The following is a 134,355-nucleotide window of genomic DNA, read 5'->3' as shown; positions in this document are numbered from 1 at the left end:
AGTACAATTATAATATATATCTATGATATCTGAAAAAAGTAACAATTATTTTGCGTGACAAATTACGTCTGCAGTGATATACAAAAGCTGTTAGGCTTGAAAATATACCTTTGCTGATTTCTCAACCAATATTTTATCAATTTTTGGCATTTTGGTATTATATTATAATTTTATTACAGAAATTCTTTAGCATAGTCGGCGTATAGTTGTAATATTTCACATGGTCATGCAGGATTATAAAAAAGTAAGCAGTCAAACAGAAGGATAATGAAATATAATTGCAAAGACTGTACCTAAATTGTTATAAAACAACAAAGACAACTGGTGAATTTCAATGCATGTTAAACCAGCTAATTAACATAACATAACTTTACTGGCATTAAATGACATAATACCATAATACATTTATAGCCTCATACATTTGTATAATACAATAAACCTACAGTGAAGACATGAATTTGCATAGAAGAACAAAACTTCACATTATAAAGAAACATTGTGAAACGAGATATCTCACTGAAAATTGTAGTTTTGCTTAACAATGCAAACAATACTAATAGACTGTACGGTAAATAATGTTTATGACTGCACTGTAAACGATACTATAAATTGTACGGTACAGTAAACAAAAACGATGCTAGCGATTGTACAGTTAACAATGTTGAACAGTGTACGAGCAAAAGATTGTACGGTAAACAATGCTAGAGATTGTACGGTAACAAAACATTGCTAGCGACTGTACGGTAGGCAATGTTGGACAGTGTACGACGCTAGAGATTGTACGGTAAACAATGCTAGAGATTGCACTGTGAACAATTCTAGAGTTTGTACAGTAAACAGTGTTAGAGATTACATTGTGAACAATTCTAGAGAGTGTACGGGAAACAGTTCTAGAGATTGCACTGTGAACAATTCTAGAGTATGTACAGTAAACAGTGTTAGAGATTACATTGTGAACAATTCTAGAGATTGTACGGGAAACAATGCTAGAGATTGCACTGTGAACAATTCTAGAGTTTGTACAGTAAACAGTGTTAGAGATCACACTGTGAACAATTCTAGAGATTGTACGAGAAACAATTATAGATATTGCACTGTGAACAATTCTAGAGTTTATACAGTAAACAGTGTTAGAGATCACACTGTGAACAATTCTAGAGATTGTACGAGAAACAATTCTAGACATTGCACTGTGAACAATTCTAGAGTTTGTACAGTAAACAGTGTTAGAGATCACACTGTGAACACTTCTAGATATTGTACGAGAAACAATTCTAGAGATTGCACTGTGAACAATTCTGGAGTTTGAACAGTAAACAGTGTTAGAGATCACACCGTGGACAATTCTAGATATTGTACGAGAAACAATTCTAGAGATTGCACTGTGAACAATTCTAGACGTTGTACAGTAAACAGTGTTAGAACATTTAAATTACATTTGTTTCACAGCAAATCTAAAGATTGTTAAAATTGCACATTCATTCTTAGAGCAATTTAATGTATCTTCAAGATGAAAGAGAGTTGTATTTATGATATAAGCAAATTATTTATTGTTATAAATATGTTAATATGCTAATGTTATAGGCCTACCAGTTTAATTGTTCTTGCCTACCTAGCGGGGAAAGTATACATTTATCCGAGCACGCGCAGGGGATAGATATTCCTGTCTTTCCCTAGGGAAAAAAACTTGTCTAAAATAGCGTGCACTAAGGTGACGTCACATAGTACTGGTACCATTGTGACGTCATAAACTTTATAAATAATGTCAGGAAATACCCAAACCTATTTGTCTCCACGATCTATTTTGAAGATGATAGGCAAGAAAAATGATCTAACATGCCTGCCTGTGTAAGACAGCTGTTTTCCCTACCCTCGGGACAGCATGGATAAAAAACCTCGCTAACGCTCGGTTTTCCATTCCACGCTGTCCCTCGGGTAGGGAAAACCCCGTCTTACACAGGCAGGCATGTAAGATCCTTATATTCTTGCCTACCTAGCGGGGAAAGTATATATTTGTCCGAGCACGCGCCGGGGATAGATATTCCTGTCTTTCCCTAGGGAAAAACCTTGTCTAAATTAGCGTGCATAAAGGTGACGTCACATAGTACTGGCACTATTGTGACGTCATAAACTTAGTAAATAATGTCAGGAAATACCTAAATTTATTTGTCTCCGCGATCTATTTTGAGCGTGATAGGCAAGAACAATGATCTAATATGTCTGTCTGTGTAAGACAGCTGTTTTCCCAACCCTCGGGACAGCATGGATAAAAACCTCGCGAACGCTCGGTTTTCCATTCCACAATGTCCCTCGGGTATGGAAAACCCCGTCTTTCACAGGCATGCATGTAAGATCCTTATATTATTGAAAGTATACATGAATACTTAGGAAATGATTGTATCTAGCCTACGTCTAGTACGTTTGTTTGTCCCAAATCCGGGTTTCTGGCAGCCGTTTTCTGTCATACCCCTAGTAGATAATTTAATTTTCTATATTTAAAAGGGTACAATCAGGTACGTTCTGTCATAACCCTAAAATAGGATCTGGTCCAATTTGGGTTACAGACGGCCCTCTTCCGTCACAACCCGCAGGTTCCTTAGCGCATGCCCATCTATATACTATAGTATTCATGGGTTTACTTGTTGTCACATTTTATTTTATGATGATATTCTCGTATTATAACTTGGCTGTTCACTATTGTTAAGGGCTTTGTAAATAAATTTGAAAACCGTTATTCAGCTTGGTTTTTAGTTGATCTATCTTTAGAGTCAACTTGATATACCCAGTATACGAACCTAGGGTAGTAACCGCCCTGTTGCAATATCTGCTCTTTGGAGCTATAGTATGACTGGAAAGGTTCATGCTGTGAACTTTAGGGTTGCTATTTAAGAGCATCGTACAGGATCAGCTTGGGTTGACACTATTTAAAGTCTGAGCAGACAGAACAGTTACACAAAATATAGTACATATACCGGTAAGCTATGTACACCTTCTGTTAAAACGTAAATAACAACAACTTTCATTCAGAAATTAAATTGAGATAGGTTAGCTGGCTTGCGCAAAAAATCTCCATTTTATTTGAAAATTTCGGCGTTTTTCTGTGATTTTCAAACAAAAAAACCTATTGTAATACTGACCCATCTGCACGAGCTGGATTAAAATGTCCGGAAGTTACTTTCGAGGATCACGTGACAAAATGGCGGAAGGTACACACAGTTTGAAATGGTATCGAATATTACTGGATAGATGTCGGGAATATAAACACATAATTTTATTAGTGTTAATAAAAAAGACAACGAAGTGTTAAAGACAAAAATAACACAAAAGGATAATACAAACAGTGAACATTGAGAGTTGATTGATGTCCGCAGGCAACGAGACTTAAAAACTTATAAATTGAAAAGAAATAACAAGGCGGTTAATCGTTTTTTTTCTTTCTTGTTTTATTTTTTGGGTATCTGTAAGAATGTATGGATGAATAGACATACAGATGCAAATGCATGGGGGTGGGGGTGGGGGGAGGGGAACGCCTGAGGTGGATATACACACGTTCATTCCATATAGAGGACGATGCCATGATTATGCCGAGAAATATATTCGCACATAAACAGTATACCATTTAACCCGATGTTGAGCTGAGCGCATATCAGGGATTACACTATGGAATACAACAACAAAATACACAACTGATCGATAACGGTATACCGCCGTTGGCGGCAAGTATGTGCAATATCCGAGGTTTTGTGGAAAATCAAGACAGAAGATGGCAGTCTTTAGAAGCAGAACATCAGAATCGAAAAATTAGAGTCACAATTAGCATATCTGTCAACCATAGATTTATGGATAAATAAAAGAAATAGAGATATTGAACATACACAAAATGAAGTAAAGACAATATAAACGAAAATATGAGAATATGACTGAGGTTCTAGGATGATTATTTTCCATTACTCAGAACAATATATCTTATACCTTGTATATTTCTGCCGTATCACTCGGCCATCATCAGCAAAGAAGTGCCTGGTCAGTGTTGCATAGCGTCACGTGACAATTGGTGATCACGTGATACTAGGAGAGTGTTGTAAACTGGAGGTAACTCCAGCCCCTCGTCCCAGTCAAGCGACGGCCGCCTTTTCTTTAGTCTTTGCAGAACTTGCAAAATAGTATGCCGCAAACAGTGTAGAAAACATGCAATATTCCTATTCAGAACCAGTTTAGTGCATTAAGTCAGGAAACTTTGATTAAGTCAGGAAATTGTAGGCCGCGAGAATGATGCAGGTAAAACCAAAACGAGATCCCCTTTAGATGCAGGCATTATGCTTAAAAGCAAAAGGAAACGTCTTCAAAGTGCAATGATGAAACCGAAAAAAGTGAAATTTTGATTGATCTAGATTTGACACAAATGCCGCAAAATACACAAATTAATTTAAAAGATCAAGCAAAAGGTGACAATAGCGACCAGAAATTAAACGATGCACGGGCAGGGACGGACGAAAATACAATATAGGGATTAGCGGGAAACGGCTATTATTTAGCGAACAATATAGAAACAGTTTTGATAATGACCCTTTAGTATCCGAAGGTGAACTCAATCGTAAATACTTGGATATATTATATCTAAATGTATGTGGACTAGTGTCAAAGCTAAGATGACCTGGATTTATTTCATTTTTGAATAAATATGATATAATAGGATAACAAGAAACAAAAACTGATTTTTCGGATGATATACAAATTCGTGGTTACAAAGTACATGCTTTTTTAATAGAAAAAAAGGCTATTTGTAATCTTGGTATCTGTCAGCTCGTTAAGCACGAATTAAGACTCCATATGTAAAAATGATGTCGATTGTAATTGTAAACTGGTACAGTTTTTAAGCTCACCTGAGCCAATGGCTCGGGGTGAGCTATTGTGGTCACCGTCCGGCGTCCGTCGTCCGTCCACACTTTTCTTTGAACAACATCTCCTAAACCACAAGGCCAATTTTGATGAAATTTCACAGGGATGTTCCTTGGATGGTCTTCTTTAAAACTTTTCAAAAAATTGAGTTCTGTACAGAACTTAGGTTGCCGTGGCAACCGAAAGGAAAAACTTTAAAAAATCTTCTTGTCAAAAACTACAGGTCATAGGGCTTTTATATTTGGTATGTAGCATCATCTAGTAGTACTCTACCAAAATTGTTCAAATTATCCCCCTAGGGTCAAATATGGTCCCGCTCTGGGGGTCACATGGTTCACATAGACTTTTATAGGGAAAAATCTTCTTGTCAAAAACCACAAAACATAGAGCCTCAATATTTGGCATGTGACATCATCTAATAGTCCTCTATAAAGATTGTTCAAATTATGCTTATGTCTCTGGTGTGAAAAGAGGCCTAGGGTCCTAAGTTTTACATAGACTTATAAAAGGGAAAAAAACTTTAAAAAACTTCTTGTCTGAAACCATCAGACATATGCCTTTGATATTTGGTATGTAGCATTGCCTTGTGGTCCTCTACCAGAATTAATTCTTATTATGCCCCTAGGGTGAAAAGAGGCCATGCCCGGGGGTCCCAAGTTTTACATAAACATATATGGAAAAAAACTTTAAAAATCTTCTTGTCTGAAACCACAAGACCTAGGCCTTTGATGTGTGGTTTATTGCTTTGTCTTGTGGTCTTCTACCAAGATTGACCAAATTATGCCCCTTGGGTGAAAGGAGGCCCCGTCCCGGGGTCCCAAGTTTTACATAGACTTATATAGGATTTAAAAAAAATCTTCTTGTCTGAAACTGCATGGCACAGGCTTTTGATATTTGGTATTTTGCCTTGCCTTTTGGTCCTCTACCAAGATTTTTTAAATTATCCCCCGGAGGTAAAAAGAGGCGCTGCCCTGGGGGTCCCAAGTTTTACAAAGACTTACATAGGAAAAAACTTTTAATAATTTTCTTGACTGAAAGGTCAAGGCCTAGGCTTTTGATATTTGATATGTAGCATTTCCTAGTGGCTCTATAACAAAGTTGTTCAAATTATGCCCCTGGGATGACAGTAAAGTTGGTAGGCAGTTGGTAGTTGGACATTCGAATAACCAACTACATACTAGTTGCCAGTTGGTTTTTCAAAATTTATTGGAAACTTCTACTACATTTTAAACTCAAAATAAAACACAGTCTAGCAGAACTTTTCAGTTTGGAGGTGTATGGTTTTCAATTTCGCATGAATATGCAACTTCTTACTGGAATGTAACTAGTTATTCAAATTTTGAAAAGATCCAGACCTATTATGATTAGAAAATATCATACAATTTAAAAAACTCAATTTGCTTCAAGATATTAGTATCGAACACTTAATGTATAGATGAGTCTTGAAAAAACATACAAGAGAGCCAGTTGCCAATTCGTATGTGAATAACCAACTGCTTACTGGTTTGCAGTTGGTTATTCGACATTTTTCAGGAAATCATTTTTTTGTCAAACATGATAAAATCATTCAACCTAACATTTCATTTGCTCTAAACTTTTAATATTCAACACTTTCAATATATTTAGCAGTCTTCATGAACATCAATAGAGCCAGTTGCCAATTCGCGAGCCAGTTGCCAATTCGTAAGCGAATAACCAACTGCCTTCTGGAAGGTAGTTGGTTATTGAACCTTTTTTGAAATTCTGTCTTTCATACTTTTATCATTTTCGACCAAAAATTGACTCTCTGGAAAATGTCGAATAACCAACTGCCTACTGGTATTTAAGAACAAAACAAGAATTAAAATGAATGTTTTTATCATTTTCGACCAAACAATGACTGGAAAATGTCGAATAACAAACTTTGGCAACTGGCAACTTACCCCCTTGGTACTTGCGAAGACTACTGAATGCATTTAAAGGTATAAATATTAATATTTAAGAACAAAACGATGGTTTAAGTAAATGCTTTTATCTTTTTCGGCAAAAAAATGACTTGTAAAATCTCAAATAACCAACTGCCTACCAGTAGGCAGTTGGTTATTTCGCATACGGGTTAGTTACTGGTTTTCCTGAGTGTCCCCAAAACTGATTTATATATTGAAAGTATCAGATATTGATACGAAAGAACAAAATAAATGTTTGATTGAATGATTTTATCCGTTTTTGTCTGAAAAAATGGCTTCTCTGAAACAATTCAAACATATTGCGAATTGGCAACTATCTCTCCTGGTACTTTTGGAGACTGCTGAATGCATTTAAAGGAATAAATATTATTATTAATATTTAAGAACAAAACAAGAATTAAAATGAATGAATTTATCATTTTCAACCAAAAAAAAAAAAAATGACTGTCTTTAAAATGTCGACTTACCAACTGCCTATCAGTAGCCAGTTGGTTATGCGCACACGAATTGGCAACTGGCTCTCTTGGGTGTTTTCAAGACAGATCTATACACAGAAAGTGTCGGATATTGATATGAAAGATCAAAATAAATGTAAACTTGAATGATTTCATCCATTTGTGTCTGGAAAAATGGCTTTTCTGAAACATATTGCGAATTGGCAACTGGCTCTCCTGATACTTTTGGAGACAGCTGAATGCATTTAAAGGAATAAACATTAATATTTAAGGATGTAGGAGCGAATTTTTTCTAACGGTAAGATTTTTTTTCACACTCTGTGAGCTTGAAGAACATTTGTTTCCAAGACAAACAAGAGAAGAAAAACCATAGGTCACCGAACTCGTTTTAATTTTATAGGGCATTTCTTCACCCACTGCTTAAGCATTTCTGAAATTTTGTAAAATTTGAAAAATGGTGGTACTTTATAAAACAATCAATATCCAATTTAATGTTATAGGGATTTCAGGTGTTACAGGTTAATATGAATACAAGGTGATGCCAGTATTATATAAGCATAAATGTCACTAACAATTCTCTTTCATTTTTACATATTGACATAATTACCCCACCCACTTTATTGACAATGGAAAAAACGTATTTCGATCTGCAAAAGAAATTCTGACGTTAAGATTTTCAAAATATTTTGCAGCTTTAATGGCCCTCAAAAATGCTTCAAAATGGAAAGAAAAAAAGTTGGGGTCACCGTGCATCTAAGAGATTTATTAAGAAAAAACAGTTAAAAATTGGTGAATTTTGATATTTTTTGTTCTTTTTGTTTTAACATACATTTTCTAGATAATATAATGTGCTATCTTGAAAACTTTTATTTCAATTATAGCTTATCATTATATGTATCAGTCAGGAAAATTTCAAAACCAAACCTGATTTTAATACCAAAACTTTAATAGATATTTGACATTACCTACCCCTACCCCATTGTAAATCTTACGTCAATTTTAGGCAAATACCAGCCAAAAATAAGGGTGATAATTTTTTTTTCGCAAAAAGTAGAATCTATTTGGTTAAATGGTACACTATTAGCCTTATTTTAATTATCTATCATTAATTTTTGGCAAAACTTTTGTTAGAAAGCAATATTGGGAGAAACTTTTTTCAAAATGGCGGATATCCTGAAAAAAACGCTCGTACATCCTTAAGAACAAAACAATGGTTTAAGTAAATGTTTTTATCATTTTCGACCAAAAATTGACTGTCTAAAAAATCTCGAATAACCAACTGCCAACCAGTAGGCAGTTGGTTATTCACACACGAATGTTTTTATCATTTTCGACCAAAACATTGACTGTCTGGAAAATCTCGAATAACCAACTGCCAACCAGTAGGCAGTTGGTTATTCACACACGAATGTTTTTATCATTTTCGACCAAAACATTGACTGTCTGGAAAATCTCGAATAACCAACTGCCTACCAGTAGGCAGTTGGTTATTCGCACGCAAATTGGCAACTAGCTCTCCTAAGTGTTCCCAAGACTGATCTGTATATTGAAAGTGTTGGATGTTGATATATAAAAACAAATTAAAACATAAATTGAATGCTTCTGTTGTTTTATGTCTGAAAAAAGATTTTCTGAAACATATGTCGAAAATTGGCAACTGACTCCCTTAGTACTTAAGAAGACTACTGAAGGCATCTAAAAGGAAAAAATATTAATATTTCAGAAAAAAAAGAGAATTAGAATGAATGCTTTTATCATTTTCGACCAAAAAATTGACTGGAAAATCTCGAATAACCAACTGCCTACCAGTAGGCAGTTGGTTATTCGCACGCGAATTGGCAACTGGTTCTCCTGAGTGTTCCCAAGACTGATCTATTTATTGAAAGTGTTGGATGTTGATATATAAAAACAAATTAAAACATAGATTAAATGCGTCTGTTGTTTTATGTCTGAAAAAAGATTTTCTGAAACATACGTCACGAATAAGTAATTGTCTCCCTTGCTACTTGCGAAGACTATTAAATGCATTTAAAGATATAAATGTTAATATTTAAGAACAAAACGAGAGTTAAGTAAATGCTTTTGTCTTTTCGACCAAAAACAAATTGACTTTCTGGAAAATCTCGAATAACCAACTGCCTACAAGTAAGCAGTTGGTTATTCGCACGCGAATTGGCAACTGGCTCTCCTGAGTGTCCCCAAGACTGATATATATATTGAAAGGGTCGGATATTGATATATACAAACAAATCAAAAAGTGAATTAAATGCTTCTGTTGTTTAATGGCTAAAACGGTTTTTGGAACATTTCGCGAATGACAATTGGCTCCCTTGGTACTTGCGAAGACTACTGAATGCACTTATAGGAATAAATATTTTAAAATATCTAAGAACAAAACATGCGTTATAAAATGAATGTTTTTATCATATTGACTTTCTGGAAAATATCGAATTACCAACTGCCTACCAGTAGGTAGTTGGTTATTCGCATAATTATGAATTGGCAACTGGCTCACCTGAATGTTTCAAAGACGGATCTATATATTGGAAGTGATTTGTATTGAAATCTAAAAGCAAATTAAGTCTACTTGTATGATTTGATCCTTTTAAAAGAGGTTTTGATTTTTTTCCTCAAAATCTGAATAACTATATTCTTTCCAGTATGCATGCGAAATGAAAAGTGATAAACCAATACCTCAAAATTGATAACCTATGCTATATTGTGTTTTATTCGGAGTTTAAAAAAGTAATCGAACTAATACATTTTGAATAACCAACTGGCAACTAGTAAGTAGTTGGTTATTCGAATGTTCAACTACCAACTACCAACTGCCTACCAGCTTTACTGTCATGCCCCTGGGTTGTAAAGAGGCTCCCGAGGGTCACTTTGTTTTTATATGAGTTATATAGGACAAAAGAACACTTCAAAAATTATCTGATCATATTTCCTAGACTGTTTGATTATAATTACCTGATGACCTCAAGTAATTAGGGGTCACTTGACTGTGACCTTGACCTACTGACCTACTTTCTTGTTTTTTTAAGATACAACATTGAAATTTAAATGACATATACAGTTTTGCACACCGATCTTAAAACTGACTTTCAGTGACCATGACTGCATGTAGCTCATATTACTCAGGTGAGCGATCCAGGGTCATCATGACCCTCTTGTTACAATTTCAAAGTCTATATAAGGTATTCAGGATGAAAAGGCCGACGATCTTAAATGCGGTATAGTTTATATTATACCACCCACTGGGTCAAAGTATGCACATAATGACCCATTCTTGAACTTTAGAACGAAGTTTTTAGATATTGTATAAATAATAAACACATATTGCTTTTAGGACAATACAATGCTGGATGCGGTAATATGTCTATGTTCAAAATAGACGAGTTTATCTTTGGAATTTGTTGAAGATAAGAATGCTGAAATAATACAGAATTTTAACAGATAATATACCATTCTAAAGAAAAAACATTGATTATGACATGAACAATTTTGGTTACCAGTTGATAGATTTTGTAGAAACAATAATTTATTTATCTTGAATGGAAAAGTCGGGTCAGATTTCCATGACACGAAATTAACATGCAGAAATGGAAGTACAAATGTCTACTTTTTAGCTCCACTTTTCGGAGAATAGGGGTGCTATTCTACTCGCCCCGGCGTGGGTGTCGGCGTGAACTTTCTTGGTTAAAGTTTCTAGGCAGAATTTGTTTTTCTTTGTTACTATTGCTTATATGCTACTGTAACTTCATATTAACATTGTTCAGCGTGCAAACAAAGTATGTGCAGGGGCTGGGCCCATTATACCAAATGTCAAGGTTACTAAGGTGTTATACTTAGGTTATATTTAGATTAAAGGTTTTCGGCAACCCTTGCTTTTTTGTCATATTTTTGTTACTATTGCTTATACCTTACTGTTACTTCACATAAACATTGTTCAGCATACAAACAAAGTATGTGCAGGAGCTGGGTCCATTATACCCAAGGTCAAGGTCACCAAGTTGTTATATTTGGAATTATTTTCATATAACTGTCAAATCGCCGAGGAGCGCGCTGCCTTACGGACAGCTCTTATTATCAACTTCTTGTGTAATTAGAAATAGTTCAAACTTTTCTACAGAACATTTTTGTGATCTTTTTTCGGTTGTACAATGTCCTGTAACTCTTACCTTGAAAACAACTTTTTCACCTAGGATGAAAACCCAACTCACTTACTCACTTTTTCAACTGCTTAAACGGCATTCCTGAAAAAAAAATGTTCATTTTTCTGAATGATTTAGAGGATTATTTAATCGATGATAATGTACATGGCATTATTAAAGAATCTGTATCATATTACTCTACTCTACGGTGGTATGTTTAGGACATGCATTTATTTTTTTAACTTAAATTATCTCGTGCACACGACATCTTATCTCGAGCGCTGGACATCTTATCTCGAGAGCTCGACATCTTATCTCGTGCGCACGACATCTTATCTCGAGCGCACGAAATCTAATCTCGATCGCTCGACATCTTATCTCGTGTGCACGACATCTTATCTCGATCGCTCGACATCTTATCTCGATCGCACGACATCGTATCTCGTGCGCACGACATCTTATTTCGAGCACTCGGCATCACAATTAGACTGTTTTGAAATATATTGTGATAAATGGAAACTTTCAACAAATGTCGATAAAACCATTTCTAATCTTTAGCAAAGGAAGATAACCAAGAATTCTACAATTTAAAACTGGAAAAAAATACTGTAGAAATAGTTGATAACTATAAATATATTGGTATATATTTTTCTAGAAACGGAGCTTTTTGCAAGCCAAAAAGCATTATTCTGTCTCCTTAGGAAGCTTAGATCTTTATCATTACCTTTTGGTAATTATGCAGATAGATTTTTTTGAAAAAAAAGAGTAAAACCAATACTTTTATATGGAAGTGAAATCTGGGGTTATGGTATTATTAATGTTGTAGAAAGAGTTCCATTTAAATTCTGTAAGTACGTTTTTAGTTTAAAATTGTCAACACCATCTTATATGATCTATGGTGAATTAGGCATCACTCCAGTTTCTGTAGATATAAAGAATAGAATTGTAGATATTTTGACAAAACTTGTAAAAAACATGGTGCTATAGCCCAATAAAAGGCATTCTCTAAAATTTATCAGTTGATTTATGAATCACATGCGTCTAAAAAACCTAAATTTAAATGAACTGAGAATATCAAAAATATACTTTATACATCAGGATACTCAGGAATATGGTATAATCGAAAGTTTTCAAATTCCAAGTGGTTAATTAAATCATGTTCTCGAAAACTAGGAGATATCGTATGCTGAAATAGAAAGGACATAAAATAGAGATATGTATAAGTTCTATATAAAACTGTATATAAACAAAGCACGTATATCAATAATTAATCTACTTACTTATGTAAAAGAATGTTGTCGTTTTTAAACAGTGATAGAGAGGAATACCTTCAAACGAAAGAAAATGTTTATTCTATAATGATATTGGTGATAAATTCATTCCAATTATTACCAACGACCAAATATCATTAAACTTGGAGCATTACTATCTAATGATAACAATATCATAACAATAAAGTTCTTCGGAAGTTAAAAGAGGATATTACATCAGTGTCTTTTCATATTGAATTTATTTAACGAGTTGAATAAAATAATAAAATGCGAGGTTCTGCCGAGCATTTTATCAATCTTATACAACGAATTTAATAAATTCAATGTGGAAAGTCAAATATGTTATATTCTTTTTATTACATGTTAGTTTTTTCCTGTCGAAACATCAAAAATTCTACTTTCTTTTACTATGTAAACAAGTCAATTTGACCAAAGTCTCCTAACCTATAAATGACTTCGACGTCAAAGCTTTATTTACACTATAGTGTATTATCATTTTTAGCTCATCTGATTTATTGTCATCACTTGATCGGCGTCGGCGTTGCCTGGTTAAGTTTTATGTTTAGGACAGCTTTTCTCCTAAACTATCAAAGTTATTGCTTTGAAACTTGCAACACTTGTTCACCATCATAAGCTGACCCTGTACAGCAAGAAATATAACTCCATCCTGCTTTTTGCAAGAATTATGGCCCCTTTTGGACTTAGAAAATATCAGATTTCTTGGTTAAGTTTTATGTTTAGGTAAACTTTTCTTCTAAACTATCATAGCTATTGCTTTGAAACTTGCAGCACTAATGTTCACCATCATAAGCTGACCCTGTACAGCAAGAAACAAAACTCCATCTTGCTTTTTACAAGAATTATGGCCCCTTTTGTACTTAGAAAATCAGATTTCTTGGTTAAGCTTTGTGTTTAGGTCAGCTTTTCTCCTTAACTATCAAAGCTATTGCTTTTAAACTTGCAACAGTTATTAACCATCATAAGCTGACCATGTAAAGCAAGAAACATAACTCCGTCCTGCTTTTTGCAAGAATTATGGCCCCTTTTGGACTTAGGAAATATCAGATTTCTTGGTTAAGTTTTATGTTTAGGTAAACTTTTCTCCTAAACTATCAAAGCTGTTGCTTTGAAACTTGCAGCACTAATGTTCACCATCATAAGCTGACTCTGTACAGCAAAAAACATAACTCCATCCTGCTTTTTGCAAGAATTTTGGCCCTTTTTGGACTTAGAAAAGGCGGTGCTCTTGTTATATAATGGTTTTATTGCACTCCCGCGACGTCAAACATGTGACAAGTTTAAATATGGATAAGATAATAAAAACTATAAATGTTTAAGGTTTATATATTGCTGAAATAGTACCCTTTTGTTTGATACGTATATCCTGAAATACTTTTTCATTGTCTGATATGTTTATGCTGAAATAAAATTATTTCATTGTTTTGTAAGTACATTGTATGTACAAATACGATGTTAAATTTGTTATATATCGATAACTATTTGTATAGATGTCCCTTTTGAATGAATGTTCTTGGTTACATGAATCATAATCTTAGAAATCAGTTAAACAGAAGATCATACGGTGTTTCCCTAATACTATCTAGTTTTCATTAATAATCAGCTTGAGGGATACCTCTTAAGCTTTTGTAAAGCTGCAATATTAAACAAATAAACTTTAATTTCATATCTCGATGGTGAATAATCTAAATTTTCTTCAGAAACAATACATAAATTTAAGATCCATGCAACAAATAGTTATATAATGTCGCTTCAGTTACCGCTATTGATACTACATTTGTATTTGAAATGTTTTTCTTTACTGTGAGAGTTTGCTGTTCATTATGTATGAAATAAAAGTTGAAAGTTGAAAGGAACTTTATGCACTGTTTGTAGAAGAGATAACGTACTGTTATAGATGCCCTGGTTCCATTTAATGTTCTACTGGCTTTAAGATAAGAAATTACGTACACCTATGATACTACTCCCTTTTCAGTTAAACTTTAAAAAATTTAAGTGCAAGACAATGGTAAGTTTTTTAAGAATTGCGTTATTTAGATTGGTTAATAATCTCTTTGGATTTTATGTCAATATGTTCGTAATGGAAGACTGGATAAAAATCAAAATATTATGGATTATACGTGAATATGATACGTGATTAAGCAGTTGGATGAGAATAATTGTCATCATTAGAGATGGCAGGGTGCAATAATGGAATGTATACTATTTTAAACCTAACACAAAATACTGTCTATACATACAAACCTGTTAATTTGTATGGTATGGTACTTGTACACTTTCTAGCTCCACTATTCGGAGAATAGCGGGGCTATTCTGCTCGCCCTGGCGTCGGCGTCTGCATCGGCGTGAGCTTTCGTGGTTAAAATTTTGTTTTGTTTGTGTACATTTCATCTACATGTGCACATGTCATGGCCTGGACCAGAAATGGACTCGAGCAACAATGTCTCTTCGATTAAAATGATTGAGAAATATGACTAATGTACGACGAAAGATTTTTATCCAATGTTCAATATACTCAAATAGTACCTATTTACCGAACTGTGCGTTTGAAGCGGAAATTGGCTAGTATATTTTCCGTTCGGTCGTTATTAACGATTTATTTCCATAGTTCTTACATTTCAGATAAGGACTTTACTTGTTCTGTCTCTCTTGTATCAAACCAATGCAGCGATAAGAAGTAAGTTTTCTGCATAACCTGTAAGTGAATATTTTTGTACGTTAAAAAAAGTATAAACCACATTGGGACTTCTTGCAAATCCCTGAATTTGCAATACCGCTATTCTTCGATAATTTGTCAGTGGTCCCAATATAGTTTATACCCAAAATAGCTCCCACTTCTTTCACTTCCTTCCAATAATAACTTATTTCCATGTGTATCAGAAAATAGATATAAAGGCATGACTATCGATCTTCCAATAAGGCCCGCACAGGTTAAATTGTAATTCGCCTTTCAATAAATAAATGATACAACTATCCTTCAGTTCTGAGTTTTACCGTCAGAAAATGGGGTTGAACGATGATTTAAGAGTGTTAATGTTTTGATTTAGTTGTCAATTTTGAAAGATTTTATTTAAACTGCACCAGTTTGTTTAAACGAATGGTGTGAGATCACATGTGCAATCTCATGGAAGGGACAGCTCTTTGTGATATTGCGTCAGTGTTGTTTTTCTTTTAATTACGACCTAAAATTGTATCGGTGCGACGTTAAACACCCCCCCCCCAAAAAAAAATAACAAACTTTGCCATCACTTTTTTTTTATCTTACAAGTGAGGTAACTTGAAATTAAAGGATCATATGTTACTCAGTAGACCTTTAAAACTGACTGTTATAGAAATGATAACATAATTTTATTGTAACTTCTCTCATCATGTAGAAATATGTTCCGTTTATTATTTCAGTTTACCTGAGTGGGGGTGCACATTCGTACGAAGGAACGATTCATATAGAACACAGTGGCAGTTATGGTACGATCTGTGATGATAACTTTGATACCGCAGATGCTAAAGTTGTGTGTAGAATGCTTGGCTATCATGGGTAGGTGCATTAACATTTTATTATGTTGATACCGCAGATCTATGCTTAAAGTTGTGTGCAGAAAGCATGGCTATCATGGGTAGGTACATAAACATTTTATTACGTTCATACCGCAGATGCTAAAGTTGTATGCAGAATGCTTGGCTATCATGGGTAGGTAAATAAACATTTTATTACGTTCATACCACAGATGCTAAAGTTGTATGCAGAATGCTTGGCTATCATGGGTAGGTACATAAACATTTTACTACGTTGATTCCGCAGATGCGCACGTTGAAAAGTTTAAGTGTGGTAAGTTTATTTTTCACAAATTCCATCAGACCAAATGGCCTATGAGGACAAACAAAGCATATTCTGTTATTATTTTGTTTCTTTACATTTCAAAATGTCATCGTTCTGCGCGATGCCTATAGCATTCAATATCCTGTATTATTGTTTTGTAATACTAGTAAATGGATGAATGTGATAGTATTCGACTTTTAGATATAATATATGCTATATGTCAATACATACACATATATAATACACCTTCCTATATATTCACACAGTATGTACACAATATATATGTTGAGCTAGTCAAAACGAAACACAAAATCAAAATATCAATTTAACGGTATATTTAGCTGTTCCGTTTAAACAGAATATACTTATAAAATAAGAATTTTAAACTAGGATTTCTATGGCAATTTACACAAAGAAAATACATATTATTGACTATAATACAAACAAGCGGTTGGTATTTTATATATGGTATACCGTGTCCAAACGTTTGTAGTACATTTATCTAGTTAGTTGAATAACTGATTAAGTAATCAATGTATTTATATATAGACTACAGAACGAAATCATCTATAACAAAAGAAAATATCTAATACTGGTTATAATTAACATATTTTTCAGTGACAGGAGCTGCGCATAGCTTCTTAATTCAAAAGCTCTATTCACAAATGTCCCTAACTTACGTGTTGTGCATACATTTTCAGAATTTAACAATTTCGGAATATTTTGTCTTTTCCAGTAATACATAGGAATAAAACATTTCGTCAAAACATTATACACTTTACATTCCAATACAAAATGATGTTCGTCTGCTAAAACATCACTAGAAAAGTATTTCCTTTTATTTAAAAGTATATTGGTTGGCTTAGTCCATGTACCAGTCTCAAAATGCAATCTGTGAGAATATGCTCTTGAATTAGTAAAAAAGGGTGTTAATGCAAAAATACAATTGAGATATGATTAAAACCTAAAAGTAGCACTATGTTTGTAGAATAGAGTCCTTCCCGAACTATCTAACTTACATGACCAATTTTGTACAAATTGATCTTTCAATCTTTGTTTTACATGACGGAGGAATAGGTTAGTGTTACCAATATTTTGCATAAACCATGCATCCTAAAAGTCTAATGTGCATAAAAGATATTTCATCAGTGAATACCAGTTTGTTTGTTTCTTTTATTTGGGTAGTTTCAGAACATTTCTTTTTTTCATTAAAATAAACCTTTTTTTTAATAAATTTGTTCTCATTCGTAAGTAAATATTTTTACCCAGTATTTTATGATGTTATTATAACTCATTGGCTGAAAAGTCACCATGTACAGAATCATTTTTAGTAGTTTTCAACACATGATATGCGTTTGCAAAATTGCATATGAGCTCTTTCAATTGTATAATCATGTATAAAACCCCAAACATCGCTACTACGGTAAAGAATAGGACAAATTAATTTATCAAATAGATCTAATCTATGTAAAGTAGTAATATCTACAAATTCATAAAAATATTTGTTCATTTTAGGTATGGCTTTTGAAATAAAAAACCAATATCCAAATAAATGGTTCTGGGATGATCTGTGTATGAAAAGAATTGGAACCACTGCCTTACCCTTGCATGATCGTAAGAGGCGACTAATAGGGTCTTATATTAACTATTGGTTTTGCTGTAACTCTGTATTTCCAGCAGGTATGCAAATTTTGATTCCATACCTCGTGTTTTTATTTCGATGTAAATGAGATGTGAAACCAAAATTTGTAGTCCTGTTTGGCGCCATATAATCTATACTGTGTTGGTGCGCCGTAAAACCCAAATGAATAAAATAACAATACCCAAATATACACATTTTTGATAATATAAATAAAAAGTTCTTTATAATAAAAATTCATATCCCTGGGTAATTTTCCCCTTTCCTAAATATCATGATTTCTGTCTTATACGTATTCCAGGAAAGTCTCCATCTTTCGCAGTAATCTTAAAGTACATTTAAACCCATTTGCAGTTTAACTCTACTATTATGGGTATTTGGAATGCTTGGCTGTGACGACATAGCACATCTCAGTATTTTGCCATTTTGATTTAATATACATTTTTCTCTGGTTACCTTGCCTAAATGATTCGTGTACCAGTTATTCGTGAATGATCTCAGTTAGGAGCTAAATAGTTTCAGGGATCAGGTAAAACTCACTCAATGTTTCAACTATCAGCCTTCAACTAATGAAATCAGCTCAAACTCTTATAGGCTGGCGATACTATACTTGACTGGTCTTTCTGTCGAAGTTCCCGTTAGACAATGTCTTTGAACAACAACGTACGAGTCCTATCGCATAGTTGCTCAGCCTGTGTCTTTTTAATTGTCTACATCAATCGCTGGATACAGAATGACTTCTCTGTCATTTATCTACCTCATTATACCTGATCAGAAGTGAGCTTTGCTTCGTGCTATTTATAGAACTTATTTCTGATTGTCCAAATTAGCACTTAATATTTTGCAACGGGTAGTTGCTTTAACAAATAGTTGGCTCCCTTTAACTATTGTATATAATATAACGTGTGATGCTGGGATGCAGCTCTCACTGTAATTAACCCAAATCCATAAGTGACCCAAATCCTATTATTGACAACATTTCAACAATAACTATAGCAATGATAGCATGAAAAGGGAGTCAAGCACTATCTGTGCTTATGTGTTACGTTATCAATATATCAAATATACAAACTATCCTGACATATGGGCCGGTGTAATGAAGTATTTCGACCCCCATAGAATAATGACCCCCCGGTCATTATTCTATAGAAAAAGTGACCCCCGGTCATAGTATTATGACCTCCAGATCATAGTACTATGACTCCCCCACGTGAAGTAAACTGAACCTCACGAAGAATATTGACTCCCATAAAAAAACGACCCCTGGTCATTTGGTCAAATTTAGTAATAACTCATGTATCTAAGGCCTAATTGCTGCATTTTATGCCCCCACTCGGGGGAGGGGGGCATACAGATTTGCCCTTGTCCGTCCGTCCTTCAGTCCGTCCTTCCGTTTGACCATTAGCCCAAGATACCATCACCTAACACAGAAATCAGAGCATTCCGCAACGGGAAAAGGGATTCTATTTCTAGACGCTGTATCTTGGTGTATACATTTTTTTTTCAGGAAAATAACAATTCACAATACGTTCACAAAACACACCAGTGTCAATAATCCCTGCAAACTTCGGTATGAAGTAATTCTTCAGAAGAAAACTGCACAAGAAACTGCTAGCATAGAACTTAGTATTAATAGAAGTTGCAATACTTAGCAGTGGCAGTAAAGTACGGTAGCGACAACAATAGAAAGTAGTATTAGTAGTAGTAGCAGTAGTAGTAGTAGTAGTAGTGGCAGTGGTAGTGGCAGTTGCAGTAGCAGCAGCAGCAGCAGCAGCAGCAGAGGAATAAGTGACAGCAACAACAGCAGCAGGAGAAGAAGAGGTAGATGTACAAGACGTATTAGTGGAAGCAGGTATAGTAGTATCAGTAGTAGCAGTTGTAGTAGTAGAAGTAGTAGTAGCAGTAGTAGAAGAAGAAGAAGAAGTACATGTAGTAATAGCAATAGAAGTAGCGACACCAGTAGTAGTAGTACAATCAAAATGTTAACTATTGGCAATGGAGGGTATCAGAGTTGTAGATCTAGTAAAATTGTTCGTTAGGTTTGGTGGGGATCACTTTTTGGATAGATATTATCGTCGAAAATCTTTTTAGGAGCCGGTGTTTTACACGGAAAGAGGAACTTTTTAAATAGAATAATGTCCGGAAATCGATATTGTATGAGAGTTCGAATGTAGTAATTTCGGCAGTGAGTATTTTACATGGAAGGAGTCACTTTTTTCTATAGAATAATAACCGGGGTCGTTATTCTATGAGATTCGAAAGGAGTCATCTTTAGGGAGTCAGTATTTACTTGGAGGGGTCAGTTTTTCTATAGAATATTGACCGGGGGGGGGGGGGGGTCGTTATTCTATAGAGTTTTCAAAGGGAGTCAGGTTTTTATAAGGGGAGTCAATATTTTACAGGAAAGGAGTCACATTTTCTATAGAATAATGACCGGGGGTCGTTATTCTATGGGAGTCGAAATACTTCATTACACCGGCATATTTGGTTTTGTGGGAGTTACTGTCGTACCATTCACCTGTTTGTTTGTTTGTCTTTCAACAAATTTACAGAAACATTGCCAGCAGTTTACGACTGGTCAAAAGTCATTGCTACCTTGGGTTATATGACGGATAACATAACATGTGAATATGTATTTAATAATTACATTGTCCCGATGTTCAGCTGGGTTTTGGGAACGCTAGTCAGTTAGTGTTCAATCGACCGACCTCATTTCTAGCCACGTAACAATCACGAGTTTAGCTGTTGTGAAGCACATATCTGAAAATATTTTTGAACTGATATTTGCTACATTTCCTGTCTAATACAAGGTAGTATTGAGTTCGAGGCATTTCGTCTTTTTATTGCAGACCGTCTAAAGCGTATTCTGGAGCACATTTTGGACAGGGAACAGGACCAACATGGATAGATGAGCTGCAGTGTACAGGATACGAGTCAGATGTCAGTGACTGTCGGAGAAACTCTTGGGGAAATGAAGATTGTGGTCACTCTGAGGACGCCGGTGTGAGATGTTGTAAGATCAGTTTACATGGCAAACGAGGTCCCATTGCAAACTGCTTGTTTACTTAAGAATCTAACTCTAATATCGGCCCTTATCTACATCCAACTAAACGTGAATGTTTGTCTTTGTCAAGTCTAGGCAAAGTTTGAAACTGGCTTACCATATTACCACTCTAGTGGCCACATTTTCTTGTTGCGGATTGTCATATATCTCTGAAAAAAATATTTACCTACATGAAATATAGAAAACAAATGTAATTGGATTAACTGAGGTCAAATCAAAGAAGAACCTTATTAACACTCTAGAGACAACGTTTTTGACTTGATCTTCATAAAACTTTTACAGAATGTTTATGTCTATAAATTCCAGATTAAGTCTAAAACTTGTTTACCTAGGTCAAAAACTAGGTCACTAGGTCAAATCATAGAAAAGCCTTGTTAATACTATAGAGACCACAATTTCCATTTGATCTATATTGAAAATGTCAGAATGTTTATCTCCATAAAATAAAAATCAAATTCGAAACTGGGTTACCTGAGATCTTTAACTAGGTCACTAGGTCAAGTCATAGAAAAGCCTTATTACACTCCAGAAGCAACATTCTTATCTTGATCTTCATGAAATTAAGATTAAATTTAAAATTGGTTATCTGACTTCTTAAACTAAGTCACTAGGTCGAATCATAGAGACAACATTTTTAACTTGATCTTTATAAAACTGCCAGAATCCTGAAGTCAAAAACTAGATCACTAGGTAAAACCATAGATATACCTTGTTAACACTCTTAAGGACCACATATTTCATTTGATCTACATAAACATTGCTTGAATGTTTATCTCCATCAAATATAAGTCAGATTCAAAATTCGATTACCCGAAATCTTAAAGTAGGTCACTACTTTAAATGCACTATTTAAAGGATTTTCACCAAACCTAGTTAGAAGCAAGGCCAAATTGTTATTCTTATTGCTTTGATTTAGTATTTTAATCATTATGTCGATATTACTTTGTATTCAACTGATTCAAATTTCCATGACAGTTCGTTTATAGATCTTATCTATTTGTATACACATGTACATAGAAATGTCGTTAACATAATGATTTAAATGCTAGACCAAAGGAACAGGATGTATTTGTTTTATGCTTGCAAAAGATGAAGTACATACTATTTCTGCTTATAATCTATAAGATTTATATTTGTAGCCTCTCACGACGTACAGACAATCAGACTGATAGGTGGTACAGGCAACTTTGAAGGTAACAGTAGCAGTATAGTAGCATAGGTTCAGTTCATACATAAATATTTAATATAAATTTGTATTGCAATTGCAGGATTTTCACGGACACTTGGGGCCCCCCTCTCCTACATCCCTGCCAACTATTAGCCAGTTGTTTCTTTTAGCATTTTAAAACGAACTGAGCATAGGTGGAGGTCAATGACCACGTTTCAGTACAATTTCAGCATGTTTAGAAAAATGAAATTCTCTCTATATTACAAAGATAGTAAAGTTTGCATTTAACACTGGAACGCGTCTTTGCGCAAGATACCCGCTCTTTTTGATAATTACTGCGCATGCCTCGGGTACTCAGAGTTTCATAGTAAACAGTCCTCGTGTAGTAATTATCTGGGCCGGCCTATGCAGGTATCCATTAAGAAGTGTTCTACCGAAGAAAACAAGATCGATTTATGACAGTATCAAAACCTGTCAATTGGTAGGACGGTTTCCATTTGATTAAATAGGATTGACAGGTAACTGCTAAGTTAAAGCTGAATCTACTATTGATTCGAAGTGTTTATTTCAGACTTTTCTATTCTGTAATATAATGACTTCAGACTTTCCTATTCTGTATTATAATGACTTCAGACTTTCCTATTCTGTAATATAATGATTTCAGACTTTCCTATTCTGTAATATAATGATTTCAGACTTTCCTATTCTGTATTATAATGATTTCAGACTAACCTATTCTGTAATATAATGATTTCAGACTTTCCTATTCTGTATTATCATGATTTCAGACTTTCCTGTTCTGTATCATGATTTCAGACTTTCCTATTCTGTAATATAATGATTTCAGACTTTCCTATTCTGTATTTTAATGATTTCAGACTGACCTATTCTGTAATATAATGATTTCAGACTTTCCTATTCTGTAATTTAATGATTTCAGACTTTCCTGTTCTGTAATATCATGATTTCAGACTTTCCTGTTTTGTATCATGATTTCAGACTTACCTATTTTGCAATATAAAGAGCGCGAGCACAGATGGTAAAAAAATATGTATATTTTTAAAACATGCTAAAATTGTAATAAAATATTTCTATGATCTCAGCTATGCTCAGTTTGTTTTAAAATTCTAACTGATATTGGCTAACAGTCGATTAGGACATAGGACAGGTGGGGAGTCCTGACTCCAAGTGTTTGTAAATAAAACATACAAAGACACATTTACAATGATAACGCATATCAGAAAATGATCCACGAATGAGACTATGGAAGCATGTAGAAGTATTACTCACACTGTAAGTAAAGTATAACTATTTACACTATTATAAGGTAATAAACGCGAAATTTTGTTTTGTAGGAACAGTTGATGTGATGGAGAACGGTCATTGGGGAAGTATTTGTGACAGAAACTTTACAGATCAGGATGCCACTGTCGTCTGCAGAGCTCTAGGCTTCACAGACGGGTAGCCAGCTGTTTTTACATTTATGTTATTTTGCATATTTCTATTTTTTTCATCAAATTGTATCCATGTTCTGTTCTTGGTTAATATTTTAGAAGGTTTCATTGTACAGTATTAGAAAACCTTAAAAAAATGCTAAAGCGCCTATGAGTACATACTAGTACTAACTTTTAGTGATTAAAAATCATGAGAGTCAGTAAAAAATAACAATTCCTGTTTTATTCAACAGGCATGCAGTTAAAGGCGCGTACTTTGGTCAATTAAATCGTGGGCGTATCTGGACAGACAAACTAGGTTGCCGTGGAAACGAAACGGGTATTTGGCAGTGTAAATATTATGCTACTCGTTGGGGCCAATCCAATACCTGCAACGATAGTATGGATGCCGGGGTTGTATGCGGTAAATATGCTTTAAATAAGCAGATGGTGAGATTGTGTGCTTTACATATTTGTTTAACACATATATGGCCGGGTAGTGTGCTGTAAATATGTCTAAATGCATAGATGCCTGGGTTGGGTTATCTTAGATGTTTGAATGCTGTGGTTGAATGACATAAATATGTCTAAAGTGTATGGATTCCTGCGTGGTATGTGGTAAATATGTGTTTAGTGTGTGGATGATTGGGTCGTACGCGGTAAATATGTCTTAAATACATGGATGATTATGTGCGGTAAATATGCATAAAGTAAAGTGCATTACGGCATAATTTTTGACAGAATTGTACCTATTTGGACATGCACTGACATCTATATATATCCAATAATCGTAACAACAATCCTATCATTCAGTTAGGACTTTCGTTAACTATTACATAATTCTTTCTTCTTTTTAGCTCATCTGATTTTTTGAAAAAAAATGATGAGTTATTGTCATCACTTGAGCGGTTGTCGGCGTCGGCGTCGGCGTTGCCTGGTTAAGTTTTATGTTTAGGTCAGCTTTTCTCCTAAACTATCAAAGCTATTGCTTTGAAACTTGGAATACTTGTTCACCATCATAAGCTGACCCTGTATAGCAAGAAACATAACTCCATCTTGCTTTTTGCAAGATTTATGGCCCCTTTTGTACTTAGAAAATATCAGATTTCTTGGTTAAGTTTTATGTTTAGGTCAACTTTTCTCCTAAACTATCAAAGCTTTTGCTTTGAAACTTGGAATACTTGTTCACCATCATAAGCAGACCCTGTACATCAAGAAACATAACTCCATCTTGCTTTTTGCAAGAATTATTGCCCCTTTTGGACTTAGAAAATCAGTTTTCTTGGTTAAGTTTTATGTTTAGGTCAGCTTTTATCCTAAACTATCAAAGCTATTCCTTTAAAACTTGGAATACTTGTTCACCATCATAAGCTGACCCTTCATAGCAAGAAACATAACTCCATCCTGCTTTTTGCAAGATTTATGGCCCCTTTTGTACTTAGAAAATATCAGATTTCTTGGTTAAGTTTTATGTTTAGGTCAATTTTTCTCCTAAACTATCAAAGCTTTTGCTTTGAAACTTGGAATACTTGTTCACCATCATAAGCAGACCCTGTACATCAAGAAACATAACTCCATCCTGCTTTTTGCAAGATTTATGGCCCCTTTTGGACTTAGAAAATATCAGATTTCTTGGTTAAGTTTTATGTTTAGGTCAACTTTTTCTCTTAAACTATCAAAGCTATTGCTTTAAAACTTGCAACTCTTGTTCACCATCATAAGCTGACCCTGTACAGCAAGCAACATAACTCCATCCTGCTTTTTGCAATAATTATTGCCCCTTTTGGACTTAGAAAAATCATTTTCTTGGTTGAATATTATGTTTAAATCAACTTTTCTCATAAACTATCAAAGCTATTGCTTTAAAACTTGCAACAGTTTTTCACCATCATAAGTGGACACTGTACATCAAGAAACATAACTCTATCCTGCTTTTTGCAAGAGTGATGGCCCTTTTTAGACTTAGAAAATCATGGGTAGGACAATATTTCTATTATACAAAAAAAATCAGATGAGCGTCAGCACCCGCAAGGCGGTGCTCTTGTTTTCTCATTGTTACTGTTGAAAAGCTGATCTCTTTTTAGCTCATCTGATTTTTTGAAAAAAAATGATGAGTTATTGTCATCACTTGAGCGGTTGTCGGCGTCGGCGTCGGCGTCGGCGTCGGCGTTGCTTGGTTAAGTTTTATGTTTAGGTCAGCTTTTCTCCTAAACTATCAAAGCTATTGCTTTGAAACTTGGAATACTTGTTCACCATCATAAGCTGACCCTGTATAGCAAGAAACATAACTCCATCTTGCATTTTGCAAGATTTATGGCCCCTTTTGTACTTAGAAAATATCAGATTTCTTGGTTAAGTTTTATGTTTAGGTCAACTTTTCTCCTAAACTATCAAAGCTATTGCTTTGAAACTTGGAATACTTGTTCACCATCATAAGCAGACCCTGTACATCAAGAAACATAACTCCATCTTGCTTTTTGCAAGAATTATTGCCCCTTTTGGACTTAGAAAATCAGTTTTCTTGGTTAAATTTTATGTTTAGGTCAACTTTTATCCTAAACTATCAAAGCTATTGCTTTAAAACTTGCAACAGTTTTTCACCATCATAAGTGGACCCTGTACAGCAAGAAACATAACTCCATCCTGCTTTTTGCAAGAATGATGGCCCCTTTTGGACTTAGAAAATATCAGATTTCTTGGTTAAGTTTTATGTTTAGGTCAACTTTTTCTCTTAAACCATCAAAACTATTGCTTTAAAACTTGCAACTGTTGTTCACCATCATAAGCTGACCCTGTAAAGCAAGCAACATAACTCCATCCTGCTTTTTGCAATAATTATTGCCCCTTTTGGACTTAGAAAAATCATTTTCTTGGTTGAATATTATGTTTAAGTCAACTTTTCTCATAAACTATCAAAGCTATTGCTTTAAAACTTGCAACAGTTTTTCACCATCATAAGTGGACACTGTACATCAAGAAACATAACTCTATCCTGCTTTTTGCAAGAATGATGGCCCTTTTTAGACTTAGAAAATCATGGGTAGGACAATATTTCTATTATACAAAAAAAATCAGATGAGCGTCAGCACCCGCAAGGCGGTGCTCTTGTTTTATGATGTCTTACACATGAATTAAATATCCGTAAATATACTTGAAAAAAAAGGATCAAAGAAAAAAATGATATTTAGTCTCTAGGGACAATATGCTTTTTTAGTCAGCACACATGACACCATCAGTAGAACTACAGCCTTGCAAAGACTCAAATTTATTCTGGCGGGATGGACAAACATGTGTTTTTATCTAAAAGGTTCGAGGAAAGATGACTTGGATTTAATAGGTGGCATTGAGAATGATTAATAAAAAAAAACACAAAAACATAAAGACATATTTCCTTCCTGTAGATCACACTGCAGTCCGACTTGTTGGAGGTAGTTTGCCGTCTGAAGGGCGTGTTGAGGTCCAGCATAATGGTGTTTGGGGAACAGTTTGTGGCAACAGCTTTACGCAACATGATGCTGACGTTGTTTGTAGAATGTTAAGCTTCAATCATAGGTATACATGTATATAGTTCTATTTTTATCATGTATTTGTTTAGAAAAACATGCAAAATAAAACTTAAGTAAAAATATTGACTGAAATAAATAACGGTAAACCTTACGGGAAATTATTAGGTCATGTATAACGAATGTAAGTCAGAAATAATGTTTTTTATTCAAAAGTGCAGTGTCTATACAGTACAATACAACTCGGGGGTCAGGACCGATATGGCTGGGAAATCTTGGTTGCCATGGTGACGAAGTAGATATACAGTTTTGTAACCTTGGTGGCTGGAATAATCATTCATGTAACCATGCCAACGATGTTGGTGTAACATGCAGTAAGTAGAATTTGGTGGTCATGATAAATAATAGATCTACTGCTTCTTTAGATAAATGATTCATTGTGCCGAGAGTACCTTGCTTTTTATATTGTAGGATACATTTTATTTTACAGTGTTAAGGTCATATTTACTCTGATCACGTTTTAATTCAGATATATCTTACAGAGCCAACAGATGTTCGTCTGTCGAGGGGATCCAATCCATCCGAAGGAACAGTTGAAATCAAAATAGACGGTTCTTGGAAGACGATATGTGATCCGGGCTTCGGTGACAATGAGGCTAGTGTTATATGCAGAATGCTGGGATATACTGGGAGGTAAGTAAGTGTAGCCGGAATGTTCCTCGCACCCCTCATAGAATGTGTCAACCCCATTTTATTTGATAATGAATATCCATCTATTCTGTCAAAGGTTAGAAAACAGATAAATAGGGATTATGTTGTTTATAGTTCGAAAGTCTTCTCTTGCTTCTAGTTTTTGACTGATTCCACTATTCTCATCCAATGTTATATTTTGCGTAGAGAAGTGTGATTATGTTTGTTTCAACGACAGACAAAAGACTCTTTGACTGGTTTTCAGTTCAACTCGTCTCTTGAAAGAATTTGCCTTGTAGATATGGTTTACCGCATGATTTGAAACGTTGGCTAATCTGACAGGGTGGGTCAAGTTAGGTCGGAGATGGGGGTAGTGGAGAGTTTCTTGCAATATCCTTTTCACAAGTATTATCCTCTTTCTAACATTCATGCTGGGTCAATCCCACTGCGCAGACAAGCTGAATGGATTCGAATCAGGAATTGATTATTCTGACAATCTATACAGATTTTCTTTCTTCAAGTGTCTTCAAAATGGTGGCAAAACATGAAATAGATCATATCTAATGAGTTTTAGCATTATGTGACGTGCACTATGTAGGTTTATATCGGTATTCATTGCTCGACTTTTCGAAGAAAAAGTAGAGCTATTGGACTCGCCTCAGCGTCGGCGTCGGCGTCGCCGTTGGTTAAAGTTTTTGATAAAGTCGGATATCTCTGTTACTATCAAAACTTAAAATACTTATTTACTATCAAAGTCTACACCAAGAGGAACAACCCCCATAACTCTGATTTGAATTTTGACAGAGTTATGCCCCTTTTTAACTTAGAATGTTTGGGTTAAAGTTTTTGATAAAGTCAAATATCTCTGTTACTTTCAAAGCTTTTGACTTGAAAGTTTAAATAATTATTTACTGTCAAAGTCTACGCCAGGAGAAACAATTACCCATTACTCTGATTTGAATTTTGACAGAGTTTTGTCCCTTTTTTGGTTAAAGTTTTATAAAGTTTTTACTGGCAAAGCTCTAATTCAGAGTCAAGCACTGAGAAAAGTCGAGCGCGCCGTCTTACGGACAGCTCTTGTTGATATTTGAGTCACCGAGAATTAAAACATGATTTATGAAGTAATTTGGGTCCACTGTCTTAATTAAAGATAACTATTACTTTAAACGTTCCGATATACTTTCTTTTAACTTTAAGGCCAATTACATACAATTTCTACATGTAGATCGTTTGGATTAATGTCAGTCATTTACATGAATGTTCAAACACTTAGAGAGTAAATTATTTTACAGTAATTCTCCTCATACAATATATCACTCGGATTACTTCGGTCACAGTTATTCAGTTGGTTTGGATAAAGTCAGTTGCCAAGGCGACGAAAGCGATATTAGCCAGTGTTCTTCTGTTCCCCATACGTCATGTTCAACCTCAAAAAATGTTGGTCTAAGATGCGGTAAAGTCGGATATTTCATTTGTAATAGTTGGTCAGCATATGATTTACAACTTCTGACATAGATAAATATGAATTCACTTTTGTGCAAAAACCATTCATTTTGTTTTATATAAATTCAGATATTTATTATAATTAATTTCGTTCATTTAATATGATATTATTTATATTCCTGCAATAAAAAGTACAGTTGATTCTCACAATATGCTTATAACTGTTCTATTTAATCTAAAGTTATTTGATATATCTTACTGTCATTGATAGTTCATGATTTAATTGATAGAGGGAGTTCAAGTAAGACTTGTTGGCGGGGCACACAGTACGGAGGGACGGGTTGAAGTCTTAAACGGTGGACAGTGGGGGACGGTGTGTGATTCTAGTTGGGACGATGCTGATGCGACAGTAGTATGTAAAATGTTGGCATACTATCCCTACGACGGGTACGTGAAACATCAATGAAGCAACAGTTGTATGTAAATGTTTGGCATACTCACTGCATGATAACTCTGTATATGCATTATATGTGCCAAGTCGACAAAACGGATGCGTATGTTGTAACAAGCCAGCTGTCATAGTAATTTCAATAATGTAAATTAAGACAGATAAGTTAAAAATGAATTAAATATCAAAATATCTCCAACACTTCTATTCATAGAGCACATAAAATTGTGTACATATATTTCATATGGCATGTATTTCTCTCTAACAGAAATTGACAACATATTTTTGTTGAACTGTTCGAAAAATAATGAGAGCTATTCTAATTGCCTGGGCAAAATCAAATCTCAGAAGCCAGTGCATACATTTGATTGAAACATTTACACACTTATAAATTTTGTAACACTCATAAATAACAACATATAATTTGAAAAGAAAATCGAAACATGAAATAACTTAATTCTATTTAATTTAATTATCTAATTATATTTACTTTTTTTCTCAAATTAATTGATATGATAAAAAAATTTAATGACATGGTAATGTAACACATGTTAAGGATGCTACAGTCCAGTTTTAACGTCTATAATGTGTTAATACTACATTTTCAATGAACAACACATACTTGTAACTTTATGCAAGTTTTATTTAAAAAGGTGCAGTATTTTGATGTCTTTTGACAGAAGGTTGGTTTACCCCATCTACTCGACCTAGCAATTCAATAAATCCAATAAAGAATAAAAACTGATTAGGATGTATAGTGGTTAAATCACTGAAACATGTTGTTAAGAGCCCGTTTTACCTTTATAAAGCAACATAATTGGTTAAATGACTGTTTTAGGTATGTAGCGAACATATTAGCAACATTAATAAACTTTAAAACTACAGACAGTCTCAAATTTAATATTCAAGCCCATTATTTTGCAACACGGCTCGAACACACCACCCACAACAGGCAAAGCATATTAAAGTAGATGTTTCCATGTATAAAGTAGCTTATTAAGTCATCTAAAACCTTGAAATATTTTAGAACAACACGTTATGCCTGTTGTTGTTTTCTGGGACCATTTGAAGGGAGTTGTTGTAGGAACGATGTTGCTCAAGGGAGGGGCCGTTGTAGAGAGGCTGCACTGTAGTTATTGTGCCCGTAAAAAGAAATCTCACAGTAACGACATTCAAATATATATAGTAATTTAATTGAGATGCAAGGGAATCTTCTATAAACTATTCTTTCGTTAACTAGTTTGAAATTATGTCGTTCCAATGTGATTTCGCAGAAAATGAAACAATAAGTATATATATAAGACAAAACATTTTCATTTTTGCTTTTAATTAGTAAAGGTTTAGTATTTATTTGGCCATGACTGGAAATAGAATATTTTAATAAGTAAGATATTCCCCGATTACGATAGAAAATCCCAGAATAAATTCTGTAGATGCATGTAAGTATTATGCCATAACTAGAAATAGAATATTAAAGTTTTTAAACAGATTCCCCGGTGATATCCTGTAGTGATGATTGTGTCTTTTTTACAAAGTTTTCTGTATAGTCTCTTGTATCGTATCGTCACTTGCCTCTAGCGAACTTAAGGTATTGGACCCCTAATAGTAATGTTTAAAAAATGTCATTTGCTTGGTATATTTTTAAAGTTGACCATGTTTCCAATCTGACTTAAGTACTTGATCTTCTAAACAAAGATCTGAGAATACGTCTTCTGTATATTTTGGATTTCCAGTATAGCAAGTGGCCTACCGACTGAGCTAACCGGCTATCTGACACATGACGACATAAGAATTGTAAATATCATACATGTAAGTCAAGGCTACAGGTAGATGTGCAAAATGTTGTAAGTTAAGCTCTGATTGGCTAGCGAAAGGGTCGTCAGAACGAGGCTATGAATAGGTCGTTCTCAGATCCTATGCGTAGCGTAATAGGAGATGTACTTTAGTCAGACTGACCATGTTTCGCACTGTGTTGCAAATTTTAAACAACTTTTACCGTGCCTTTTTTTTGTAAATTTTGTATAATTTATGGTATTTCCTCAAGCTGAAGTAGAGACAAATTTCAGTGTGATGGCCACTATCTAAAACGTAGACAGATAATTCATTACAACATTAATTTTGATAAAGGACACATCAAACTATTGTTAAACAATTATAAAACACAAAATAAAACTGTAAATATATTTTTTTTCTACGGTACCTCAAGTGAACAGATTTAATGAGACAGAATTCTAACTCCAACACTGAAAATTTAAGGTCGAATCCTGTGGATCTGTTTTAAGTTTTGCTCACTTCATTCAAAAATAACCTTGGGGCAGAAGTAAAATCTGCCTGCATTTCTTCCACAATATGTAATTTAAAGAATGAAGGCAAAATAAAGAACTTTTACCGCATGTAACTCAGTATTTTTAAAGATGTCTAACTCTACCCCTTCTGATTCAGAGGTAAATTCACTATGAACAGCAAGAAATCGCTTATAAAATTAAAATTTTCCACTTTTGTACAATACATCCATAATAAGTCTTAAAAGAAGTAAAAACTTACTAGAAAAAAGGAAAATACGGAGAAAAAAAAATTTGGTCCCAATGGGGCTGGAACCTACGCCCCCTTGAAAATTGCTGTCAACGTAGGTTATGGTAGGAATTGAATACTCTTCAAAAAGGAGGTACTCTATTACGGGTCCAATACCTTAATATGTTTATTATCTATAACTTGAATGTGCTGTGCGCATGCGTGAATGCAGTCATGACGATATATCGTATTAAGCGACCACCTTTACGTATCAGCCCCATCATGGTTGCCATCGTGTTGTTCCGCTGAAAATAGATAATATAAGCCGAGAAGAAGGGGAAGGGTTTTAAATATGTACATTTTATTTTCTAAATGTATATTTTTTAAAACATTTAACTGTCTACCTCTTTCTTGGAATTTGCAGGGGAAAAGTCCGCTCTTGAAGCGTGGGTTGCTTATATACGGGGTAGTATGTAGTGGGCGGTTCTAAATTTTTAAAACGGATAATTTGATTGGATCTTGGAAATCATGCAATCGTGTGCCAAATAAATGATGTTCACGTTATATGTCGTAAACATTTTATTCTTCATAAAATTGTAAAGTCTGCAAATTTTAGTTACAAGGGGGCGGCCATCTTGAAATTAACTGTAAGGCATCAAACCATCACCAGTATTATCAGTTTGCTCGTAGAAGTATCTCAACGATTCGACCAGTTTGGAGCTCAAAACATTATAACTATTTAGTCATTTGAACTTAATAACCAAGAAAATTATTAATATTTTAAGTAGTACAAATATAAAACGAAATAATAGATTCAGTCTATGATCATACTATGATGCATTCTGCAAAGGAGACACGGCTAGGGGTGTTTTCAAATACAGGAATGCAGTTGGTATAGCAGTGTCTGGATCTTACTTCGGCTTTGGAGACGGACCTGTCTGGCTTGCTGATGTAGGGTGTAACGGAACTGAGAACGATTTAACAGAGTGTTCTATTGGATGGAAGGGAGGAGTTAACTGTGACCACGGTCGGGATGCAGGCGTTGTATGTGAATGTATGTATTTCACATTTACACAATGACATATTTCTCTCTATATCGAAAATCAACATATCCGTGAACACAATAAACGTTACTGCCTAATGGTTGAACAAATTGAAAAATGCAGCAAACACAACTTCAAACTTAGTTATCCCTTCTGAATAATGCACACATTAAATCGAAGAGAAGACAGTCTGTCTTCAAGGCGGACAGACGGACATAAAAGGCACTATAGACTTTAGTTATAGTAGAACTTGGAATGGCTACTTTGATGATGGCTGGACTGATATCAGATGTCGGGAACTTGGTTAATAAATAGAAAAAACGTTGGATTGACTTGAATATGTATTCGGCATGTTTGTTTTCCATTAATAAAAGTAGCATTGGTGTTTTAGTTGCTGAGGAGAAGAGGCTTCAAGGTGGACAGACGGACACAGAAGGCAATATAGAATTTAATTATGGTGGAACTTGGCATTCCTATTGTGATGATGGCTGGAACAAATCAGATGCGATTGTCGTATGTCGGGAACTTGGTTATTGGTAAAAACGTTATACACAATAAAGACGATAAAATGAATAGATTTGAAGAAGACTTTAATAGGTCTACATTTACATTTATGTCAATATTTATGACAGAGCTATGACACAGTGTATGCTATAATAACTGTTTTCGTTTACTGGCATGAACACAACAAGTAATGCAAAAACATGAAAGGATCGCAAAGTCAAAAACGTGAGATCTCTGCCTCCAAAGTCATAAATTATTAACCAATTATTCTTTTGTTTGTGTTTTTTTTTCAGGACAGCAAATCCAATCTTGTACAATTCCTCACATTTTGGCAGATCAAGGACTACAGTTTACAAGGTTGATCCACAGTGTACGGGCAAAGAGGGCAACTTAGAAATGTGTAGAATGGGGGAAAAGCTTGGGCCTGTCACGTGCTCATCGTCAGAAAGCGCTGGCGTTGACTGTAACCCACAAAATTTAGGTAAAAACGGTGCATAATATACGTGTAATTAGTGTTTATTTTGTTTTGGCAGCCGAATCCCAAGACGGTACTTGATTGTTTTTTCTACGTGTGTGGGTGCTTTTGTATGCTTGTGAGTCTATAACGGTGGCCTACTGTTTTCTTATGTGTTGCTTGTTCGTTTTTCTATGTTATTTAGTTGATCGTAGTTGTGTGTTTATCTTTGGTACATGAGTGTCTGCGCTATTATGGTTTACGTTGTAGTGCGACTGTTTTTAAAGAACATGGCATTCCCTTGTATATTTGTCCTTGGTCAACTTTCCCCTTCGGATTCCTCCCCCACCCCGATCCCATTTCGCCCCTTGCCGTTTCCTTCCCCTCCATCAATTTTTAGCATAATTGTACCCCACGACAACAAAGTTGTAAGGGGGGTATACTGGTTTCAGGTTGTCCGTCTGTCTGTCCGTAAACACAATCTTGTGCGCACCGTCTCTCCTCATCCCCTTGACACAATTTAATGAAACTTCACACAAGTGATCAGTAACAACAGTAGTTGTACATGGGGCATATTAGGTTCTTTCAGAAAAAAAAATTGCAGAGTTACGGGACTTTGTTTTTTGTTACTATACTATATACATAGACACAATCTTGTGCGCACCGTCTCTCCTCATCCCCTTGACACAATTTAATGAAACTTCACAAAAGTGATCAGTAACAACAGTAGTTGTGCATGGGGCATGTTAGGTTCTTTCAGAAAAGAAATTGCAGAGTTACGGGACTTTGTTTTTTGTAACTATACTATATACATAGACACAATCTTGTGCGCACCATCTCTCCGCATCCCCTTGACACAATTTAATGAAACTTCACACAAGTGATCAGTAACAACAGTAGTTGTGCATGGGGCATGTTAGGTTCTTTCAGCGACAAAAATTGCAGAGTTATGGGACTTTGTTTCTTGTTAACATACTATGTATATACAGTCTGCATATGCAATCTTGTGCGCGCCTAATCTTCTGAACCCTTGCACACAATTTAATGAAACTTCACACAAGTGATCAGTACCAACCCTAGTTGTGCATGGTGCATGTTACGTTCTTTTAGATAAATATTCTGCATAGTTATGGGACTTTGTTTTTTGTTACTATACTGTATACATACAGTCTATATACATACAGTCCACATAATTATGCCTTCTTGTGTGCGTCAAATTGCAATGTACTGTGTCAGTGCATGCGGTGGGTACATTCATCATAGTGATAGCTCTAGTTTAATATGTACTTGTTGGATGTTTGAAGCAACCCGTCTGAAATATTTTTCCATTACAGCTTCTTTTTGTTGTGGGCCTACTGTTTAAATGCGTTGCTCTGGGGCTGTGTTTTTGGTGCTCTGTGCTTCCGAGAAATCTACTCTTACCTATTATCTTTTATTAAATATGCCTACTGAAACATGTAACAGTCTAGAAACTTTTTTTTCATTTTGCATGTTTTAATCTATTATTTTCGCACGAAGAAATATTTGGCATTCAGTAAAAACAGAAGACCCAAATTTATTACATGAAAGTTTCCTGTTAGCTCTACATGTAATTTATCTATTACACATTAGACTAGCAATTCAATGATACTACGGGTAGACAATTGAATAATGTCATTGTGTTATTGTGATATAGATATGGCAGAAATACGGCTTGTAGACGGTCCAGGTCCGTGGAGAGGAAGACTTGAAATAAATAAAAATGGCGTCTGGGGAAGCGTGTGTTACGATTTCTGGAACGATACATACACAGACTTGGTGTGCCACAATCTTCGTTTTCTGTAAGTTTTTTCTCCATTATACAAATCAGAAAAAAAGCCTGTTTCTCCACAACAATATCTTATTAAATGTCACCAATTATCAGGGGTTTTTTCTGTATGAACAACTTAATCGTATTTTTGTATGAAGGAACACGAATGTAAGCAGTTTCAAGACACCTGTTGGTTTAACGTCTATGCACTACAAACGATTTGACTGTCAGCGAGGTGGAGAGGCTAACCTTGGACAATGCAAAGCTGATTTCAATGTTACAGACTGCAGCCGGAGAAAGTCGCAGGCTGTTGGAATAGACTGCTCAGGTATGATCATTAACCTCAATCAAACGGAGATTGCTTTTATTTTTCTCCGCAGATTATGTGCATATGATCTATTTGTGATGGTTTAATAGTACATTGCTATAGTGTCTTTTTCTGTGAACTAGTTTTTACGAAATTAATTAATCTAATGTTTTAATACATTCTGAAAACAAATTTATAATCTACGATATTGTATTAGATTTACAGTTTGTAACCATTTTTTAATCCAAAACCTAACCGCTCATAAAGCAAATACGACAAGTTTTAGCCTTTCAGTCTTTTTTAACTTAAAACACTAAAGAAATCATAAAACATACACAGGTGGACTCGGTGTTACTTTAAACAGCGGTGGATACCTTCAAGGAAAAGTCGAGCTGCATACATCAAACACAACAAGACCCTGGACTGTGTGTAGATCTGGACTCAATAATGTAGCTGCTCAAGTTATATGTACAATGGCTGGATATAGGTAAAATACATACTATACACCTTAAATATATCTCTCGAAAGCAAAAGTTAAATATATGTATTTATGTATAGATTTCGTATTTGATATGATAAACAGTGTAAAGTTATCGTTAATAATTCTTATATCAAAGCAATAGTTACAGTTTTTTTTCTGTTTAATTTTTTAGAAATCTCCTTAACTAATATACTACTAGTAAGCGACTTCACTACTTGGAGACATTAAAATAGTTTGTATTGTTTTCTTAAGCAATACATCACCAAATGTAACATCTATCGACTCACAAGATCCCATCCTGTATACAAACATTGCATGTGATGGATGGGAAAGTCACGTGTCACAGTGTTCTACAATGAATACAGGACAATCGTGTGATGAAAGAGCCTACATTGACTGTTTCAGTGAGTATCAATTTTAATTCAGTTCGCGTTGCTGCAGTGAGTACCAATCGTACTACCGTTTCGTCTTTCTTCAGTGAGTACAGATCGTAACGTCGTTTCTATAGTCTGTCTCACCTGATTTTGGACCTCCGATAATTTATTTATACTGTATATAAAATTGTCAAAAATGACATCGTTAATACCAGACGGTTAATATCTCTAGGCACCTTTTTCATTTTTTTGAAAAAATGTAAAATGAAGTTAAAAATCAAGATTTTATGTTTTTCCCCATAGACTTGCATTGTAAAATGACGCGACGTCTATTTCAAGATGGCGGCGTCCATACAAACGTGATTTGGGGGTTTGCTCACAGTTAGCGACGTCAAATATTTTTATTGTTGAATAACAGAAATGGAAAATTAAAACAAACTCTGTCCAAAACTTGTAATATTTTCTTGTACGGAAGACCCTGAATTAACATTTTACTTCAAATTAAAGTTATTTCCGTTTCAGGTTTTCAGTTTTTTTTTCTGAAAATGTGTTTGTACTTACTCGTTCGCATTGACGTAAAATAAATACATGTCTCAAGTCATGTGCGTATCATTGTTTCAGCCGTTCTATGTAATAGAGGTGGGGACAGCGGAGATGCGCGCAACCAATTTAACACATTTTCATTATTGGTTACTGTTGTTTATAATCGTACCAAAGGTTCGGATGATAAACGTCTGTTAAAATGTTGTTTTTTAATAGCATGAATACATGTTTGTGTACTGACTCGTGCTTACTATTTTTGTGACCGTTCGATCAAGGTAAAACATTATTCCTCAATGCAATTAATGATTTAAAATATATATATTTCAATTTGAGACAACCGCCTATATAACGGACTACGTTAAACAAATTAATAATTGCCTTTATTTTTTTATAACATAATACCAGTTTTTCAATTCCATCCTCGCGTCTTTATTTCCCATGCTCGACCGTTCGGTGAAATCCAAAGTGGCATGTTAAAACATTTTTGTGCTATTGATAGGCATGGTAGACCTATAGACAAAATAAAAATATGAGTCGCGCCATGAGAAATCCAACATATTGCATTTGCGACCAGCATCCGCGCAATCTGGTCAACTGCCTACTGCGATTAGAGAGACCGTTAGCGAACAGCATGGGTCCTGACTAGATTGCGCGGATGCTGGTCGCAAATGCACCATGTTGGTTTTCTCATGGCGCGGCTCATATGACCTTTTGAAGGGGTATTTTGTTCTTCAGCTAGATAAAAGAAGCATGTTCAAGCGCGTCAGTTACTTCATTTTCGATTATATAAAACACGTGTTTTTGTTTTTTGTTGTTTTTTTTTCACCAAGAAGTACGTATACGAAACATTTACTTCTATTACAAACGGGGCAGTACATAACTATATTGAAAATTCAACCAAAAAACACGTTGAACGCAGAACAACAACAACAACAACAACTAAAAAACACCAAAAAAAAAAAAAAAAAAAAAAAAACAGTTATTCCTTAAAAAATGATTTGTAGCAATTCAAACTTTACGTAGATATTCAGTCGAAAAAATTCGTACTGCATGAACTTTACCTTACTGTGTATAACTAGCTTATCTACGCATCAAGATCATTACAAAAATATACTCTGGCAAAAACGACGGTATCAATTGCCACAACTTGTAACTAATGCAACATAGTATACACGGAATATCACTGCGGTCATGTATAAGCCGTGATATAGTCACATGCCAAATGAATTTTATTTTAGTTAAGTTGTTATCAATATATAATTTTGTGAAGTTGTGTACTATACCATTATTCGACAGTTTACATGCTGATAATTCTCTGTTACAATTACTAAAACGCCTATCCAGTAATTCAATGGCCAGATTCATTTTGTTGACTTTTTCCTAAGAATCTACATTATCTAGGATGGTTTTCTACGGTGTTCCGTTTGGACAATCGTGACTTTTTATTTAATACTAAACCGAAATGCACGATGGTACGATGACGAAAACGCGATGGCGCGATGGCACGACGATGAAACAACGATGGTACGATGGTGAAACAACGATGGTACGATGGTGAAAACGCGATGGTGCGATGGTGAAACGTCGATGTAATATCGCGTTTTCATCATCGTACCATCGCGTTTTCACCATCGTATCATCGTACCATTGCGTTTTCATCAACGTACCATCGCGTTTTCATCATCGTGTCATCGCGTTTTCGTCATCATACCATCGCGTTATCACCATCGTACCATCGCGTTATCACCAGCGTACCATTGCATTTCCACCATCGTGCCATCGCCTTCCGGTGGTCATGCGCAGTGGTACAGTATATGTGTCAGTAAAATACAGGCTTGATACAATCTCATTTTCACATTGCACTATGTACCTTCTACATCCTGACAAGAATAAGCTGAGTTTGAATAATACCATGTGACTATTACACCCAGCTTTTAATTTATTTTCATGCATACATAAAATACAAAGGACGTGGCCTTGAAGAGTTTACAGTTGTAATAAACTGAGCACTGAACATTTTTAAAACATTTTGCAAAACAGCAGAATCTTAATGGTAAATTTCGTCTCACAAAATACATTGAGATGCATTCTATTCTATCTATTTTTGACAAAAATACAAGTGTACGGAACTACGTATTTGAAAACGCGATGGTACGATGGTGAAAACGCGGTGGTACGATGGTGACACCACGAGGGTACGATGATGATAATGCGATGGCACGATGGTGAAAACGCGATGGCACGATGGTACGCTGATGAAAACGCAATGGCACGATGGTGCGATGGTGAAAACGCGATGGTACGATGATGAATACGCGTTATTACATCGACATTTCACCATCGTACCATCGCACCATCGCGATTTCATCATCGTGTCATCGCGTTTTCACCATCGTACCATCGTTGTTTCATCATCGTGCCATCGCGCCATCGCGTTTTCGTCATCATACCATCATGCATCGCGGTTAAGTATTAAAAAAAGAGACACGATTGTCCAAACGGAACACCGTAGTTTTTAATCTGAAAACATGAGCCTGTTGGCACACATACCCTCTTAACATATTTATTTCTGTTTTCTTTGGGGTATGAAATGGTGTCCTCTGGTGCATTTATTAGTGGGTGCACTCCCCTCATTTTAGTGGGGTCAGGGGTCTCTGCCCTGGAAATCTTTGAAATACAGACATAAAATGGTTGCTTCCAGTGCAGTTTTTGGTCAAATATAGATCTAATAATGGAGGGGTTACTCCGTACTCCTCTCCTGATGTTGGGGCGGAGAGGGGGGGGGGGGGAGTCAGGGGGCTCCCCCCCCCCTTGAAAATTTTGAAATACAGGTATGAAATGGTGGCCTCTGGTGCGTGCTGGGTGCGAATTTTGAGAAACAATTATTCCTTTACCAAAATAGTAGGGTGCATCTTTGATGAATAATATGAGTAGGCCTATAGGTCACTTCTCAGCCAACTGGAGGGGGCACGGGCCCCCTCAATCCGGCCCTGGATCCTGGCCTGCGGAATCTCCTGAAACTTCAGAACTTATGTTGACAGCCATCATTAGGTTTTCGTGTTGTTGTTTCTACGCCCGGTTTTACGTCACACTGACACAATTTAGGTCATAATGGGGACTTTCCAACAATCACTTTACAGGTAAGAAGTCAAAATTTCAAATTTATAAATGTAACAAACCAGGGCCGGTTCCAGAATTTTTTGACTGGGGGAGGGGGGGGGGGTAAGTCTAGGGGTATCAGGGGTAATCCCCTGGATTTTTTTAAGTACATGTATAAAATGTTGTCCTTTAGTGTATTTATAGATGAATGTACTTTCCCTCATATAAGTGGGGCGGGGGGGGGACCTATAAAATGGTGGCCTTCGGTGCATTTAAGGTCTTAATTTTGAGGCGACAGAGGGGTTATGAGGACAGGGGGTCAGGGGGCTCTCCCCCGGAAAAGTTTGATAATTATACAGGTATGAAATGGTGACCTCTGATGCGTCTCTGGGTGTAAATTTTGAGAAATAATTATTCCTTTGCCACAATACTAGTAGTAGGGTCACTAGGGTGAATCTTTGATGAGTATGGGTCACTTCTTAGCCAACTGGGGGTTTGGGGGGGGGCATGGGCCCCCTCGGCCCGGCCTTGGATCATGGCCTGCGCACCTTCCATAACCGGTAACATCAAGGTTGTTTGTTTTTGTCGGTGATAGAAAAATCCCTTTTTTTACACGTTTTCTTTTAAAGTAGCTGCAGATCTATCGATATGTTATAAAGGAAATAAATTAGCTAATTTTTTTTTTAAGATTTAGGTCTGGGCTCAAACTTAAAGCAAACTGAATCATTCCCGCCTTTGATTTAAATTTTATCCACGTAGTCAGACTGGCACAGTCGACAGCTAATTTGCTTTATCCTCTTTAAATTCGGGACTCAGTTAGCTTCCATATTTACTTAATTAATTGTCGTTGGGGTAGCTATGCGTAACAGAGCCGACATGTGCCGCCTATGCTCTTGATCGCTCTAGATATTTAGTGACGTCATATCTATATGGTATGACATAATTGGAATTTAGCGTTTGAAAAGTTATTGTGTCATGGCGAGCTTGTTAAATGTGTAGAAGGCTATATTCTAAGGAGGCTGAAGCAGTTGCAGGGATATAAATTAACACTCGCCCAGTCGCCCAGTGCGACCAGATTTAAAGCTGGTCGAGTCAACCTTCCAAGATAGTCGCCCAGCCGGCGAATGGCTAATGTCAACAATATACATGAATTGGGTATTCCGAAACTGTCTTATTAATATGCGCGACGTCACTTAAAGCGACCAATGAGAATAACCGATATATACTACGTCCAATCGGCTTACGCGGTTTATTTACTGCGCGATATGTTTACTGTGTCACCAAAAATGGCTGCGCCCATTGTAGTACAAAAATAGAAATGTGGAGGTTTATACAGGGCGTCAAAGAACCTACAAAAGCCGATCACGGCGATAAAAGGAAGTATTTTGCCGAATACGAAAAGTCTAAAAGGCCGCCAAGGACTTTCAACGAAAAATGGAGTATTAACAGGCCTTGGCTAAAAAACACGGATCGCGGCATGGTGTGTACTTTTTGCACGGACAGCGGTTTCAACAATAATTTTGTTACAGGCTGCGAATCCGGTAAAGTCGACAGTGTCACAAACATGAAAATTCGGATGTACATAAGCGTGCATCTGCTATCCAGAAAGCTCGTCAAAAACCGTTATCGTCCTCAAGTGCCGCTAAAATTATTCAAACTTTGAATGCATCTGTGTTTGAGAAGTTTAGCTATATGTTTCGTACATGTCACGCACTCGTAGTGAATGATCGTCCTCTTTCCAACTTCAACTGGATTTGTGACCTTGATGAGGCAAAAGGGTTAGTTATTGGCCAGACTTACAGGGGTAACAACAACAACATTGCTGTAAATAATTTTGTTTGCTCCATAGCTGAAAATGAATTTCAAAAAGTGTCAGAAAAAATTATGAAAAGTAAATTCGTTTGCTTGATAGGTGATGGGAGCACGGACTCATCTATTCAGGAACAAGAAATGTGGTTTGCAAGAACTTGTAACAGTGGTAACATTAGTATTCATTTTGTAGGTGTTTTTAGCCCTGAAAAGGCAGATGCCAAAGGTATTGTTAATGGATTAACAGATACTGTTTCGAAATATTTGTGCTGTGAGTGGTCTGATTTTCAGTGCAAACTTGTTGCATTAGCCTGCGATGGTGCTAGTGTTATGATAGGTTGTCGGTCTGGTGTAGCAGCTATTTTAAGGTCTAGTCAGCCATCTCTATTAACAGTTCATTGTATGGCCCACAGACTGGAACTGGCATTAAAGGATATGTGCAAACAAATTAAAATGTATGAAAAAACAGTAAATGTATTACTCATGGGATTATACTATTTTTACCACAATAGTAGTCTCAACAGAGCTATGTTGAAGAGAAGTTTCTCTGCTCTGAAACAGGAGTCCGACAGGACTCTGCTTTTGCCAGTTCGTGTCGGTGGGACACGTTGGATTGGACACACTTACCGGGCAATCACCAATGTAACCAGTTCTTACAAATACATTGTTGCACATCTTGAACAGGCAAGTTCATTTTTTGTTAATGAGTAAAGCAAAATTATTCAGATTTCATTTCAGTGTTGCATTACAGATCAGAAAAATGAAAATGGTATTTATAATAATAAAATAACAGCAATCACTGCCTGGAATAAATAATTCTGTAAAAATAATTTTAATGATAATATTAATATGAAAATACTTTTTGTAGTAAGGGTAACTGACACTAGATTTTTTTGTGGTACCCTATATGTCAAAATAACATGAATAACATATATTTTCAAGTAAAAACATTTTTATTGCAGATTTCAGAACCAATGGAACGAGTGTCTAGTGATTCGAAAAGTAAAGCTAAAGCTTTTCTAAAGTTGCTTCGGTCGAAGAGTGTTTTCCTGTTCCTACATTTCCTCTTGGACGTCCTTGAACCACTGAAGAGACTATCAAAATTACTTCAGGACAGACAAGCAGTTATTGGCACGCAACACGCTGAACTAGCATCTTGTATGGAGGTTGTAATGAAATATAAAGAAAGGTAAACCTAAATTTATTATATAAATTTTTAAGTACAGTACTACTATTATAGTTTTATGATTTAATATTGTCATTAAAAGAACAACAACATCTGAATATACGATAAACTTTTTTTCAACAGTGATGGGCCTCATTTACGTCAGGTGACTGATTCTGCATCACAAAATATGACTGGAAATGATGCAGAATTTAAGAGTGCAAGGCAGCACTTGACAGAACAGATAGTTACGGCCATGGATAAGAGATATTCAGAGTTCTCTTCACCAGGTGTTGTGTCAGCCACTAAGATTATTGATCTCACGCAATGGCCAAACTCTTGGAATACTTTAAGAGGTCTTAGCAGAAAAAAGTTTTGTTTAGTTGACATTTATCTTGCTCATCTGGTTTGCTGTTTGTTTTGTTTATACATTATGTATTTCTTGGTTTTTGTTTCAGATTACAGTTCTATTTTGCTGTTACAAGTGCTCATTTAAAAATACTTACGCTAAACTGTGTTAGTTATAATAATTTAGTTATGTTACTAAATTAGTTAAATGTTGCTTAATATCTTCAAGCTTTTTTTTATTATCTGAAGAGCAGGACAAGATTCTCATTTCATGGGTAAATTAAGTTAAAAGACGAAATATAAAGAAAATGTGTTCAATGAATGAAGTATCTAAATCAAAGTGCTAGAATAGTAAATGTAAGGTCATAACATTTTTCACTCATGAACACCATATCTTACATTTTCACTCATGGCTATGCCCACTTCTGAAAATATTGCATCTGGTTTTCACTCCTGAAAGATGTTTCAGTCTTACATTGAAACAAGCAAATATCCTACATGATTTATATTTATGTACTAAATAAGTTCTTGCAAATATTCCAATCTTAACTGAATTTTTAAGGTTTTGGGGATGTGGAGTTACAAACAATACTTGAACATTTCAACACTGTACTTGAGAACGCTGGGGTCAATGTTATTGATGCTGAAATAGAATGGACGATGCTTAAGAAAGAAATCTTCGATGACAAGTAAGTTTTCTTTTTTCAAGTTTGTAAAAAATTGCCATAGCTAAACAAGTCAGTTTCAATATTTTATTTCTTCTTGTCATGTTGGGGTCATTATTACAGTTAAAAATATGTTCTTGTATCTTGTTTGAAAAGTTAAAAAGAATTAATTCATTACTATAATTTAGTCAGTTCAATTTGTAGAAAATATTTACAATAATTACTTCATAAATTTTGTAAGAGAAGTGTACTAAGGTGTTGCTGTAGTAATGCAATTTTTTTTCTTTTTCTAGCGGAAAACGTCAACTGACGGATTGGGTGTCAATCAGTGATGCACTGTCTTCAAGATTCCCTAACATACTCCAAGTGGTTGATCTAATCTTAACTATAAGTCCATCCAGTGCTGAGGCAGAGAGAGGATTCTCACAGCTAAAGCTGATCAAAACAAGACTTAGGACAAAGCTTTCTCAGCATATTTTAAACTATTTATTAGAAATCAAATTTGAAGCCCCTAATATCAAGGATTTTGATCCCACTGACTCCATCCATCACTGGAATAATTCTGGAAATCGCAGCAGACGTCCACTTTTTATGGACAACAGAGCTAAAGAGCCTGTGCATGATTATGTAACTGTTGACACTGAGCCACATGATTCAGTAGGCATTGAAACTGGAGTGCAAACAGAAAATATAAACAATGACTGTCCTAGCCCTATGCCATTTTCAGTTACAGAAAAGGACGATTTCGGTTCTGACTCTGACTGTTACAGTGATGACGAGTTTATGAGTGCTCTGTGTTTAAAAACTTAATGTATTTCAGCAGGAATTAAGTACAATACTTATTAAAAATCATGTACATCTAAACCACTGATAGTTTCTTTTTTCCCGCAGAAAACAGCTGGGCCCCTAACTTTTATGCTGGGCCCCTAGAATTTTGCTGTAAGGAGCCCAGATGGCTAATAGGGTCTGAGTGTTAATTTATATCCCTGAGTTGACGTCTTTGTATCGTACAGGTTCTTCCTGGATTATGCATTTGGAAAATACTGTGATTAAAGATATTGTTTCAAATGCATAGTTCAGTTATTTGCCTGAAATTCTTCGAAAGACTGCCGCAGATTGACTGGATCAATTTTCGGATGATGGATTTTCAATGTATGAAGATAAAACTTTGAAAATTGTGCATTGAACTGGACATCGTTTGGAAGGATTTAAGGATAAATCGAATAATGATTAAAGGAATTTATAACTGAATACATTACTTAACGGCCGGATTCTTTCGTGCAAAGTAAGTTCTTTTTCTATTTTTCATTTTTACATTTTTCAAAATTTTGTTTGTACTGTATACTACGGATCTAAATTGTAAATTCTATTTCAAACCCATTCTGTTTCTCACGGGAGGAAAAATAGCTAAGTGTAAAAAAATAAGTGTGAAACATCCCCACGGAATAACACGTGAAATTTCCCGAAAATCTTCAAAATAGAGAATATTTGGCAATGGCGACCAGAAATAAACAACAGTGAATTCCCATAGAGAAAATGAAATTTAGTCGCACGGGAAAACCAGACGATTGTTTAAAAAATCCTTGAAATTCTCGAGGGTGACTTTTTTATTATTCACAAAAACATGTTTTATGTTCTTTGATCCCGTTTCATTTCTTCATATCAGCCCAAAGTTGAGGTCCAAAATTAGGTGGGACAGACTATAGTTGCTTCACTGAGTACCCATCGTACCGTCGTTACTAGTTGCTTCACTGAGTACCCATCGTACCGTCGTTTCTTCGTTCTTCAGTGAGTAACAATCGTAACCTCGTTGTTGCTTCGCTGAGTACCGAAAGTACCTTCATTTCTTCTTGCTTCAATGAGTTATAATCGTATCGGCGTGTTGTCGTATCTTCTTGCTTCAGTAAATACAAATTGTACCGTCGTTTCTTTTAGGGTCAGTGAGTATAAATCGTAACGTCTTTTCTTACTGCTTCAATAAGTATCAGTCGTACCGTCGTTTCTTGTTGTTTCAGTAAGAACCGATCGTGCCGTCGATTCTTGTTGTTTCAGTGAGAACCGATCGTACCGTCGATTCTTGTTGTTTCAGTGAGAACCAATCGTGCCGTCGATTCTTGTTGTTTCAGTGAGAACCAATCGTGCCGTCGATTCTTGTTGTTTCAGTGAGAACCAGTCGTGCCGTTGTTTCTGGTTGTTTCAGTGAGAACCAATCGTACCGTCGTCTCTTGTTGTTTCAGTGAGAACCAATCGTGCCGTCGATTCTTGTTGTTTCAGTGAGAACCAATCGTGCCGTCGATTCTTGTTGTTTCAGTGAGAACCAGTCTTGCCATCGATTCTTGTTGTTTCAGTGAGAACCAATCGTGCCGTTGTTTCTTGTTGTTTCAGTGAGAACCAATCGTGCCGTCGTTTCTTGTTGTTTCAGTGAGAACCAATCGTGCCGTCGTTTCTTGTTGTTTCAGTGAGAACCAATCGTGCCGTCGATTCTTGTTGTTTCAGTGAGAACCAAACGTGCCGTTGTTTCTAGTTGTTTCAGTGAAAACCAGTCTTGCCGCCGATTCTTGTTGTTTCAGTGAGAACCAATCGTACCGTCGATTCTTGTTGTTTCAGTGAGAACCAATCTTGCCGTCGATTCTTGTTGTTGCAGTGAGAACCAATCGTGCCGTTGATTCTGGTTGTTTCAGTGAGAACCAATCGTACTGTCGTTTCTGGTTGTTTCAGTGAGAACCAATCGTATTGTCATCTCTATCTGTTTTCGTGTGTACCGATCCTACCGTTATTTCTAGCGTACTGTCATTTCTTGTTGTTTCAGCCAGTGCTATTCTTACCGTCGTTTCATGTTGTCTTAGCGACTACTATTCGTTTTGTCGTTTCTTGCTGATTCTTGTTACTTCAGTGAGTACAGTCGTACTGTCGTTTCTTGTTGTTTTAGCGACTACCATTCGTTTTGTCGTTTCTTGTTGTTTCTTGTTACTTCAGTGAGTACAGTCGTACTGTCGTTTCTTGTTGTTTTAGCAACTACCATTCGTTTTGTCGTTTCTTGCTCTTTCTTGTTGTTTCTTGTTACTTCAGTGAGTACAGTCGTACTGTCGTTTCTTGTTGTTTTAGCGAATACCATTCGTTTTGTCGTTTCTTGTTGCTTTTTGTTATTTCAGTGAGTACAGTCGTACTGTCATTTCTTGTTGTTTTAGCGAATACCAGTCGTGCCGTTGTTTGTTATGTCCGTCAGTCAGTTTGTGTATACTTGAAGTCTAATGCACGGAAATGGCTTAATCTCCCAAACTTCTAGATTGGTGTGTCCTATTACGAATATGTTAAAGGGCGTACTCTAAACGTGTTACTAGTTACAGCGATATATCGACAACTATGGCATTAATTATCATATTATCATGATTATTACTTTTTTTCAATTATGAGATTGATAATTGATACATATCAGCAGTTCTGGTTTATTTCCACCACATATGTTCTCGTTCAGTCAAAAGTGGTCTTATCCAGCCGACTAACCAAATAAAAAAGTAATTTAAGTTATTTCCATCAATATTTACGTTTCTCTTCTATATTCATTCAAACAATAAATTCATGTTAATGCATTTTTCAGATGGATGCATCCGAAACCATACCGGTTCTGCAGGGACGATAGTGTCCAGGAACTATCCGGCCTACACAGCGGATATGGACTGTCTAGACATAATCAAGAATCCCGGAAACACCTTGATGAAACTAACTTTCAATGATCTTAACCTATCTGGAGATGGGGATTTTGTAGAGGTTGTTTTAAGGAACAGTTCCCTCTAGAGTAACTAACAGTGTAAAATATTCTTGGTCCACTGAAATCACGGAGATGTTAATTACAAAGACTTTGTTTACGTTTTATCTATTAAAGATATTATAACGCTTTGACCTACCTAAAGCAATATTTCCCTTACACCATCTTCACTACTTATTTACAATTACAAAAATATAACATATACCATCAATAAATGGAAAAGCATTTTGTTTATCAATATTTAAATATATAAGTGTATCAATATCTTTTTTATTTTATTAGATTAGAGACGGTCCACATGGGCGACAACTGGGACTGTATGCATCAAATGCTGCTGTACCAATGTTAGTTACAAACAAAGATTTCTATATACGCTTGAAAACGAACAACATGACAAACGCACGAGGATTCAATGTATCATATAGTCGTATGCACACTTTTCTGTCAGTGATTCAGTGTATCATATAGTCGTATGCACACTTTTCTGTCAGTGATTCAATGTATCATATAGTCGTATGCACACTTTTCTGTCAGTGATTTAATGTATCATGTAGTCGTATGACACTTTTCTGTCAGTGATTCAATGTATCTTGTAGTCGTATACACACTTTTCTGTCAGTGATTCAATGTATCATATAGTCGTATACACACTTTTCTGTCAGTGATTTAATGTAGCATATAGATGTACGCACCTTTTTCTGTCAGTGATTCAATGTATCATATAGTCGTATGCACACTTTTCTGTCAGTGATTCAATGTATCATGTAGTCGTATACACACTTTTCTGTCAGTGATTCAATGTATCATATAGTCGTATACACATTTTTCTGTCAGTGATTTAATGTAGCATATAGTTGTACGCACCCTTTTCTGTCAGTGATTCAATGTATCATATAGTCGTATACACATTTTTCTGTCAGTGATTTAATGTAGCATATAGTCATATGCACACTTTTCTATCAGTCAAACTGTAAACTCATAGCATATGGTATGTTTGTAATTAATGTTACTTTGAACTTGTCAAACAAAATTCATTCTGTCTAACAGTTTACTTATTTACTGAAAATATAACTGTGTATTTAGAAATGTAGACAGTTAAAACACGGCAGCAACACTTAGAAAGATAAATTTTCTTTCCTGTTTTTCAGGTTTGAATGTTGAGGACACTATTTCGATGAATTGTGGGCCCTCAGGTTGGGAGGTGGCAGTAAATGTAACACAGTTACGTCAGCTCTTCCCAGACACTGGAGTCTCACAGATTAAACTTTCTGATCAGAAGTGTACAGGACAAGTGTTGGGAGATTTAGTCGTATTTAAGCAACATTACACTCAATGCTCCACAACACATAAAGTAAGAAAGTACGACGGATTATTTAATGAATTCGACAACATCAACATTGGTTTATCAAGAAAAACATCTTATTGTATAGTAGAAGACAACAAGCTTTTCTGTGAACGTTGAGAGTTAAAACTGAACTAACATTTTATTGAAATCAGCATCATAATGTTTCTTTGTACTTTAAGCAGGATTGACATGATTTTGGATCAAAGATATCCAATGCGCATCTTTCATTAAAATAGTGTAACAAGATTTAGCTTAGCAAAAGGTTCCTTCTGGCGCATATGCAATATTCCGTCTTTTAAGAAATCTGTTTTTAACAATTAAATGTCACTTTTTAAACAAGAGCTATTCCTTCCTACCAGTTTTTAGTGGTAGTGCACATTGATTCTGTGCTTAGCTATACATGTATTATCATGAATATACATATACACATTAATTTTTGTACTATTTTAAGCTATTTTACACCTAACATACAGTGCTGTTTATACACAGAAACATATTAATTTTACATAGCTGCTCTGAAGTAATTTGTTCGTATTTTCGACTATGAATTTGGCTGTAATATATCTTTAACGTTATGACGTCATACTCATTGGGTATTTTTCAAAGTGAATATTCTTTGAATTTACAACATGTAAGTACAGTAAATCTACCACCAAGAATTCTTTGAGAGGCAAAGCGGAAAGCTCGGTTAATAAAAAAAATAAATGGATGTCTTTTGCAAATTTTAAGTGTCTTAAAAATGACAACCCTATGTTATAATGCTATTTTTGAAATATATACAATGTCTTACACGGCTGTTTGATTATGTTACAGATAAATGAAGGTAATATAATATACAATAACCAGTTGGTGTATCCTGAAGCTACAGAACCATTTCCTATCGTTGTACGCGGTTATCGGTGGACGGTAGGTCCTTTGGTATAAAACATAAAAAACATAAAAACAAATCTCTTCACTTTCTTGCAATACAAAATATTTACATTCACTATGTTTATGTACTGAATCGACACGATTATCTTTGACTTTTCACTGGACTAAACAATGCTTTAAATAAAAGCCAGTAACTGTTTGTTATTGGAAGGCAAATTGCAAGTGAACATGGTCGGTTCTTTTGGTTCTTTTGGTGTTTATAAGATCGATATCTTGAATATATTTTGAGTTTCTGGTACTCATGGAAAGCAAACAACTTATTTTTGTAGGAAGCTACTGTAAAAATGTAGATATAAGAACTTAATGCTATTTTTGTGCATTTATACGGGTATAAACCAAATTTGGGACTTGTTGCAAATCCATGAATCGTGCTAACGTTTCTTGGATGATTTGTAAGAAGTCCCACTGTGGCTTATACCCATAAAAACGCACACAAAAACTAATTCTTCATTGAGTACCCCAATATTTGAAATATACTCAACTGGTCAATGAGGCTTGAAGCTGCACCCACATAATTTACGACATTATATGTTCATTTAGAGACTGCGTAAAATAGCCAACATATTTTCAGCTATGTGCAAAAGTTCGTTGTAATTCTTACTTGTCAAAAGCCATGTAAAATATACTCAACAAATTAGCTAACTCGTTATTTGCTGTTTTACTATTTTTTTTTCAACAAAATCATCATATACATCTACTCATTTACCAATTCAACCTTTTTTTTTTGAAAAGTCACAAAAATAAATAAAACATTTAGAATTTATAAACTAGCGAAGACGTTCTGAGGAAATCTAAATCTCCTTATTCTTATAAATGGTGTTTATTTTTGAAAGGTTGACATGTTATTTGTTGATCTAATCGATTGCCTTATTTCAAAACATACATTTAGTAATGTTTAAGATACTGGCAAAATAGCAAAGGGCGGGTTGGCTGTTCATTGATCAGTGCTAAAATAAAAACAAGTTCGCAAATATTTTGTTGAAGTTCCAAGGGCGAGATCGCAAGCAGTCATGTATTCTAAGCATTTGAAATACAGGTGGAGCTTGAGTGTGATGTGGCGCGGACAGATACACTCGCTAACAGCTTCCATCCAAACCGAACAGTTGTCCATCACAACCCACATAAAACCAGCTCTACACATTACAGTTCCGAGGTGAAATTCTTCTCTGATGGAACGTTTTTCAAAGAAATTCATGGAAATCCCCTTTCATTAAAGACAGGTAAGCCAGTCAATTTCAGTTTTAACAAAATAATAAAATAGTATGTCATCTAAACAAGAGACAAGCAGATATTCGTCCACAACCTAACAATAAATCCTTTGGTACAACAGATGACTAACTAGTGGTTAATCAAATGTAACGGAAGTATTGAAACATGCTTATCAAACGTTAGCGGAAACACATGTAAACACTTATAAACACAATTTAATGTCATTGGTGAAACATTTTCTTTGCGTTTACAGCTGTATTCCAGTGAGTGTCAAAGACACATTCTTTTAAGATTATTTTAAAACTGGCTGTTGTATTAATGTTCACTATTGGATCCGATTTTTGGCAATTTATATTTAGCATAAGCTGTTATTGACCAAAATTGTCTGCTTCAGGTGAAGATGTATATGTGATGGTAAAGATGACATCGGACGATGTAAACATCAAGATGAGAGTTGATAGTTGCTACACAAAACCAGATCCAAATGCCGGCCCAGCTTTAACTTTTCCACTTATTCAAAATGGGTAAGTATAGTAAGACAACAAATAGATAGTCGATGCCGTTAGGTATATCATTATAACAATACATTTAGCTTGTACTGTGTTGATTTGTAAACCAGAAAAACCTCTTAAGTTTTAAATTTCACAATGCTGCTTTAAAAGCAAGAGCAAACAGTTAGGATGTCCCAAGCCGGAATGCCACACAGAAGGGTCTGTTACATAACTACTTGAATTGATTTTTTCGAAACATAGGTATGAAGTTACAAAGCTTTGAAATGGAAGCAAATTTCCATATATTTCTCAAAATATGTTAACTTTATAACATTTTAAACTTAAGTGCGTAGATATGAACATTATGGTCATTCTCGGAAATGTAGGACAGAATGAATATTTTCTATCCGGATGTATTTCATTTTACATTCAAGACTAATCCGGTTTGCATAACAAAGGTCTAATATAATGTGAGCTAAAATACAGAACACTGGAACAGCATGATACCCTTCAAATACATGCTGTAACAGACTGCAAAAATAAAAGGGCTGGCCGGGACTTCAACTGAGTTCCTCTCACACGTACGGCGCACACTCTAACACATCTATTTTACATGAACTACAATGACATGTTAAGCCTCAGTACGCCGGATCATTGGTGATTTGACTTTGTCAAATAACAGCAATTTTCATGTTAAGAAAAGTAATCTTATTTTTACAACATTTCTAATCGGTCAAAACAGTCAAAATTTCCTTGATATGATTTTTACAGTATGAACTTACTAACCGGCAGTAACAGAGAATTTTAACTTACGACAAATATTTTATATTTGACCATTTAGCCAAATGCGAACGGCAAAGACAGCAATTTTAACGATGATTTTAAGACTTTAGAAAATATTTCCATTATTAGGAAATTACAGTTACAAACTGAGTACATACCTGCATCAATTACACAAATTCATTAGAATTCATTTGGCTAAGATCGATTGTCATTCATTCATTCCTAGATGTAGTCAATTAGTCTTACTCGTTACCAGTGCACGAGTTGCCAAATTCTAAGTACGCAAAAAACTCTTGAGGTCTTAAAATGATATTGACTTGTTTTATCTTAACTTCTTCTCATTTGTATCCAGAACAGTAATATAAAACAGCTCTTTTTGCACAAATGTCTTTCCACCATTTCACCATCATTTCTAAGGAAGTTTGCACATGTCGTAACAAATAGACCGACGTTCACCAAAGATTCAAGAGGCGCTGCATAAATCTTATGGTACAAAGATTGCTTCAGCTTATTAGATGTAATGGCAGCCACACACACCGTTAAACGTGAAATGTAATAAACCAGTATTGAACTTCTTTTGACTATATGTGTCTTGTTGCGGATCGTTGATTTTGATGCGAGTCAACTATTTTACTCTTTTCATCTAAATTTTCATGCGTATGTGTGCCAAATATTTTGTTTCATAAAGAGATTAGGGGTAAGGTTAGGAATCTAGTTGGAAAAGTCCGCAAATTCTAATATATACGTACAATGTATATTAAAATGCCTCGTTTTATCATATCGATTTAATTTTGTTTTAATCTTTCAGTTTCTGAATTTGATGAACATGTGAGAGGAATTAAAAAAATTGAGAAGCCATATAAGATATAAAAAACCCGTATTTAAGCATATTGCTTACACAAGTCCCTAAAAATATTCGTCGTTAACAGAAACACACTTTTCCATCCGGGCCTGAAAGCCGCAGAGTAGTCTGACCTTGGTATACTATGCAGGAACTGAAGAAGGAGATAAAAATCACAGGGACTTAGGTCGGGCAAATATGGAGGGTGCGCCAATTCCTTATACTGTTGTACAATATTGCTCTTGTATGCAAATTCATTGTCATGAATACGGCAGATACTCCGTCATAATGCAGCAGTTTTGGAAACTGCATATCTCAAGTCTTCTACCACAATTGCTGCTACGGCAGCACTGTTAAGAAGGGATGCTGATGTTTTAGGGAGCCCTGAACGAGATAGATCTTAGACTCTAGATTTTCCCTTGTTAAATACCCTTACCCACTTATAGACAGTGGCTTTTGACGGGAAAGTATTGCCGTAAGCAGTTTTACATTCTTGCAGAATCTGCTTGGCTGGTATATTCAGAGATCAACGAATCTTCATGTACATGAAGGACCTAATTCTTTCCTATATTGGGCCTCCAAGTTTACGATAAATAACAGCACTGTAGACGAGTGTGGCGTGTTAAAACGCTTGCAACTTAGTTATATAACAAAATCATTGAAACACCCCCGGAGGCCATGAAAACAAATCTTGCTTTACCTGTAATGGTTTCTACGGAAGCATATTAGTCTCACAATTTACTGAATTCCCCTGGTACACAACATATAATAAAAGATGTCCTCATTTAAACAAAAATAAAAAATGTACTCAAATTTAATCATACCATATCGTATTTTCAGGTGTGTTGTTGATACATATACGAGACTCTTGTCCCAAGGAAACCACGAGACGAGATTCGTCTTTACAGCGTTCGAGTTTCCGCAAAGTCGAGACGCAGTTTACGTTTATTGTAATGCGACGTATTGTGATGTTACAGACAGCAGTAATAAATGTACCCAAATATGTCATGGTACACCGACGATTGTTGGTCGTGCCATTGGCTCATGGGGATACTAAATACCAAATACCAAATAAAATATCTTCAGTCTTCTGTTTTCTGTACTTTACTTTTGACTGCCGTACTGTCGCAGTTCTTTTCCCCAAACCAGGTCAATGTCTATTGAATAGTACACTTTTAGCTCAGCTTACATTACTATTGATGAAAACTTTGTTAGGTAAAAAGTACGACTTATTTACTGGAGGCATGAATGACAGTACTGGTACCCCCAGTACGAGGCAAGATTCGGAACAATGGCTTCGAGATTGAATTGTCTCTTACAAGGAGATACATATTTACCTCATTTGTATATGTCCTAATGCAAGTCAAAAAATAAGTACTTGAGAAACAGACATTTACCATTTTCAACAGGTTTTATAGGCGTTTATATCTCGAACTATATTCTTTTTGAAAAAAATGTAGTCAAGTTCGTGTAATTTATTTTAGGTTTGTAGCAATGTCTCGAATGGTAGAGTGTTCAGATTGTTACAGACTGGTGTAATTGTTACTGCTAGATACTGACGCGATGTCTCTGCGGGTTCGAATCCTCGCTTAAGTTCGGCTATTTGTCACAGGCGTATCGCGTTAATATCTTTCTCTTCAACACTGTTTTGTGTATTTTAGATTCTGTTGTTAGTGTACGACCTGTTACCCAAGCTGAAGTACAAACGTGATCGTACGAAAACAACAATGTTGGTAGCACAATTTGCTTGCTTATGAATGGGTAGTCAAGGGCTCTCTCTATTGAACTGTCAAGTACAAAGAAGACCCTTTTATGTTTTTGTTTTTCTATTTCACAAAAATATTCACTTCGAAAACAGTTTTTTCATCATGTTCAACATTAAACTTAAGATCTTCTAAAGTTTATTTTCAATGATATTGTTACATGAAATGCAGAAATTAAGGTAGCATAAATCTCTTCTGGCGGTCTGCGTAGCTATCCAGTGTCCAAAGAGAACGGCCGACAAGTGCAGGTGAACCATGACAAACCTGTGTACATCTGTCGCTCGTGTCCGTTGTCTTGCAGAACGTGGAGTTACAGAATATATACACACTGTTATGACTTTGTGGAAACTCAAAGGCGCTGAAAACGAAACGGGTCTCGTGCGTTCCTTGTGACAGAATGTGTGTGTCTGGGTCAACCACGCACCTAAATAAAATATATAAGTTAATTACTTCATGTATTACATAGAATATATACTTTATTTACTTATAAAAGGGATATCACAAAATATGTCATCAAAGATATACTGTCTGTATTATTTGTACAAAATACGTGGAATTAAGGATAAAATAGCTTTTTTACCCATTTTGTATAAGTGGATACGTGAGTCTCGCATCTGCATTAGGATCAGGCTTCGTATAACATGTGTGGAGTCTCATTTTCACTTGAACATCATCAGAATTCATTGTCACAGACACATAAACATTATCGCCTGAAGTGTTGTGAACAAACACATGCATTATATAATGTGTAAAACTGGTATTTATCTAAGGATGACTTTGAGTTCAAAGTCAACATTAAAGCTAACCAATACAACCAACGTTTCCGTTCCAAAAAAACGAAATTCTAATTGACTGAAATAATCAATATATAACTAATTTTAGAGCCACTCGAATACTGGTTCCAGACAAAACTTGCCACTTGTAAGTGACATCGGTTTACCAAACATGAATTGCCAGTTTTCAAATCTATCAGGTTACAAAACAAAACTGACCAGTTTTCTTTAACGATATCGGGCTACAAAACCAAACTCAGACATCTACCAGTTTTCAATGTATTAGGATACCGAACATAATTTACCAGTTTTCAGTGATATCGGGTTGCCGAATATCTGCTTGTAGAATGTACCATCAGAGAAAAACTTCACTTCTGATTTGTAATGTGACGAGGAACTAACATGCTGGTTTTCATTTATAATTGTTCGGTTTGGATGGAAGTTTGTAGATACTTCTTCCACTCTGGATACATCACATTCTACGTCAACCTGATCAAAAGAAGATAAAACCGTATTTTGTCTGTCTTTTAGGAAGGGTGAAAATAAAACGGATATTAGTAGGTAAATGTCAACGCATTTTTGTACATCACGTTATATTCTACTGAACGTTCCTTGATAAAATTAAAACTTTATTAAACTGACCCCTTCTGTAAACAGGGACTGTTCGGTAAACACGTGTCCCTCAATACATTACAGTATCCATTTTTACACCGAAACACTTAAAACTAAAACAAAATTTTATTAACAATTTGTTTTTAGTATCATATTTAAACAAAACTATTTTAGGAAAAATGTATAAATTTGTAAATACCCTCCATCTATATCCGTGAACTATAATTGGGAAAGGTGTCCTGGACTCCGGATACACAAGTTGATTGTCGTATATCAATGTATCTCCGGTTGTCTAAAATAGATAAATATTATGTAGAAAATAGAATAAGTACGAAGTTTGGAAAAAAGTATCTGAAAGCTCAGTTTAAGGACATGCCAAGGTTGAGACTACACCAAATGTATCAAACTCTTACTACCGATATATATGATCATTAGATAATTCCTCAATATCTGTATGAAAACTGGAGATCTGTTTTGTATAACTGTAACGCTGCGAATGGCCCTAATTAGTGCCTGAACAGAAATTCTTGATATTCTTGTCATATCGTAGACCTCAAGAATTAAAAAACAATCAAATGTAAGCTCAATTAACGACTTAAAAATAGATGTTTGGTTTGTTTATATACAACTTGGCGTTCATAACCACTGTCAAGTTCTATAAAAATATTCGGCCTGTTGTTCGCTTAGGATCTTTCTTCGCCAGTGTCGGCATATTCAATCTTATTGACGCAATAAGGGGCGTAAAGTATAAAAACAGTGGTGTATACAATAATGAAATACAGTATAAATTGGCCTATTACCTTTGATGTTGTCGAACATTTTGTGTAGCTCTGTTTGAACACAACCAGATCCCCCATTACCTGACCTGTACAATCTTGTTCCGACAGTTTAATCTGAGATGCGCCAGTGTCCGGATATAGTACACGCAGGATGGTCATATTCACTGCTACATTCCAACCCTTAGAAGCGCATCCCATATGTACAGCATCAATTATACGTAGAGCTTAAATAGGTAAAAAATATCGAACAGTTAAACATACACAAATCTTATTCAGACTCATTTATGTAAATTTGATATTTCTCATTATTATACCAATCAATCATTGCACTCACTCACTCGTCGTCGTCGTCTGTGTCTGCGTGACGTCTTAGTCCGTGTTAGATTTTGTATAGGTATGTAAGCTGGTATTACACCAGCCACATGCTCGAAACTTTACGCACTTGTTCACTGTAATGATGTGACATATAGTACAGAGGTTCCTTTACCCTATTTTGCATGTTATGAAGTTATACCTTTTATTGAAATAACAACTTTTTGTATGCAAGTTGATATCTTAGTAACCACAAGTGGGAATGTATTGACACTTCACGCACTCGTTTGCAACGATAACCTAACATGCAATGTACAGGTTCCATATTTATACCCCCACAAAACGAAGTTTGGGGGTGGTGGTGGGGGGGGGGGGGGGGGGGGAAGCGTATATAGGGGTGAGCTTGGCGGTCGGTCGGTCGGTCTGTTGGTTTTTGTGGTTTCCGGATGATAACTCATTAAAGCCTTGACTGATTTGAATAATTTTTGGTACACAGGTGTAACATCAGAAAATACAGGTCATGTTCGAATTTGGGGTCAATAGATCAAAGGTCAAGGTCACAGTGACCCTGAACAGTAAAACAGTTTCCGGATGATAACTTGAGAACGCTTGTGCCTATGATCATATATTTTGGTACACAGGTGTAACATCATGAAATACAGGTCTAGTTCGACTTTGGGATCTGTAGGTTAAAGGTCAAGGTCACAGTGACTCGGAACAGTTAAATGGTTTCCGGATGATAACTTGAGATTACTTTGGCCTAGGATCATAATTTTTGGTACACAGATGTAACATCATGAAATACAGGCCAAGTTCGACTTTGAGGTCTGTAGGTCAAAGGTCAAGGTCACAGTGACTCGGATCATTTAAACGGTTTCAAGATGATAACTTGAGAACGCTTGGGTCTAGGATCTTTAATATTTGTACACAAATGTAACATCATGAAATACAGGCCAAGTTCGACTTTGAGGTTAGTAGGTCAAAGGTCAAGGTCACAATAACACGGAACAGTTAAACGGTTTCCGGATGATAACTTGAGAATGTTTGGGTCTAGGGTCATGAAAATTGATAGGGAGGTTGGTTATGACCAGCAGATGACCCCTAATGATTTTGAGGTCAGCAGGTTACAGGTCAAGGTCACAGTGACCCGGAATACTTAAACGGTTTCCGGACAACAACTTCACAACGCTTGGGACTAGGATCACGAAATTTAATAGGGAGGTATGACCAGCAGATGACCCATAATTATTTAGGGTTCCAAAGGTCAAAGGTCATTTAAATCTTTTCCGGATAATAACTTGAGAACGCTTGGGCCGAGGATCATGAAACTTTATAGGGAGGTTGATCATGACCAGCAGATGACCTCTATTGATTTTGAGGTCAGTAGGTCAAAGGTCAAGCAAGTTCAGCTTTGACGTTGGCTTAGTTCTGTGACAAGGCCATATTGTGGGGGTATAATTCGTAACTCTTGTGACAACTCTAGTTCTTCTTGCATTTATACAAAGTTATGACTGTATGGCATTTAGTATATTACAGGTAACTTTTTATTTACAAAGTTTTTGAGTATTAGTTTGTTGCTGTTTCCTGGAAGCACTTGTTGATATTTATCACCTTCAATACATTCAATTGCTTCAGATTATCATAATATAGCTTCACGTTAATCTAATGACTAAACACTGTTTAATATACTTATTTTAAGCTGAATTTCAGTGAGATGCAACAAAATCTATTTACGACTCCATGAAGCATTAAAGCCGCTTGTAAAATGACCAATGATAGAGACAACTTACGACTCCAAGAAGCATTAAAACCTCTAGCGTTGTCATTGTCGTTCGATCTGAGACGAATGTAGAATCCTTCTTTTGAAACTAGAAATGGAATATTATCATTTGTTGTAAAATATCCTAACTGTTTACCATTTCCGTCCTTTACCTGCAATAGAGATATTGTTTCTAATATAACCAGCAAGCAATATTAGGTTGTTTTCATCAAGTAGCTTTACATTAATAGATATTTTAATTGCAACATAAGGATCTTCCATGTGTACCTGTGTAAAAAAAGATTACCTAATACCGGTATTCCATCCTTTTCAAATTATCTATTATTAATCTCGCTGTGGTAGACATGTGTGCTGTCTTCATTTCAGATGGATTTTTAGTGTTTTAACACATGTCCTTTAGCTTAAACTTCAACAATAACCAAATTTTTTTCCAGCAAAAATAATAAGCGATATTTTATTTGATATCTACAGCTGATAGAAATATACAAACCTCTACATAATCACCGTCACCGGCTACTTGAAAGTCCGAGAAATCCAGTTTTAATGCCGTATTTCCTTGTTTGTTGATGACAATTAAACAGTCGGTGTTCGACGAGTAGCCTGGATAACCACTAGATAATACCGTTCCAGATTCTGTATTCAATGTTTGTATACAATCTGAAATTTTCAACATGTTCTACTGCATTTTTATATTGTATTCTATTTCCTCACAAAACTCATGTTTACTTGCTCTGATTTCTATTTCCATAGTTACTATGTGGGAGTCTAAATAGTACAATTTGAAAAGTGTATCATACACATGAGAAAGATTCATAATACAGCTTAAATATTTAGATTACATTTCATATATAAGGTAGTCTGAGTATTTCGACTTTATATCAAGCAGTAAAAAAAAGTTATCTTTCCCTCATACGTTTCGGTTCTTTATTTACCGAAACATTTCACTGCTGCTTTCTGACTGCACGAAGGTCCATTTCTCTGTGTTGTACATTGTAATAAGTGTGATTCCCAGCCATTGCAAGATATATTTGTAAACAGGACAGGGTTACTGGATGACACAGCGGATATAACTGGTGCAGTATTGCTGAAAGGTGTGAAGTCGTTTATTTGATCAGGTTGTGAACTGACAACAGTTTTCCCTTGTATATGTAAGTCTTTTTATTGTGTAAATGTTAGGTCAAACTGCATGCAATGCTTATCTTTACACATACTAATTTCTAGATGATAATACGAAATAACTTCATGATGTTATATATAATGAATATATTACTATCTTGAATTTATGAAAATGTAGTCAACAATTAACATTATACCAGTTTTTGTTGAAAATGATATAATTTTCGGGAGTGTTTTGTATGAAGGTTTCTGTGTCATCAAAATTTTTACTTTAAGTTATTTATATGTAGTCTCAAATTCAATATCACAGACAGAAAATTTTTACAACATACTTGTATCCAACCATTGCACATATAGTCTTGGCAACGTTAGTGTCCACAGTATTGTGACAAACTGACCAATTCACGGATGCGTTTGTTGCCTTATGGATGTTTACCTGACCGGAATATGTCTGTGATAGTGTAACTGTTATTCCAGCTAATAAAAGGAAAGTAACAAACGGTTTAAGCTTGAAATCATCAAGACCACCATAATAAACAATTACTTATAATTGAGTAGGAACTCCTTGGCCGAGTGTTTAAGCTCTTTAACCTAGATGTGTTTGCCCATTCTCTCTGTGTGTTCGAACCTTGCTTGGGTCGTTATGTTAGAAACAATCAAGCTGACTTTGAGAAGGGCGCTGGTTTTACCAATTAATTTTGAGACGAGCACCTCTGTTCTTCCTCTATTTGAAGATGGAAATTCACCATATAACCTGAACTGTGTCACACAATCACACTTTTTCATATGACATCAGTATTGGTTTCTCGCTTTCATCACAATCGAGCTAAAGCAAATTAGTATAAACAAAGATTGACGAACATGATATTTTATCACTGTGACTAAGGGCAAATAAATTATGCAAAAAAATGAGAATTTCAATTTAGTTATTTCTATACAACTGGTTATGTACAGCACTTCTAGTACAGTAAAATGCTAGCTAAGTTTAACAAATACTAGATAATAATCAAAGAACATGCATTTCATAGCCAACATCAGTTTGCGGACAACATAGGGATCGTATTTCTTGAGTCCCTGTTAGCTCAGCGTATGTTCTTTGTGATCATTGCAGATTGCATTATGTGTGAAGTAATTCGTCCTCTGCCTCAGATTCATTTGAGGAATTTGACAGTAACATGCAAAGACCAGGTGGTACTTAACCGATGAAATTTATTGAAACTGTTAATTAAAACAAGCAAATAAACTTTTAAAACAGTAGACCAACCTGAGCAATCAACACCTACAGCCTCGGCATGTCTCTGCTCACATTCACTGATGTTGAAGTTGGCCTTGCACAAACCTATGTTTAAGTCAGATGCATCACAGATGATAGATTTAAAATGCATTGGTGTAAGTCCTCTTGAGATTTTAAAACTTGATGCGTCAGAACTCCTAGTAAAGTAATAAGATAATACTGATAATTAAGACATGTTTAAGTAATACTTAGATTATTTTCAGTTTAAACGATTATTCAGCTTCGAAAATTAATAGGTTACTAACTTACTAATAGTAAACACATATGACGATCTCGCATAACGGAAGGAATACCGGTGTTGTCCGTGATTTGGCAGTTAAAATCAAATGGACATATTTAAAAAGTAATTTTGCCTTCAACTAACAGATATTTGAATCCTAAAGTTTCGCAAGCTTTCAGGGCTGTTGATGCATTCCAGAAGTCGTAGCAGACACTACCCCATGTGTTGTTGGTCAAAATTTCGAGTCGTCCACGCCAAGGTCCTTCACCATCCACCACTCGAACGTTATTTTTGTCTAAATAAAAGTAAACAACATCAATAAATTTTCTAAATCATTTTAATATTCTGTAAAAGTAGGATTTTAGTTTCTTGCACACCGGACTAACGTTTCCGGTGATTTTACCCATGCCGGCAAATCCCATCTGGCACCCCCCATGCCAGATGACTCTCGTGCTGTTAATGACAACTAGTGGTTCATGCACTGATGATATATTGTTTATGTAAAATACGAAAAAAGCAGGTACCTTGACAGTTTCTCTCCGTTCCTTATTGTATATTTCTCGATTCAAAATACGTTAGTTTACCGTAAAAACATAAAGTTACGCTACAAACGACAAAACTAAAGTGGAACTTTGTTATTGCGCGTAACGTAAAACATCATGACGTCAGTCACTTCTGCTTACGGACGTTAATTTCCCGCGCTTTGTGTTCATTCTCCACTATAAGAAAGAGTGCTAAAAAGAAACTATGTCTATCTTTTGTAAAATACGGTATGCAACAAAAAGCCTGCCAGAATAAAATGCTAATATGTATACGATATGCAAGAAAAAATATCAGTCATGTGTTTACGAATCGGATGAAAATATCCGTCCCTCGGCCACCTGCGCATAGGCGGTAATTCGGCAAGCCTCTTTACCGCCCAATGCGCATGTGCCCTCGGGACGGATATTTCTATCTGATTCGTAAACACATGACAGATATTATTATTATACGATGAACAATGAAAAAATCGTATAATCTAATGCTAAATCCAAAGTTTCACAACGTTTAAACTGTCGATTTATTTCACAATTTGAATTATAACCATTCCGAATGCGATGCAAAAACTCACTGGCAGGTTGTGGGCGACATTCCACACCAACACTTTCCGCGGATGTGCACGTGGCTGTCGCATACTTTTTATCAAATCGGCACATCTCAAAGCTTCCCTCTTCACCTTCACACTGTGGACGTAGATCATAGTTCGTACTGCCCGGTCCATAAGAGGCATTGTAACGTATAACAGGATCGACATTCCTTTAAGACAATGTGTAAGGAATTGCAATCAGGTTTATTAAACAGTAAGTACGACTAAAGAAAACTCAAATAAATTAATCTAATCTATGTCTTAGATTTATTTACAAAGGTGTCATCTACAATTATAAGCGTATATATCTTGTAAAATATTTTAAGAAGCTGTTGCATCCAACGAAAAATCAAAGTCATTCCACTTACCAATATCCTACCTCACGGCATATAACTTTTCCATCATTCACCTTCCACCCACGTCCACAGTACGCCCTCCAACTAGAATGTAGATATTCTACACGTCCTTGAGACTGGTCTCTCCCATTTGCAAGGCGCTTCTGGTACGGGTCTTTTTGGGCAAAAACACAAACAAACGAATATCTTTAAATATATGGACTTTCATTAATGATGTCTGCTGAATGAATTGCATATCATAGTCATCTGGCACTGTCACATGACACTAACATATACTTCTATATAATGATATATAATAATATATTACTATTTCACGAGTACTACATAAAGAGTCTTTATTATGCCCCCCTTCCAAGAAGGAGGGGTATATTGTTTTGCAGATGTCGGTTGGTCGGTCGGTCGGAATGTAGACCAATCCGTTTCCGGAAGATAACTCAAGAACGCTTGGGCCTTGGATCCTGAAAGTTTACAGGAAGGTTGGTCATTACCAGCAGATGACCCCTATTGATTTTGAGGTCTGTATGTCAAAGGTCAAGGTCACAGTGTCCCTGAACAGTTAAACGGTTTCCAGATGATAACTCAAGAACGCTTGGACCTAGGATCATGAAGGTTAATAGGAAGGTTGGTCATCACCAACAGATGAACTCTATTGATTTTGAGGTCAGTATGTCAAAGATCAAGGTCACAGTTACCCTGAACAGTTAAACGGTTTCCGGAAGATAACTCAAGAACGCTTGGGCCTAGGATCATGAAAGTTGATAGAGAGGTTGGTCATGACCAGCAGATAACCCCTATTGATTTTGAGGTTAGAATGTCAAAGATCAAGGTCACAGTGACATGGAACAGTTAAACGGTTTCCGCATGATACCTCAGCTTGGGCCTAGGATCAGGAAAATTGATAGGGAGATTGATCATGACCAGCAGATGACTCCTATTGATTTTGAGGTCATTAAGTCAAAGTTCAAGGTCACATTGGCCAGGAAGAGTTAAACGGCTTCTGGATGATAACTTGAGAACGCTTAAACTAAGTGTCATGAAAGATGATAGAGGGGTTTATCATGACCAGCAGATGACCCTTATAGATTTTGAGGTCAGTAGGTCAAAGGTCAAGGTTACAGTGACCCGGAACATTTAAACCTTTTCCAGACAATAACTCGAGAACGCTTGGGCACAGGATCATGAAACTTAATAGAGAGGTTGGTCATGACCAGTAGATGACCCTTGTAGATTTTGAGGTCAGTAAGCCAAAGGGGAAGGTCACATTAACCGGAACAGTTGAACCCTTTTCGGACGATAACTTTGAGAACGCCTAGGATCACGAAACTTAATAAGGAGGTTGATCATGACCAGCAGATGACCCCTCTTGATTTTTAGGTCAATAGGTTAAAGGTCAAGGTCAGGTTGAACCAGAACAGTAGAACTTTTGTTTACAGTGAGCGTATAATTTCTGTACCTTGTGCAATTACTGAATGCATCAATGGGGGCATTTCGTGTTCGACGAGCTCTTGTTCAGTTGATGTTTGTCACTATTTCGGGTTTCAATTAAGATTAATTTACTGTGACGTTTGCCGTGCATGTTTGCTCTGTATAAAATTTTAAAATGCTCTTACAACTGCATATGACCCCGGCATCGTTAGTATGGTCGCAGTTCACGCCACCTGCCCAGCTTTTTGTGCAATCTTTAATGTCATGTTCTGTTCCTCTACAGCGTACATCAGCAAGCCAGACAGGACCTTCACCACGTCCAAAATATGATGATTTTACAGCTTTACCAAACACCTCACTGAAATTCGTTGTTACGGTAGTGGAGTAAAAGCCAAAGGAATTATCTCAAGCTATTACAGTTACAACGTTTTGTTTTTAAAAAGATGTAACAATCTAGTTCCGAAAAAGTGTATGCTAACATTTAGTTAATCGTAATATCAAACAAAACTGTTACTTAAACAGATACGTAGCTTTTAGAGCAAAAACGAAAACAAAATGTAACTATCTTTTTGAATTAGACAATGAATATTACATATCTAAACGTTATACGTATTTTTTGAACATGGTTCAAAAGTGAGAAAACCAATATGGCTACCCCTCGTATGGATACGCTGACAACATTTTGCATATAACAGTGGCATCTTCGTCATCCCATTGACTGTCACAGATTGTTCCCCAGTGTCCGTCATGATAGACTTCCACTCTACCTGCACTGCTGTGTGGACCATCCACAAGTCTGACATCTATACTCCCTGGATAAACATGAAGCTTAATATAAAAAAAACGAACTTTCGGCTAATACGATTTTGTAACGAAAACAATAAAGACCAAGTGGGATCTGATTTGAAAAGAAACGAAATCTTTCATTTATGTTAACGAAGAATAAAGTATTCTAGATAATTATAGGCAAGCTATTTTGTTTATGTTGGGGTAGGCGCCGTTTTAAATTAGTATTTTAGTTCTGTTAACCTAACCATTGTTTTTGGATTTTGTACCAATACTAACTTGTTCTCCACAAGAAACCGGCAATTTCTCCAAGTGAATTAGCGGTGGATAACGAATGATTTCAGACACAAAGTCTGCTATCAAATCGTCACGTATAATATACGCCTCGCCTGGGGAGAGAACTTCAGTGTACCCTACTTTATGGAAGTACAGGGTATTTTGAAGGTAATGAAATGATGTATTACAATTTTGCATATGGGTATTTTGTTAAATACAAATAGCTTTTAGAAGTGGACTATCATGATATCATATTCAAACTTGATACATACTACATTTAATACTGGCGGCAGTACTGGCAGTACAAGAAGAGTTGGTACGGAATACAGCCGAACAATGTCTAATATCTGTCTCATTTCCGGTACAGGTCAAATTGCCAATTTTTGGTGAGTAGCTCGATGAGAAATATCCCGCTGCATATTCAACATGATGGGCGTCCCTGAAAGTTTCCGTGTTAAAATCTCATAAAATTCACAATCAAAAGATTAACCTGAATACCAACAGTGCTGTTCTATATTGAAATGTTAACTAAAATAAGATGCTATCAATTTACTATCTTTTCTGGTCTGTACGTTTTAAATAGTGTTGTAAAGATCGATGTTACGAGGTTGTTCTACTCTCAGATTTTACTTAAGATTCAATATACACTTTTGTTTCAAATAACTGAACACATCACTTAATTGTAGAAATTATCATTTATTGTATTAACACACCTGCCATTATATCCAAACATACTACAGACAGCTTCAGCCTCTTTTTCACCAAAGTCAGAATCACATATTGAGGACCAAGTACTTTTTTCATCAAGATATACTTCAACACTACCCTCCCAAGCTCCGGATCCACCCCTCAACTGAATATTGGTATGTCCTGGTGTTACATGTAAGGATAAAATAACAATTTTGACGTTCCTTTTTCTGTATTTTAGACAAGAATTTGACTGTCAACCTGGCAATTTCTGTGAGGAACATTTACCAGGATATCAACATATTTCTATAACTGTTAAAATACATAACAGATGTTGGAATTTATTTCACGTTTTGCAATTAAAATCTTACTACTTACATTTAGCTGTGTTTCCTTTTCTGCAATTGCCAAAAATGAACTTACGGCATCTTAGTGCGACGTCCATATCATGATTGCATGTTGTATTTTCCCAACCGTCATGAGCACAGAATTCAACATCAACTGTGTGTATACTGCAGTCAACATTACTGAGCCAGATAGGTCCCGATCCTCCAGTTACATTGTAAATAGTTGGTGTACTTGAAAAGTAAAATTGCATGTATCAGGATTCAACTGTTTTAATTCAGTGTATGTTTCGCTGAGTCAAGCGGCGGCTGACAGTCATTGCATTAGCTTCTTCTTAGTAACATACAATTAAATTAGTGGGCAAATTCATGGATATTAGAAATAGATAATTTTTCGCCAATTTCATGGAAATCAGAAATAGTCTTTTTCATTTCAGAAAACAAAATCGCCAATCTAACTCTCAAAATGTCCTTAAAATTTATTGTACTTTCACAATTACAATTTGAACAATTGCGTCGATGAAAATAACACTGCTTTGACTACTATAACGATAATATAAGATAAAAGGTAAGTGTAGATTTCCAGGAAGCACTGAGCACTCCAAACACAGCTATAGAGCCACGCATTTGCAAAGCAGGCCTACAACAAAAAGAAGCTGTAATGGAAAAATATTATAGACGGGTTGCTTCGAAAACCCAACAAGTACAGTTTAATGTTATGCAGGTATAAAAAAAAATGGGGGGGGGGGGGGGGGGGGGGGGGGGGGGGTAAGAGTGCTGTAAAACTACTATACAAGAATGTTATGTGTTTTGTTAAATTAAACGCTTTGAATACAGAGTGATTCTCTGTAAATACTGGTTAAAACAGGGCTGTTCTCTTTTCAATCTTTACAGACGGATAAAATTAAAGTAGAAAACTGTTGATGATTGTTATATTTGGCAAATGGTTAAACCCAGCAGAAAAAAGTCAATTATACTGATATTCAAAATGTCGACCATTGTAAGTTTACGTAGAAATGTTGTCTTTAACGTCACGTTAAACAGTTCAAAGGGCCGCCATGACAAAACAAAACCAGTCACGCGCCGGCAAAACAGGTATAATTGCTGGATGTGGCTCGTAATGCCGACAAAACAGCACCATTTTCTTCACTATATGTAGGAACATAGATATGAAAGTCAAATTATTGAGTTTCAACTATACCGATCCATAGGGCGAAGCAATGAAACATCTATGATCCTAACAGAACACATCAATGATAACCATTTGTGACAGGAATGAGTTTGATTTAGATCTTATTCTATTATAAGCGTCTTTCCTGTATTTGATTCCAAAAGCTAGCCTGACCTTAGTTGATATTTGACCTTTAATATTAACATGTAACTGTAACCTTTGTCGGAACACATAGTATAGTACACAATAATACCGCGGCATACCACTAACAGCAAAACCCCTGTCGTAATTACCGGCTTGTCGAGACGGACCTGAATAACTCGAGCTGGAATCTACTAAAAAGTGACTGTGTATTTGCTCGTGAATTTCTATAGAGATGGAATGGGATGGATGAAATGCTTTTAATTGACTAACTTTGTGTAGTTGTATCCAAGCATTTCACAAAACGCAACCCCATCTGTAGAAGCATCAAATCCTGTTTTACAAACTGTTCCCCACGCTCCATTATGGTACACTTCCAGGCGACCTTCAAATGGATATTGGCCTCCAACTAGTCGTACTGGAGTATGGTCTATAAGTGATAGAGAATGAATACCAATTCATGCACTACATGTCATAAAAGCTCATACAGAGCGAGATAATTATAAAAAATGATGCAATAACAAGAAAGAAAATTTTAACAGATTTTTTAGAAGTTAACATTAATTGAAGTAAAAGTTTTCTCAGTTATAATAACTTTAAAGGTTAATAGTTTTACAATTGCATAAAAATTCACTGTTAATTGTTTTTATGTTTATGTAAATAATTGAAACCTGTACACTATCAAAGCTGATAGTTTCTATTTGATATTGCACACATTAGGTTGGCCATTAGTATAACAGTCATATCTGCCTTTTATTAGAAGATCTACCTTTTGTAAAAGAAGATACGCTTGACACAATTTGAAATAAAATACAAGTCGGAAATAAACGAGTCCATATTTTTGTTACCACAGATTACTCCAGCATCCATTGAATGATTACATGTTGTTGATCCAGCAAATACCGAGGAATATCGACTACACTGCTTGATACTTGGTTCTGTTCCCCGACAGCCAAGGTTTTCTGCCCAGATCCTACCGTAGTCGAGTTCTCCAAATTTTGCACCTTTTACAGCTACTCTAAAAACATAAAATATATCATTCCGACTGGGAAATATTTTAATTTATCCTGTGGTAATATTGTAAATAATAGTTGTTTATCTAGTTCAATATCCATTGAACTGATATTTCGTCAAACAGTTTCCATTGTGGCGCTCACTGAAAATTTTCATCTCATATCATATCTGTACAATCAGGTTACGCGTTTGAAGTCAAATAGTTCAATGTGTGTGTGTGTGTGTGTGTGTGTGTGTGTGTGTTTTTGTTTGTTTTTTTGCTGTTCCGGGAAAATGCTCGGACTGAGTTACTCATCCGGGAAATGTAGGTTTGATGATATACGTTAGAATTTAGCACTGTTAGATATCATAATCGGTAGCTGATTATACTAGTATACGAAAACTTTTCATCCTATAGTACAACCTTCACTAAAATACATGCGTTTGTGAAAGAGTTAATATTCCCTCATAAGAGTCACTCTTGAATGCAATTTTTAAACGTTTTCACTTTTTCAACGCTGCAGCTTGATATTCTTTAGGCTCTCCTAGCATACTGAAAAACGGCACCCCGCAAGTTTTTGTTTATTTTTTGAAAGCGAAGAGTTGCAACATGCTAAATTTGGCCGATGTAGTGGATAGGGATTGCTTATAACAACAGGCATTGTCATGCAACCAAACGTAAACAAGCAGATGTTTCAGAAGATTTTGTTTTCAATGTTTGTGAGCACAGTGTATTCGTGCATATCCACCGTTTGAACCGCAATCTTTTAAATTACAGATATTTTTAAAAAGAAGAGAGATACCTGCATGTCTAAGAAATGGTCTTGTTGCCGAGTATCCTTCGACTATGGTAGCTGATTTCCCTTATCTCATTCTGGTGTGTTGGTGCGTTTGAAGGGCACCAACATGCGAGAACAACAAATGAAGCGCGCCAATAAACAACAAAACAAATTAGATATTTATTATTCTGGGGTATTTGTATCCCGTCCACATACCAACACGACAAAGTCATACTTGGTGTTTTGATGTCCAAGCAATATTTGTCGTATCGGAGCGCTTTATTTGCCGTTACTCTCTATCCAAAGGTGAGACGTGCTGTATATACTATAAGGCTGTTATGTGCGATATTGCGATATATTTGGATGAGTATCCATTTTGAAAGCATATCGGACGAATTCAGGAAATGTTATATCATATTTTTATTTTATGTTTATTTCTCTGCAAATAATGGAAGTCAATGTAGACGAACACAATCATGAACATGAACCGTACGTGAAACGTCTATTGACATTTGATTTCGTGCATATACATTTATCGGTCAACAACTTTTACCAAAATTTTGTATGATACAAAATGGAATAGTGTATCAAATTATACGGTCACGTAGTGCTTATGCGAAACTCTGATTTGGGCATTTTTGAGTCCGCGATCTTTAAATATGGTGTTTACACTTAAGCCAAGCGAAAACTGAGCTGGGATATAAGCCTGTATTTGAAAACTGAAATCATTCATTTTCCGTTCATTTTCACTTGCAGTGCCAAGTAACTGGCTCTTTCATAAATAATAACAGATGAAAGAATACGGATTTTTCAAACTGTGATATTGTGGACACATTGTTCCGATATATGCAGGTACGATCCTAAGATATGCCAGCATGGGTAAAATACGAAAAATCATGGATCATAACTCCACTGTAAAACACAGGACCTGAACATCCAATGATCTGAATAACTAGGCTTGGCACTGATCATTCCAGTAAGAGTTGGTGGAAATCCACAAAATAATATAATAGAAGCGGCCAAAACATCATGAAATTTGATAAGCCAAAGCCCAAAACTCCTCTTAAAATCACCGAACCGGCACCGATCACGGTAAAAATCCGCCTTATAATAGAAGTGGCCAAAATATCATCAAGTTTGAAAACATCCAACTGCCGATGACGAATACAAATAGTCTTGGCAATGATCACTCTTGTTAAGTTTTGTGTAAATTCTTCCAGTGGTGTATGAAGAGTTGCATGGACAAACTTTGTGACATAATGATAGTTGGACATACTGACAGACAACCGGACAGCTCTTAATTAATATGTCTCGGCTACTACATGCGAGATATAATGGACAACACACGTAATATACAATAGCACACACGTTTTTAGTTATTCACATTAGTAACTTAAAGAGAAACACATATGAATACCGGAAAATTATCTGGTATTTGTAATATTAATTACTAAAGCGAAGATAAACAATTCTAAACTAAACGGTATACGATCCAAAAATATGTAGTTACCCGCCATTAAATCCTGCCATTTTACAGACAACTTCTGCGTCCTGGTTAGTAAATCCTTTATCACATATTGTACCCCATTGTCTCTGATAATTGATGTCAATTGTCCCTTCAAAATTACCCCTGCCGCCAATAAGTCTTAGTTCCATGTGTAAAGTATCTGTAAAATAAAGTGTTTTCAATAAGCCAGATCCTTATGGACTTCGCTTTTGGCCCATTGGCATCAAAGCAGAAGGGATTATTTACACGTCTGCCGGAGTTTTAGGATCGTATGTCAAGGCGCTCGCAAGATATTTAGAAGAAACGGTTTAGGCACTAACCGTCATTGTGACCCACTATTGGAGTCAATTACTATATATAAATACTGTATCTGACAAATTAAACGATCGTAGATCAAAGGGAGAGCTAGCGATTTTACTTTGACATTGAACTTTGATCTTTAAGCCAATAATGGTCATTTACTGCGCAATAGCAACGGGTCTGCAAAGTTTTAAGATTGTATGTGAAGGCATTTTAAAAAGTAGAAACGGTATTTGTTCTAACAGTGACTCTGAAGTTGACCTTTGATCGACTGACTTTATAATCAATAGAAATCATTTACTACCCATTGTCTGCGGATTGTAGGTCTAATTAAATAGAAAAGAAAAGGTTTTGGCTCTAACAGCCACTCTGACCTTAGTATCTGTTGAGATCATGTACTATCAACATGCAATATGCCTGTTAAGTTTATTGGTCATGGGTTGAATCTCAAACGGAGATTCTCACGGAAACTGTTCCTGCACTAACACTCACTGTGACCTCGACTCTCTGTCCAGGCACTGGAAATTTCTGAGATGCTCTTGAGTGTCTCCCACCCAATGAAGAGACCAGTACTGGTCCTCCCAGAAAAGATTGCTTCGCGTGTATCGGGCATGCTAAAGAACCAGACTGTCAATGCGCAGAGCTAGGCTAAGTTTGCCAGACAGACCTGTATCTAAAGAAGGATTTCTCTCTCTTCTTGGGGCTTTTATCTCACTCTGTCCCTTTGGTCATATCGCTCTGCGTCTGTTCAAGTAGAGGATGAATTTGGTGCCCCGAGTGGTTGCCTTTGTGCTATGTCTAAAAGCACCTTGGAACGTGTTTATCATGAAAAGGGCGCTATATAAGTCTGGTATGATATAATATTGAAAACTCTGGAACGGTTTACCTGTACACAATAGTAAGTCTTGAACCTCGTAAGGCTAGAAATGTTGGATAGCTGTACAGAACCATAATTCTTTGCCTATGTTTCATAACGTATTCAGTATGTGAATGTTATAGCAGTTCCTTTATAAAATAGTAGACCCACTATGGTACGTTAGCATTTATCATAAAAATATACAATTATACTAAACGAAATTTTAATAAAACATGCCTTACCCTACAATCCTAAAAATAAACACATTGTCTTATAATTGTAACTTTTAGCTCTTTCACCTCTCTCAAAGTCCAAACGCAAAGCATAAAAAATTCTGAGCAGACTTCAAACACCATTTTATTTAGGTTTTTTTTGTAGGAACTATAAAACCAACCAATGAAAATTCACGTCCTTGATTTAGTCTTGTTAATTGCTAACATCATTTTGTAGGCCATTGGCTTTTTTCCAACTCACATTCAGGTACTACCTATTCCTTATGCAGGCTGACTGTTTATTTTTGTGGTGATTGTCATTTAGAAAAAAAAGAAAGATATCTCTCCTGCACATTTTGTACTAATTGCGCAGGAGAGTTTTTTTCTGGAGAAATGTCTTTCAGCATTGAGAGTAACAATTCAAAGTTTTGCAACTTTTGATGTATACTAACATGATGCTTAAAGTTACACGAAACGTTGAAATCATATACGAATAACATCAAACTGCATGCAGATTATAATGCGATTTTTCTCACCACATCTAACACCCGCATCTTCGTTATGGTTACAATTGTGCACACCCCACTTGTTGCTGTTTTTGCTACACTGGTCAATATCTACTTCGTTTCCGTTGCACCCTACATCATCCAACCAGATTGGTCCAGAACCTATCCCAAACGTTGCACTAGTAAGAGCCGAACCACTGCAAAGGGAAGATAAGCGAAAACAGACGCCACGTAAAGATATAATTGAAATTGAAAAAGTGGATACTTCGTCGCCCAGTACGACAAAATGAAAATGTTGCACACTATGTTTTAATAAGCCTGTTCATGAAATGAACGGTAGTGAAAATGCATGCTACCGCCCATGCCCTCAAGCTCCTCAACATCTGTGTGTGTGTGTGTTCGGGTTTAACGTCTTTTTCAACAATTTTTCAGTCATATAAACGACATCTGTACATATTCCAAGTACTAAAAAGAATCTAGAGACACCAGCAGATGTGTTCATACGACGTGTACATGGAACTTCCAATGATACATAGAGGGCAATTCCATGAAAAGCAGCGTATGGTCTGGCTTGCTCTAAGCGAAATGATAATGGACTGAACAAAAAGCGGAACCCAGAGAGGGAATCTGCGGTTATGGAGCCTATATATCACAAAAACTACCAAAAGATAAACATAGCATTGGAAACTGAATATGCTGAACAGAACAAAAGGATAATAAAACGATAATTATCTAATATAAATTGTAAAGTTGTGTTATTTAAGAAATAATAAGTTCCCAATCGTGGTTTATCGTAGAACAAGCCGTGTTTTGAGTTCTTTTGCATAAGAATATAGCCTTCGTGATATATTGTTTCGCATTAGAACGAAAAACGGGTTATTATACGATAAAATCACACTTAGGAACTTGTTATTTCGATTCTAACACGACATACTAGTATCATCACTGTTAGAAAAAATAGTAACTACTTTTTACGACCGTGCTACTCACCTGGATCGGATGACGTCACATAGCCAACCTTTCACAAACAACATTTGCTTAAAAATACCTGTACTTCAGCTAAAATATTTGCTAGAATCTGTTTCTAGTAACAATGGCATTGGCCAAAAGCAAAAGAAAACCTTAGGGTAATTCAGTTTCTTTACTGTATTGCGCATAGGAAATTAACAAAACAATTAATTCGGTGACATGCCTATTAGTATGTTCAAAACTGTCATGAGAAAAGCAGGGATACAACACTCAGATACGTTAAGAAAATTATGTTTTATTTTAAACAAATTCAAATTATGCCATGATATAAGTTTATTCATTTTACGACCTCCTCCATTTTTAAATTGTCACACAATACATTTGCATTATTTGCTTTTATTTAACAAGCAAAACATCATTTCAGGATACACAGGTGTAGATAAGGAATTTATATTGATTCATGATCAACTGTCAAACCAAACTTGTTTCTAAAATATGGCAAGAAAAAGACGTTATTTTTGTCATGATTTACCTGAATGTTTGCAAATTCTAAGCTTTTATGTGTATTTTGTGACTTGAAGAATAGGGCTGAGGTCATAAATAGAATGAGAAAGTATGATAGCATTGCTATCAACATTTGAAATGCTATCAATAACATACTTTTTGAATCTCGGAAATATCTTATAAATGTTCTCATCTTAGAGTCTCTTGTATGGCGAATATTGCGAAAATACCAAGTAAACGTTAGCTGTTAACTGTTTAGTTGTATCAGTTATAACTGCAAATGTATACATTCAAGACAGCATAAGGTGTGTCATTATGAATACTCGCTGGGTAGGTATAAAGTACAAAATAATATTCTCGTCGCGCCTTGTGGTTTGGTTTCCAAAAGTTAAGATGTGTATTTTTATATGTATTATTATCTGAAGATACTTACACAAGGCCGTAACCCAACATCCTACAGATTACTCTCGCATCATATGTACTGAAACTGTCATGACACACGGTTCCCCAAACACCATTATGATACAACTGTACTGTCCCTTCCCACGGGAAGTATCCACCAAATAATTTCACTGTCATAACAGGACATACAAAAAACATGTAGTTACAATATTATGCAGCATAGCATATATCGACTTTAATCACAGGTGTTTGAAATTACGCCATTTTACTTGCCAACTTGTACCATTTCATGGTGGATATTACTTACATTTATTGATAGAGCTTCAAGCGCCTGTGCTTTAATGTAACATTTATGTATTATTATCAAGATTTCCATATATTTTAAAGATGCTTCAAGACACTTCTGTGACAAGGTGTATAAAAAGCTGTCTTTAACTGAGATGTTATTTACAAACTTCGTAAGGTACTGAGTCATGACAATATTTCAGTAGTATTCGGTAAAGTTATATCAAAAGAGGTTATGACCGGACAATTTTGAGACATACCTCATGTTTGGTGTTCAGCGCCTTCACAGCCTGGTACTACGCTTTTCTTTTTAATTGTATCTGACGGAATAGGTGGATGAATCCTTGATAGGCAATTCAAATAAAGCCCATAGGGACAAAGGTCTTTTGGCCTGTTTCGCAGGACCTGCTGTTGTTCTATCCTCGTAGTGTTCGTATTTTTTTTTTTTTTGTGTGTGACTACTCACATGAGCTTTTCGTGAGTTACAAATCGTGCCTTTTATTACCACTGTGTATCTGGAATTCACCTAGCTGGGAAAACTTTTATTTACACTGCGTATCTGGGATTCATCTATCTAGGAAAATTTTTATTACCACTTGTATTTGAGATTAAGCTTTAATTACCAATTTGTATTTGGGATTAAGCTTTTATTACCAATTTATATTTGGAATTCACCTTTTTTAACCACTGTCTATCTGGAAATCACCCCACTTGGAAAACTTTTATTACTACTGTGTATGTAGGATTCACCTAGCTGGGAAAACTTTTCTTCGCACTTTCCAGTAACTTAGGAATATGATGGGCGTTAAGAGTGGGGTTCTGATGTGTGCTTATTAACCGGTTAGACTCTACTTTTACTTTGTCTAGGTGTTTTTGTGCAAATGTCAAACATTTTCACATCCATACATACACTAATGTAGGGAATGTGACATTTCCTTATAGTATCTTTCGTCCTTGTTTTACGTGTATATAACTTCTGGAATTATTTTAACACATTCATATGCTGTGTACAGTTGTCATTGGATAATATGAAATTATTACTCGTACCTTTTGTAATATTCTGCTGCTGAGCTTGACTACAAATTGCAAGAAGTACCTGTCAATGAAAGAATTGAATGATTTTTGTGTGGTTTATTTTGCCATTTTCCCATCGCTAGTACTGTAGACTCATGACTGTAGTATGTCTTAAATAGATTTTAACATTCTTAAAATATACCAAAAGCTAACTGATAGTTTGTTTTATAGTAGGCTGAAAAGTTTGTTTTTTATTAAATGCCTTCAAATTAATCCATATGTGCGTTTACTAGAAGTTCGTTTACAATATAAAATGTGGATGTAAAGGGAATATTTCTTTGTTCTGACAAATCTTTTTACATTTGACTACTGACACTTGCAGAATATGCCATTAGTTGTTATGTATTAACTGTAGTCTTTTAATTTAGTGCAAAAATGTTAGCACTTGGACAATCCTCTTAACCCTGGATTTTTTATCTTTGCAAATTTTGACAAATAAAGGTACAAACCTATCATAAACACTCACCTTTTATGGGAAATTAACATATGACTGTGCACTCTGATTTGTAATCTTTGTGTGTCAGCTTTTACGCTAATATCCCGCGTGAATAGATTACATCAGTAGGGAGAGAAAAAGTTCACTATCAAGCTATTATCCCCGCCTTAGTGCTATCTATCTTCGAATGACATGTACTGAATACCGTTTTAGAATGACGATGACTGACTGAGACCACTCGAACATAAACAATAAAGCATTTTTCATGGACACAGTGTAATTCGATCTTGAGAGACAACATATTCCATTTTTTATCAGACAAAGAAGTCCATAGAAGATATAAATTCATTATTAAGTGTTTGCCGTTTAATTGAAATTTTCTGTTAATTAGTTATAAAATTGCAAAATAAGTGTCATATGTCTAACAACAATTATGGCTACCATAGTAGCAATGATTTCTTGAGTGCATCATCTTAATTTTAAATAATTATATACGCAAACTATTTGCAAAAAATATACCTCAATAACTGCCCTGTAAGTCACTAAGCAGAACCCAGGATTTACCTTCAGTAAAACAACGTCACTGTTCCTTCCAAAGTTTGTATCATTATTATATATCTATGCACTACCCCTAGTTTTTCGGATTTGTAACCCAGAAACTAGACAAAAGTCCATCTAGTCCATGATAGTGTGTTCAGTTTTGGAAAATATAAAGTCGACTGTCGTTTTCAGTTATACGAGCTGAGTCAATGTACATTATGGACAACGTGCGCATATGTTTAATACAAATTGACAATAACTGCAAAGAGGAACAAAATTACGCAAATGTTGACATGAGCAAAACATTTTCAGGACACGTTTCTATGACCATTTAAGCTTTTTGAGTGAAGCGGACCCACAATATCTTACTGCAAAACTCTACATGAAGATGAAAAAGCTGTACAAAGGAACTTAAAGGAATTTAAACTCAAAGGATAATAACTTTACATTGCTACATTGTCAACTGAATAAATCATAAAGGTGAACGCAATATTCAAAATGGGTGTCTCAGATAAGAAAATAAGAATGATATGTTTCTTTCCAAATGCTTTGCTTCACTTTAAATCACACGATATTCATTTATTGTGATTCATTTTCATCAGACAACAGTCTGGTCACACTTTTCAAAACCAGATGCGTGCCTATGTTTATCTATAAGATGTGTAGGTATTTTATTATCCATTGACTTACAAGAAATCGCATGGTTTTGACTAAAACCATGTACACTGCCGTCACAACAGAAGACTTGGTTATGCAATCCATTCCATTTACAAAATTACCTGAAATAATGTCATAAATTGTGAATCTGTGACATAGAAAACACTTGATACTGAATAAAATAAATAAATCTGTCAACGTAATATTAAAACAATGTGGCTGCATTAGTAATATTAGTCACAATGTCATTTTCGAATAGATCAAAAAAAATAAAATGAAGTGTAGATGTCGATTTTTTTTTTTTTTTTATTTATTTTTTTTTTTTTGAAAACTTGGACTGATTTTAGATAAGTTCGCTGAATATACAATTAAGTTAGACGAATTCTTCAAATTAAAATGGTCATACTTTTTTTAACGACCACTTGATATAAATCACAAATATATACAAACTATCGCTTTCCAAATAGACACTGCCAAACTTCAAATGATCTTATATTGCTCAAATATAATAAAACATAATAAAACACTTTTTGCCTATATGAAGACCATAACTATACAAGTGTATTTCTAAAACTTTGCTACATTACTACATAGACTTCATATTTAAACAAAGCTTGAAATTATTTCCCAAATATACATACTTTTATAGGACTGTTATACGCTTAAAGTTGTCTGCGTTTTGTACCAACAAGAAACATTTGTTTTGATTAGTAAAACAAGTCACTATAAACTTGCTTGAATTCAAGGAATGCATTCCACCTAACTGGCACCGGGCACATGCCATTATATCTGTGTATAAATGGCTACCATATAAAAGATATACAGTACTCAAATATGCCATTATGTCCTTTAAACATCTTTAACTGGAATGAAAGAGACCTTTAAAAACAGAAAATGCTTGGGAACGAAGTTAATTATTTAGTAAGAAATAAATATCCATGGATCTAGCCGAAACAAGTCCTGATAAAATTCATACCTAAAATACTTTCAAAGAAAACGAGGTTTCAATTACGGTAAGCTGTCTTAAACGAAAGCGAAATGCTGGCAAAAATATGTATCCATATAAGGGTCACAGTCCATCAATGACAGGCATTTTATTAGAAGTTATGTTTCAACACTCAAAATCTACTAAGACATTTTGGTACCACAGTTTAGGTTTCGAGTTGCGGAAATCACTGCCTGCAGGTTGTTACGTAACCGAGTTAATTAATATGATGTGTTTGCGCCCTCATATTCCCATGGTTTCGCCAAGGCAACGCAACAACGCGATAAATCAATAGTTCGACCAATCAACCCATAAAGCATCAAAGTCTCTTCCCAACAAACAAATGAATGAGTGAATGAATAATCATTATCATCGTCATCATTATTATCATGACGATCACCACATAGTTAAAATAGTCATATTGTTTTAACTTTATGCGAAAATCATCTGTTTCTCCTAAACCATTTAATGTAATTTTCAATTAATTAAAACTGATACTGTTCTACAAGGCTGTTATGAAGCAGCATCACGTTCTACCGGTCGCGTTGGGCCGAAATTGTTTACTCTAAAATTAAGTCAGAGACAAAGTTGTATAACGAAGGCCAGTGACTATTTGACAGATGCATTTATCCACCGATATATTTACCTCTTTATCAGAATAAGCACTCAGCAATAAGCACCTGGCATCTATTGTTCCGCATTTCGCATTCATTATTTAGGATATTTACCATTTGACAAGTACCGTTTGGCAGTCAATATTCGACATTCTAAACTATAACCTAATTTCGTATGAAAGCTATAGTCCTAACATTCATAACATTAATTATAGAATTTTTGAAATCGGACTACTAAGAAAATGGTTAACCGTGGAGGCAGCCATTTTAGTGTTTATGACGTCACTTACAAGGCTGAATTATTTATTCATACATATATTAATTTCTATAATCTCTTGAGTTTGAGATGTAAAACATGATACATTTTTTACTACAGTTCAACAAAGTTGAGTGTTATTTTTCGGAATTAAGGAAGTATAGTTCTAAATAGATAACTAAAATACATCTAATCAGTCATTTTTAAGCAACGGTGGACTAGTTGTGAGACGGTTAACTCAGTCCAGAGGTCCGGGGTTCGAATCCCGGTTTAGGCACTGGAAATTTCTGAGATACTCCTATTGTCTCCCACCTACATTATCTCCCACTGGTTCTTCCCAGGAAAGACGGATCCGCGTGTATCAGATCGTTCTTTATCTGTTCTGTTTCTAGCAGTACAGAGGATGAAATTGACGACCTGAGTTTGTAAAGCGCTTTTGAAAAGGCGCTATGTAAATCTTATCACATTTCGATTTGTCGTCCTATCGCGTGCGCCAACGCAACAAAACGAAATTAACATCGTGAAATAACGAAACATAAAACGCAACAGAACGAATCATCTTAGTTTGTGATTATAAAAGGTTTCGTTCTGGCGTGTTGGCGAGTGCTCCAAAACGAAATAAAATGTTTTGCTGTCTCGCAGCAGGACGTCACAACGAAATGCGCGCATGCCAACGCACACTAGTTACAAGCGTCTTTCCAGCATTTTTTACAAATTTAGCTTTGTTTAGATTTAAACCTAACTTTAATGACTTTAACTGTAATATATGTCGAAATATATAATAAAGTACATACCGCGGCATACCATCGACAACAAATAATTTTCATATAATTTAGAAACAGTCTTTTTATGTTAGCTTGTTTTCAGGTGTTAGCTATCGCACATAAAACAAGGTAAAAAAGGTTCCACTGTATTTGAAAGCATCGGTCTATTTTACATATTTTCAAACAACTTCCTAGCGTAATACCGTCCAGTCGAGAAGGAACGGAATAAAAAGAAAAACAAATACTGGTGTAAAAGTCACAGATGACTGCATCAATGTCGCTCTCAAAAATCTTTAAATTGCGCAGTTTTTTTAAAGGCTTACCGCCTCGTTTTCAAGTAATTAGATTTTAAATTGACCATTAAGATATTTTTCAGCCTGGTCTTCATTCAAGATGTACATCTTTCTTTGGTTATAAAGAAAAAATATTTTGATCACTTTATGCGAAAAGCCAACTTAATAAAACGGTAATAATTAAAAGGGGATAAAAAATCAAATAGTAAAAATAGTGTTTTTTTCTTCTTCTTCTTCTTTTCGGTAGTTTGAACCCTAGACAGGAATATCCATATAAAACAATGCCAGCGTCAAATAGTCTTTCGTGATGGATGGTATACCTTAATCTTTGATTCAATACTTTCAATAAATACTTTACAGAACTCAACTTATAGCTTCTTGAACATCAGTTTATAATTGTTTATATGAATAATGACTGAGAGATTCTATAAGAATCTTCTGCTTTTAAACCTAGAACCAGAATTAACAATATTTCATAGATATGATTACAAGGTCACCATTGCCACTTACTCTGTCGAAAGTTTGGCGCTTTGTAGAAAACAGTGGCCATAATCTTAATTTATTGGACTGAAATGCTAAAATTTCCCTTCAGAAAAATATAATAATGCTTTGTCATCAATATACTAGTGTAATCTGTTCTGTCTTTATTGTATACATTTTGTTTGCGAACATTTTTGCATTTCCGCTTTTATTTATTTATAATTATTTTTTGTAAAATATCAATGGATTTTGAATGGCTGCCCAATAGATAACTGCGGTAAGATTTTCTTAAATTCAGTAAAATAAGACATTAGTCCGGTGTTGACAAACGTTAAGAATTAAAAACACTCTTAAGTTTATCAAATAATTTGCTCTTGAAGCAAGCTGTACAAAAATGATCAGTTAATTTATTTTAGATAAACTACTGATTCCTAAATTTTATTTGGAAGCCTTCATGAAACTGCATCAAATCCGGTATAAAGTATTTCTCGGGAAAATTTTATTAAATATTTAGAAAGCAAAACTTACAGTTTCCTGCGCTGAAAACAAATCACCTGTTGAAACGAATGCGTAAAATGAATTATGTCAGATAAAGTTCTTGACCTTGTTGTAAATGATAATGCGTGTCTCTACAGGTGAAAAGCAGTTTGTTGTTTGTCGCAAAATTGAATGCGCAGACTTTATGATTTTGATGATGGGATTTTGGAAAAATATATTTGTAAGTTTTATATTTTTGAAAATACGATAGCCGGCACTTTTATCAAGTTTAACAATACAATACAAATGGAATTTACCAAAGATAGATGAAACATTGAATGTTGCCGCCGTTTCACTTGATGTTCATTTGCCTTTGTTTCTTTTATCAATGTGAAGTATGTGACAATAAGGTTACATGATAATTGATCTGGTCGCTTATTTGTGACCCGCGACCCCGCCCTGTTCAAACTCTAGAACCCGCTAAGCAGCAGGACTGCGGGACGATAAATCCGCTATAAGCGGCGGCGCAAGGCGAAAAATCGAGATGTCGGAACCAAGGAACGAAAATTCGAAAAAATAATTGGTGCTTTTTCAACTCCGCGTCCACTCCTTTATACATTGTATCTCTTAACTCTCGACTTTGCATCCTGGGACCCGGCTTACTGGCATGTTTTCGTCCCGCGACGCCACAAATTAGCTAGTTTTGCCTTGGCGCTCCGGCCATCTGTTATAATCGGGTACAAGCAACTTTACTACAAATAGCGTATAGTAAAATGGTAAAAACACTTTTAAAAAACGAGCAATACGTACTTGGAGGAGAAAAATGATCCTAAGTTATATGTATTATAAACTGTTATTTATTTATTATACCAGATTTATATTATTATTATTATTATACCAGATTTATATAGCACTCTTTTCATGATCAATTTCACGTTCAAAGGCGCTTTACATAGTTCAAATGCAGCCACACAGGGCGCATAATTCATCCTCTACTAGTACAGGCACAGAGCGATCTGACCAGAGGGACAGAGTGAGACAAAGCCCCACGACAGAGAGATCAGAAATCAGATACAGGCTTGTCCGGCTAACTTAGCCTAGCTCGTTGCGAATAGACAGCCTGGTTCTTTAAAGTGCCCAGTGTATGGCACTGATACACGCAAGGATTGCCTGGGTTCCTGACCAGTACACCTCTAGTTGGGTGGGAAACACTGAAAAGCGTTTCTGAAAATTCCCGAGTAGCTGCCGGGGATCGAACCCCCGACCTCAGGATTGGAAGGCCAGTGTGCAAACCACTGACGTATCCGTCCATTAAAATGAAATGCGTGGGAATTTCAGCGTTGTTTTATCACAGTTTATTTAGTACTTGACTGTATTAACGTTAACACTTTGACACGGAACGCGCGTATGTAAAAAGGTGTGTTAACAACATTTTGCATTAAAATGAAATGCGTGGAGCAATTTACCGTATATCTCTGAAAGAGGTAGCTATGTTTTTTTCCAGGCGTGTAAACGCTCTACAAGTGAGGATGCAGATAAATTAGAGTTGCGTAATGTCATCCGAGAGTACCTGCTTTGCAAATGGTCTAAGAGAATAGGTCAAAACTGTATGCTCAGGAAAATGTTGTTAACACACCTTTTTACATACGCGCGTTCCGTGTCAAAGTGTTAACGTTAATACAGTCCTACAATGGATGATTAAGTACTAAATAAACTGTGATAAAACAACGCTGAAATTCCCACGCATTTCATTTTAATGGACAATTATACTAGATTTACATAGCACCCTTTTCATGATAAGCACGTTCAAAGGCGCTTTACATAGTGCAAATGCAAAGCCAAATCAGGGCGCCAAATCCAACCTCGACTAGTACAGATACAGAGCGACAGAGTGAGACAAAGCCCCCAGAACAGAGAAAGAAATAATGATATAATTGTTGGACATAATTTTGTATGGCTGGCAATTTATATCTTCGACAGATTTTGTGGGACTCTGTCAAATGCCTGATGGACGTCTAGAAAGCAGGCATACAGTTTTGACCTATTCTCTTAGACCTTTTGCAAAGTAGGTACTCTCGGATGACATTACGCAACTCTAATTTATCTGCATCCTCACTTGTAGAGCGTTTACACGCCTGGGAAACAACATAGCTACCTCTTTCAGAGATATACGGTAAATTGCTCTATCGCAACTATGAAGCTAGTACATAATTCGGGGCCTGAATGGTAGGCGATGAAGATTTGATTTAACTTTCCAGACAAATTAAAATTAGCAAATTGATTCTCGATTTGAAGATTATGGCAATGTTTACCAGCAAGGTGATTTAGCTGTGAAGTTGGCCATTTCATGCCAAAGCACTTTCATGGTCAAATGTTTGCCTTTTAGATAAAAGTAGACTTAATTGATTTTCCAAGTATCGATATATTGGTTTCATAAGGCTAAATTGCAGAGTTTTGAATAGTTAATTTTCTTAATTATAATGAAGACTACGCAAAAACAAATTTTGGTATAAATCTTAATTCCAAATGTATTACATGTATATACCTTAAAGCCTACTTGGTTTGCTTCTTGATACCACTAAAAGGAATCGCAATTTTAGTAGTATCATTGTTTTTTGCATTCAGGTCAAAATATTGCAATTGCTTTTTGCAAAGTTTTATATATTAATCATCAAGTCAACTTTTCTCGTTAGCAAAGAGGTCCCTCTAACCCCGATTTACATCAGCTTGATAATTACAAATGCTATCGTTAAAATACATTTCAAACACTGGGGAAGACCTTTTTTCTTTCGATCTTTAATAATTGATCTTCAAAATTCATTAATGACAATTTCTGTGACCTTATCAATTTCATTCATACTTTGGACTACCTTTCGATGTAGACTTCCAGACATGTGTTTAGACATGTATTAATTAAGAAATAATTTATAGCAAAAGAGAGCTAACACTATTTATGCACGATGGGCGGTTATACGCCGGGCGTAATAATTTATTTGTACGATGTATTACCGCCCGAGTGTATAAATAGTGTTAAAACACGGTTTTGCTATAAATTATTTCCATTCTAATATGCCTTTAACCTAAAACAGTAGACAAAATATAGTAGTTTCTTGGTCGCAATAAAAACTTTGACGTTACCGCACGTTAACGTGACGTCATTCTAGCGTAAGCGTATTTTAGCGGAGTCAAGCATATAAGAATCGTTCAAAAACTTTGATATCACCGCACGTTAACGTGACGTCATTCTAGCGTAAGCGTGTTTTAACAGAGACAAACATATACGTTATTATGGCAACAATCTAAATCAATGTTCCATTACGGCTTTATGAAGGTTATGCAGTTTTCGTCGTTTTCAGAAGGTGTTGTAACAGGAAAATGTTGTTAACACACCTTTTTACATACGCGCGTTCCGTGTCAAAGTGTTAACGTTAATACAGTCCTACAATGGATGATTAAGTACTAAATAAACTGTGATAAAACAACGCTGAAATTCCCACGCATTTCATTTTAATGGACAACATGATTTTCAACATTTTTTTTTCAAGTCATAAGTCTGTCAAACTGTAAACAGATTTTCGTGACATAGAAAAATAGGTCATCATGAAAGTCGTGACAGCTAAGAAAAACAAATGGCATTAGGTGTATTTTGCTATCTGTGTAATCTGTTCAATTGAAGTCAGTTATTTGAATCCGAAGAACACTATATTGTCCAAAATAATGAATAGACCAATGAATATATATGTGTGTATTCCATACTCACTTTCGTGTATAACACAGAAATTGTCATGAAACTAGTGACACTTCGTTACCAAGTCTCGTTTGAAAATAAATGTTTCGTTTGACCGACAACCCCGAGCGTGAGTAGGTAAAATTTGATATGATAAAATTACTGAAGCATGATGGATAAATGTCTTTAAAAGACAGAAAAAACTCCTGTATTATTTGTATGTTTGTGTAAAAAATAAGAGAAATACAAATATCTAGGAACAAATGGACTGTGGCATATATTAACAAAAGACAAAGTGTTAGTGTAGCAGTATGCACAGTACTTAATCTATTTAGTTATGTTAAAGTTATAATATCTATGTTTTAGCCAGTGCTTTAGCAACTGACTATAGCTCTAAATCAACTACCACGTTTCAACCTCGCGTCGTTTGAGTTTTCCTTCTACAATGTAGTTCTATGTGACCGCATCACACAAGTATTCTTGACGTGTAAAAATAGTCCCATATTTATTTTTTATAATCTTGGTATTGTGTGAGTCTGTGAGCAACTGAGGACTACTGTTGTAAACAACAAAAAGTAGCAGCAACGAATTCTAGATTAATTATGAACTTTATATTCACATATGACTCCGCTCTAGGGTTAGGGTTAGGGTTAGGGTTTAGTTTAAAGGTAAATTTTATTTACCGTCGCTTTGTGAAACAAAGAACATATGCTCTGTAGAGCTTTTGAGCGACCATACTTTGTTTAACAGTTAATACCAATTACATTTTACCCCCAGTAATTTGCTGGTACCCATTTACAGCTGGGTCGACCGAGGCAATCGTGATAAAGTGCCTTGCCCAAGGACACACCGCAATGGGAGTAGCCAGGAATCGAACCCGGGGCCTTCACCTCTGTAGGAAAGCGTCTTAGCCCTCTCAGCCAATGCGTCCACACAAAGGGTAAGGTGTAGGGTTAAGGTTGAAATTAGCCCACCCTAGAGCAAACTTAGTTTTACATAGAGTTGTATGGGGAAAACCTTTAAAATTCCTCTTGTCTTGAACCACAATGCACATAGCTTAGATTTTTGGCATGTAGCACTGTCTAGTGGATCTATACCAACATTGTTCAAATCATGGCCGGTTTATGCACAATGAAAAGTTGATCTTCATGTATATCGGTTGAAATATCACTCACTAAACACTGGCTATAATTCCTTTCAGGGCTTTGATAAAAAATTAGATCGGGGTCTGGGTCTTGCGCATGACACGTCGTCTCACTATGGGCAACATGCCAAGTTATTTCAAAATCCCATCCTGGATGGCAGAGTTATGGAATGGACACGAAGTGACGGGTGGAAGGACTAAAGGACGGACGGAAGGACGCAGCCTTTTTCTATGTCCTTTTTTTCTTCGAACGACAAGGTTGTCTATTTACATGTACATTTAAACGGTTAGAAATAGAGGATAATACATGAGTGCCTTTTCATGTTGAAGTATGGAACGAGTTGCATAAACTAATAAAATGCGAGGCTCTGTCAAGCATTTTATGACTTCTATCAATTTATGTAACGAATTTTTATAATTTGATAAAATTCGATATGGAAAGACACAAATGTAATATTTTTTATCATATGTTAACTTTTCCTATGGAAACATCAAAGTATCTTCTTCCTGTACCTGTTATAGACCAAGTCAATTCGACACAAGTCTCCTTTACAAAATCGACGTCAAAGTCGAAGCTTTATTGCACTAGTGTAATATTTGGGCTAGTTGGTACATGTGGGTTTTTGTATATGAGATGGGCGCTGTAAATATATATAATGATATATTAAATGACGATGTATGTTTATTGTTCATACAATAACAATGCTGGCGGATGACATAACAAAGGGTTCATTACACATATGTCAACGGTGTTCAATAAATGTCATCAAATGCCCTTAAAATAACATAATATCAGTTACATCTACCCAGCCAGCATGACTATATTGGCCCGATATAGGTATAATGTCGGAATGTCGGCAAAATGTGCCGATGTAGGGCCGACGTCGGGCCGTTGTAGTGCCGCAAAATATTGAAATCGGTAGATCGATGCATCAATCAGTGTAACTATTTCGTCATCGGATTGAAGTCAGGCCGATATTGGATTCTCTAATATAACTATATTTTTCAAAATAGTATTGATAAACGTCAAAAGTTTATATGTGCTAATTTATTAAGCAAATATGATGTGTGCCAGAATTAATCAAACTAGGTTCCGTACAAAATTTTATAGACGGTATTTATCAAAAATTTACTTTTTACATGAGTTCTCAAGAAAATAACTCTGAGAATTAAAAAGTGTATATTTTAAGAAAACTTTGATAAAGCAATGCGTGTCACACTATTTCGCGACCACGATATGATCTGCCAATATCGGGCCGATATCATTTTGATGTTGGTCAATTATCGTTTGCTGATGTCGGACCAATGTCATTATGATGTTGGCCCGATACCGTCTGCCGACATCGGGCCGACATCATTCCTATTTGTAGACGAAATTGAAGCCGATATCGGGCCGTTATAAACAACGACGTCGGTTTGATATCGAGCCGATATAGAATGCTGGCTGGGTAAAAGCCATAGTTATTTAGAACACATATTTATTTAACTAACTATATAAACATCACAACATACCTGTAAATATATATAACAATATATTAAATGACAATGTATGTTTATTGTTCATACAGTAACAATGATGGCGGATGACATAACAAAGAGTTCATGGGAAGGACCAAGGGAGATTAGTATAACTCTGGATTAGTGCGAGTGATACGACCTACGATAGTAATGTTATGGCTTACGAACTAAATACTGACTACTACAGACTATGGTGGCTAATTTCTGCCATTTTGTCGTGTTTTCGTGTTGGCGGGGCGAAAGAACAACACATGTACGCGAAAACTCGAAAACACGACAGCACGGCAAATAAAGGACGCCAACACGACATATTCATACCCGACAATACGCAAACTCGACAAATAAATATGTCGTGTCGGCGCCCTCTAAACTTCGTGTTTTTGTGTAATATTTATCGTGTTTTCGTTTTTCGCCTTGTCGTGTTGTGTTCCCCCCCCCCCCCCCCCCCCCCCCCCCCCCCCCCCCCCCCCCCCCCCCCCCCCCCCCCCCCCCAACACGCCAACAGCCCCCGTAACAGACTGCTAACTATGAGACTATGAGACAACAAATAGCTTCTAATACAATACGTTCCTTCCTGAAAGTATAAGATAGGTAATTAATGACATTTAAGACATGATTCATTATGTAATGGCTTTATTTCACTCCCAAGACGAAACGTTTGTGATAAATATCTTTACGTAATTAAGCAAAGTCAAAATGAATAAGTTTTACATATTTAACAGTACATTTGTTTTATTGCAGTTGCTGTCTGTACTGAATATTGTAATAACGGGAGTTTTCGCAACGTCTGGTATGTGATTTCTTTTGTTCTTATCTGAACAGTTCTATAAAGTTGAATTCGAAATAACAAGTAGTGGAAATTGTCTACACACAAAAACAACCACTCAGTAATAATAAATATTTACATTCGCCCTTTTCTTTTCGATTTGCAATTATGACGTTCATTTTGTATGCGCAGCAGAAGGAAAGGCGCTGCCTAGTTTAGCATTATAGTCAGGGAGAACGTTCATCAGATGACGCGGCAGTTGCTCCGTCTGGTAACAGAATGGCTGGAAAGCTAATTTTAATGTTAATTGCAACTCTGTTTACAAATGGAAAGGATATATAATTTAAATATAAGGAATGAACTTTCTTTTTCGGATTTCATGCGAAGTGAACGACAGAAAAGGATCGGCAAAATTAAACGTGCATCGTGATTTGCCGATCCTATTCTGTCGTTTATTTTGCATGAACTCCGAAAAAATATTTCATTTCTGAAATGAGCCGAAACTTTGGGACAGGAGTGTGACACGACTTTTTAATGTAATTTTCTACCTAGGTTAAATATTTAAAAGTAGCCTATAGGAAAAAAAGCGTAATAAATGAAAAAAAAGCACTAAACAATGAAGTTTGATTTAGCAAGTCGTTCTTTTATATACCGCTAATAAACACTATATTACACCTGACGTCGTAGATCTTGTACGACTGTGTATTTATTTATGAAACAAAGTACGTACGTTTTGTTCACATGTTTTCGAAGAACTTTATACTTATTATTCGCCCGTTGAAGGCAACTCGTTTGACCGACAACCCCGAGCGTGAGTAGGTAAAATTTGATATGATAAAATTACTGAAGCATGATGGATAAATGTCTTTAAAAGACAGAAAAAACTCCTGTATTATTTGTATGTTTGTGTAAAAAATAAGAGAAATACAAATATCTAGGAACAAATGGACTGTGGCATATATTAACAAAAGACAAAGTGTTAGTGTAGCAGTATGCACAGTACTTAATCTATTTAGTTATGTTAAAGTTATAATATCTATGTTTTAGCCAGTGCTTTAGCAACTGACTATAGCTCTAAATCAACTACCACGTTTCAACCTCGCGTCGTTTGAGTTTTCCTTCTACAATGTAGTTCTATGTGACCGCATCACACAAGTATTCTTGACGTGTAAAAATAGTCCCATATTTATTTTTTATAATCTTGGTATTGTGTGAGTCTGTGAGCAACTGAGGACTACTGTTGTAAACAACAAAAAGTAGCAGCAACGAATTCTAGATTAATTATGAACTTTATATTCACATATGACTCCGCTCTAGGGTTAGGGTTAGGGTTATTTATACTTATTATTCGCCCGTTGAAGGCGAAGGAATATAGTTCTAGCGTTGTCCATCCATCCGTCCATTTTTTCGTCCGTCCGAAAACATATCTATGACATGGTTTGAAGTATTTAGATTCAATATGATAGAAATGTTAACTGCTATAGGAAATTGCCATCCTGCAAGTTTCAGTCGTACATGCATTATTCCATTTTCTATCCGTTTGAAGTTATATCTTCTAAAAATGTAAAACATTAAAAGATTTCAATTAAACGTGATAGAAATGTTAACTGTTATCTGCAGATTTCAGGCGGATTGCTTAAAGAAGACAAGATTTATGGATCTTTGTAATAAGGATTCCAAGCTTCAATGAAATTGCTTGAGGAACACATAATACTATAGTATAACGATTTTTCTTTACAAATAGCATAGATTTGCTCTAGAATAATATTGCGACCAAGCTTAGTACATTTGTAGCTTTCTTGGAGAATGAGGTACCGTATGCGTTCTGGTCACTGGGGTAAAATTTAAGGTCTCTGTTATTAAAAAGAATGTTTTGCTGAGTAACTTCAGTAACGAATAACGTATAGCAACCAAACTTAAAAATTTATTAAGCGTACATGGAGGGCATATATTTAGTTGTATTTTGGGTTGCTCGGATCAAGGTCAAGATCATTGTTACTAAAATTAGAAAAATGGTTTTCTCACAACAAAATCAGTTAGGAATGAGGTTAGTAGACTAAACCTTGTAAAAAGGTAACTTTTAAAAGACCAATGTTTTTGGTTGCATTCTGGGTAGCCAGGACAGAGTTACTAAACATATGGTATATATATTTTTGTAAGTAACTTCAGTATACAAACTTTTACACTTATTTTGGTACTTTTGTATCATTTTATTGGGACATGGTCATCGTTACTTTAAATATGAAATATATTTTATTCTAAGACGTCTGTTAGAAATGAGGTACTTTTATTAAAAATGTGTCAGCTGTTACAGCTAAATAACTTAAAACAGGAATGAGACATTGGTACAAAACTGAAATCCTTTTTGAAAATATAAGTACTTTTTGCATGCAGACAATGTTTTTATAAATCTTTATTCCATAATATCCTAGTTATTTTTAGAACTGCTTATTTTGTAACGCTTCGAATATTGACATCGTAGTTTCGTTTTTCATCATTGTTGCCTTAGTTTCATCTACCTGTTGCTCATGCGCGGTTTATGTAATTATATAACGTTATTGATAAAATATATATATACCGAACTTTGCTTATATGTAATACTAACCTTATGTATAACCCAACGTTCGAAATCAGTATTACTAATATGTTCCTGTACGTATATCCTTTCTAAAAATAATTGTGTTGTTGGTTCGTACATGTTTTAGTTTCGACTGCGAATGAGCAACATGAAGGCGAAACTACAGTTGTGAAAAGTCGACACAACGAAACAGCGAAACTACGATGGTTAAATTTTGAACTTACGATGGTGGAACGTCGAAATAATTTTCGACTTTTCACTGAAGTATTTTCTTTCTTTTGTTGTAATTTAATAAATATGCCGCGATGGCCCAAACGACACCAAGTGAATGACAATGTTATAGGAATTTGATTACAAACTTTTTAAGTATGTTGTAATTTATTTTTTATGAATCAGTTTCTTCACGCTGTTATTGATGCAGTTGCTTTATAAATGGGAAAATTAGACCCATTGATTTTTCGCACGAGTGAAAATAGTTTATACAGCGCAAAGGAGTCCTTCACTTTATTTAAATTTATGGAAAAAGTATTATAGGTATTTTAGCTTTGCAAACGATGTGATAATACAGTATTCAATATATTGTCTTTCACATAGATGTTTAATATTTGAAATAAATTAAAAGAAAATGGTCTTTTTGGCGTATAATTTATGTCTGTCTACCTACAATTAGATATGTAGTAAACGGATAATTTGCTGAAATCTCTTCTGTTTGACAAATAATGAATAGTTTGTTATTTGCCCTTTAAGGCCATTGCAAACGGCTTAGTAATCAATCTTCAGTTAGCTGTTGTTTCATTCTAAACATATCAAAAACCGGTTTTGTAGTTTCATATATTGAAAATTTACAACCACAATATTCCAAAAGAAGAATATTAAGATGTTATCTTTTTGTATTTCAGTTTTATGGCATCATTTTAAAACATTAAATTGATATGACATCGGTTTAAAAATAATTCCAAATTAATCAACGCTTAACTAAATTATTCACAAAATTATAGCAGTATTAACTCATTCTGAAAATCGGACCAAAGAAAATGTAGTTTAATTAAGGTTTAGCAGTATATCACAAAACCACAGAATTTTTTAGAAAACGAACAACATTTTAAAAGACCAACCTATCTGCCCAATACATTTTACCATTCTGTCCCGTAGAATTGGATACTTAAAATATTCTAAAAGAGTTGTCCCCCTTTAAATAGGCATGTCATTTGTAATGAAATAAAAGTAAACACTTGTCAACAACGATGTTTAACAATGATATGGAAGGTTTAATCACTGGTACATTGTTGCAAATGCATCAAAAAGGAGACATGTAACAGCTTTTAAAAATGGTGAGTTTTAAAGGCGTTGAACTGTCCAGAAGTGTGGCCCCTTCATGCAGTCCATTACCGGAATCCGATACATATATGAGTAAATTGACAATGGTTTTGTGGGATAATATAAATGCTTTATATGCAGTGTAATTTTCATGTAAAACTATTCATTCTTTCTTTCTATGATTTGATTTTGTTCGAACTTTTTTCTCCGAAACATGGACCTAACTCTTAATATTTAATTTTAACTGATCTAAGACTTGAGTTTATAGGCTGGCGAACTCGTTCGCCAGACTATTATTACCACAAATCGAAAGTCACAAAGATCAACCGAGTGCTTACATTGGCAACATGAATCATTTCATGCGAAATTCAAATAGTTCCGTCACGTATATCAGTTTTACCACGGATTTGTTTAAAGATTGTTAAACTCATCTGTTTCAATAAAAACTTTTTTTTCAACTATTTTATTATCGCGTTTTTCTTTTAAAGAAAAATATTTGAAAGTAAAAACAGACGTTTATAAAGGCGTCGCTAATTACATATTCAAACTTAGTACGCGTTTCTTAATTAGGCGGGTGTGGTGTCACTCTGCTTGTTCATTCACTTTTGTATAGACTCATTCATTATGTATAGAAACGAGTTTTTTTTAGATTGTGGGATAGTCTATTTTAAGTAGAGGTAGTGCGTTAAGTTCCTACACAAACTAACGCGCTTAAAATCTTGCAGTTAGAGTCTTGATAACATTTTTATATCTATTTATGAACCCAAATGATATTATATTTTTGGGGCGATTAGCCCCAGATTGAACAATAAGGTTCAGATTCTTCTAACACCATATGCCTACAAGCAACAGTAAACAATTGCCCCCTTATATTTCCGCAGAACAGTAATAACAAATGTCGATATGAATTATACTTCGCATTATTCATTAAATGTTTAATAAAAGTATAACTTTTACTTTGTATGATTTTGCATATAAATACAACAAAATTTAGCTCACCAAAAGGTTCCTTTTAGCGCATATAAAATATTTTTAAGGGATATTGTTTTAGCAATATGTTACAAATGTTTAATAATGCAATGAGAAAAATATGTTCTGTCATTTTTGGGGCAAATTTAACTATTTAGGAACTAATCTAAGTATTAACAGTTTTATCAAAATCGTTATTTTTATACTAAACAAATTCGTTTTAGAAACATTCTGACGAATGCTGAAAGATATATATTTTAAAAAGTGCCTTGTCTCCAATTTGCTTAAGGGGGTGGGGTGGGGGGGGGGGGGGGGGCGTAATGTAAGCGATTTTTGTTTAAACACACGTTTTCAACTGTATTTCAGGTTATATTAAGATAGTGGACCCGTAACGGTAATGTTTAACAATTGCATTAACTTGATACAGTCTTGAAGTTAACATTGTTTCGCACTGTGTTGCATTTTTAAACAACATTTACCATGTCGTTACAGAGACAAATTTCAAAGTGATAACCACAGCGCAAAACGATCGCAGAGAGTTCATTTTACCAAATATTTTGGTAAAAAAACCTCAAAGTATTGCGTAACAATTATAAAACACAAAATAAAACTGTCGATAACAATTTTTCTGGGGAGTCCGATTTAATCGGACAGTGAAAAAAAACCACTGAAAAAATATGGCCTTGCTCTCTGCATTAAAAAAAGAACCAAAGGGCAGAAGTAAAACCTACCTACATTTCTTCCAAAATTGGTAAACTAAAAAATAAATGCAAAATCAAGAACTTTTACAACATGTAACTAAATATTTTCAAAGATGTCTAAACCTTCACCTTTCTGTATCAGAGGTTAAATTCACGTTAAACAGCCAGAAATGGCTAATCAAATGAAAAAAATCCGCTTTTGTACAACAAATCAATGATAACAAATCTTGTAAAAAGGTTTATCTTACTAGATAAAAGAAATATAATTGAAAAAACGTTTGGTCCTAGTCGGGCTTGAACTACGCCCTCCTGAAAAATTAGTTAAAGTAGTCTTATGGTAACAATTTTCAACGAAGCGCAAAAGTTTATAAAACTTACAGAAATGTTTAAATAATACATAACAACAATTCAAACAATACTAATATCTATCTTAATTTATACACCATTGTTCAAAATTGAATAAACGTTTAAAAAATCTGGTGACAGTCGCAGACAGACAGAGAGACTCATGCCATCACATCGAAAGTTTTTTGCTGTGTATTCTTCTTTTGTGTGTGTGTTTTTGTTTTTTGTTGTTTTTTTTTTTCATCGTGAAAAAGTGTTTTTATCTCCAGTACTTTATTTTCTCTTGTATATCCGCCATCGAGTTTATATGATGTTATTTTTTTGTGTGTCCGTTTTTTCTATCTACAGCTTAAGGGAAGGACAGTCTCTAATGTTGCCAGAACTTGTTGTCCGACCCTTTTGCTCTTTGATTATGTATGTTTGAATTGTAATTGTTATAACTTTATATCAAAGAGCAATAAAACATGATTAAATCATATATGCTTAATGTGTTATGCTTTGCTATGCTTTGCTTTTGTAATCATGTCATGCATGTTATTAACTAGTCGGTTTAAAAGTTCTGCAGAGCTTGTGTTATATTGTTGTGATATCCGATTTTAAATAAATTTTACTTGACTTGACTCGACTTGCCCAACCGGAAGCTAACATAACGATTTATGACGACGTTTAAGACAAACTAAATGTAGAAGCTATTTGTATATCTATTTTTCTGAAAAAAAAAGATAAAGAACCTGTCTCTGATCTATGCTTAATGGTTTAATAATGCAGAAATAATAAATATATTGCCGCAGAAACTCTTCAAAACATTGTTGCCCTAAGATGACGTCATTGACCTCATGACGATATGTGTCAGTTACCGCGCAAAATTAATAGTTTTATTTTGAAAGTACGTTATTCTGTGTATTTTCTTTATTTGATCTATTTATAAACAACCGTTATTTGCTGAAGTATTTTTGGGGGTCTTTTGCTATGAACAATGATCAATATTTTGCTTCTTTTATGTAGTTATATTGAAATGTTATGCGGAATGTAAGAAAATGGATGATGGTAACTAATGTTATTGGGAATTTAACTTGGTGAAAGGTTACTTATGACGGCCATTTTCAAATAAAAACTGGGCAGTTTGATTTGTAATACCTATTTTCTGTTTTCGTTGATAATTTGTTACTTATAACCTAAAACAAAGCCCTAAAATTGTTCAAATTTCAGAAGAAAATTGTGGATTATTTAATTAAATTGTTGTTACCATGGAAGCGAAGCCCGTGACCTATATATCTAAATGTAAAATTCAAAAGCGTTGACACTGGTCTATTTAAGGAACTCAGCTCGGCTTTTTATTTTCATTTCAACAATATCCATGATAAGAGTTTAAAAACTTGGCATTTCTCATGAATTTCAGCTAAATATGTATGTGTTCATGTTAATCTTTGACAAATATAATACAATTATACTTATCTTATCACTCCTTTGGCAAAGTATGTTTATTAAATCTAAACATATGCTAAAATAACCCTATCTTTTTAGGGTCGGGCCTTTGCTCCGACTCAATGGAAATATAGACGGTAAATGAAAATCCACTACACTTTTTAGTGCAAAACGGCAAATAACAAAAATGAGTGCAGCTATAAAAGCACATGAATAACATTTGGACTATTTACGGCTATTTTTATATTGACGGCTATTTTTAGAATGCAGTCGCCTATGACGTCATCAATATATGTTATGTATACCGCTTGATACACACAACAAACACGATGGCTTCTGAGAAACTTTTCCTAATAAAAACTTAACGGAAAGTATATTCCAAGGGCGAAGTTTCGCTCAAATGATATAAATGAGCATTCCGTATTTTAGCTGAAACGTTGGCTCGAATGCCGTGGATTACCTAACCGTGGAAATAAACCGAAAGTTACAGTAGAAAAAGTTCATAAAGTATAACGTTCTCCGTTCAGCAAACACTTGTGACTTGATTACGCCTGAATCCGTTACTTAAAATTGCAAATTCGAATGTTCGTTTCACGTTTTAAACCTAGCTTATTTTGTTGCATGTAAATCTCAAAGACTTTATGAGTTTTAAGACAGGAAATTGTGCAGACTGCAAATCATACACTGTTTTTTTTTCAAAGTGAAAGTACCATTTTCACTTTTTTATTGAATGGCTGCATAATGTCTCTGAAGTAGCTGCGGAAATCTTACCTTTTCTTGTAGACTAACAAATCATATTGAATTTAAAATTAATCAATTATATGTAGCAGAAACAAATGTTTTGCACATGTGTTTTGTGTCAAAATCTAGGGCAGGAACACCCTATAAATCTTTATCACTTAATTTTATGGTCAAAATGACAATTGATTTGTCATTCATTCACATATGTTGCGGTTCAAGTATTTGGTGGCCTAAGTAGCTCAGTTGGTAGAGCGTTTGCGCATTAAGTCGAAGGTCCGAGGTTCGGGTCTAGGCTGCACAATTATTCTTGAGACTGTTACATTTGGAGGTTCTTCTGAGATTTTCACCCTTGGATCCCATGGGAGCTAAGCAGTTTGCCTGGGGTGTGCATCTGAATTCAGTTAACAGTTTGCGTCAGACATTGGCAAAGAGTGCCAATTATCTTGCAATAAGAAGGAAGGTGTGTAGCGGTTCTCGTACCGGTGGGCCATTGTAGCTAAATTGGAAGAGCGAAGGCATGGTTAGCCGAAGGTTCGAGTCCCGGTCTATGCTGCACATTTTTTTCTGAGACTGTTTCATGGTGATACAAGAGTCTATAAACATGATTTTCATCTGTTATCACAACAGAATAAAAAGTGGTGGTTGTATATGTCCATATATCATGTTTAATTTGTTTTTATACTGCAAACCATGTACTTAGTTTGCAAAATACGTTTTAATCAACCACATACTTTGTTTGTGAAATATGTTTTTATCTTTTGAAAATAGAATTGATGTGTAGCCAGCATGTCAACTTGCTTGTGAATTAGTTTCATTACATGCAGGCTAGGGGTCTGGTAATAACAAACGGACCTTTGGCGGTGCAGTAGTCAAATTATATACTTGTAGTTGTACGGCTATGTACCATGTTAACAATGTACCGGTATATGATAATTGCTGAAGAAAAGCTATGAATTATTGTCAGTAGCATAGTTTTTTTTAAATATTTTATGTAAACAGCTCACACTTCAGTTGGAGACATTGGTAACTGTTAATATAATCTATCTGTTAGCAGAATGAATTCAGCATTCCAACAATTCCAAGTCTGAAATACTATAAGTATAAGTTAAACTTTATTATTCTAATCCCGATGGCAATAACAAATGCGAAATAAATGTTGTTACCGCTTTTGTTACCTGTACATACATATTTTAGCTCACCAGAGCTAAAGGCTCAGGGTGAGCTATTCTGATCACTCACCGTCCGGCGTCAGTAAACTTTTACTTTAAACGACATCTCCTCATAAACCGCTAGGCCAATTGCATCCAAACTTCACAGGAATGTTTCTTGGGTGAAGCTGTACAATTTGTTTAAAGAATTGAATTCCATGCAAACTCTGGTTGCCATGGCAACCGAAAGGAAAACATTTAAAAATCTTCTTCTCAAAAACCAGAAGCCCTAGATTTTAGATATTTGGTGTGAAGCATTGCCTGGTAGACCTCTACCAAGTTTATTCAAATCATGACCCCGGGGTTAAAACTGACCCCGCCCCAGGGGTCACTTGATTTTACATAGGAAAATCTTAAAAAATTATTCTTCTCCAAAACCAGAAGCCCTAGAGCTTAGATATTTGACATGTAGCATTGCCTAGTGGACCTCTACTAAAGTTGTTCAAATCATGATCTCGGGGTCAAAACTGATTCCGCCCCAGGGTCACTTGATTTTACATAGGAAAATCTTCAAAAAAAATCTAAAATTAAACCAGAAAACCTAGAGCTTAGATATTTCACATGTAGCATTGCCTAGTAGACTTCTTCTCCAAAACCAGAAGCCCTAGAGCTTAGATATTTGACATGTAGCATTGCCTAGTGGACCTCTACTAAAGTTGTTCAAATCATGATCTCGGGGTCAAAACTGATTCCGCCCCAGGGTCACTTGATTTTACATAGGAAAATCTTCAAAAAAAATCTAAAATTAAACCAGAAAACCTAGAGCTTAGATATTTCACATGTAGCATTGCCTAGTAGACTTCTACAAAATCTGTTCAAATCACGACCCCGGGGTCAAACTGACCCCGCCCCATGGGGTTACTTGATTATACATAGACAAATCTTCAAAATTTTCTAAAAATAAACCAGAAGGCCTAGAGCTTAGACATTTGACATGTAGCATTGCCTAGTAGACCTCTACAAAATTTGTTCATATTATGACCCCCGGGGTCAAAATTAATCCCGCACATGGGGTCACTTGATTTTACATAGGAAAATCTTAAAAAATTATTCTTCTCCAAAACTAGAAGCCCTAGAGCTTAGATATTTGACATGTAGCATTGCCTAGTGGACCTCTACTAAAGTTGTTCAAATCATGACCTCGGGGTCAAAACTGATTCCGCTCCAGGGTCACTTGATTTTACATAGGAAAATCTTCAAAAAAATTCTAAAAATAAACCAGAAAACCTAGAGCTTAGATATTTCACATGTAGCATTGCCTAGTACACTTCTACAAAATTTGTTCAAATCACGACCCCCGGGGTCAGAATTAACCCCGCACGTGGGGTCACTTGATTTTACATAGGAAAATATTTTTTTAAAAATCTAAAAATAAACCAGAAGGCTTAGAGCTTAGATCTTTGACATGTAGCATGTGGCATTGCCTAGTAGACCTCTAGAAAATGTGTTAAAATTATGACCCCTGGGGTCAAATTGACCCCGCTCCATGGGGTTACTTGATTGTACATAGAAAAATCTTCAAAATTTTCTAAAAATAAACCGAAGGCATAGAGCTTAGATATTTGACATGAAGCATTGCCTAGTGGACCTCTACAAAATTTGTTCAAATCTTGACCCCCAGGGTCAAATCTTCATAAATTTGCTTAAAATAAACCAGAAGGCCTAGATTTTAGATGTTATATATATAACATTGCCTAGTAGACTTCTACAAACCTTGTTTAAATCATGACCCCCGGGCTAAAATTGGCCCCGCCACAGGGGTTACTTGATTGTACATCGGAAAATCTTCCAAAAAAAATCTAAAAATCATCAGTTTGATATTTGAAACATGTATCTTATATTACTCATGTTAGCGATCCAGGGTCATTATGACCCTCTTGTATTTAAGGTCAAGCAAAATTGAACCATTTGACCGTCATGTTATTGATGAAAAATGGAGCTCAGTACCTCAGTGAAAATGTACATACTTATGGAGTGTATACTAGTAATAATTTTGGAAGTTTTAAGACAGACGTTATTTCTGTTGAAAAGAGAAGTGGGTACGAGCAGAAAGTACGAGACATTTAACAGACTGTGAGAAAGGAGTTGAACGACCATTCCAGTTCTTCCAATAACAGCCTGGATGATACTCACAAGCGCTTTTGTTATTGATTGAAATATGGAAATATTATTGAATCTGCAAAAGTACCTGTTTCTGTTAAGCAATCTGACTGACTCGGTTAAAAATGATGAGAACTTAAACAAGGAGTTCCATAAACGCTTTTTAGATATGAAAAAACAAAATGTACTACTTGTATGAATTTAATATACTATGTAAAATAACTGCATTTAACATCATTTTGTTTGTTTTTATAGGCCAGGATAAAATGTTAATTATTTTAGAAATATAAAACAAGTACTAAAAAATACAGATGCTAAGACTTAGGGGAAAAAAAGATGTAATTAATTTACTGGAAGCCACCATATTCGAATGAAGCTTTAACTAAGTGTTGTATTGTCATACTACCAGGCATAATTTGCATTGCGGCGCTGTCGCATGTTTGGCAAAAATCTTTTAAAAGATTTATTTCATTTACAAGCAGATTCTTAGTTTTCTTCACAGAAGTAATTATTTATTTGGAAAAGTTGGTCTAGCACTTTCTATTTTCTGATGATTGCACCCATTTACTTTAGAGAGATCCATAACAGCACTTTGATAAAGGATATTATTAAGGGTATTACATAAGTGTCTTTTCATATTGAATTTTAAACAAGTTGAATAATATAATGAAATGCGAGGCTCTGCCAAGCATTATTTACGGTGCATGTTAGCGTTTCCTGTTGAAACATCAAAAATTCTACTTTCTTTCACATGTTAGTTTGACCAATTCTCATATATATTTTAAACAATATCAGCATCAAAACTTTATTACTCTAGTGAATTAAACTTTTTTTCATTGGCTTTATTACACTCCCGCGAAGTCAAACGTAATCAATTAACATCTCTGAATCTGAAATGTTTTAGCTGTTATCAAAGGAATCTGAAAAAGAAAATAAAAAAAATTAATTAAGGAAACAAAATTATTACTAGTAAAATTATCACATTTTTCGCCTAAGAATGAATTTGTTTGGGTGCAAATGAAGAGTATTCAAAAGCGTGTACTCTGATTACTTATATGGATGTTTCATGGCATTACAGGAAAATAGTGATTGAATTCGAGTTTTTGAACCCTGAAATTGTTTTGGGAAGTTCATGAAGTTGAATATCTGGGGAAATATTTGAATGAACACTTTGAAACTTAATATTTATGCTGCTATAACATAGTAGAGGAGTTGGATGCAAGCTGTTACCAGGGTCATATTCCACATTGTTGTCCTGTTTACCCTGCTCAATTTAAATAATGAATATTTCCATCTTTGAATCTGGAAATACTACCATTAACTGTAAAAATGGATGTTTACCAAAAAGATACTGACTGAATTGCAAACAATACAGATCATGATCAGACTGTTCAGATGTGCATACTGATTATGACCAGACTGTACAGATGTACATGCTGATTGTGATCTACACACTGATTGCAAAGGCAGAATCAATCCTCTCAAGCATGATATTCAGCATCAAATGGTTTCTGATGCATATTTTATATTCCAAATAAATTTGAGAAGATTATACTTTATATTTCCCTTTTAATATTTAATGTTTTATGACACAGATTCAAGCTATTGTGCAATGTCTTCATCGACCATTAGAATCATTGAACACTCCAGTGACAGCTCCAGTTTCCTCAGATGTGTTCAGTTTCCCTATCTAGCATCGAAATAGTCGGGGGCACTTCTCCTGTGACAGCTCTAGTTAGCTGCCGTAACGTTCACTGCAAGTGAATAGTATTAATCCGGAACTGGGTTTTCCCATATCAGTGTAGGTACACATATCGCAAATTTGTTTAACCTTAAATACACAAAAAATTCTTTCAATTAACAATCCAAACTGATACTATTTACTAAAGACAGATATGTTAAAGTCATTATGTATAGGACTCATACAATAAGGTTGAATTTGTGTTCGTGTGTGAGTTTAATACTTTGACATATTTTAAAGCTGCATAGTACAATCTGTTTATAAACTGGGTTGTTTTTTTGTTTGTATCTACAGCGCGTGCATGAATCTTTGAAATGCCAGACATAATCCGATTTCCGGCATAAATCTCAGGGTTCGCACGGGTCTTGGAAACTGCTTGGAAACGAGCTGCATCTTGAAAATTGCTTGAAATGTCGAATCGAATTGTAAAAAAGTAAATTTTACTGATTCCTGTTGTGGTTTACTGACAATTGATTTTAAAATGGCAAGTGCCGTTTCAAACTGAGTTGGCTAAAGGAATATACATGGTGCAGAAAGAAAAATGACGCCCACAAAGCGCATTGCCGAGTTTGTAATAAAATAATTGAAAAAGTGTCATGGGTTTAGATAGTTTGATAAATGTGTTTCAAATTAATAACACCGAAGAAAAAAACGTAACAATCTCGAAAAAAATGGAGCGCGGTACAAGTCCTTTAAAATGCCAATTTGTCCTTGAAAGTCCTTGAATTCAGTTCCAGATTTTTGTATGAGCCCTAAAGACTTTTCTGCCATGTTAAAAATACAGCTGAATTGCCCCGACCCATCAGTACTCTCAGTGCTTTGATTCCATAAAAATGTCAGACGAGGAGTACTGCTGTAAGTATTTTAAGTTGTGAAATGTGTTTAGATAAATGCAAATAACACGAAAATATTACTTATGTTAGAAATAAAATGTTTTAAAGATACATTAACAAGAAAGATAATTTTATTGGCTTTACTGGTATATTGTGGTGATGATTTAGTTCGTATAAATTCTCTCTACTATATAACAATTTATAATACGAACTTGTATCCTAGTGGATCTCACGTATGGGAAAGTCAACTGTTCTGAATATAATTATATTCCTTAATGCAAATTATCTCTATATATATTCAATGTATCCTCAAGATCCAGTTAACTTTCAGAGAGAGAAAATATAGCTTCTCTGGTCCCAATCAGTTAAAAAGACTAAAATGTCACTACTGATTTGTGAGACATGAAAACAGAGATTTGAGTATATATATGCAAATGTTGAACCAGTTCGAATGTGTAGTACAATTCGGGCTCGTATATAAAGCAGCCTCGAAACTAATCTTATTGGGTTAGTGGATGCTTGTTCGTTTGTACTGTTAGGCGCTTTGCCGTAATTGGTCTGGTATATATATATATAAGAAATTACGATAAAAAGCAAGATATAAGCTATAGTAAACATGTGAAGTGATTGGTATTTTGCTGATAATATTACCCAAATATTCAATGTTGGCCATCAACAGAATGGCACTGAAGGCGTCGAAAAATCCGCTTTCATACATAGTTGTTTTAAAATGAGAGAAAATGCGTTGCCATGGAAACACGAGCTCCACGACATATACATTTTAAGGTTTTATTGAAACGCTAACGCGCATACTAGTAAAATTATCAATTATGCAGACTTGCGGATAACAATGTTACCAAAATAAACTGAAAATGTTAAATATATGTATTTTCCTTCTTCTTTCATTATAAAATACCTTTGAAGGGTCATGTACTTCAAACCTTGATAAAAAAATCTACATGAAAGAACTGAGATAAACAAAACCGAGATTGTAGCAGTCAAAACATTAAATTAGATGAAACACAGAAAATTGCCGAAGTTCAACTTATTTGAATTTACCCTGGTAACAATGTAATCTACCTCCTTATAGAGCTGAATAAAATAATTAATGCAACGGCACAAAGTAAATTACGTCACGCTTTAGTTGTTAAATGGGCAATGATCTTCAGTAATTATTCTACATTTTCTTGAAAAATAATCATTGCAAATATTTCTGTTGTATATAGAAAATAACGGGTTACTGTCTTTTGAGAAAGGGATTTCTCAGACTCGGCTAGATATGGTCCGGAAGGAGCTCGGCAAGCCTCCTCCTTACTGTCTTTTGAGAAAGGGATTTCTCAGACTCGGCTAGATATGGTCCTGGAAGGAGCGAGGCTTGCCGAGCTCCTTCCGGAGGAGGCTTGCTGAGCTCCTTCCGGACCATATCTAGCCGAGTCTGAGAAATCCATTTCTCAAAAGACAGTAACCTGTTATTCTATTTATCATGCTATAATTTATCAACAACTTTTATCCTAACATCATGCAAAATAAAGTGCAAAAATAGGGGTGGACCAAATTTTGCTGTTTTGTCGGACTTCTTTTTTTATTTATTTTTTCTTCAAAATGACGCCATCTTGTTTTTTTTAGAATAACTGCTAAACGACATTTACGCCAATATTTTTATAAGCGTGCTCTTAATAGGTACGTTAGACCATGTCACTAATGTATAGCGTATGCCTTCACTAATGTATAGCGTATGCCTACCATATTTGCAATTACCACAAAAAAGGTTTTATAACAGAAACGCTCGTAGAAAACGGATTTACACCGGTTCAATGAAATCAGGCGCCATTGCAGTTTTGCAAATGACAAAATTAATGAACTGTAGCTGTAATAGATGTGATCAGCTCAAATCTTGTTGTCGTAGTGAAAGACTGTTCATCTCTGATTACTTTTGTGCACATCTGAGATGCGAGCATTACCATGTCACGCAATAAGAAGCAAAACCAGCAGGGCAGGGGAGGTAACTCGCCGAAGCAAGCTTCTATTTCGCAGTCACGCAGAAAAGATCCAACAGATGAACTGCTTAATGATATATTGGATTCTATTGACAATAGTGATAAACCGTCCCCTGAACTGAAAACACTTACCAAGGAGTTGGCATCAATATTGTTGCCCGCAATTTCCTCAGTTCTCACGAGCACCATTGAGAAGTCTGCTGTGGGTAAAGAAGTTTTTGAGAAAGCAAAAGCCAACATACGTGTGGGAAAGTATGATAATGACAAATTGGAACAGTATACCAGACGTGAGAATATACGCATCTTTAATCTGAAAGTTTCAAATGATAGACCGCTGGCTGAAGAAGTTGTTGCTTTTTTGAATGAGGTGGCACATTTTGGTCAAGAGTCCGTCTCACCTGATGATTATGGTGTTGATGACGATCCGCCCGTAGTTCCCTATACGTTCAAGTTAGCTGATATAAGTGTGTGTCATCGTGTCGGGAAACCACCTGACAAGGGTCTTGTTGATAAGAACTGACAGACTTTTTACGAAGTGTTCAGATACAAGAAGAATCTAAAGTTTATGCCGAAATACAAAGAAGTTAAAGCCAACAACAGGAAAGCAGTTTTCATATCGGACGACCTTACTCAGCTGCGCCTTAAGCTGAAGAACTTTGTTAAATCACAGGATGGATCCAGCAATGTTTATACTGTTGATGGAAACATTCATGGCTCGAAAGATGCTAACAAATACGTTATTTCTTACCCAGATGATCTTTTCAAGTTGGGGCTTGAACAAGACTTTGAAGAACTTAACATGAGCGCTTACATTTAGGAGTCGCCGGAAGGTGGAGTGAAGACTTAGACGTTGTAACAATTGTAAAGCTGAATTTATAAATTCTTTCGATTTAGATAATGTCCAAAAAATTATAGAGAGATTAAATAGCTTTTCTGTACAGCCTAAGGAAATAGTTTCTGAAAATATTGATCACATTGTTTCAGATGTTTCTAAGCTTCTAACTAAAGCAGCTGATAAGACAAATCTGATCAAAAAGGTTAAATTTAAGAAGCAGTATCATGGAAATAGCCGTATTTATAGAAAACCATGGTATGATGATGAGTGTAATGTTAAAGGAACCGAGTATATGCATGCCAAAAAGAATTTTAGGCGTTTGAATTCTCTTCAGAATTTTCAAATTTTAAAACAGTCTAGTAAAGCGTATAAAAAAGAAATAAATAAAAAATTCTGTATGTATAATAAGTCCGTTAACAGCAAGTTAAAAAATTTGCGTCACTCGGATCCTAAAGCTTACTGGTCTATGTTGAATAAATACTCTGGCGAAAGAAGCAAGGTTTTGTCCAAAATATCATCTGAAGCTTTCTTTGAACACTTTAGTAAGTTGAATGAAAATATTGATGATGATGATACAGGTTTTGATATTAATTGTGTTTTAGATTATAACTCTAAATTGAACTCTGAGATTACAGAATATGAGATTTTATATGCGATTAATAGTTTAAGTAATAACAAAGCTTGTTCACAATTTGATAATATTTTAAATGAGTATATTAAACACTGAAAGGGTATCATGTTACCAGTTTTAAGTAGATTATTCAGTATTATTCTAAACTCGGCATGTATCCCTGAATGTTGGTGCAAAGGGGTCATTTTTTCCAATTTACAAGAAGAAGGGAGATATCAACAATCCGGATAATTACAGAGGGATAACTATTTTGAGTTGCTTTGGAAAGCTTTTTACTTGCATTTTAAATCGTAGACTGAATCTATTCCTCGAAAGTTCTGGTATATTATGCCAAGAACAAGCTGGCTTCCGCAAAGATTATGGTACAACAGATCACATATGTACACTGAAAATGTTAATTGATTTCTATTTAAGTAAAGACCGAACACTTTTTTGTGCATTTATTGACTACAGAAAGGCGTTCGATTCTATAAATAGAACTTGTCTTTGGGGTAAATTGTTAAGACATTCTATAGACGGTAAAGTTTTTAGAGTCATATATAACATTTATGATAAAGCAAAGTCATGTGTCAAAAGTAGTCAAGGTCTTTCCAGCTTTTTCACAAGTTCTACTGGGGTACGTCAGGGAGAGAATCTTTCTCCAATATTATTTTCAATCTTCCTTAATGATCTGGTAGAGCATGTTTCCAGTAATTCTCAGGGTTTAAAAGTTTTATCACAATCTGTACAAAGTATACTAAGTGATGATACAGTTGAAGTATTCCTGAAGTTGTTTCTCTTACTATATGCCGATGACACCATTGTGTTTGCAGAATCTGAACATGATTTCCAGGTTGCTTTAGATGCTATTCACTCATATTGCGAATTATGGAAACTACAAGTAAACACCGCTAAAACAAAAGTTGTTATATTTTCAAGGGGAAAACGCAAACATGTTCCTGCTTTTTTTTCAACAGCAATCAATTAGAAGTTGTAGAGGACTTAGTTATCTTGGTGTGAAATTTAATTATAATGGTTCATTTAATAAGACTACAAAGTACTTGTGTGAGCAGACAAGGAAAGCAATATTTACAGTGCTTAAGAAGTCAAGAGCATTATTTCTTGATATAGACCTACAATTACAATTGTTTGATACAATGGTGTGCCCAATACTGTTGTATGGTGTAGAAACATGGGGTGTTGGTAATATTGAAATTATAAAACAATTCCAGTTGGAATATTTAAAAATGTTACTGATTGTTAAAAAGTGTACACCTAATGTTATGGTTTTTGGTGAACTTGGCATATTGCCTATAGATTTAGTGATAAAAGGTAGAATTCTTAACCTTTGGTGTAGAATAATTAATGCTAAAAAAGATAAAAATTTGTAGCATTATGTATAGACTTATGTATGAGTTGGATAAGAAAAATATTTACCACTCGCTTTGGATAAATTATGTTAAAAACTCTTTGCAAGAGTTGGGTTTTGCTGATTATTGGTTAAGCCAATCTGTTGTGTCTCTACTGTATTTTAAACATATGGTTAAGAATAGAATTAAGGACCAATATATCCAATTTTGGAATGAGCAGTTAAACAGATCTGGTAAATGTTGTACCTACAGAATATTTAAATCTGATTTTGAACTGGAAAACTATCTTAAACTTTTACCAAAAAATCTGGCTCAGTCTCTTTGTCGTTTTAGATGCAGCAGTCACAAACTACCGATTGAGGAAGGTCGCTTTATTAATTTAGCTCATAACTTAAGAACTTGTCATTTGTGTAATAACCACTCTTTAGGTGATGAAGTTCTCATTTTAATGATCTTCGCAGAAAATATTTATCAATACATTTCAGAAGACCAAACATGTTTAATTTTGAACAACTGTTTGCATATAGAGACCGGACAACTTTACTTAAATTAGCTATTTTTGTGCAAAAGATTATGTCTGCATTAGATTAATGGTATACCACCTTCCGGGTCAACAAACTTTACATACTTAATTGCTCAATTTTCATACCATCCCATATTAATGCAAGGAATTTTGTATTTGAGTAAGAAATATTTTATATGGACTCTGTTACTTTTGGGCCGGCTCAGGGGTTCGTTGTTGTGGGGTCACTAAGTCGGTTTTCTGGTGACAGGGCTCATGCATGCTACTTCGAGTTTGTGTTGGTCACATTCATGCTATGTTAGTAAATGTTACTAGTGTTTAGATGGTTTGTGATATTTGTTTGTTGAACTGTTTTGGCAGTTAATTTGTACATGCATTTATTTGTAATGCTGATGCCCTGAAAGAGCCGAGATTTGAAATAAAACTTGAAAAACTTGAAAAAAACATTGAAAAAAGGATTTTAACTCTCTGCACTTACATCATGGATTATTGCATCTGGAATGGACTTTCGTGGAATAAAATCAACGGTAGATGAAACGGTACTGCCTATTTTTTCTGCCAAGCGGCGTTATGGCGTGTGTATTTAAATCACTTCAAACGTTTGATTGGTGAGAATGGGTATCCGTCTAGCAACTGAACATCGGATAAAATTTCACTTGGCAACAAATAGAAATTATTCTTCCGTGTTCAGCAAAACAGAGATGTGGTTACAAAACATAAGGTTATTATTTGTTGTTTTTTTCCGTTGTGGGGGGCGGGAATTTGAAAGACCTACTTCTGTGTCGTATGAGGGCGTAATAAATTTTTTAATTTTTAAATGCAAAATGGACACAGTCTGATGTCATTGGATTTAATCATAGGTTTAAACAGTGCAAAGTGTTCTCAAGTCACTGACCTCACAAAGCCTGCTTTTCTCAGGCAGGCTTTATCGGGCAGTTGTTATAGTAATGGCATGATAAATCTACATATAGCATTTTGTAAATATGTTCTACTCTCCGCGGTAACAAAAATATATGTATTTATCTGCATCTTCAACGGCTGAATTGTGATACATGACAACGGAGGTTATATATATTATAAACACATCATACAACTCAAAATTCAAAAACGCTTGGCTATGTTTATAATTTCAAATAAAAAAAGTTATCAGCTCTTGTTGTAGATATATCGAGATATGATTTTCAAATGGAAAACATGCCCATATGTCTCATTCGCACATGAACACATCTGTTCTTTTTACATATTGCTATTAGGCATTATTTCTTCAAACATGGGTGTTTACAAAACCTAACTGAAGCAAAATATAAACATAAACATCACTTACAACTCGTTTAAATGGGCCAACCGTGCCTCTTCCCCTTCCGTTTAGATCTGTCCATGTTTACAAACACGTTTTTTTTTATTTTATGGTCTGTATCTGTAGTTTTGTTTCTTTTTTGAAAACCGCTAAAAGTAACATTATAGATTAAATTTTCGACAATGATAAGAGCCAGAAACTGCTTGGTTTAAAATCACTGTTATAAGCTATTTAAACTACTTCAGTTAAACTGTTGCTAAATATCTCGATATCTCATCTATTGATTTCAGTTCGCCTTGTTGGAGGGAGACACAGCTGGGAAGGACGAGTTGAAATTTATCATAGTGGATGGGGTACAATATGTGACGATTCATTTGACAGTAATGAAGCAAGGGTTATTTGTCGTATGCTTGGATATGACACGAGGTATTTATCTGCCACTGCATTTTAAGAAGAACCACGTTTTGTTTGACACATTAGTTAAGTATCTCTAATGGTAGACTTAAAAATATATGGCCATACTCCTCCATACCTAGTTTTGAGCGGACTTTGTTTGAAAAAGATAGATTTGATTATTGCTATGATCAGATAATGTTTTCTTATTAGAATTACTTGAAACAGGTAACAAGTACTAATAATTTTAATTTATGCATTGTGTTTGATACTGGCATTGTAAGGGAATAATTGCATCGGTCCAAAACATGGAGACCGAGCTGGGCTAACACATTTTTGAAGCGTTTTATTTAAGAATGTCCTTCGATTTGTTTTCAAATTATTAAATGTTACCAGCTACTCTATTAAACGACCGTTATAGCCTTGCCGTCCTTATTCTTTATGAAAATGCATTACTCCTTGCATGATAACTGCTTGATTGTTTTAAAACTAATATGAACTTAGGTGCTACCTAGAAGGCAGAGCTCCCTTGAAAAGTAACAAGTGCCCCTTGAAAATTAAAGGAGTGCTGCTGGAATTATCTGGAATTACGGATCCGTTTTAAGAAGTTTACAAATATGCTATATACGAACTAAAGAAAGTTACGGTTTTTTTAGAAGGAAAAATGTGTCCAACTTTAAGGCAAAATACTGCTATGATAGACGTCTGGTATGGGGGAATAAAAATCATTTACATGTACAAAGCGTATCTAAAACCCAAAAGACAAGCCATTTTTAAAAGTTAGTGATGAGAATTTTACCCAGAGAAAATAACTGTTTGCCGAAATTCTCGATAACTCCTGTTTTATTTACTGAACTGCTAAGTTAACAGTCTAGGACATTTTTATGGTTAATCTTTTAGCACTACTGGTATAGAATAGGAATGGTAGTAGGAGCCTTTTTGATGTTTATTGATAATTCATAGCCAATAGTTTTTTGTTGTTGTTTTTTTTTTTCATAGTAATAAACTCAGTGATTTTTAAGCTTGTGGATTAAATATATGTGAACGGGGAGAAGGAGAAGAGCATTATGTGCTTTTCACAGTTCAATGCCTGTATATTTTGTTCCTAAACCTTTTTAAAAAATAAGTTTTATCTACAGACAGTACATTGGAACCTGACATCACTAACAAAACACTTGTTAAATTTCACATGAATGACTTTATTTTTTGCAATGCTTTCAAAACTTATAAAAAACTGAAATAAAAAAGAAATTAAAAAAAAAATGGCTTCCAGCGACGATCGAACTCTCGACCTTTGGTTTTCAATGCACCAGTGTGGAAGTATGACGTCATTATCACAAATGTAAATATACATAATAAATTTCAGTTATGGCAGCGTGACGAAAATCGATTCCCATTGAAAATATTGTATTTTATCTTTTTTATGTTTTTTTTCAAGTTGCTTAAAACGTAAATGCAAACGCCTATTCAAAACCAATTTATAGGTGCGAAAAATGCCGTTAGGTAAACAGATACTTGGTTTTCGCCTATTTGACAAGGTTTGATTGTTGATACTTTCATGAGGATATTTTTTACCTTCTCCTCAACAACCTCCTCTATCTCCGTCTCCGCCTTCTGCTCCACTTCCTCCATCTAATCACCATCATCCTCATCCTCCTTTGCCACTGCTTATTTCTGAAAAAAGAAAACGTCATAAGAATGGCTGATACAACTTGTTGTAAAGGACATACATAAGTATCAGTGTCTTTTTGTGTGTCGCGTCGTTATCATCGCTTTGTCAGTGTCAAATTGTCTCCATTGAGAAAGAAAAAGAGACTAAATCATTCCCGATTTCTAAATGACTTCTTAGAATTGCAAGAGGATCCTACTCAGCAGCAGATTCTTTAGTCGGCAAAGAATCTGAGATGTCAGCAAAGTATGAATGTCAAAGTATCTGTTTAACAAGCAGACCCGATCATGTCACCAAAGAAAGGTATCCAATAGAAGAGAGCAATGAAGGTAATGACGAGCAAGAATCGTATGATGAACAAGAGGGTCATGATGACCCTGGATCGCTCACCAAAGTAATATGAGCTACATGTTTCAAATGTCAAACTGATGATTTTTCGAAATTTTTTGGAAGATTTTCCGATGAACAATCAAGTAACCCCTGGGGCAGGGCCAATTTTAAACCGGAGGTCATGATTTGAATAAATTTTGTAGAAGTCCACTAGGCAATGACGCATGTCAAATATCTAAGTTCTAGGCCTTCTGGTTTATTTTTAGCAAATTTATGAAGATTTCCCTATGTACAATCAAGTAACCCCTGGGGCTGGGTCAATTTGACCCTGGGGGTCAAGATTTGAACAACTTTTGTAGAGGTCTAGTAGGCAATGCTACATGTCAAATATCTAAGCTCTAGGCCTTCTGGTTAATTTTTAGAAAATTTTGAAGATTTTTCTATGTACAATCAAGTAACCCCATGGGGCGGGGTCAATTTGACCCCGGGAGTCATGATTTGATTTTTTTTTGTAGAAGTCCACCAGGTAATGATACATGTCAAATATCTTAGATCTAGGCCTTCTGGTTTATTTTTAGAAAATTTTTGAAGATTTTCCTATGTAAAATCAAGTGACCCCTGGGGCGGGGTCATGATTTGAACAATTTTTGTAGAGGTTCACTAGGCAATGCTACATGTAAAATATCTAAGCTCTAGGCCTTCTGGTTTATTTTACGAAAATTTTTGAAGATTTTCCTATATAAAATCAAGTGACCTCTGGGGCTGGGTCAATTTTGACCCCGGGGGTCATGATTTGAACAAATTTTGTAGAGGTCCACTAGGCAATGCTACATGTCAAATATCTAAGCTCTAGGCCTTCTGGTTTATTTTTAGAAAATTTTGAAGATTTTTCTATGTGCAATCAAGTAACCCCATGGGGCGGGGTCAATTTGACCCCGGTGTCATGAATTGAACAAATTTTGTAGAAGTCTACTTGGCAATGCTACATGTCAAATATCTAAGATCTAGGCCTTCTGGTTAATTTTAAGAAAAAAATTGAAGATTTTCCTATGTAAAATCAAGTGACCCCTGGTGCGGGGTCAATTTTGACCATGGGGGTCATGATTTGAACAAATTTTGTAGAGGTCCACTAGGCAATGCTACATATGAAATATCTAAGCTCTAGGCCTTCTGGTTTATTTTTAGAAATTTTTTGAAGATTTTCCTATGTAAAATCAAGTGACCCTTGGGGCTGGGTCAATTTTGACCCCAGGGGTCATGATTTGAACAACTTTAGTAGAAGTCCACTAGGCAATGCTACATGTCAAATATCTTAGCTCTAGGGCTTCTGATTTTTGAGAAGAAGATTTTTTAGGATTTTCCTATGTAAAATCGAGTGACCCCTGGGGCGGGGTCAGTTTTGACCCCGGGGTCATCATTTGAACAAACTTGGTAGAGGTCCACTAGGCAATGCTTCACACCAAATATCTAAGCTCTAGGGCTTCTGGTTTTTGAGAAGAAGATTTTTCTTTCTGTTGCCATGGCAACCAGAGTTCTGCATGGAATTCAATTCTTTGAATAATTTTTGTAGAGCTTCACCTAAGGAACATTCCTGTGAAGTTTGGATGAAATTGGCCTAACGGTGTATGAGGAGATGTCATTTAAAGTAAAAGTTTACGGACCGGCGACGGACGACGGACGCCGGACGGTGACTGATCCTAATAGCTCACGCTGAGCCTTTGGCTCTGGTGAGCTGATACACATTATATGAAGGATCGCTGTGCTTTTATTAATGGGTCCTGTTTGTTTGTTTATAGACTTTTTTAACAGAAAACAGGCGACATAAGAATGAATTACATAGATATTTGACCTATGGTTTTATCAGACAACGGTGTAAGAAATAACCTATAAGCGTAATGAAAAATCCTATTGGCTGGAGTGATTCTAAATTCTAAAAGAAAGTTCTTTAAACTGGAAGTGATAATGAAAGGATACCCTGTGCTCCGGATCAAATTCAGATAAGTAGATGACCGTATGCTATTTCAAATAAAGACAGAAGTCTATGATCTGGCGTTATTCGGTGACATTTTATTTTCCTTGGAGAGAACCCGACGAATTTTCCGATTCACCGGGTAACAAAGCTGAACTCTTCATTTTGATCAAGGGTTGAAGAATCCTTGTAAGATACACTTCAGTCAGACGCAGGATACAGATTCGGACACATGTGGGCTGTTTCGTGAAAACGTTTTGGTTTGCAATACATGAAGCAGAATGAAGAGTTTATTTAATCATTTTAGCTGATGTTAAAAGAATGTAGTAACTTACGAGTTTCCGCAAAAAATGATGCAAACGAAAATTTGCATTATTACTTTATTTATAATCTCTACATTTCAATAAAAATTATAATATAATTATTAATAAAACTGAAACGGATGGTTGTGTGGGTGATAGCGGCGATGGTTATCCTGATGGAGGAGGAGGTGGAGGAGGAAGAACATGCCGAAGACGAGGTGTTGGCAAATGATGAAATGGAGGAGGTGAAAGTTGCAGTGATATTTTTTAATTTTTAGCTGATTTAGATTTTTCTGTCTAAACAGCTATTTATTTCTTATTTCTAAAACATAAGACATATATCATTTAAATATATATTATTATTTGGAGATACATTAAACCGCGAAATAATGAAATATTTTAGTAATTGCATTAGTTTTAAAAAAGGGTGTGTGGGGGCGGGGGGTAGGGGAGAGAGAGATAGAGTAACGTAAAAGGTTTTCAGATATTTTAGTAAATTTTAGAAGTTCCCACAGTTGAAGAAAATAAACAGAAATCAGGAGATGCAGATAACTACGAAATTATTAGATATTTAAGTAATTTAATAAGGTTTCATGAATTGTGGTTTGAAAAAATATAAAAGGAAAGACAGAAAATGTATGAGTGTTGTTATGAATGAAGATTGAGTAAAAGATGAGCACCCGTAGAGTTGGAAAAATGTTGAATAAAATATTCTCACACCTTAACAGTGGTGGTGTTTTGCCTTACATATCATGAGGGGTATAAAAAAGAAACTTGTGATATTCTAATTTTACAAGTTTCCCTCGGATGCCTCGAATATATGTGATATAGAATGTCTGCAGTGAACAGCCATTCTGCTGTCTTTTCCGAGACAACAACTGTATGAGATAGTATAAGGGTTAGCATGAAATAGTATCAGGTCTGGCTAAGAAGCAGGCATATTTTAAGTAAATACATTGTAACATGAATACTAAAAGTTAAACTTTCATAGTTATTAATAATAGTAATTAATTGTCTTCCGGCTTATTATTCAAAATTGAAAATGAAATAATTCGAAATACAAAACTACAATAAAATAATTGTTAAGAAGGCACACAAAATTGTAACAAAACTCAAAATTACACAACCGTGATTGTAGAAGTGTCGGTTTGGTCGACAATATCAGTAAACTTGGATACAAGAGTAATCTGTTTCATAACACAATACGATGCTGGTTGACCAAGATAGGCAAAGGAAGGTAATATCTTCTAAAGTCTATTTTGGTTGACTACAGATTTGCATTTCTAATGAATTTTGGCAAATTGTGCGGCCAGAGAAAATACCCCTACCGAACACCTACCGTGTATTAAGCACTCAATGAACACAACTAAGTGTAAATGATCAATGGTTTAAAGTGGTCCAAACGAATTGCTTAACCAAAATCTGATTAATCAACTTGGAAGCAGATTTTTTAGATAAAATTTCAAACCTTTTGCATGTCGATACCTTAAATGCAAGTTAATACTTTTCATACTGTGATAAATCGTTTGTACATCTTGTGAATCAATAATGACAAAATAACTTTTGATGTTAATCAGTGTTGCTGTTAAATTATCTCAAGACCTTTCTTTCTCAGATTTTTGTTGCTTGCACTGAAGCTCTTTTTGTTGTGTGCATTAATTGTCACTTATAATTATAAATGAATTTATGTTGTCTGCATTAATTGTTTATTATAAAATAAACGATCGGTTTTTGATCTTTCTTCCTCACTGCAAAGTGTCAATAAAACATTCAAAAGATATATCAATTTAGTCATTTCTATAATATCATAGGGCGAATTTCAACAAAACTTTACAGGAGTGATCAGTGCCAAGTCTTTTTGCCTGTTCGATTTCAGTGATTGTCAAGGGAGTTATGATAGTTTGGTAACTTCTCTTAACTAACTGGCATATTTCCATCAAATCTTTGATATCAGTGCTAAGCCTAGTTATACATATTATCAGCAGGATCATTTTCAGTGATTTTCAGCAGACTTACGGCCCTTGATTTTACAGTGTTTTTAGCTACTTGTTAGGTTGAATTTCACCAGACCTCACAACTAATTAGTGCGAAGCATAGTTGTGCATATTATCGTCTTGTTCTGATTAAATGATTTTCAGCGGAGTCATGACCCTTGGTTTGTCAAATTCTTTTGTCCGTGATACTTCTTCAATACAAATGGTGGAATTCCACCAAACTTCACCGTAGTCAGCGCTGCCAAACATAGTTGTTTATATCGTTGAAATGTTATGTTTAAGCGATTTATTTTTAGATACAGGCCTTACTTTGTAATATTTTACAATTTCTGCATGAAAAGTAGCAGTAGACATACGTTTTTCATGAAAAAAAAGAACACACACACACACACATACACACACACAACAATCTCTGGTTCTATATCAGTTCTATACTAATTATTCTTGCATACCAGACGGGGATTTCCGGTATTTTTACCGGTGCTGGAAAAATCCATCTTACATCCCGGGATGTAAGATGACTCTCGTGCTTTAAATGACGTATTACGAACTACATGTATGTAGAAGATTTGTAGTAATTTCCTTTTTATTTTAAAAAAAAAAAACGGAATAAAAAATCAGTACCTTGACAGTTCCTATTTGTTCCTGATAGTATATTTCTCGATTCAAAACACGTTATTGTATCATAAATTCATAACGGCACGCTGCAACTGATAAAACAAAACCGGAACTAAACCTAAAACAATCTTATAATACTGTTTAGTAAACTATTGCAGTATATAAGAATTAATGTAGCAGTTTGACCATCGGTGTATACTATATTGTAAATTGTTGTATGTATACGATTAGTATACCATTGTACTTTAACATTGCAAGTGCTTTTCTTTAGTTATTCATCATAAACTTATTAAGTACATACCGTTAGCATATCATGACACTAAGAAAATCATGAGCAGTACACGTCTGGTATACAACTGCACGTGTACTTACGATGATAAACTCGTATGCCCCATGAGAAAATATATGCTTAAATAAAGGTTGTTATCTCTGTTGGTGCCTGTGCTACAATAATGACGTTACCCCTTCCACCCACCAACCCCCCATACCCAAATAAAAAAAGAAAAGATGTTTAACATAAACGATCAGAAGAACGTTTAGATAATTTAAGCTGGGACCGAAGTATAAGTTCACATCAATTTATACCATCGATGTAATTAATAAACTAAAAAAATGTAACTGTATACACATGTAACTACATTCTACTCTAATCATAGGTAACTAAAATGAAGACAATGGTACCGATTCGATACACTGTATTTGTTTTTACTATAATTAGCATCTACAAGCTTACCCGATTTCTCTGCTAAAGACACTGACGGGACCTCTTGGTTCAGAAAGATTTATTCTGGACGTGCGCAGGTCTGTCTATGAACGTGGGCAAGTCTGGTTAGAATAATTGTAGACGGGTTCTTGTGCACAAAGGGGCCTTTCTACTTGATTTGTATTGTTGAAACAGCAAAGTATACATACCCTAGACAAACAAAAGAGTATATATGTCGGGCTTTTTATTCACAAAAAGTATATTATCATGATGATATTGTTTCTGTATGATTATCGTACGTTTATAAAAGCATAATGAACGAATGCACTTTTATAGTATTAAATGTGACACTTATTTTTTAAGTTATGCACACGCCTACGGTGGTGCACATTTTGGGAGTGGAAGCGGTACGATATTATTAGATGATCTGACGTGCAGCGGAAGCGAAAGTGATATCAGTTATTGTGGAAACCGCGGCGGTTGGGGTTCCCACAACTGTGGACATGGCGAAGACGCCGGTGTAAATTGTAGTAAGCACTTACAATTTAAATTGATATCAACCGCTTTTGTTAATCACAAAATATGGTAGTGTTGGAAAACTGTAGTGATCAACAATGATGAATTAACTCTACCATATACCCTCAATGACTTATAAAACCCGCCTCATCAACACATGGCAATTGTTTCATTCTTACATTCAAATATTTTTTTACTTATTCATTAAATCTGATCCAGTGAGGTGGTTTCTTCTGTGATACTTTAAGCTTGACCATTGTCACCTACGCACGTGTAGCTCGTACTGTATTCCACGTTATACAAAATTCACAGCGCGCATTTACAAATATTAAATGTTATTACATGCTGAAGTCAATTGCAAACTCATGAACAACCATTTTATTCAAAATTTCACGACTCATTAAATCAACGGTATATACATTCAAATCAGTTTTGACTTTTATTTTTCTCTAAATTAAGTAGGAGTTTCTCTTTATGGACACTATTAGACTAGCTCCTAGACTATGATATATCTTTTTTTTTTTACATTTTTATGATTAAATGTAGTGAACAGAGCCAGTCTATATCCTATGTCCAATATCATAGACTGATAATTTCAATATCATTCCTGTGTAAAAATCTCTAAAATAGAGATCTGAGTTTTTGTGCCCCCCATGAGTGGTGGGGGCATATAGATTTACTCTTGTCCGTGCGTCCGTCCGAAGTTCGTGACACGCCTAGCTCAAAAATTATTTGATATAAATTCATGAAACCTTGCATGAGTCTTTATCATGATATGAACTTGCGCACCTTCTATTTTTCGTCTGGCTCCGCCCCCTAATTGTAGAGTTATGGTCCCTGAAATAGTCAAAAATGCATATTTTCATCTTGTGACACGCCTAGCTCAAAAAGTATTTGATATAGATTCATGAAACCTTGTATGAGTCTTTATCATGATATGAACTTGCGCACCTTCTATTTTTCGTCTGGCTCCGCCCCCTATTTTTAGAGTTATGGCCCCTGAAATAGTCAAAAATGCACGTTTTCACCTTGTGACACGCCTAACTCAAAAAGTATTTGATATAGATTCATGAAACTTTGCATGAGGCTTAATCATGATATGAACTTGCGCACCTCTTGTTTTTCATCTGGGTCCGCCCTCTATTTCTAGAGTTATGGCCCCTGAAATAGTCAAAAATGCAGATTTTCACCTTGTGACACGCCTAACTCAAAAAAGTATTTGATATAAATTGATGAAACCTTGCATGAATCTTTATCATGATATGAACTTGTGCACCTCCTATTTTTCATCTGGCTCCGTCCCCTATTTCCAGAGGTATGGCCCCTAAAATAGTCCAAAATATGCACATTTTCACCTAATTATGTGCCTCACTCAAAAAGTATTTAATGTAAATTCATGAAACCTTGCTTGAGTCTTTATCATAATGTGACATTGCACACTTGGCATTCTTCTTGAGAATTTTAGCGTTTATTACAGAGTTAAGGCCCTTGAAATAGCCAAAATAGTGGATTTTTTGTTTGTGATGCTCATAGCTTAAAAAGTATATGGTATAAAATAATGAATCCATTTATTTTTTTGAGGCTATACCCCATTAAGACTGCAATCATTTGAATGATTTCCCCTTATTTGTGACAAATGTACCAGTGGGGGCACACTCTGTGTCCTACAGACACATTCTAGTTGTTAGAAATTTCACTCAACCTGTGGTTTTGTTCGGGATTTCATAAGTCAGACAAGAGGTAAGGCCCTGGATTACGTCAGGGCATGCAAGTTTGTGTATCAAAAATAATTTGGTTACAGTCATAAAACAGAGGGTTGTTATGTAGCGTTATATAGCATGTTAAATTTTGCGCCTGGTGTTCCAGTTTAGATTTCACTCACAGACCAGAGCAATGATCCTTGACCTAATGAAAAATACACAAGAAGTGCTGACAAGCTTGTGTTGCTAAAACTTGCTGACAAGCTTGCTGTTGTTATCTAAAACACTATTTCGCGTACCGTCATAAAACCATGTAGGAACAATATCCAGTATTGTGAATTAGTGTACCTAAGTTTTCTTTCTGATTTTTTTTCTATTTATTTCACTGTGTAATTCCAGAGTTATGGCCCTTGACTCAGTCAAAAATATGCATTAAGGGCAAAAAACGTGTCCAATGTATCTCGAAATGTATTTGACCTAGAGTCATAAAACGTTAGAGGATTGTTACATAACATGTGAAGTTGTACACATTGTGTTTTTAGCTCACCTGAGCAATGCTGCTCAGGTGAGTTTTTCTGATCGCTCGATGTCCGGCGTCCGTTGTCTGTCTGTCTGTCGTCCGTCTGTCGTCTGTCTGTCGTCCGTCAACATTTAGCTTATGTATGCGATTGAGGCTGTATTTTTCAACTGATCTTCATGAATTTTGGTCAGAATGATTACCTTGATGAAATCTAGGCCGAGTTTGAAAATGTGTCATTTGGGATCAAAAACTAGGTCACTATGTCAAATCAAAGAAAAACCTTGTGTATGCGATAGAAGCTGTAATTTTCAACTGATCTTCATGAAATTTTGTCAGAATGATCACCTTGGTGAAATCTAGGCCAAGTTTGAAAATTTAATCAGAATGTTTGTCTATATTAAATCTAGGTGGAGTTTGAATATGGGTAATCTAGGGTAAAAAACTAGGTCATCCGGTCAAATTAAAGAAAAACATTGTGTACGCAATAGGGGCTGCATTTTACACTGGATATTCATAAAATTTAGTCAGAATAATTGCCTTGACGAAATCTAGGTCAAGTTAGAATATGGGTCATCTGTGGTCAAAAACTAGGTCACTAGGTCAAATCAAAGTAAAACCTTGTGTATGATATAGAGACTGTATTTTTCAATTGATCTTCATGAAATATGGTCAGAATGATATCCTTGATAAAATTAAGGTCAAGTTTGAATATGGGTCATCTGGGGTCAAAAACTAGGTCGCTAGGATATATCAAAGAAACGTTTTGTATGCGATAGAGGCTGTATTTTTCAATCGAGGTTGATGAAATTTAGTCAGAATGATTGCCTTGATCAAATCTAGGTCAAATTCAAATGTAGGTCATCTTAGCTCAAAAACTAGGTCACTAGGTCAAATTGAAGAAAATGCTTGTTTAAACTTAAGAGAACACAATTGTGATGCAATGTTAATGAAAATTGGTCAGAATATTTGTTTCCATGAAATCACTATGTCAAACATGTTTACACTGTTATGGTGTGTTTCTCACTCAGGTGAGCGACCTAGGGCCACCTTGGCGCTCTTGTTCTGGGATTGCACATATCTTAAAATATTTCACATAGAGTCATAAAACCACATACAAACTATTACAGTGAAAGGAAGTGGGTGCACCAGTGTCTGAGACACACATCTAGTCATAAATATATGCGTTAGGAAAATCTTCTTGGATCAAACTGTTCAAATGTATAGATGGGGCGTTTAAAGTCCTCGAGTTTATAACTTCAGACTATATGAACTTCAGTTTGAATCAAGAACAATTAATGTATATGTTTGAAACACTGTAAATATTATCATGTCTTCTCTTCCAGTATATTGAGGATAATATTATTTGTTTAAGGGCAAAATCGGAATATCTTTGACGGGTGAACTTTCACGCGTGCCGTAGCCACCCGTGAAAATCTAAGATTAGGTATTCTAGAGTGAAAGCCTTTATCATGTTCTTGCTTGTAAAACAATAACAGAATTAATTCGTGTTGTAACTTTATAGTTTATTACCAGTGAAAAAATATGTTTGATATTTTTCACTGTGTTTCATATATATTACTACCTAAATAGCTCAACATGGGCTTATTACAAAGTGTAAATGAACTTTGTCTTTGATGCTCAACTGGCATCTGCTTACAGCTATAGCATTTGGTAACTAGTATCATATAAGTGAAGTTATATTTTATTTGCGGCGACCCTATAGCTCGACTCCTTATTTAGCTACGACACTAAAACTCCTGTGTTATGATACTTGCACGTCTTTTTCTATATATCCACTTGGGTTCGTGATACGGTGTAAAACATTGGCACTAGAAATAAACACGGAATAATACACTTAATGAAGAGTAAATTAAACGTTTATATTACATTTTTTTTCAGTGAATTATCGAAACATTGGAGAAAAATGTATCTGGTATTCACACAGTGAAAAATATCAAACATTTTTTTGCTGAATGAACAAATTTAGTTAAAACATGAAATAAAAAGAAAATTGGTTTGTTTTACATGTAAGATCAAAATATCTTTCACCGATGAACATCATATCTTATATTTTTATTCATGCAAGATAATAGGATTATTATAGTTACATCGATCTGGGATGCTTTATTCGGCTTGAGTGTATTTTGCCAGATCGGATCTCACGAGGCGCGAAAGTACGAGTGTGATCCGATCGTGCAATATCCACGAGAGCCGAATACAAAATCACTTGCTCCTTACAGCTGTTGCTTTAAAGCCTCGCTCAGGTTGAGGAATTCTTTCATGCGAGGGTGCTGTTCATCAAGCACTAATGCACGAAGGGGCATTTGGGGTCTTCATCCACCATCAAAATCTGGAAATGTCGCCGTATGACTTTGAATTTTGTCAGTGTGACTTAAAACGCAACAACATAAGTAATGCTAGACATATCTGCATCGAAATACTTTTATTTAGTTGCACTTACCAGGACTGATTGGTTCCGCTTGAATTTTAAAGGGTAACGTATGATTTATACAGTCATCCAGCAAAACCTGTAATTTACACGATTTTCTATTAAAGATGTTTTTGTTGGACAATATAAAATGGCAACATAGCCACATTCACGGCATATTTACTAACAATCTGTAGAATACGTTAGAAAGGTAAACTGCAATATCATTTTGTTATATTTTTCTTGCATTCTGGACAGGATTTTCCCGTGTTTTCGCCGGTGCTGAAAAAAATGTCTTCCGGGGTGTAAGATCACTCACGTGCTGTAATTTTTTATGAATGAATGTGTAAATTCATATTGCTTTAAAAAGCGTCAATAATAGTTGGGTAGATTCGAAACATTTGAAGGCAATTTATCATTACTTTATTCGCGATTAAACATGTTTTGTTTATATTGGTGCAACAAAATCTTTTTAAGATAAAATTAGCTTGCGATTTATTCCAACATGTGTTCCATTCTTTTTTATTATAACAGTAATGATTTTAAGATGAATTTCATTACTTTAGTTCATGTTTTTCATCAGAGAATCGGATAAAAAAAGGACAGAATACCTTTTAAGATGATATCGTAGAAATTAATTTTCCACATTGCATGTAAGTTCTAGGATGACAACTTGACACTTGTATACGTAACAAAATACTAAGGATTTAACCAATCAAAGATAGGACGAGTTTCATTTCCCTTATTTAGTGTCTAACTGATATCTTAAATCAGTCAAGAATGCTGACTTCGAATCACTTCTCATCACCACAATGTGGGTTCGAAACCTCGCTTCGGGTGTAAAATTTTCATTTGAGGAAGCTATCCAGGTCACATACAGACTGCCAATGGTGGTTTTATAATGCGTTTGATAACACTATGATGATATTTATAAATATAGCAAGTGCGATTGTCAATACATTTTAAATGTATATTAGAACAAACGAACTAATTGCTAGTATGTATAATCTGTATAGAATTCAAATACACACAATACTTGTAAAGTCTGCATATTGACATTAGGTAAATAAAATATTTCAAAGTTAGTTATCATCAATCGGTCGGAAGTTATAGATGACTGAATAACAAATCAATCTGGATTGGGACAAGATTATGTTTCTAGCATTTGTTTTATTTTCTTATTTTTTCATGTAAGCTTTTTGTACGTAGTACCACTATTTTCTTGTGGTTAATATATTCAGTTGGTAATTGCAGACGTATAGTTATTTTTACCTGGTTAACTTTAACTAAATAAATGTATTTCCTCGTGTGTCATCTTTCTTGTAGGGTTCAATTATAACTACTGTTCAAGTTCCAGTTGTCGTCATGGTTCCTGTGTCAATGGATATTCTGCTTACACTTGTTCGTGTAATACAGGATGGACAGGAACCCATTGCGACCGAGGCAAGTAAAAGATATAAAACGATTTGATATTTTTTTTTAACCAAGATAATTTCATCTATATGTTCTGCGCAGTATACGAATACGGACCGTTCTAGAATTGTCCTGTGCGTTTTAAGGATTTCAATAAGCTTCTGATTCTTAGAAAAAGTAGGGGATGTTTCGCGATGTATATTTACTACGAAAAGTGGTCTCCCTTTGGTGTAAAATGTGTTGGCTGTGTTTAAAACTATTACTTATTTCATGTATTAAACTTCTCATCCATGATTACTAGCTAAAATTATATGGAATGACGTATATTGTGAGAGAAATATGCCTTTTATCAATAGACAATTTTCATGAAAATCAAATCAAATCAAGTGCCCAAAAGTGAAAATCAACAGTTATATTTTTTCAGTTTGATATTTATTTCATCCTGAGTAGGTGGCGTCAAAAGTTAAAATGTAAGGAAAGACCTATGACCGGAAACATAACAATATGGGCCTATTAAAATTTGACTTCAAGTGCACTTGTTGCCGAGAATCTGATCTGCCATGTTTGTTTTCACAGTATTTAAATAGTCGCAAAGCAGGTCAAGACCTGCTTTTGCTTTTTTCCATAAACTTTCATTATAAGAAATGACCCTGTCACATACTCCAAAATTGAGAGATGACCATTAAAATGTAATTATTTTAGTAAGACAGCATTTCACACACATAAAAGTAGCAGTTTTATGCAGGCTTATCCAATCCATTTTCTAACAATTTTTTTTCGGACAAACCTATCCCCTTTGTTGAATGGCATTTAAAAAAAAACGATCCGGTTTCGGCCATGGCGGTAGTCAATTTTATGTAAACAGAAAGAAAATCCGAATATGGAGTAATTAGCGCTTTGGGGGTCTCTTTAAATGTAAGAACTGTGAAATGAAGTGATATTTCTTTGAAGTATTGACTTGTGACATCAAAACTACTTTGATGCACTTAGTTTAATTTTCAAACACAAACATAGATCGAAATTTATTTATTGGTGTATTATTTTAACATAAATATGTGTACTTGGCCTGCAGCTGATAATAAGACCTATATAATGATCAAGTTTTTATCAATTATTGGAACGGTTATAACTTGATAAGCATGAATTATTTTTCATGCTATTACATAACCACACACGTTTGATAGGTATAAAATGACCGTGTTGTTACTTTAGAATGAGCACAGTATAGTCAGACTGTGAAGTCGCAAGGGAAACAACCACGTTTCGCATTAATTTATCACAGTCCCTTGTGCACCCGCATAATTTTGATCTGAAACTTTTCCAGAGTTCTTTAGGTTCTCTCAAGTTTTTAAACAGCTACTAGTAGTTGTTTGTCTTTAGTTGTTAGCTTAAAGACGCACATTTACATATGTATGTTAAGACTGTGTAAATATGAGTCCATGTTTTATCTTTGACATTGGTAAATATATTGTCACATATCATGCATACAGTTTAAATTTTGTAACATTTTGAACTGTGACTTAGGATTTTGTGACGACATCAATAACAGCATATTCCTAGCAGTTCAAAACTACATCAGGGAAAGTAAACGTTTTTCATGAGCTTAAAACTACATTAACTAACATTCCAGTTTGCTCCAAACCTTCATCAATCCGAATCAAACCTCATACATTTATTTCTTTTTTCCTCTCATTTCTATAAGTCGCTTTTTATATTTTTCTATTGCCCTGATGAAGAGTTCCCTCTTTGTTTATTTGTGTCATACAAGGAGCAAATGAGCTAGTGTTAAATTGAACACAAAAGCATCAAGTTGATTGAAAATGTCTTGCAATGCCAGACGTGTTTATTTTTAAACATTTGTTCATGACTAAAACATGTGTTCAATTAATAAACATGAAAATACCCAATACTTGATTAGACAGAAGACATAATTACTTAGTCATAGTATCGAAAAGATGACACGAAGTTGGACAACAATACCACCAACCAGTAGACTTAAGTAATACAGGATATAAACGGAAATTAACAGATACATATGACAGAAAAGTAACAAAGATATCAAGATAAACATTATGTTCAAACATAAAAACCCAAATTTTTACAGAGAATGTACAAAAAAGCAAGTCTAAAGGTACATGTAGCCAGGTGGGTGGAGGGGCGGAAAGGGAAAAAGATTTTAAAAAGAGTAAAAGATACAAATACAAATGTAAATCCTGATCAAAAAGAAAATATCCGTTTCATGTATTCACAAGCGCTTCCTTGATTGAAATGGCTACCCACGCTAACGGAGCGGTTCCGTCTCATCAGAATTTAATCGAGCTATTTCACTGGTTGCTGCTAGTGTGTTGTGCAGACTGCATGCATCCTGTCCGTGATGAATGCGTGCTTGACCACAGGTAGAAACAAAGGGAGAAAGAAATGATGTCTGCACATCTTAATCCAATTAACGATACAAGAAAGAAATATTTAGACTGGCCACCTGTACCTTGGTTGTAAGAAGGAATTAATGTTATAGTAAAACATAAATCAATTTATATACAATATAAATTATGATTTTATATTTTTCTATTGCCCTGGTGAAGAGTTCCCTCTTTGTTTATTTGTGTCATACAAGGAGCAAATGAGCTAGTATTAAATTGAACACAAAAGCATCAAGTTGATTGAAAATGTCTGGCAATGCCAGACGTGTTTATTTTTAAACATTTGTTCATAACTAAAACATGTGTTCAATTAATAAACATGAAAATATCCAATACCTGATTAGACAGAAAACATAATTACTTAGTCATAGTATCGAAAAGATGACACAAAGTTGGACAACAATACCACCAACCAGTAGACTTAAGTAATACAGGATATAAACGGAAATTAACAGATACATATGACAGAAAAGTAACAAAGATATCAAGATAAACATTATGTTCAAACATAAAAACCCAATAGGTTGTAAGGTGTTGAGACGGCGGATCCAGTAGGTTTCTCTTTTCTTTCTTTGCTTATCCGTCCATCTGTCATTAAATTCAATGCAACATAGTAGGATATCCGCAAAGGTGTGACCCTCCATGTTAAAATGTTCAGCTACCGGCGACCGATTGAATTTGCGTGTTTTCCAGTCAGATCTGTGGAGATTCATTCGCTTTGCTAGCGTCTGTTTTGTTTCCCCGACATATCTTTTGTTGCACTTCCTGCATGTCATAAGGTATATGGCATTTTCTGTTTTGCAATTAGCCACTCCTTTAACTGCAGATTTGCTTCCATTGGAGGAAAGGAATGTACTGATGCTGGGCATGGTAGTGCATGTTTGGCATCTTGGGGCACCACAAGGACCTGACTGGCCTGAACTGGTTGTGTCTGTAGCCGACTTGACTTTGGCCCGAACTAGAATGTCTCGCAGACTTTTAGGCCTTCTGTATGCGATGAGGGGTTTCTCAGGGAACATACGACTGAGCCTCTGTGATGACTCAATTGTAGGCCAGTGTCTGTCTATATATATATATACACACACAATAAAACTTCAGGTCTTACTTATCAATTGAAAAGTAATACAACATGAAATAGAAGTTACTATTTATGACCTAAGGAACAAAGTTGTGCATGATATAAAGAATACAAAAAAACTTTCAACCAAAAATAATAACATACACCCCGATATGTTATCAATACATTTGTAGGTATGTGACTACAAGAGAAAACTAGAACTGTAACCAACTTCTGTCCTTGCTAATTAAGTGACTTAATACCTAAGTGTGATTGTATATAAAGTATTATACATGTATTGATGCAGGACAACAATTAAAACCAGTACATCTGTAAACAAAAAGCAAATTTTCAACCATGCAGAAATTTCACAAACAATTTAAAAGAAGTACTTTTAAATCCGTATTAAAACAAGACATAAACCTTAGTGCAACAAAACAAGATAGCATTTAGTATCAAAAATTGAAAATGTGTAACTTATATATACACCTTTTGTAAATGCTAAAACAATAAAAATGTAGGAACACTAGACATTTTTACTAGTAAGACAAGTCAAATTGTCTGAACAATATCTAAAGTTTCAAGCTGTACCCAGATGATTTTCTGAAAAACTAGACTAAAATTTTGTATCTGAACATTGTGGATCTCCATCATGATACAAGCATAAACAATTTAACAGCAGTTGCAACATACACCCCGATATGTCAAGCTGTATTTTATTAACTTTATATTATTAATTGTCAAGCTGTTGTTACAGAGTAAAAATTTAACACGACCCGAAATGTCAAGCTGTTGCTACAAAGTAAAAACTTAACACACACCCCGATATGTTAAGCTGTTGCTTCAGTGTAAGAACTTAACACACACCCCGATATGTTAAGTTGTTGCTACAGTGTAAAAAACTTAACACACACCCAGATATGTTAAGCTGTTGTCCTAACTACAAAAAACTTAACACGCATCCTGATATGATAAGTTGTGGTCGTAATTGTAAAAATTTAACATACACCCCGATATGTTAAGTTGTTGCTGGAATACACAAGTTCAGTAGCAATTGTTAAAACCGTTTTGTGTTGTGAATGTCGATTTGTTATATCAGAAATCTTTTAGACACCTTAAGACAACCCGGAAATGTTAGGGATACGTATATATTTTCGGAATGCTCTTGATTTCCATCGACCTAACTGCATTACCACATTTTCTGGAACTCCAGACATGATTGCTTGTATACATGCACCTATTCTGAAACTGTGAGGTTTGTAATATTTAACAGGAAGTTGCATATATTCAATAGCTTGCCTAAAATGTTTGTGAAATGTAGACAAAAGTACTGGCCGACCTAGACAGTCCAGGAATAGTGGGCCAGGATGTGATCCCCTATGTTCAAGGTATGTGCACAAATACCTTTTAGGAGAGAATTTATCGCTACCAACAGGAATTAAGAGTTTGGTAGCTTTGCCATCCTTCTGGGTTTTATGATGATGGATGACTGTGTATTTCTATAAACTTTTCAACAAAATAAATATGTCCAAATTGAATGACCTTGTTTGCCTGTTTTTGATCATTAGGCAATAATTCCCCTATGCGGAAAAAACCATGAAAGGCTAGTAACATGAGGGACTGAACCAGGAGTATGTCATATCCTTCCAACAAGAAGGAACAGTTATGAACCATTTTGTGTAACTGAGGTAGAAGTATTGGCAGTCTGGAGTCTTTTGTACCTTTTAATTTCCTGCATCCTAATGTCATTCTTTGGACAATAAATGATTTTGTCGGATCTTCAAAATGGTGAATCTGATGTTTATAAGCAATTGCAGAGAGATGACTGCTTATTGTGGCAGGGGAGTATTTTATTAAAAATAAATATAAAATGAATGATGCTATCAATGCGGAGGAAGCCGGTAAACAAGATGATATGTTATAATGTGTCTCTAGAAATGACACAAATCTCTCCCAGTATTTTTTGTAACATTTCCGGGTTGTTTTTGCAAGTGAGGATTTTATCAGAAAATCGGTGACAGTAGTAAGGTTTCTGGTAACAGATCCTGTGGTATATCTAGTGGACCCTTGTCTAGGTGTGGTGCTTAGTTTAGAGCCTCTTGTACCTGAAATCGAGAAAGTTTGTCACATATGACATTGTGTGCTGTTAGGAGGTGTTTTGCAACAAAAGTTATATTCACGTCCTTTTAAAACAATGATCCTAAGTAGTTTCATGATTAAAGGACATTTTGATGTTTGTTTATTCAGACAATGGACAATACAAAGATTGTCACAAATGAAAAGGATGTTTTTGTTTCTCCAATATTGACCAAAGAGAAACACTGCAAGTGCGATTGGATAAAGTTCCAAAATGCAATTCCTTTATTTTCTGCGAAAATGCTCCAAATGTCCAAAAATTTGAAAAAACGCATGCAAACCCCTTAGTACTTGCAGAATCAGTATACAGATCTAGTGTAGATGAGGATATAAATCTGTCATGTGTAAGTAGAGTACAACCATTGTAATTGTTCAGAAAGGTTGATCCAAAGGCTCAGATCAGCTCTTACTTCCCTTGATAACTTTATGAAATGATTGGGTTTAGTTTTACCTATGGTTAAATCATAAAAACTACGGAGAAAGCATCTGCCTGTTATATTTGACTAATATTGTCTGTCTATGCAGTTCAAACTAACGGACGGAATCTTCTTATACATAAAATTTCTCTCTTTTTTAATGTTATCTATACTATAAACTTCGATTTCTAATCTCGATTCTTTTCAAAATTTGCTAATTCCTAACTTGATATTTTGTTTCATGTCATTTTTTTTCTATTCAGTGCATATTAGCTAAATGTTTGTTCGATAACACATTACCGCCAAATTTATTGTAATATATCCCATATAGGAGAAGACCTTTATAAGCTTAGCTCTCGGATCTTATCCTTTTTTCAACATGTATAATATCGATATTGTAAATTGTAAAATGTAGTATGCACATATGTTTGAAATAAAGTATGTTTATATCAATGGCATTTAGAGGCAGAATGCCCACTGACACCTACTATTAATTAGAATTAAAAATGCATGCATTCAACCAAACATTTGTAAAGTTTTCCAAAATTCACAGAAAATATTGTATTGCTTGATTTTTACAGCGTATGTCTCATTGACTCTTATGGGTTTCCCTACACTTTTTCAATTTATCCAAGCCGCATTTCAATTCAAACTTCTGACAAGCAACTAAGGACGACAGTGTTTGCTTCATATCAAAATTTCAGCTATATGCACTAAAATCATTTCGGGATAGCAACATATTGGGGTTTATACTGAAGTTCTCTCCACGCCTTTTAAATATATTGTTTCACTGTTTATATTTCAGCCCGCTAGAGCTATTTGAAATTTCCCGCAGCAGCTGCTGTTGGTACAAATTTTGTGTGGAGCATGGGATGGTCAGTGACAGTATATAAGGGCTGTTCACTGTCCTTCGTCGTCTCTAACTACGAAATTCTCGTAGCACACTGTAGCACACTGTCTTTGGTTGTTCTTTGAAATTTGGATTTTTTTAGATTGAAATCGAAATTATCAAGATGTTAATCATTTTTATTAATTTTCCGTAGTCATTCTTAGGGGATTTTTTGTTTGTTTTATTTTTGGAGGGGAAGGGGGAGAGAACATTTACTTTATTGCATTTGATTTGTTAAATTTTGCAGAAATCAAACTTTGGTTTGAGACATCGAGTTGCCTTGTGACTATTCCTGTTAAGATTTTATTCAACGTTCTATGATTCATTTATGAGAAATCAATAAGGGTTCAAAAATGAATAAATACTAAAGAGTTTAGACAGTTTGAATTTGCGAATCAAGACTGACTAGTTGAGAAGTCATCTTAATACCAGCAGTCTTCATAGATCCTATAACGTGTGCAGTCTACAAAGATCCAGTTACATAGAACAAGCTACAGGGCTCCAGTTACACTGAGCTGTCTGGACAGGTCTAATCATGTGGAGCAGACTACAGAGGCCAACTTACATGGAGCAGTCTAAAGAACTCCAGTTATGCGAAGCAGTCTATAGAGTTACAGTTACATGGAGCAGTGTACAGAGATCCAATCAGGTGGAGCAATCTAAATAGCTCCAGTCAGGTGGAGCAGTGTACAGAAGTCTAGTCAGGTGGAGCAGTCTACAGAGGTCCCGTCACATGGAGCAGTCTACAGAGGTCCAGTCAGGCGGAGCAATCTACAGAAGTCCAGTCAGGTGGAGCAGTGTACAGAGGTCCAGGTAGGTGGAGCTGTGTACAGAGGTCCAGGTAGGTGGAGCTGTGTACCGAGATTCAGACAGGCGGAGCAGTGTACAGAGGTCCAATTAGACGAAGCAGTCTACAGAGGTCCAGTTACATAGATCAGTTTACAGAGCTCTAGCAGTGTACAGGGGCGAGTCAATTGGAGCAGTGTACAGAGGTCCAGTTACATAGATCAGTTTACAAAGCTCTAGTCACTTGGAGCAGTCTACAGAGGTCCAGTCAGGTGGAGCAGTATACAGGGGGCCTGTCAGTTGGAGCAGTGTACATAGGTCCAGTTACATAGAACAGTTTACAGAACTCCAGTCACGTGGAGTAGTCTACAGAGCTTCAGTCACGTGGAACAGTCTACAGAGGCCCAGTCAGCAGTACCTAATCATAGTCGCGTTCGTACAGGCAATGTCTATATTTACTTGCCATATGGGCTCCCACTGGGTCACAATCAACCTCTTCGAATGAAGTACTCCCATCTACTTGTGCTTCCAGTCTAAGCTTCTCCTACTCTTTAAAATAGTTTTAAGCTTCAGTTCTAGGTTTACTTATATTTTATGAAAATAAACAGAACCAGCTTATATAATGAAAGCATTGTTTTTATGAAAATAGAACAGCAAATATAACATGTTTACTATGCTTAGAACTAAGGTATTGATTTCAAGAAAGGGTCACGCTTCTGAAAAGGTCAAGTTTTTAATACGATACTATAGTCTTAAAATTGTAGCACATGTACATTTTATATTGTAATAATGTCAGAGACATAAGATTGAAATATGTTTTTTTTCTTGATTTAATCTTTCTCTGAGCCTGCCATATGTAAAATTTGAAAAGGGTTTTCATATGCTGATAAATTTAAAGGAAACCACTTTCGTCAAGAAATTAATATAATGACTTTTTACCATTCATCTCACTATAGTTGGTAAAAGAACAATCATTTTTACCAAACATTTGCCTTCCAATGCGTGTTTTACCGTATTATCAAATACTGTTCCATAATACTGGATACCGAAATATTCTCAAAAAGTTGTCTCCTTTACAAAATGCCATTTGCAAAGA

The 134,355-nt window shown here is 35.2% G+C and overlaps 2 protein-coding genes across 3 annotated transcripts; one reads left to right on the top strand and one right to left on the bottom strand.

The window, feature by feature from the left end:
• Positions 1 to 14,666: 14,666 nt before the first annotated feature.
• LOC128551329 (deleted in malignant brain tumors 1 protein-like) lies at positions 14,667 to 55,493 on the top strand. 2 transcript variants are annotated; one of them, XM_053532172.1, is made up of 26 exons: positions 14,667 to 14,751; positions 15,366 to 15,420; positions 16,143 to 16,278; positions 21,049 to 21,212; positions 22,403 to 22,456; positions 23,787 to 23,892; positions 24,119 to 24,288; positions 27,266 to 27,416; positions 27,584 to 27,741; positions 27,910 to 28,060; positions 29,350 to 29,510; positions 29,791 to 29,947; positions 33,341 to 33,513; positions 33,894 to 34,038; positions 34,300 to 34,487; positions 36,136 to 36,280; positions 36,408 to 36,577; positions 36,896 to 37,043; positions 37,290 to 37,441; positions 48,639 to 48,808; positions 49,089 to 49,233; positions 49,955 to 50,157; positions 50,965 to 51,057; positions 52,118 to 52,301; positions 52,685 to 52,814; positions 55,246 to 55,493. In XM_053532172.1, the coding sequence occupies exons 1-26, from the start codon at positions 14,698 to 14,700 to the stop codon at positions 55,460 to 55,462; spliced, it is 3,780 nt and encodes a 1,259-aa protein (XP_053388147.1). In that variant the 5' UTR covers positions 14,667 to 14,697; the 3' UTR covers positions 55,463 to 55,493. The 2 variants fall into 2 exon arrangements, with proteins under 2 accessions (XP_053388147.1, XP_053388148.1); XM_053532173.1 differs by lacking the exons at positions 14,667 to 14,751; positions 15,366 to 15,420; positions 16,143 to 16,278 and adding an exon at positions 16,474 to 16,505.
• An 800-nt stretch (positions 55,494 to 56,293) lies between these two features.
• LOC128551328 (deleted in malignant brain tumors 1 protein-like) lies at positions 56,294 to 83,366 on the bottom strand. Its single transcript, XM_053532171.1, has 26 exons — positions 83,307 to 83,366; positions 79,420 to 79,508; positions 77,727 to 77,775; positions 76,426 to 76,564; positions 74,550 to 74,716; positions 72,649 to 72,805; positions 70,215 to 70,384; positions 69,640 to 69,796; positions 68,134 to 68,288; positions 67,737 to 67,893; positions 67,296 to 67,462; positions 66,617 to 66,773; positions 66,147 to 66,319; positions 64,549 to 64,690; positions 64,166 to 64,350; positions 63,199 to 63,349; positions 62,805 to 62,971; positions 61,873 to 62,017; positions 61,357 to 61,508; positions 60,915 to 61,081; positions 60,435 to 60,576; positions 58,354 to 58,556; positions 57,753 to 57,845; positions 57,247 to 57,430; positions 56,749 to 56,878; positions 56,294 to 56,592 (listed from the first exon to the last, which is right to left on the bottom strand). The coding sequence occupies exons 2-26, from the start codon at positions 79,489 to 79,491 to the stop codon at positions 56,343 to 56,345; spliced, it is 3,831 nt and encodes a 1,276-aa protein (XP_053388146.1). The 5' UTR covers positions 79,492 to 79,508; positions 83,307 to 83,366; the 3' UTR covers positions 56,294 to 56,342.
• Positions 83,367 to 134,355: the final 50,989 nt, after the last annotated feature.

Source organism: Mercenaria mercenaria, chromosome 19, assembly GCF_021730395.1.
Source record: "Mercenaria mercenaria strain notata chromosome 19, MADL_Memer_1, whole genome shotgun sequence".
NCBI lineage: Eukaryota > Metazoa > Mollusca > Bivalvia > Venerida > Veneridae > Mercenaria > Mercenaria mercenaria.
Note: the sequence above shows the minus strand (reverse complement) of the source record. Positions and strands in the feature narration are given on the sequence as shown.

What these genes read in the sequence shown, in the direction of transcription:
- LOC128551329 (XM_053532172.1), top strand. Translation starts at nt 14,698, where the DNA reads ATGATACTACTCCCTTTTCAGTTAAACTTTAAAAAATTTAAGTGCAAG. An exon ending in ATGCTGGGATATACTGGGAG is followed by an intron (nt 28,061 to 29,349) that starts GTAAGTAAGTGT and finishes ATTATTTTACAG; the next exon opens with TAATTCTCCTCATACAATAT. An exon ending in TGCCACAATCTTCGTTTTCT is followed by an intron (nt 36,281 to 36,407) that starts GTAAGTTTTTTC and finishes TTTTGTATGAAG; the next exon opens with GAACACGAATGTAAGCAGTT.
- LOC128551328 (XM_053532171.1), bottom strand. Translation starts at nt 79,491, where the DNA reads ATGGATTGCATAACCAAGTCTTCTGTTGTGACGGCAGTGTACATGGTT. An exon ending in AGATGCGGGTGTTAGATGTG is followed by an intron (nt 72,806 to 74,549) that starts GTGAGAAAAATC and finishes TTTATTTTACAG; the next exon opens with ATACTTTACACATGGAACTA. An exon ending in CCCGATATCACTGAAAACTG is followed by an intron (nt 56,879 to 57,246) that starts GTAAATTATGTT and finishes ACAACACTTCAG; the next exon opens with GCGATAATGTTTATGTGTCT.